We start from the raw sequence: 144,179 nt of genomic DNA on the forward strand, positions 1-144,179 counted from the left end.
ATTGCAACTTGAGTTATAGGTGAAATGTGTTAAATAGAGAGCATATGATGTGGAAGGGGGTGTGTATTGTTTTGTGTAATTAAAAAGCAGTTACAGAGTATGATGTACATTGATAGTGTGGAGGGTACAGTGACATTTGTGGGTGTGGGGGGGGGGGGGCTGTGTGTGCATGTTGTTTAGGTGTGTGTGTGCAATAGTATAGTAGGGTGTTTTTGAGTCAGCGGCTCCCCACTGGCGGAGGTCACGACACAGGAAAACAGGAGGCTGGGTAGTGATAGGGGTGTGTGGGCATAAGGGGGACTAAAGAGGAGGGTGGGGGACACTGTGCAGCTTCTGCCAGTGGGTGAGGGTCCAGTGTGGCAGTACAGGAGTACAGGATGGTGGCCCTTAGTCAGTGTCTCCTCCTACTGGGTGGGAGTTCGGGTGCATTAGAGCAGGAGGCTGGGCTATGAGGTATGATAGGGGTATGTGGGCAACACAGCGTCAGTGACTCCCCAGTGGTGGAAGTTATGGTTCAGGAAAACAGGAGGCTGGGTAGTGATAGGGGTGTGTGGGCATAAGGGGGACTAAAGAGGAGGGTGGGGGACACTGTGCAGCTTCTGCCAGTGGGTGAGGGTCCAGTGTGGCAGTACAGGAGTACAGGATGGTGGCCCTTAGTCAGTGTCTCCTCCTACTGGGTGGGAGTTCGGGTGCATTAGAGCAGGAGGCTGGGCTATGAGGTATGATAGGGGTATGTGGGCAACACAGCGTCAGTGACTCCCCAGTGGTGGAAGTTATGGTTCAGGAAAACAGGAGGCTGGGTAGTGATAGGGGTGTGTGGGCATAAGGGGGACTAAAGAGGAGGGTGGGGGACACTGTGCAGCTTCTGCCAGTGTATGAGGGTCCAGCATGGCAGCACAGGAGTACAGAGCGGTGGCCCTGAGTCAGTGTCTCCTCCTACTGGGTGGGAGTTTGGGTGCATGAGAGCAGGAGGCTGGGCTATGAGGCATGATAGGGGCATGTGGGCAACACAGCGTCAGCGACTCCCCAGTGGTGGAAGTTACGGTTCTGGAGAGCAGGAAGCTGGGTAGTGATAGGGGTGTGTGGGCATACGGGGGACTAAAGAGGGGAGCAGGGGTGCCGTGAATTGTGGGAGGGGCGCGGGGGGTGCCGTGAATCGAGGGAGGGGGCAGAATTGCGGGAGGGGGGGGTGCAGGTGTCGGTGAATCTCGGGAGGTGGCGGGGGTCCGCAAAGCGCAGGAGTGGGGCGTGAATCACGCAAGGGGGGGTTGCGAATTGCGGGAGGGGGGGTTGCGGGGGTGCTGTGAATTGCGGGAGGGGTGGGTCGCGGGGGTTGCCGCGAATTGTGGGAGGGGGGGTTGGCGGCAAATCGCGGGAGGGGGTGGGGTCACAGGGTGGGGTGGTGCCGCGAATCACGGAAGGGGGTGGTCGCAGGGGGGGGGGGGGGTGCCGCGAATCGCCACAAGAAAAAATCAACACAGAAAGGTCAACACATGGAAATGTTGACATAAGTGTGGCATTTCATTGGTGTCCATGTCGACACATGAGAATGAATATGAGAACATTCAAAAAATGAAAAATAACTCTCAAAATCTCATGTCAACCTTTTTCATTGTCGACCATAGCCATGGGGAGGGGGGGGGGGGGGTTTGCCGCGAATCGCGGGAGGGGGGGGGGTCGCGGGGGTGCCGTGAATTGCGGGGGGTTTCCGCGAATCGCGCGGGGGGGGTTGCCACGAACCGCTGGAGGGGGGGCTCAGGGGGGGGGGGGGGTGCCGCGAATCCCTCATAATGTATGATTGCCATCACCTGTTTCACACATGTTATTAATTGATTAGATAGGTGCTTCAACACAGGTGCTGGCAATCATCAATTAAGGGAGAAGTCCAGAAACAGAGCAATGTGTCCCTCCTGTTATACACACACTCACACACTTTGAGTGACAGATGTAGCCAAATATATAAGAGGTGGAAGGGGGAAGGGTCTGGGAGGCGATATGTCTGTATTACATGTGGCAGGGGGCGGGGTCTGGGAGGCGATAAGTCTGTATTACAGGTGGAAGGGGGCGGGGTCTGGGAGGTGATATTTCTGTATTACAGGTGGCAGGGGGCGGGGTCTGGGAGGCGATAAGTCTGTATTAAAGGTGGAAGGGGGCGGGGTCTGGGAGGTGATAATTTCTGCATTACAGGTGGAAGGGGGCGGGGTCTGAGAGGTGATATGTCTGTATTACAGGTGGCAGGGGGCGGGGTCTGGGAGGCGATAAATCTGTATTACAGGTGGAAGGGGGCGGGGTCTGGGAGGTGATATTTCTGTATTACAGGTGGCAGGGGCGAGGTCTGGGAAGCGATATGTCTGTATTACAGGTGGAAGGGGGCGAGGTCTGGGAGGCGATATGTCTGTATTACAGGTGGAAGGGGGCGAGGTCTGGGAGGTGATATTTCTGTATTACAGGTGGCAGGGGTTGAGTTCTGGGAGGCAATATGTCTGTATTACATGTGGCAGGGGGCGGGGTCTGGGAGGCGATAAGTCTGTATTACATGTGGCAGGGGGCGGGGTCTGGGAGGCGATAAGTCTGTATTACAGGTGGTAGGGGGCGGAGTCTGGGAGGCGATATGTCTGTATTACAGGTGGAAGGGGGCGAGGTCTGGGAGGTGATATTTCTGTATTACAGGTGGCAGGGGTGAGGTCTGGGAGGCGATATGTCTGTATTACAGGTGGAAGGGGGCGGGGTCTAAGAGGTGATATGTCTGTATTACAGGTGGAAGGGGGCGAGTTCTGGGAGGCGATATGTCTGTATTACAGGTGGAAGGGGGCGAGGTCTGGGAGGCGATATGTCTGTATTACAGGTGGAAGGGGGCGGGGTCAGAGAGGTGATATGTCTGTATTACAGGTGGCAGGGGGCGGGGTCTTGGAGGCGATAAGTCTGTATTACAGGTGGAAGGGGGCGGGGTCTGAGAGGTGATATGTCTGTATTACAGGTGGAAGGGGGTGAGTTCTGGGAGGCGATATGTCTGTATTACAGGTGGAAGGGGGCGAGGTCTGGGAGGCGATATGTCTGTATTACAGGTGGAAGGGTCTGAGAGGTGATATGTCTGTATTACAGGTGGCAGGGGGCGGGGTCTTGGAGGCGATAAGTCTGTATTACAGGTGGAAGGGGGCGGGGTCTGGGAGGCGATAAGTCTGTATTACAGGGGGCAGGGGGCGGGGTCTGGGAGGCGATATGTCTGTATTATAGGTGGAAGGGGGCGAGGTCTGGGAGGTGATATTTCTGTATTACAGGTGGCAGGGGTGAGGTCTGGGAGGCGATATGTCTGTATTACAGGTGGAAGGGGGCGGGGTCTGAGAGGTGATATGTCTGTATTACAGGTGGAAGGGGGCGAGTTCTGGGAGGCGATATGTCTGTATTACAGGTGGAAGGGGGCGAGGTCTGGGAGGCAATATGTCTGTATTACAGGTGGAAGGGGGCGGGGTCAGAGAGGTGATATGTCTGTATTACAGGTGGCAGGGGGCGGGGTCTTGGAGGCGATAAGTCTGTATTACAGGTGGAAGGGGGCGGGGTCTGAGAGGTGATAGGTCTGTATTACAGGTGGAAGGGGGTGAGTTCTGGGAGGCGATATGTCTGTATTACAGGTGGAAGGGGGCGAGGTCTGGGAGGCGATATGTCTGTATTACAGGTGGAAGGGTCTGAGAGGTGATATGTCTGTATTACAGGTGGCAGGGGGCGGGGTCTTGGAGGCGATATGTCTGTATTACAGGTGGAAGGGGGCGGGGTCTGGGAGGCGATAAGTCTGTATTACAGGGGGCAGGGGGCAGGGGTCTGGGAGTGTGTATCATTAGGGCAGTGGTTCCCAAACTTTTTTGAATCACGGCACCCTAGAGTATCAGAATATTTTTCAGGGCACCCCTAGGCCAAAATTGTGTTACCAAAAAAAAAAAAAAAAAAAAAGTTGTGCTTAAATGTCATCCTTAGGTCGAGTTATATGGTGAAGAAAATTATTCACTTCTGTTTGTCCACATATTTTATCATTGAAAGCCACAAGCAATAATTTTGCCTATTACATTGACCATAAATAATTTGAATTGGTTCTGGACCAACAACCTGAGGCACCCCTGCAAGTGCTCCGAGGCACCCCAGGGAGCCTAGGCGCACAGTTTGGGAACCACTGCATTAGGGTATGGATTAAAGGGTCAACAGTGTCTAGGTTTAGTCAGTATGTCAACACAAAATGTTGACATGCACAAAGTTGATATTGACACAAGGAATACGTCGCCCTGCTCGTTGGGCTCCAGTTGGATTTATCACAGACACCGTGTGACCCAGGAGTCACTCAGCAGCTAGTTGTGGTGATGTGAATACAGGGCAGGCACCGACTTTATGCGCCCGCTTATGCCCCAAATGCCTGTGTTCTCTGGAGCCCGCCCAGCGTTACTATGGGGTGCAGCCACCATTTTAGTGGGCACACTGATAAAACGCCGGGGGCCAACTCCGGAACTGCCCCTGCCTGTCATTCAGGCTGATAAAGCTGCTGAAGGTGCTTACCGCGGGGCCTGCACATGTGCAGTTCAGGCACCATAGACGGAACGGCTGGCTGGCATCAGCACCAGCCAGGGCTATAACCAGGGTGGTGAGGAGGATGCCACTGCGCACAGCACTGCATTGTCCGGGCGGCCTGTCAATTATCTGTTTAATCACTTGTAAGCTTCCCTTCTTTTTGTGGCATCTCCTGTCTAGTAGCAGGGCTGGATTAAAGCAGGGGCAAAAGGGGTCAGTACCCCTGGGCCCCCCTCTAGCTAGGGGCCCCCTGTGGTTGGCATGTATTTTTTTAGCTAAAGGTTTTGTGCATAGGAGTGGGGTAGTGCTGCAGCTACCTGGGAGGCGACATGTCTGTATCACAGGTCACAGACCCCACCCCCTGCTACCTGTGATACAGACATGTCGCCTCCCAGACCCCACCCCCTGCTACCTTTGATACAGACATGTCGCCTCCCAGACCCCACCCCCTGCTACCTGTGATACAGACATGTCGCCTCCCAGACCCCACCCCCTGCTACCTGTGATACAGACATGTCGCCTCCCAGACCTATCTCCCAATGTGACAATGATTAATGGTGCTGAGCATCGGGTGCCAAGGAACACTGACTGCACAAGTGTGCTATGCATTACTGGGAGTTGACTAAGTCCCATAAGACTTTGCACACAAGAGCAGGGGCTGAGAGGTTTGTGCTGTGCTCTGATTGGTGGAGCTCATTACATGCTTCTCAGGCCCATGGAGGACAGCAGCAGCCTAGTCTTGGGAGGGTTTTTAATCAGAGGCAGCACTGGGACTGTGAGGTCTCCTACAGTCCTACAGAGTAAGGTGCAGAGGGACAAACAGTCTTTTCATGTGGTATGTATGTATGTATGTATGTGTATATATATATATATATATATATATATATATATATATATATATATATATATATATATCCCCCTGCAGTTACCCAATGACCAAGTTTATACTGCCTTTACTCTGTGTTTTGACAGTGTAATATCCTCCCATACAGTTTGTGGCCAGTAATGACAAGTACAAATCCCCCCCCCCCCGTGACCCCGTGAAGCCGTGACCTTTTCTTACACTTCACACACCTGCCCCCACAGCGTAATGATCCCACATTGTAATTCCACACACCTGCCCCCCTTAGTTATTCCACACACCTGCCCCCCTTAGTTATTCCACACACCTGCTCCCCCTTAGTTTTTCAACACACCTGCCCCCCCTTAGTTTTTCAACACACCTGTCCCCCCTTAGTTATTCCACACACCTGCCCCCCTTAGTTATTCCACACACCTGCCCCCCTTAGTTATTCCACACACCTGCCCCCCTTAGTTATTCCACACACCTGCCCCCCTTAGTTATTCCACACACCTGCCCCCCCTTAGTTATTCCACACACCTGCCCCTCCTTTATTATTCCATGCACCAGCTCCAATAAAAAATGCCACACACAAATGCCCCTTCTTTGTTATTTCAAGCATATTTTCCCCTTAAAAATGCCACCCACTAATGCCGCCCCTTTATCTCCAGGACAGGTATTCAAAACATAAATTGCGCACTTGTAAAATGGCTCCGACAGTCCCGTCTGTGGCGGGATTCTGCGCATGTGCCGCGCCTGGTGCCTGCAATGCATAGGATGACCTAATGCGCACAGGCACGTCCGGGCGTCAGCTGCTGGGTCAACACTGCGCAAGCACACAACGCCGCACGTGCACACAGCGCCGAGGACGATTCGCCTGCCCCCCGTGTCCTGTCCTAGTGAGTCGCCGTGACCCGCTGTCCCGCGGCACACCTGTGAACTGGCCGCGGCACACACTGGTTGAAAATCACTGGAGTAGGGAGTGTGACTGGAATGCAACAGGTAATGGGTTTGAACCCTGATTATGGCAGTATATTGAAATGTGTTGTACAGTGTAACGGAATATGTTGCGCTATATAAGAAACTGCATAAATAAATATTTACTAAACGATACTGTAACAGAGACCTTAAGTTAAAGAACAGTCGCACACCCCTCGTTACGGCCCTGGCAGCCACATCGTAAACTCGTTAGTATTAATCTTCAGGCAGGAGTGTAGGATGTTTGAATAAGTTTTAGCGCTGCAGTTTTCCAATACTTAAGTAGCTGCTAAATCCGGACCTCGTGTAATTAGGTTCCCGCTGAGTAATGACGTTTACAGGTTACATGAAGAATTAGGTCTAGCGGCGGCTTTACCCAGGTAACCAGAGGCAATATCCCCCTGGAAGCAGCAAACGGGTGGGATTAGCGTCCCGGTACAGATCAGTCTGAGAAATCCCAGTGACGGCTGCTGTGGTTTTCTTACAGAATCTGCTGCTATTTCCTACGCAGTACAAGGCGGATACAGGACCCCCCCCCCCAGAGCGCAGCCCCCCCTCCCCCTGAGTGCAGCCCATCCCCCCCACCCAAGCGCAATCTCTCCTCTCACCAGGCAAATAAGAGACAGCCAGAGCCTCCTGCACACAGACAAGTGCTCAGATAAATCTCCAGCAAAGTCATAAACTGGATCAAGTGCTGCAGTTCTACAAAGGGACACTTAGCGCCAGAGCTCGGATTTGGGAATTGTCTTCCTGCACCATGAATATGCCGATGGTTACAATTTACACATCGCACTGGCTGCATTGTGTTACTGTACATTAACCCTTGCCGGCTGGGGTTATAGGAGTCACACATCTGGCTGGAACGGGTTATTAAATAAATCAGCGGCGCGATAAAATTAACCGTAAAGGGCAGAATGGTGGTTTTATTGCGGACGCAGCTCAACGTCCCGATCATCGCTCGCTTTCCTGCGGCAGCCTGGACCGGTCTTCTGGTGTCTTCTGCGCAGTTAGGGCTTATTAGCCGTGACACCCATCGGGGCATAGTTACCGTTTCCTGGCCCAGATAATTATCATTTCTTATCGCAGCATATTATAGAAATAACAATGGTGCACCTGGGAATGTCCCACAGGGAAGGACAGCGGCACCGACACGATGCACTACACGCCGCCGTCACTACGATTTTGACCATCGAGATGCAGGATTTTACATTTTGGGTTTGGAGCGAAGACAGGCAGCAATAAGCAGCGTGTTCAAGCCGACTCCAAACATGATTTTTGGTAATTCTGGCCCACAAGGAAGAACACTGTACATGTGTGTAAGACAGACGGCAGCACAGCGGCACGGCGCAGATCATTGTAGCTGATGTGTGACACACTTCTACTGTTGAGGCCCATTTATTATGGATTGTGTATTCAATGTGACCTGGGTGGGACCTTTCTGGCTCACCCAATACTCCGGTACTTTCAGAGATAAATGCGCTGACAGTTACAGCGTGAGGAGTAAAGCTGCGTAGTGTGCATTACTGTGTGGGGCATAATGTGGCACAGTCAGGGCTGGTTGTGCTTGCCCACAGCTAGAGATGGGTCGTTCGTGAACGAACCGGATCTTTTGAACGGAACCCATTCAAGAACGAGTGAGCCGCCGATCCCATAAAGGTGATCCGTTTCAGTTTCGTTTTGCATTGCAATGCATTTTCCTGATCTCAGTGCTGCCACCTGTGGCAGCTTAGATGTACTAGCTCTGGAGACTGAGCACAGTGCTTTGCCTACAAGTGATAGAAAGATTAGCTGCTGCTGCCAGGGATGGCCATCGGTGCAGAAGCCATCGATGGTTGCCATAGATGGCGATTCTGCACCCAGCCATCGATCAGTGTTTTTACCCGTTCATGTATATTCCCCTTTTCTTTTAAAGCGAGTCGAGGATCTGTCTAAAAGATCCATATCTTTTCACTGAGAGATCCGTCAGCTTAATGATCCGTTTTGCCCATCTCTACCCACAGCACATTCGCGCTGTAGGCGCACTGCTGGCACCCACGTAGACATCACATGTGAATGGCAAACATCCGGCAACTGAGGAGAGAAGACTGGCCAGTGACTTACCCTCACTCCTGACACATGTGGAAATCCAGGACTGCACCGGCTGGACCACAGAGGTGGGGAAGGTGCGGTATCCATATCACACCTGCGGACTTTGCATTCAGTACAAGAGAGCACATTGTTACCTACAGGTGCCATAAAAAAAAAAAAAAATTATCTTTCTGGTTTATTTCCCATCCTTTGCTTTTCTCCCTCTATTCCTTATACTGCAGTGCTCAATCTTTCTATACATAGTATCCAACCTGCACTGTATCCAACACACACTACAGTATATCCTGCACTGTATCCAACACACTGTATCCAACACACACTACAGTATATCCTGCACTGTATCCAACACACACTCTGTCCTGCACTGTATCCAGCACACACTACAGTATATCCTGCACTGTATAATGTAGTTTATTTAATGAATACCTGTCCAAAATACATCTTTGTACAAGAAAGAAACAACCTAATATAGCAATAACCTGGAGCTACATAGACTTGAGCAAAAGTGTTTTCAACATACTGGATACCACAAATATGGCGCCGCAGAAGGCTGCCTTGGAGCTGTGCAGCTCAACCAAACTATATGTCTCCCCTTGTCTCCCCCTGTCCTTGTCCTCATTCACCACCCCCTCGAGTGTGGTGACCCCACCAAGTGTGGTGACGAAGCACAGCAGAGAAGCCCTTCTGAAATGGAGCTCACCCCTGGAGCAGACCACCCGTATGGGCCTGACGGAGCGGGAGGTGGGCAGATTGGCAGCCCTCACAGTCCACACTGCCCTTGCTGCCCTGTGCAGAAAGGATGCAGCAAAGTTGTTGCCAGCAGGGAAGTCTGGCATGGTCGAATGGTGCAGTAACCGCAATAGGGGCTGCCGGGCCGGAGTCGCTGTCAGGTGGAAACGCAGAGGCCATAGATCTGCCCTCCCAGTAATCATGCTATCAAACACGAGATCTCTCGCGAACAAGATGGATGAGCTGTCTCTGCTAATACAAGATGCAAGGTCGGCCACTGCAAGATCCTCCATCCTATGCTTCACAGAAACCTGGCTGGAAGACCATATTGCTGAATCTTCAGTGACTCTGTCAGGCTTCAGCCTCTTCAGGGCCGACCGCGACAAAGAGCTCTCGGGCAAATCCAAAGGAGGGGGCATCTGTCTATACATTAACAACAGGTGGTGCACAGACATAAAGTCCCTGGGCAAGTCATGCAGCCCCCAACTAGAGACTCTTACCATCAAATGCAAACCTTTCTACTCCCCTCGGGAAATTGCCTCTATTATCCTAGTAGGAGTATACATCCCCCCACAACCAAGACCAACAGAAGCCCAACTTCAGCTGGCCACTCTGATAACGGACACCGAACTTAGACACCCAGACTCGCTGCTCATTGTGCTTGGTGACTTCAACTGTGCCAACCTGAGCCAGGAGCTCCCAAAATACACCCAGCAGGTCACATGCCACACAAGAGAGGGGCGAACGCTAGACCACTGCTACACCACCATAAAGTCTGCATACCGATCCATACCCCATGCAGCACTGGGTCTCTCCGACCACTGCATAGTCCACCTTCTTCCGACATATATCCAGAAGCTAAAGTCTGCTAAGCCTGTTACCAAGTCTGTCAAAAACTGGTCAATCGAGGCAAAAACAAAGCTTCAGGCCTGCTTCGACTGCACTGACTGGATGGTGTTCAAAGCCTCTGCCTCTGACATAGATGAACTAGCGGATGCAGTGACATCCTACATCAGCTTCTGCGAGGACTTATGTGTACCAACCAAGCAAATCCGATCCTTTAAAAACAACAAGCCATGGTTCGGTAGCCAGCTCAGGAAACTCCGCCGAGCCAAGGAGGTGGCATACAGCAGCGGGGACAGGACACAGTACAAAGAAGCCAGGAACTCCTTGACTCGGGGTATCAAACTTGCAAAAAGGGAATATACAAACAAGCTGACACACAACCTCACAGCAAAGGACCCTGCGGCAGTATGGAAGGGCATGCAAAACATAACAAATTACAAGAAAGCCCAAACACAGTCTGAAACCAGCCATGAACTTGCAGAAGACCTGAACAAGTTCTACTGCAGATTTGAGCAGGCTGTACCTCCCCCACTCCATCCCAAAGACCACCACACCCAGGCCCTCCACTTGGACCAAGGCGAGGTAGAAGCAGTACTCAAAAGAATAAAACCTAAGAAGGCTGCAGGACCGGATGGTGTGTCGCCATCCAGCCTTAGGACCTGTGCAGCTCAGCTCGCCCCCATCTTCACAATGATATTCAACTCCTCCCTGGACTTGTGCAAGGTTCCTGCCTGCTTCAAACGCTCTATCATCATCCCGGTCCCTAAGAAAACACCCACGAAGGACCTAAATGACTTCAGGCCAATTGCACTAACCTCAGTGGCCATGAAAGCATTTGAAAGACTAGTACTGAAGCACCTGAAAGAAGTGACAAACTCTCACCTTGACCCCATGCAGTTTGCCTACCGGGCGAACAGAAGTGTAGAGGATGCGGTCAACCTCGGGCTGCACCATATTTTACAACACCTCGACCACCAAGGCACCTATGCAAGAGTCCTATTCGTGGACTTCAGCTCAGCATTTAATACTATCGTTCCCAGCATCCTGCAGCCAAAACTCCTCTCCTTAGGAGTCCCAGGATCAACATGCTCATGGATAGTGGACTTTCTAACAGCAAGGGAACAGGTGGTCAAAGCCGGCGCCTTCTCGTCCAGCACACGAACAATCAGTACTGGAGCCCCCCAAGGATGCGTCCTCTCCCCTCTGCTCTTCTCTCTCTACACGAATGACTGCACCTCAGCTGAGCAGTCAGTGAAAATCATCAAATTCGCAGATGACACCACTATCATCGGCCTAATCAAGGATAGTGACGAGACCGCGTACAGGCATGCAGTGGAGAAGCTGACACAGTGGTGCAGCAGCAACAACCTCAATCTAAACCCAACCAAAACAGTTGAGATGGTGGTCGACTTCAGGAAAAAAACAAATGCACTAGCCCCGCTAACAATAGCCAACGCAGTGGTGTCGCGGGTTGATTCCTTCAAATTCCTAGGGACAACCATGTCCAGTGACCTAAGATGGGGATTAAACATAACCACAAACATCAAAAAGGCCCAACAGCGCCTGTTCTTCCTGAGGCAACTCAGGAAATTCAACATCCCAAAGGAGCTGCTGTGCGTATTTTACACCGCCATCGTGGAGTCTGTCTTATGTTCCTCGATCACAATCTGGTACGGTGGCGCAAGCGAGAACGACAAACAAAAACTGCAGAGGGTAGTGAAGACTGCGGAAAGGATCATAGGGACCGACCTCCCCCCGATAAGGGATCTGTTCTCATCCAGGGTAAGGAAACGTGCTGAGAAGATTGCAAACGACAAGCTGCATCCCGGTCACAACCTGTTCGACATCCTACCATCCAGAAGACGGTTCAGGTCCATCCCCGTCAAAACGTCAAGATCAGCAAGAAGCTTCTTTCCGTTAGCCGTCCATCACCTGAACAATCCAACCAAAGCGAATGCAATCCCAATATCAACAGCCAAACAACGTGTCCCTACTTGGCGACCTGACCACCATAGTCGTAGCTAGAAATTAAATGCTTGTAATGTCTTTATGTAATATATGTAATGTCTCCCTCCCCCCTTTTCATCCCTGCTTGATGCTGCACTGTAATCCACAAAAAATTCCTAGTGTGCGCAAGCACACATGGCCAATAAAGTTGATTCTATTCTATTCTATTCTATCCAACACACACTACAGTATATCCTGCACTGTATCCAACACACACACTACAGTATATCCTGCACTGTATCCAACACACACTACAGTATACCATGCACTGTATCCAACACACTACAGTATACCATGCACTGTATCCAACACACACTACAGTATACCATGCACTGTATCCATCACACACTACAGTATACCATGCACTGTATCCATCACACACTACAGTATATCCTGCACTGTATCCAACACACACTACAGTATACCATGCACTGTATCCAACACACACTACAGTATATCCTGCACTGTATCAAGCACACACTACAGTATATCCTGCACTGTATCCAACACACACTACAGTATATCCTGCACTGTATCCAACACACACTACAGTATATCCTGCACTGTATCCAACACACACTACAGTATATCCTGCACTGTATCCAACACACACTACAGTATATCCTGCACTGTATCCAACACACACTACAGTATATCCTGCACTGTATCCAACACACACTACAGTATATCCTGCACTGTATCCAACACACACACTACAGTATATCCTGCACTGTATCCAACACACACTACAGTATACCATGCACTGTATCCAACACACACTACAGTATATCCTGCACTGTACCCAACACACACTAGAGTATATCCTGCACTGTATCCAACACACACTACAGTATATCCTGCACTGTATCCGACACACACTACAGTATATCCTGCACTGTATCCAACACACACTACAGTATATCCTGCACTGTATCAAGCACACACTACAGTATATCCTGCACTGTATCCAACACACACTACATTATATCCTGCACTGTATCCATCACACACTACAGTATATCCTGCACTGTATCCAGCACACACTACAGTATATCCTGCACTGTATCCAACACACACTACATTATATCCTGCACAGTATCCAGCACACACTACAGTATATCCTGCACTGGATCCAACACACACTACAGTATATCCTGCACTGTATCCAACACACACTACAGTATATCCTGCACTGTATCCAACACACACACTACAGTATATCCTGCACTGTATCCAACACACACACTACAGTATATCCTGCACTGTATCCAACACACACTACAGTATATCCTGCACTGTATCCAACACACACTACAGTATATCCTGCACTGTATCCAACACACACTACAGTATATCCTGCACTGTATCCAACACACACTACAGTATATCCTGCACTGTATCCAACACACACTACAGTATACCATGCACTGTATCCAGCACACACTACAGTATATTCTGCACTGTATCCAACACACACTACAGTATACCATGCACTGTATCCAACACACACTACAGTATACCATGCACTGTATCCAGCACACACTACAGTATATCCTGCACTGTATCCAACACACACTAGAGTATACCATGCACTGTATCCAAGTGGCCTCCCCGGGCGGTGACTGACAAGCAGGGAGAAGAGATCCCGGGTGACCACGGCGTACAGCACCAACAGAGGGTGCCTGAAGCACACCCCAGCCAATGGTAACCCCAGTGTGTGCCAACTCCTACCCCAGCCCCTCAGACAAGCTACCCCTGACAGTGTTGTGAGAGTGTGACAAGTGCCCAGCAGAGGTTCAAGTGCCCCTGAGCCATCGACCCCATTAGCGTCAGCGTACCCAGTGACCCGCTGCCCTTACTACCTCCTACCCGGAACTGTATCCCCGGACGCCATCTTTCTTGGCCGCTTCCTCAGGCCCTCAGCCATAGGCCCCGTCCAGGACATTTGGCCATTTTTAACATAGGCCTCACCAACCAGCCCCTTACTGGCAAGGTCGCAGGAATTGCCACTCCACTCATCCACTCAGTGCCCCTCTGGGATCATTCAGGAGACTGTGCAGGCCCGAGCCTGATTCACTAGCATCTATTTACTTTAGCGCACCAGGCGGTACATTTGGTGCACCTAGGCCAAAGGTACCTAACTATTGGGGTAAAGTGTGCAGTGTAGTGGGACTAATATATTTTTTGCACAAAGTTCAATTTTTTACTCAGTGTATATCGCTACATTTCCAAACTGTCCTGCCTGTATACTTATATGGTTGACATATTACTGTTGGCGTTATTGCAGTATATTGTGCGAACTGTGGCCCAGTATCGACTGGGGCCCCACCGCGCACAGTATCCAGTGAATTGAATGCATTACTGTGTATTACTTACAGCATAATACTGCTCAGCGGATTTATTTGACACAAGCTGATTGTATCTTTCATTGATTGTCTAAGCCAGGGGTGGGGAACCTCAGGCCTGGGGGCCGTTTGCGGCCCCCGTAGCCGGTCTGAGTGGCCCTGCCACCCGCCTGGCAGCTTTGCCAGGAGTCAAGTACAGGGGAATTCTCGCAAGAGGTCGGTAGTTCTCGCAAAATTCCTCTTAATCAACAGCAGCCGGAGACTGTCGGTCCTATTCAGAGGCAGCCACCGGAGAGTGAGACAGCTCCAGCAGGCCAATTTGTAAGAGAAATTTTTACATATGGCCCCCAAAAGGTTTTTTCTCCATACAAACGGCCCTTGGCACAAAAAAGGTTCCCCACCCCTGGTCTAAGCTGTAATTGTATGTGCCGTGTACCGTGCAAGTTGTGACGAGCAGGGTCCCATAGCGCACAATAGACCTTTGATCCACTAATTCCATTGTTACCAAAAATTGCAACTGTTGCTTTACCCCTTTTTTATAACGAGAGCTGCCAAATAAAACTGTTGTTCACCGTCCTCACGTGTGGTGAACCTGTTATTGTGTGTGTGTGTGTGTGTGTGTGTGTGGGGGTGTGTGTGTGGGGTGTTGCTCCATGGGGTTCCTTGTCCCTTTGCCCTCAGAGTTCAGGCGAGTGAAATCAGAAGACCACCGACAGACCGTGACGGCAAGAGCAAAGAGTGCAAGGTACCGGTTACACCACACTTCAGTCTGATGACATTACAGACACATTCTCGGGTTTGGGGTGTACATATGGGATTTTGGGGTCTATATACTACTAAGCCACAGAGAGAAATAAAGTACCAGCCAATCCGCTCACAACTGCCATTTTGAACACAGCCTATGACTGGATGATACTTTATCTCTCTCCACTGTATCTCTGTCCTGATCATAGCAAATAGACCCCTTTATGTATTTGCTAAAAGCTAACATGTAACTGGCTGGCTGACACTGGGAACCCATGTTCTAGATCAGTGATTCTCAATCTCGGGCCTCAAGGACCCCCAACTTACAGATTTCTTACAGATCACCCGGCAGGTGCACAGGTGCTCTCATTATTCACTGACACATTTTAGGAGATCCTAAAGTGAAGGTAATTATTTAACTTGTGATTATGGGACAGATGTATTAAGCCTTAACAAGAGATAAATGCAAGGGTGATAAAGAGAGATAAACGTCCAGCCAATCAGCTAGGGTGATAAAGAGAGATAAAAGTCCGGCAAATCAGCGAGGGTGATAGAGAGAGATAAATGTCCGGCCAATCAGGGAGGGTGACATAATTTGCGGATATTTTGAACATCTCTCATAACAACGCTGGCACTCAAAGGGTTAGTATTTTGGTACCTTTTTGCCTCTAAAAGTTCCTTTTGATGTTTTGAACCACACCCGTGCACAGAACCTTGGAGCAGAGCGCTCCGCCTGTTGGAAGAAAGCGGCCATTTGTATGTGAATCCTCCTGATTTTGCATCGTCCCATTGCCCCCTCCCCATTGTACATCAGTGTAGAATGCATAATAATAATGAGGATGAGACGAGCTGGAGAATAAGCCCCTGGCATATGTCAATATCTCAGCTGCAGGAGATAGTAAATGCATCCGGCGCTGTCATACGCCGCGCAGCATGTTGGTGTATAGATCATTCCAACACACTAAACAGAGAGACCGAAGTCAGGAGGGTGATCACCGTTCTATGGATGCAGCCCGGTCTCCCTGACGCCGGATGAATAAAGGGTTTGCCAGGACTTGGAACTGATTAAGGGGAAGCAAATCATTTATGTACAAAGGATTATAAAGCCACAAAGTTCATCTACATCTAGCAGCAACCGAGACCTGAGAACTGAGACTGCAGTGATGTGGCAGAGTACTGACTACAGAGACCTGAGAACTGAGACTGCAGTGATATGGCAGAGTACTGACTACAGAGACCTGAGAACTGAGACTGCAGTGATGTGGCAGAGTACTGACTACAGAGACCTGATAACTGAGACTGCAGTGATATGGCAGAGTACTGACTACAGAGACCTGAGAACTGAGACTGCAGTGATATGGCAGAGTACTGACTACAGAGACCTGAGAACTGAGACTGCAGTGATATGGCAGAGTACTGACTACAGAGACCTGAGAACTGAGACTGCGGTGATGTGGCAGAATACTGACTACAGAGACCTGAGAACTGAGACTGCAGTGATGTGGCCGAATACTGACTACAGAGACCTGAGAACTGAGACTGTAGTGACATGGCAGAATACCGACTACAGAGCCCTGAGAACTAAGACTGCAGTGATGTGGCCGAATACTGACTACAGAGAACTGAGAACTGAGACTGCAGTGATGTGGCAGAATACCGACTACAGAGCCCTGAGAACTGAGACTGCAGTGATGTGGCCGAATACTGACTACAGAGACCTGAGAACGCAGTGATATGGCAGAATACTGACTACAGAGACCTGAGAACTGAGACTTCAGTGATATGGCAGAATACTGACTACAGAGACCTGAGAAATGAGACTGCAGTGATATGGTCGAATACTGACTAAGGAGATCATAGAACTGAGACTGCATTGATATGGCAGAATACTGACTACAGAGAACTGAGACTGCAGTGATGTGGCAGAATACTGACTTCAGAGACCTGAGAACTGAGACTGTAGTGATATGGCAGAATACTGACTACATAGATCTGAGAACTGAGACTGCAGAGACATGGCAGAATACCGACTACAGGGACCTGAGAACTGAGACTGTAGTGATGTGGCAGAATACTGACTACATAGACCTGAGAACTGAGACTGCAGTGACATGGCAGAGTACTGACTACAGAGACCTGAGAACTGAGACTGCAGTGCATACTTGCTGACTTTATTTTTCTCCTCTCCGGAAGAAACCCGGAGAGGAGACTATCAGCATGCTTCTGGGGGCGGGTCATAGCCTGACATCATCAAGCCCTGCCCCCATCCACCAGAACTGTCGCGATTTGCTGGTGTGTGTTGAGGCGGTGGGGTTAAAATGCTGAGATTTGCATATTTTACACCCGTGAATGCCTTTATTTTAATGGCAGGGTAGGATGGGGCGGGGAGGGGGGGATGCGGGGGTCCAGGGGCTTGCGGGAGGATTGTCCACCCTTTTGGAGGTGGAGAGTGGGACCCAATTTTCGGGAGCCTCCTGGCCTTACCGGTAGGCAAGTGTAATGCAGTGATAGAAATAATCCAGATTACTTTGATCTTTATTTCTGGTTAAATATCATCTAGTTGGATGAAAATGATGAAGATTTCTCAGCAGCCCTGGTCCCTCTTTATTGTGCCCTGCATTGTAAGGGGTTTACTTTCCTCTCTATAACACCATCTCTTTCCCCCTTTTGCCTAATCACTTACTGGCAGCCCCTGTCTTATTCTGTTTCTCCCTCTCCTCCTTGTCCTATTCTCTCCATGTCAATCAGTCAACTTCCCTCTGCCTGTATCTCTCCATTTCTCTGTGTCCCATTCTCCTTTGCCCCCATCTCTCTCCTTTGCCCCCATCTCTCTCCCCTCTTGCCTTATCTGTACCTCTCTTCCCCACTCATCCTGTTTTTCCCTCTCCATCCCTCTTACTCTCTACATCTCTTGGTCTGCTTCCCTCTCTGTTTGTATCTCCATAGTTCCTTTCTCCTCTTCACATCTCTCTCCATCTTTCTGTGTCTCCCCATTTCCCTGTGTCTCTCTTTCTCCTGTCTCCTTTCTTCCATGTCTCTCCCTTCACCTCTTTTTGACCTTTCTTTCGCCTGTCTCCACTATCAAGGTAGTCTGGTGGCCAGTGTAAAAGGCACTGCGCAGTCTGGTAATTGGAGCCCAGTTACATGACCAGTATACAAGTTTGAGCCCAGTCTGGTGACCAATATAAAAATTCTGAGCCCTTTTTTTATTCCCAGTATATAATCGAATGCCCAATATTAAAGCCCAAGCCCAGTCTGGTGACCAGTGGAGTGCCCAGTTCGATTACCGGTATACAAGTCAGACAGTACTGTAGCACAGTCAGATATTTCTATCTGTGTCTGGGAGGGGTTAGTGCTTGCTTCTCTGCTGTGGTGTGGAGATAGGAAAAAGCAACTGTGCCACCAAAATGACAATAGTCCGCAATCCGACACACCCTACTGCTCAACGACTAAGACACCCACTTGCAGCATCTATACCTGCTGTAATATTACTTGGTACAGTATGTCGGGATTCTGAATGTCGGCATAACACTGTCGGCCTTCTGAATGTCAGAATGCCAACTGCAGTGATCCTGATACCATCCCAGATTATCTTGTCTGTGCCCTTTTTGAAAATTCTGACCAGTCCTGTAAAGTGTGAGGATACGGGATTCCTCAATCACTCAGACACCGAGCAGATGAAACCAAAATATGGTTTATTTTTATCACAGCACACACAGGTAGACAAACACAGGAACAAGAGGCAAATGTAGCATATAAATGTTATTGGGTAGCAGTCCAAAATGGCAGTCCTTGTAGCAGCAGTTCCAAAGCACAAAACTATCACTCCTCCACACAGCAGTGATAGCAGATAAGTCCACACGATACCTAGACAGAGTACAACCTCTTAGTCTAGGACAGTCCATAAAATCTCCCCCCTGGCTTGTGTGCAAGTCATTTTAAAAACTTCTAAATTCCCACGGTGCACAAACCAAAAGTGGGCTTGCAGTGGATCTTGATTGGTGGATTCAAGAGTCAGGTATATCCCCCTCCCAGCTACTGCTGCTGCCCCCTCCTGCTGGGTTCGGTTCCAGTAAGTCTGCTAGTGACCAGAGATATGCAAGGGAGTATCAATACAACGAACAATAACCAGCTGATTGCGTTATGTGCTGATCACCCCCTGTGAAGATTGTCCCTCAGCTATCACCCTCCTGTGATAGCAGGAACAATAGTATGGTAATTGGACATAACCTTTTGGTGAATTCTTTCCTGGGTATTTCCTGTCCGACCATATTTGGGAAACAGCATCTAATACTATGGTACACACAGATATGGGGAATAGAAACATCTGCAGAGAACAAGAGGGTACAGACGGACTAAAAAGTACATTAATCACTACACCTCATAAAATATAATAATTACAGCCTTACAGTGAATCTGATAACTTCACATTCCTTCCCCTACTATTTTAGTCCCTGTACCAAGTTCTGGAACCAATAACAACCTGTAGTGGGATGCAGAGCAGAGAATCTGAGGTTTGGATGTACCACCTGAGTCCCACAGAGTGACATCATACCAAACCCATCTTGTAAAAGGCGGCTGGTTTGCAGAATCAGCAAGGGAAATATCACAATCTAAGTTATACATTTGAACTAACAAGGGATTTAGCAATTCCTCTTCTTCAGATGCTGGGTACCCCCTCTCTGCAACATTGTAACCTTTTACACTGGGTACACCTATAGGGTGTACTAATACTTTTGCCTCTGGCATAATGGGGCAGGGAGCACTTTCCACCTCCCCCTCTTGCACAAGGAACAGCTGCCCAACGGCAGCCCAATATCGGGGCTCTGTCCCTGGCACTTCCGCCACTCTGTCACATCCCTCCTCCCTCAAACCCAAACTAGGGGCATGGCAAATTTCACTACAGCATTTGGTCTCAATGCCCAGGGCTGAGAAGGGACCCTCCATCAGGAGCAATTCCGCTGGTGGCTGCAGGACAGGCCGTATCAGCTCTATCCCCTTACAAGCCAGTTGCTCACCTGCAGCCACTTCTGCGCACACCTCCTTCTCCTGGACAACCTCCTTCCCCAGCTGAATATGCTGGGCAGCCTGAAACAAGACACCATCTGTGACTGGTATGCTTGTGGCCTGGATGTTGGCGAATACTCCTCTAACCACGGTGATCTCTTCTTGGACGCAGTCCTCATAGATCCCCTGGCAGCAGGATAATAATTCTCCATCTTCCACCTCAGCAAAAGGGAAGCTGTAGTACAGCTCCTCCTGGGGTGCCTGGCTCACAGGCCCCACTTCCTTCATTTTGGGGATAACCTTCCCCTGTATAGAACACTGAGCAGCTTCTTCCCTAGGCTGTGGGAGAAGCTGTTGCAGGCGGTGCCTTTCATCAGCCACCCTGCGACACTGGTCTCGCCATGCTGGGGTGTCCAGGAGTCCGTGATCAATCGCCTCTTCCTCTGCCTCAATAAAGCACTCCTCCAGACACTCCAATTGTTCCCACACACTCAGCTGTGCACCGAAATGGAGGATCCATGCCCGATAATCGGTAAATGCTTTTGTAGGATCCCCCTGATCTTGAAGGATCTGCTGGATGATTTCCCTGCGCGTGCAGGATTGGACTGGTATACCTCGCAGCTGACATTCTGCTATCAGCTCCTCCATACTCATTTCTTCCAGGGCAGTTAGGGGCCCCCCTGACAACGACCCTTCTCTTGTGGTAACAAATAATTCTGTGTCAGACCCCACGGTTGTCTGCCCAGATTGCAGTAGCCCCCTTTTAGACCTTTCCTCTGGTTCTATCTGGAGCATCAATTTATTATGGACTTGTCCTTCAGCCTCAGAATATTGTCCTCTTTGTAGCATCTGGGTAACTGTAGCAATCACTTCCTCTGTAAATTCTACAAACTCTGGCTCCCCCAGCAGATTCCACGAGGTGGCCTCACCTTTACAGTGCAGGAATGCATCCCCCAGGTAACACAACTTGTCCTGTATGCTGGATACTCTCCACCCGCTGATCATCTGCTGAGCTTCTTCCCAGTACTCCCAGATATACTGCATTTTTCTGACAATAAATAACAGATCCGGCTTCCCAGCCTGCCGATACACTGAAGAACCTCCATCCCTGAGCTCCTCTGCTCCAGGGGTCTTGAGGCATCGATTATCTTTCCTTGGAAACATTTTCCCTTTCACAGGAATGACACCTGCTCACTTGCTTCACCTTAGTGCATTTTCCGTTTCCTTACATATGGTCTGATCCTCTGTTCTCTGTGCTGTCTGTGCTCGATGGTTGGTGTCCGAATGATCCCACTGTCGCTGCCGCCAAATGTGAGGATACGGGGTTCCTCAATCACTCAGACACCGAGCAGATGAAACCAAAATATGGTTTATTTTTATCACAGCACACACAGGTAGACATACACAGGAACAAGAGGCAAATGTAGCATATAAACGTTATCGGGTAGCAGTCCAAAATGGCAGTCCTTGTAGCAGCAGTTCCAAAGCACAAAACTATCACTCCTCCACACAGCAGTGATAGCAGATAAGTCCACACGATACCTAGACAGAGCACAACCTCTTAGTCTAGGACAGTCCATAAAATCTCCCCCCTGGCTTGTGTGCAAGTCATTTTAAAAACTTCTAAATTCCCACGGTGCACAAACCAAAAGTGGGCTTGCAGTGGATCTTGATTGGTGGATTCAAGAGTCAGGTATATCCCCCTCCCAGCTACTGCTGCTGCCCCCCCCTGCTGGGTTCGGTTCCAGTAAGTCTGCTAGTGACCAGAGATATGCAAGGGAGTATCAATACAACGAACAATAACCAGCTGATTGCGTTATGTGCTGATCACCCCCTGTGAAGATTGTCCCTCAGCTATCACCCTCCTGTGATAGCAGGAACAATAGTATGGTAATTGGACATAACCTTTTGGTGAATTCTTTCCTGGGTATTTCCTGTCCGACCATATTTAGGCAACAGCATCTAATACTATGGTACACACAGATATGGGGAATAGAAACATCTGCAGAGAACAAGAGGGTACAGACGGACTAAAAAGTACATTAATCACTACACCTAATAAAATATAATAATTACAGCCTTACAGTGAATCTGATAACTTCACATAAAGGATAACAGAGGGTCTCTCCCAGCAGTGGCGGATCTAGACTTCTCTTCTAGGGGGGGGGCGGTTTACTGTTTAAACTTGACCCTCCCGCTCCAGTCCTGACTCCTCCCCTTCTCATTCCTGACTCCTCCCATTGTAAGACTGCAAATACCCCCCCCCCCCAAATAATTGTATAATTTAAAAAAATACATGTCAAAGAGAAAACCCTGGGGGGGGGGGGGGGGGGGGTCTGCATTGCACACATATAGATAGCACACCACAAACACACATGTTCATTTCACATCACACACAGCTCACCCAAAATACATACATAGTATATCACACATACAAACACACTGCAGCCGCACACACCAGCAGCCGAACAGTGCACACACAGGGGAGCTCCAGGCTGTGGCTGCTCCCGATCACCAGGTGACTTCATCCTGAAACCGGGCACACACCCACCGTGCTGCAGGCACAGCCCACCCCAGACTGTCTGAGAGCAATCACGGTGGCAAACCACCTAATTTACAGCCCACCAGCCAATAGGACAGCAGGATGGGGAGAGAAAGCCCAGCTATATCAGCTACTGGGTGAGAGAGGCGGCGTAATCACCTCCCCATCATCACTACAATCGTTACTTAGTAGGTGCGGGTGCACATGCGGCCGGCGGCAGTGAGGAGTATACCCCTCACCCAGGGCCATCTTAATAGCAGTGTGGGCCCCTGGGCAAAGCAATGCACTGGAGCCCTTACCCATTCTCCCCTCCTAGGGGTGGGGGGGGGGTGCTATCAGCAGCAGCTTTGATGTCCCAAGAGTGGCAGGGGGTGCTCTATAGGCCCCCATACACTATCCGATTTTGGGACGATTTCATCCGATTTCGGCACTTTGTGCCGATAATCGGGTGGAATCGGCCCAAAATCGAAAGTGTGTGATATCTGATCCGATCCGATGTGCGGTCCCGTGCGCATCGGACCGGATCAGGGAGGTCGGACGGTCAGTACATACGATCACGTCCGACCTCCCTGTATGCATATGCCTGCCAACCTGACAGGCATATGCATGCAGACACCGGGGCAACAGTGGGGCGGGCAGCGGGTCCCTGAGCGCCGGGGAGTGCTGACCTGGCCGGGCGGTGATGTTTATATATATCAGCAGCGCTGCGGGAGTCGGGAGGGGACGTGGTGCCGGTGCCGGGTGCGGTGAGTGCTGCTGGCTGACCTGGCCGGAAATGTGATAACAAATAGCAGCGGCGGGGATGGGACGCGCAGTGGCGGCTATTAGATTTTTAAAATACCTGTCAAATGACCGGCCGTTCCCTGATTGGCTGAGAGAGCTCTCACTGCGCTTCCCGTCCCCGCCGCTGCTATTTGTTATCACATGCCCGGCCAGGTCAGCCAGCAGCACTCGCAGCACCCGGCACCACGTCCCCTCCCGACTCCCACAGCGCTGCTGATATATATGAACATCACCGCCCGGCCAGGTCAGCACTCCCCGGCGCTCAGGGACCCGCTGCCCGCCCCACTGCTCCCCCTGATGAGAGCACCGCCGCCCCCTGCCCCTCACCGCCCGCCCCCTGCGCCCCGACGTGATAAATCGCAAGCCATTTATCAAATGTCAAATTTGGTCATCAAGTGCCAAATTGTATGTGAGCCTCCCAGGGAGCTCCCCCTACCTCCCTGAAAGTCATTTACAAGGGACCCTTCATTCAGCTCAGTGCACTGGGAGGGTGCACTGAGCTGAATGAAGGGTCCCTTGTAAATGACTTTCAGGGAGGTAGGGGGTGTTTTGTACACAGGGGAGGGTTGGATAATGGAGTGGGCTTAATATTCGTCATTTTTCGGTGGAAGGGCAGCTTGTTTGACTGCAGATATCGCCATTATCTGGAAATAGATTTCTTAGCCTTCAATAGTATAAAAATCTAGAGTCCCAACTTTCAGGAGGTGCTGGGAAGTTGGGGATCAGAGATCAGGAGCCAAAGCAATCCATTGACAAAAATATAAAACTGTACACCAGACGTTTGGAGCTGGAGCTGGGACCGGCTGCTGGAAGGCTGATATCTCTGGTTCTGGGCATGATAGAGACAAGCCGCTAGTGTCAGAGAGAAAGGGGAGAGTCCCAGCTGTTGGAATAAAAACTAAGTCAGACAGAATCCGAGAAATCTGACTGGGAAGTGCAATGAACAGGTCGGATGTGGACTGCTGCTTTGGAGTTGGATATCTCCAGTTCCCCAGGGCCGATTTTCAAAATTCTGGTATCCCTGGAAAAAGTTGATCCTCAGCTATCAGCATAGCGATTCCACTGGCCTGGGGGGGGGGGGGGGGGGACTGCCCCCCCCCCCCCCCTTAAATCCGCCACTGTCTCCCAGGCCACCGCAGAAACTAGGATTTTACCATTTACTGTACCCGGGGCACATGCCCACTTAGCCCTCCCCCCCCCCCCCCCCCACTAGTTACCAGACACTTATGTGTGTATCAGTTTTTCACTTTTTTTAAGTCAATGTCAACACTTGAGCATGTGGACACGCATCTCGCAGCAGCCCCCCCCCCCCCCCCCCCCCACACACACACACCTTGTAGATAGAAAGTCTCAGCCCACAACGATGGAAGGTCCCCAGGCCGCGTGTGAATGTCACCAGCTCCCTCTGCTGATAATCAGGACATGTCCTCATTAGAGTCTGCACAGCAGCTGTTACACTCCCTCCCCATAGACACACAGCAAGCCGCCGATACAGGAGCCATTAAGGCCTCATTTAAATGCATTAGGAAGAGGACAGGATTTTGCATTTGATAATCTTTTTTTGCCAGACAACCTTATATTTATATTGGCTTTCTTATTGCTTTCTCTGCGTTGTCGGTAAGAGCGAGCACATCCGTCCTTTTATCTGTGCCTAGAAGTAACATATTGGAATAATGAAATAGGACGGCTGGCGGCTCACAGGTGGGGGAGAGAATTACCTCCGGGAAAGGAACCTTATATCAGAGACACAGACTGAGTGACTGCGCTAACTGGCTCCTGGCGTCGCTAACATAGAAATACTAATACCGCAGATCGGCTGGGAACATGGACTTGTACGTGAAAGCAAATTGTAAGAGAGAAGCCGGTGGCTCTGACATGGAAGAGAATATTGGGGTGAACCTGTATCTGGATAACACCATGCTGCGCTGCGGGGAATGGGGCAGATGTAAGACGCACAGAGGGAGAAGCGTGCCCAGATGACACCATGTTTATTATTACAGTGCTGCTGCCATCCCACTCGCAATGTGGAAGGGACTAACAGCAAGTGACCGCTTGGAGGAGTTAGTAGGGAGTGGTTGGCATATTATGGGCATTGTAGGGGTGTATCTGCCCTGCAAGCTCATACATACTGTACATGGTGACGTGTCCAGTCTGTGTAGCCTCCAGGTCCTTTTTTGCACATAGGCTGCAAATGTTACGCAGTTGTGAATGAGTGTGCGATGGCTCCGACATGTTGGAGGATATGCAGCAGCAGAGGCAATGCCGAGAGTGACACATACCGGAGCACCTGTGTACACACATATATACTGTAGGGCCCTACATCACTTTGGTATTACTCACAGCAGGAACATATTGTACAGCCTGTCACACAGGAGATATGTGGCCCCTAGTTATCTACATCTCACATCTCCGCTACGGGAGGAGCCCAGAAAGGAACTTCAGGGAATGATTGTGATGTCACTAAGTCCGGCCCCCAAAATGTTGTGATTCATGTTGGAGGGGGCGAGGCTAATTGTCACAAATTCACATTTTTAATCCCTCCCCTCTAGTCATTGCCAGGAATCCCCCTCAAGTGGTATCATTATTACTGGCACTTACACCCGACCCACGCTGGGTAAAAAAGATCCCTCTGACACAGGCATCCTGCCCACCTCCCCATGCCTCAAACAAGCCTCTGAAGTGGGATACATGCCCACACCACCCATATCATACCCTCAGGGGCTGGCTGGCAACTTTTAGCCTGGGGGGCAAGTCCAGAGCACTGGCCCATAAGTAACAGCGCATCGTTAAATTTAGGTTTTGCGGTTTAAAAATGTGTATTAATAAAAAATAAAAAAACAATAATAGGACACCACAGGCTGCTCCCCATCTTATAATAATAACAGGACAACACAGGCTGCTCCTCTGTATAATAGTACCCCCCCCCCCCCCCCCACACACACACAGGCTGCTCCTCCTGTATAATAATGGGACCCCCACAGGCTGCTACTCCTGTATAATAAAAGTACACCACAGGCTGCTACTCCTGTATAATAAAAGTACACCACAGGCTGCTACTCCTGTATAATAAAAGTACACCACAGGCTGCTCCCCCTGTATAATAAAAGTACACCACAGGCTGCTCCCCCTGTATAATAAAAGTACACCACAGGCTGCTCCCCCTGTATAATAAAAGTACACCACAGGCTGCTCCCCCTGTATAATCGGACACAACAGGCTGCTCTCCCTGTCTTATAATAACAGGACCCCACAGGCTGCTCCCCCTGTATAATAATAACAGGGCCCCCACAGGCTGCTCCTCCTGTATAATAATGGGACCCCCACAGGCTGCTACTCCTGTATAATAAAAGTACACCACAGGCTGCTCCCCCTGTATAATAGGACACAACAGGCTGCTCCCCCTGTCTTATAATAATAACAGGACCCCACAGGCTTCTCCCCCTGTATAACAACAGGACCCCACAGGCTGCTCCGAGTCCCGCTGTATAATAACAACAGGACCCCACAGGCTGCTCCCCCTGTATAATAATAACGGGAGCCCCACAGGCTGCTCCCCCTGTATAATAATAACGGGACCCCCACAGGCTGCTCCCCCTGTATAATAATAACGGGACCCCCCACAGGCTGCTCCCCTTGCATAATAAAATTACATCACAGGCTGCTCCCCCTTTATAATAACAGGACACAACAGGCTGATCCGCCTGTATAACATGACCCCACAGGCTGCTCCCCCTGTATTATAATAATATTATTATTATTAACAACAACAATAATAATAACGGGACCCCCACAGGCTGCTCCCCCTGTATAAAAATAATGGGACCCGCACAGGCTCCTCCCCCCTATATAATAATAACAGGACCCCCACAGGCTGCTCCCCCTGTGTAATAATAACAAGGCCCCCACAGGCTGCTCCCCCTGTATAATAAAAATACATCACAGGCTGCTTCCCCTTTATAATAACAGGACACAACAGGCTGCTCCCCCTGTATAACATGACCCCACAGGCTGCTCCTCCTGTATAATAATAATAACAGGACCCCCAAAGGCTGCTCCCCTTGTATAATAATAATAATGGGACACCCCACAGGCTTCTCCCCTGTATAATAATAATAGGACCCCCATAGGCTGCTCCCACTTATAATATTAACTTGAGCCCCACAGGCTGCTCCCCTTGTATAATAATAATGGGACCCCCATAGGCTGCTCCCACTTATAATAATAACTGGAACCCCACAGGCTGCTCCCCCCTGTATAATAACTGGACCCCCACAGGCTGCTCCCCCTGTATAATAATAACTGGACCCCCACAGGCCGCTCCCCCCTGTATAATAACTGAACCTTACAGGCTGCTCCCCCTGTATAATAATAACTGGACCCCCACAGGCTGCTACCCCTGTATAATAATAACTGGACCCCCACAGGCTGCTCCCCCTGTATAATAATAACTGGACCCCCACAGGCCGCTCCCCCCCTGTATAATAACTGAACCTTACAGGCTGCTCCCCCTGTATAATAATAACTGGACCCCCACAGGCCGCTCCCCCCTGTATAATAACTGAACCTTACAGGCTGCTCCCCCTGTATAATAATAACTGGACCCCCACAGGCTGCTCCCCCCTGTATAATAACTGGACCCCCACAGGCTGCTCCCCCTGTATAATAATAACTGGACCCCCACAGGCTGCTCCCCCTGTATAATAATAACTGGACCCCCACAGGCTGCTCCCCCCTGTATAATAATAACTGGACTAGGGATGGGACATCGAAAGAAAACATCGATCAAATGATGTTTTTCAACATTGGTTGCAAAACATCATTTAGACCTAAACATTGGTACTGTGAACCCGATGTTAACCGATGTTTCGATATTTTTAAATAAACTGGTTACCAAAGCATATAATACACTAATAAGCTTCTGAAATGATAAATAATCCCTCTATTAAGTTTATATTGTTGGAGGCTTACAGTTTATACACACACAATGGATATATGATTCATGTTTTGTGGTAAATCAAATTTGTTACTGAAGGAAAAAAACATGAAGCGTTAACTATCAAACCTTTATTGCAACAACTCACAATCTGCTATTTTTACCTAGATTTTTAACTGTAGCAACAGGCTAATAACTTATGTTGATCATAGAAAATAACAAACAAACTGTACACACAGTGCAACATAGAACATACTACATAGAACAATCACATAGTACATTGAAAAAAACTCTTTGTAGCAAAATAGGAATCTACTATTGAGGTACATAAATTATGGGCCTCACAATACAGGTGGATAAATCAAAATAAAAACTGTGAGGGGAATAACAGAACAGAACAGAGACTCCAGTCCAGCATACTTTCAAACTGGCCCCCAAATGTTCCCAATAGCTGCAGAGCCAGACATCATAGCAACCAGTGACTCACTAACAGCACCAGTTGCAGTGAGGCAGGGGTGGGGCTGTCCTGTGTGCTGCTGCTGAATGGCTGGCCAGACTGTCTTTCACTGTCAGCTACCAACCACAGCAGCAGCACACAGCCACACACACACATATGAAAGCCCAGCCAGCAGTGATACTGTCATGTTTGTTAATGGTTTTTTTTTTATCAGTCTCTTACGTTTTTAAAGAATATAAATCAAGGAGAGAGTGAGCTGGCTGCAAAGCATTGAAAGCAGCACACATTGACACACAAAAGAAAAAACATTGGAAGATTGAGAAAAACATCAGGGGGAGAAATCTTGCGATGGTGATGAAACATTGGATCCTCAACATTGCAGGGTTAAACATCGAACATTGGAACCAAATATCCGATGTTACCGATGAAACATCATATGATTACCCATCCCTAAACTGGACCCCCACAGGCTGCTCCCCCTGTATAATAACTGAACCTTACAGGCTGCTCAGCCTGTACAGTCCCACTCCCTCTTACCTTGATGCCAGTCAGTGAGGCAGGCTGCAGCATAGGGAAGAAAGTGTAACGCACAGGCAGGAAGTAGGTGGAACATACAGAGTCTCTGTAGTGGCCTCCTGCACTACACATGTCCTCAGTGCAGGAGGCCGGCGGCCATGTTTATGGAGACCACTCGGAAACTGGTCAGTCTGGCTGCAGCAGCAGCCTCAGAACAATGGCAGCCCGCACGCAAAACGATTCAGAGGCCTGGGGGGCACATGGCACCCTGCCCCCCAGCCCAGCATACCCTGTTGTCTGCAGGGTTACCAACCAAAAACACCAATACCATACCTCCCAACTGTCACGATTTTAGAGGGACAGTCCCGATTTTCGGGTCCTGTCCCGCTGTCCCACCCGCGGCAGGCATTGTCCCGCTGCGGGTGGGTGACAGTTGGGAGAGCCCCAATCTAGTAGAATAGACTCTGTGCGCATGCGCACAGCGTCTATTCTCGTATGAAAATGAGGTCGCGGCTAATTAGCATAAGCCGCACCCTCATTTGCATACGCCCGCCCCCTTTTCGGGCGCTCGCGCAGTGTCCCTATTTCATACGGACAGAAGTTGGGAGGTATGCCAATACTGTAGGTACGCTGGGGTCACACTAAGCCCTCGCTCAGGCAGACGCATATTTTGACTTGCACAGTCTACACCAACTCACTAGGTGCAGCCACATTTCCTCTTACACATGACACAGAATAAGCCCCACAGTGAGGGTGATGCTATAACATGTCCTCATACCTCCCAGCATGCCCCTCTCCAGGAGGACACAATGCTCTGTTCCTGGGCTTCCCTGGTAATGTATGATTGCCATCACCTGTGGTGACACCTTTCTTATCAGTTACCTAACTCCCCACAGGTGCTGGCAATCCTACATTATCCATACCTCCCAGCATGCCCCTCTCCAGGAGGACACAATGTTCTGTTCCTGGGCTTCCCTGGTAATGTATGATTGCCAGCACCTGTGGTGACACCTTTCTTATCAGTTACCTAGCTCCCCACAGGTGCTGGCAATCATACATTATCCATACCTCCCAGCATGCCCCTCTCCAGGAGGACACAATGCTCTGTTCCTGGGCTTCCCTGGTAATGTATGATTGCCATCACCTGTGGTGACACCTTTCTTATCAGTTACCTAACTCCCCACAGGTGCTGGCAATCCTACATTATCCATACCTCCCAGCATGCCCCTCTCCAGGAGGACACAATGTTCTGTTCCTGGGCTTCCCTGGTAATGTATGATTGCCAGCACCTGTGGTGACACCTTTCTTATCAATTACCTAGCTCCCCACAGGTGCTGGCCATCCTATATTATCCATACCTCCCAGCATGCCCCTCTCCAGGAGGACACAATGCTCTGTTCCTGGGCTTCCCTGATAATGTAGGATTACCAGCACCTGTGGTGACACCTTTCTTATCAGTTACCTAGCTCCCCACAGGTGCTGGCAATCATACATTATCCATACCTCCCAGCATGCCCCTCTCCAGGAGGACACAATGCTCTGCTCCTGGGATTCCCTGGTAATGTAATATTGCCAGCACCTGTGGTGACACCTTTCTTATCAGTTACCTAGCTACCCACAGGTGCTGGCAATCCTACATTATCCATACCTCCCAGCATGCCCCTCTCCAGGAGGACACAATGCTCTGTTCCTGGGCTTCCCTGATAATGTAGGATTACCAGCACCTGTGGTGACACCTTTCTTATCAGTTACCTAGCTCCCCACAGGTGCTGGCAATCATACATTATCCATACCTCCCAGCATGCCCCTCTCCAGGAGGACACAATGCTCTGCTCCTGGGATTCCCTGGTAATGTAATATTGCCAGCACCTGTGGTGACACCTTTCTTATCAGTTACCTAGCTCCCCACAGGTGCTGGCAATCATACATTATCCATACCTCCCAGCATGCCCCTCTCCAGGAGGACACAATGCTCTGCTCCTGGGATTCCCTGGTAATGTAATATTGCCAGCACCTGTGGTGACACCTTTCTTATCAGTTACCTAGCTCCCCACAGGTGCTGGCAATCCTACATTATCCATACCTCCCAGCATGCCCCTCTCCAGGAGGACACAATGCTCTGTTCCTGGGCTTCCCTGGTAATGTATGATTGCCAGCACCTGTGGTGACACCTTTCTTATCAGTTACCTAGCTCCCCACAGGTGCTGGCAATCATACATTAGCCATACCTCCCAGCATGCCCCTCTCCAGGAGGACACAGTGCTCTGTTCCTGGGCTTCCCTGGTAATGTATGATTGCCATCACCTGTGATGACACCTTTCTTATCGGTTACCTAGCTCCCCACAGGTGCTGGCATTCCTACATTATCCATACCTCCCAGCATGCCCCTCTCCAGGAGGACACAATGCTCTGTTCCTGGGCTTCCCTGGTAATGTATGATTGCCAGCACCTGTGGTGAAACCTTTCTTATCAGTTACCTGGCTCCCCACAGGTGCTGGCAATCCTACATTATCCATACCTCCCAGCATGCCCCTCTCCAAGAGGATATAATGCTCTGTTCCTGGGCTTCCCTGGTAATGTATGATTGCCAGCACCTGTGGTGACTTATCACATAACCTGTATAAAGCAGATGATGGCAACCATACATTGGGGGCCTTATTCAGACCCGAGCGCAGTACAAATTTGTTTGGAAAATGGGCAAAACCATGTGCACTGCAGGTGGGGCAGATGTAACATGTGCAGAGAGTGTTAGATTTGGGTGAGTTATTTTGTTTCTGTGCAGGGTAAATACTGGCTGCATTATTTTTACACTGCAATTTAGATTTCAGTTTCAGCACACCCCACCCAAATTTAACTCTCTCTGCACAGGTTACATCTGCCCCACCTGCAGTGCACATGGTTTTGCCCATTTTCCAAACAAATTTGTACTGAGCTCAGATCTGAATAAGGCCCTAGGAGGGAAGTGCAGGAACAGAGCATTGTGTCCCTCCCAGAGAGGGGTGTGTTGGGAGGTATGTGTTCATGTGCGTTGGAGGAGGTAACCTCTCCGTAAGGCCGGCTGTGATTGGATAATTGCATTCTCCTCTCCAGGACTCTGCTGTGCGTTCCTGGGTAGTTTAGGGTCTGGTTACGGATGAGACGATATACTCTGGTATCAGCCTTGGCCGGACGTTGGGGATAAGGCTCCTCTCATACAAGCACCAGTTAATCTCTTTCTGTTTTATACATGTGTCTATCGAGTGCTATTTCATTCTTTGATGATAAGACGGGGAGTGTTCCAGCTCAGAGCACTAATAAAAAGTGCATTAGTACAAACATGGCAACCAGCCCAGACATTGGGGTTAACACGCTACCCTCATATAACAGCAGCATATCAGGAACACGCTGGGAGCTAACACGTAAGCCGGCAGTGGGCCCACAGGAGAGTATTCCAGGGCCGTCCTGCCAGCCCCACACGGCAGGAGAGTATTCCAGGGCCGTCCTGCCAGCCCCACACAGCAGGAGAGTATTCCAGGGCCGTCCTGCCAGCCCCACACAGCAGGACAGTATTCCAGGGAAGTCCTGCCATCCCCACACAGCAGGAGAGTATTCCAGGGCCGTCTTGCCAGCCCCACACAGCAGGAGAGTATTCCAGGGCCTTCCTGCCAGCCACACACAGCAGGAGAGTATTCCTGGGCCGTCCTGCCAGCCCCACACAGCAGGAGAGTATTCCAGGGCTGTCCTGCCAGCCCCACACAGCAGGAGAGTATTCCAGGGCCGTCCTGCCAGCCCCACAAAGCAGGAGAGTATTCCAGCGCTGTCCTGCCAGCCCCACACAGCAGGAGAGTATTCCATTGCCGTCCTGCCAGCCCCACACAGCAGGAGAGTATTCCAGGGCCGTCCTGCCAGCCCCACACAGCAGGACAGTATTCCAGGGCCGTCCTGCCAGCCCCACACAGCAGGACAGTATTCCAGGGCCGTCCTGCCAGCCCCACACAGCAGGAGAGTATTCCAGTGCTGTCCTGCCAGCCCCACACAGCTGGCAACACAGCCAGGTACTACAGTCCTGGCCCTCACTGTAACCGGATTGGGTCACACAAGAATCCTGCACCATTATGGCCATATAATGGTCCTTATTCTGATTGACCCATTCCCCCCCAACCCCTGAACCCCCGCAGGCATGCGAATGGATGATTTGGGAGGGTTTTTATAAGAGGCGGTGCTGAGCCTGTGAGGTCTCGTACAGAAGGACAAACACAGGCTTCTTTCTCACCACCTCCAGTTGTAGAGCACATACTGTATATTATTGCTACAACTCTCTGATAATCCATATGCCCTGACTAGCAGGCTTACCCATGGGGTTTACATGTACTCTCCCAGCAACTTTGGAGTTTCCATGTACTCTCTTATCGCAATGTTTCTACCTTTGCTTGTCCACAGGCACTGGGGAGCCACCCGCCAGATCGTATCTGCTGGCCACATCTGTACATTTTTAGCTATCCTCCTAGTTTATGTGAACCAGTCAGTGACATTATATATATGTATGACCTACAGCCAGGATGTGCTGCTAGTATTGCCACTTGCTGTTATCGGCTTTATTAGGGACTCTATGGTCTGTACGGTTATACCTCTGTTACTCTGTGTTATACCGCCGTCACTCTGTGTTATACCGCCATTACTCTGTGTCATACCGCCGTCACTCTGTGTTATACCGCCGTCACTCTGTGTCATACCGCCATCACTCTGTGTTATACCGCCGTCACTGTGTTATACCGCCGTCACTCTGTGTTATACCGCCGTCACTCTGTGTTATACCGCCGTCACTCTGTGTTATACCGCCGTTACTCTGTGTTATACCGCCTTCACTCTGTGTTATACCGCCGTCACTCTGTGTTATACCGCTGTTATTCTGTGTTACACCGCCGTTACTCGTGTTATACCGCCGTCACTCTGTGTTATACCGCCGTCACTCTGTGTTATACCGCCGTCACTCTGTGTCATACCGCCGTCACTCTGTGTTACACCGCCGTCACTCAGTGTTATACCGCCGTCACTCAGTGTTATACCGCCGTCACTCAGTGTTATACCGCCGTCACTCTGTGTTATACCGCCGTCACTCTGTGTTATACCGCCGTCACTGTGTTATATTGCCGTCACTCAGTGTTATACCGCCGTCACTCTGTGTTATACCGCTGTTACTCTGTGTTATACCGCCGTCACTCTGTGTTATACCGCCGTCACTCTGTGTTATACCGCTGTTATTCTGTGTTACACCGCCGTAACTCTGTGTTATACCGCCGTCACTCTGTGTTATACCGCTGTTACTCTGTGTTACACCGCCGTAACTCTGTGTTATACCGCCGTCACTCTGTGTTATACCGCCGTTACTATGTGTTATACCGTTTCTCCTCTGTGTTATAACGCCGTTACTCTGTGTAATACCGCCGTCACTCTGTGTTATACCGCCGTTACTCTGTGTTATACCGCCGTCACTCTGTGTTATACCGCCGTTACTCTGTGTTATACCGCCGTTACTCTGTGTTATACCGCCGTCACTCTGTGTCATACCGCCGTCACTCTGTGTTATACCGCCGTAACTCTGTGTTATACCGCCGTCACTCTGTGTTATACCGCCGTTACTCTGTGTTATACCGCCGTTACTCTGTGTTACACCGCCGTCACTCTGTGTTATACCGCCGTTACTATGTGTTATACCGTTTCTACTCTGTGTTATAACGTCGTTACTCTGTGTTGTACCGCCGTTACTCTGTGTTATACCGCCGTTACTCTCTGTTATACCGCCGTCACTCTGTGTTATACTGCCGCTACTCTGTGTCATACCTCCGTTACTCTGTGTCATACCGCCGCTACTCTGTGTTGTACCGCCATCACTCTCTATTATACCGCCGTCACTCTGTGTTATATCGCCGTCACTCTGTGTTATACCGCCGTAACTCTGTGTTATGCTGCCGTTACTCTGTGTTATACCGCCGTTACTCTGTGTTATACCGCCGTCACTCTGTGTTATACCGCCATCACTCTGTGTTATACCACCGTCACTCTGTGTTATACCGCCGTCACTCTGTGTTATACCGCCTTCACTCTGTGTTATACCGCCGTCACTCTGTGTTATACCGCTGTTACTCTGTGTTACACCGCCGTAACTCTGTGTTATACCGCCGTCACTCTGTGTTATACTGCCGTTACTATGTGTTATACCGTTTCTCCTCTGTGTTATAACGCCGTTACTCTGTGTTGTACCGCCGTTACTCTGTGTTATACCACCATTACTCTCTGTTATACCGCCGTCACTCTGTGTTATACCGCCGCTACTCTGTGTCATACCTCCATTACTCTGTGTCAAACCGCCGCTACTCTGTGTTGTACCGCCGTTACTCTCTGCTATACCGCCGTCACTCTGTGTTATATCGCCGTCACTCTGTGTTATACCGCCGTCACTCTGTGTTATACCGCCGTAACTCTGTGTTATACCGCCGTAACTCTGTGTTATACCGCCGTTACCCTGTGTTATACCGCCGTAACTCTGTGTTATACCGCCGTCACTCTGTGTTATACCGCCGTCACTCTGTGTAATACCGCCATTAATCTGTGTTATACCGCCGTTACTCTGTGTTACCCCGCCGTTACTCTGTGTTACACCGCCGTAACTCTGTGTTATACCGCCGTCACTCTGTGTTATACCGCCGTTACTATGGGCCTTATTTTGGTTCATTCTTTCTGACAAAATCCTTCTTAGATGGGCAAAACCATGTGCACTGCAGGTGGGGCAGATGATACTTGTGCAGAGAGAATTAGATTTGGGTGGGGTTTTACTTCAAAGTGAGATCTATATTGCAGTGTGAAAATAAAGCAGTCAGTATTTTCCCTGCACTGAAACAAAATTACTCACCCAAATCTAATTCTCTCTGCACATGTTACATCTGCCCCCCCTGCAGTGCACATGGTTTTGTCCATCTAAGAAGGATTTTGTCAGAAAGAATGAACCAAAATAAGGCCCAATGTGTTATACCATTTCTACTCTGTGTTATAACGCCGTTACTCTGTGTTGTACCGCCATTACTCTGTGTTATACCGCCGTTACTCTGTGTTATTCCGCCGTTACTCTGTGTTATACCGCCGTTACTCTGTGTTATACCGCCGTTACTCTGTGTTACACCGCCGTAACTCTGTGTTACACCGCCGTAACTCTGTGTTATACCGCCGTTACTCTGTGTTATACCGCCGTAACTCTGTGTTATACCGCCGTCACTCTGTGTTACACCGCCGTAACTCTGTGTTATACCGCCGTTACTCTGTGTTATATAGCCGTTACTTTGTGTTATACCGCCGTTACTCTGTGTTATACCGCCGTTACTCTGTGTAATACCGCCGTTACTCTGTGTTATACCACCGTTACTCTGTGTGATACCGCCGTTACTATGTGTTATACCGTTTCTACTCTGTGTTATAACGCTGTTACTCTGTGTTATTCCGCCGTTACTCTGTGTTATACCGCCGTTACTCTGTGTTATACCGCGGTCACTCTGTGTTATACCGCCATTACTCTGTGTTATCCCTAACCCTAATCACAGACTGACCCTACCTGTAAAGTCGACATGTTGACATTCACAATGTTGACATGTCTTGTTTGTTGACGCATTCTGGACATATCGCCTTGGGATAAAGCCTGTGGGGTCAGGCTGTGCGCCCTGGCTCCCTGAATGTCAGACATCTGCCACCTTACCGGCTGTAGTAACACTACCTGTAAACATCGGCGTTCTGCTCCAGCTGTGAGATTGCCGGCAGGACCCGGCGCTCAGGCTGACAGTTTAGGCTGAATGCGCGGTAATTGGTGCCTTTCCCATCCTGCATTGTTGCTGTATTTAGCAGGGTGAGGACACAGCGGAGAATCTGCAGTTACTGGGATTACTTCCTACAGATAAGACAGAGAATGTAGTGCAGTCACTGCGCCTGTATTTATCTGGGATTAAACTCTGCCCGGCATCTCCATTGGCCTAATGCTGCCGTGTATTATTGTGTATCATTGTATGCGTGGCTGGTTCTCCTTATACGGCCCGATTCAGACCGGATATCTGCAGAGCGATTCTGCACAGAGGCTGATTATACATGCGCCTGGGCCGCAATGCGTGTCATCTGCCAGCCCAGGAATCTGCCTTCGCTAACTGTGGACTTGTGTTGTCCCATTCTGGGCCCAATTCAGAGTTTGTGGCTGATGTGGGAATTCGGAATCCTATTGATTATCACATGACTATGCATGTGTGCGGACCGTAGTGCGCATGGCCGAGCTCAAAAATAGCGTAGAATCTAATCGCAATTCCCTCTCAACGTGACTGAAAAGAAGCCGGCATTTGTGGGCGGTCACCGGGCAGTTTTTGGGAGTGTCAGGAATACCGCCAGCGTGCCCAGCTGTTACCCGGGAGGGTCTATGACATCCTCGCCGGCCCTGATCCGCCTGTCTCTGTCGCAGTGTTGTGGAAGGGTCAGAGTTACGCACATCTGCACACACCGGGAAACCATTCGAGGGTGAGTCGCATTTGATTTGGATCTGTGGGTAACGAATAGCGATACAATGTTCTCACAGACGCACGCAGCGGGTTCTCTGTCTGTGCGCGGCGGGTTCTCTGTCTGTGCGCGGCGGGTTCTCTGTCTGTCTGCGCAGCAGGTTCTCTGTCTGTCTGCGTGGCGGGTTCTCTGTCTGTGCGCGGCGGGTTCTCTGTCTGTCTGCCTGCTCGGCGGGTTCTCTGTCTGTGCGTGGCGGGTTCTCTGTCTGTACGCGCTGGGTTCTCTGTCTGTCTGCTCGGCGGGTTCTCTGTCAGTCTGTGTGGCGGGTTCTCTGTCTGTGCGTGGCGGGTTCTCTGTCTGTACGCGCTGGGTTCTCTGTCTGTCTGCTCGGCGGGTTCTCTGTCAGTCTGCGCGGCGGGTTCTCTGTCTGTGCGCGGCGGGTTCTCTGTCTGTGCGCGGCGGGTTCTCTGTCTGTGCGCGGCGGGTTCTCTGTCTGTCTGCGCAGCAGGTTCTCTGTCTGTCTGCGTGGCGGGTTCTCCGTCTGTGCGCGGCGGGTTCTCTGTCTGTCTGCGTGGCGGGTTCTCTGTCTGTGTGCGGCGGGTTCTCTGTCTGTCTGCGCGGCGGGTTCTCTGTCTGTCTGCGCAGCAGGTTCTCTGTCTGTCTGCTCGGCGGGTTCTCTGTCAGTCTGCGTGGCGGTTTCTCTGTCTGTGCGCGGCGGGTTCTCTGTCTGTCTGCGCAGCAGGTTCTCTGTCTGTCTGCTCGGCGGGTTCTCTGTCAGTCTGCGTGGCGGTTTCTCTGTCTGTGCGCGGCGGGTTCTCTGTCTGTCTGCGCAGCAGGTTCTCTGTCTGTGCGCGGCGGGTCCTCTGTCTGTGCGCGGCGGGTTCTCTGTCTGTCTGCGCAGCGGGTTCTCTGTCTGTGCGCGGCGGGTTCTCTGTCTGTCTGCTCGGCGGCTATCTACTCGCAGTCAGCAATCAGGTCCTGTGTCCTACGTGAGGGGTTAATGCTAATGTGGAATAATGGGGGATAACATTTAGTTTATATCTATTAACACTAGTGGGATGGGGGGCTCATAATATATTAGATAAGGAAGGGGTTCTGCTTTATATGGGTGGGTAGATGGGGGAATCTAGTACCACTAGGGCAGCATGTACTGGTGTGTTTATTGCTTTTGGGGTAGGGGTGATGCTGTAATATACACTGGGGGGTGCTGGGGATCCCCTGTTAATTTTAGTCCCACCAAAATCTTTCAATAGGGTTCTAAAAGACATTTAGTGCAATGACATAAAGGTTGTGAGCGTTATTTGGGGGGATGTATTATCCGGGTAAGTGACAGGGAACACTGCGGACACAGAACAGGATAATAATTCCTTTGTCTCTTAATGATGCTGACAGTTCATCCGTCCGCTGGCGACGAGTCAGTCGCACGGAATATATTCATATTCGGTGTAAGGCTCCAGCAATAATCAGCAAACCATGATCTGTTCTTGCGAAAATAATTGTCAGATGATCTTGAAGGTTGTTAAACTTTATCCATCAATTTGAACTGTGTTATCAAGGGTATCGGAGTTGGGAGAAGTTGAGATAGCTGATTGTGGACATGACATTGAGTTATTACAAGTGTTCTGCTATTTCCTGCCTGCGTCGCACACATATATTATTGGATGTGACATTATCCTCCCTTCTCCTCTCTCTGGGTGTTTGGTTACAGTGTCAGACAGAACATTTCATGAAGGTTGTTCTTCCCGCCGTACAGATTAGAAGCTAAAAAATGTGACAAATAAGATGGCCCGTGGGACGGGTGACGCTAAGCGTACGTGACGCGTCCCCGTTGTCACCCCATACTGTGCAGTGACTGTCAGGTGACCTGTTCTGTGACATTAGGACCAGAGAGCAGCAATAGTTATATGCTGCAGCGACGCATGCAGATGCGCAGTACGTCTATTTCGCGCAATTTCTTCTTTCCTGTTGCTTTGGCGCACTGGCAGGGCAGCTGCATGTGAGGTAACGCAATTATTCAGCCCCCTCCTTATTTATTACAGCCTTTACCCTTTCTCGAAAAAATAAATAAAACAGGTCATTCAGTTCATTAATAATTGTGCCCCAAAAATGTTCCCTCCCATGTGAGGCGCATCTGCTTTAGGGAGGACCATTTTGTCAATCGCAGGCTCCGAGATTGATACGCTCTGAATCTCGAGATTCCCAGGATCCTGGTATTGTCCTCCAGACGCCCCACCTGGAAATGCAGTGAATCAGTCCATATGCTGGTACTGTAGGTGAAGGCGGGCAGAAGCGGCGGGCACAGCGTGACCTCCAACAATATGCTGCGCAGCCTCACATCCTGTCCTGAGCTGAGCGCTGCTGGTGCTTAGCGCTGCCTGGCAGAAAAGGGTCAAATCCACATTTGGATCTAGAAAACCAGCAACAATTGGCATAATTACCATGGTTCTGCTGATCCCGATTCCAGGATTTTCATCCTTAGTTTGATTGGTGCAAGAGAAGTTCCACTGACAGCTGCAATCCCCAAGCACGTATCCTGTAATGCTGTGCACACACAGTGCGAGTACCGTGCGATGCCATCCCGATGCGATCTGCACTATATAGCCAAGGCAGCCAAGACTTTCTGCTTGCGATACGTGAACGCACTTTGGGATCACAGCGGGATCGCAAGGGTTGAAAAAATATGCGATCTGCATGAGATCCAGATGAGATTGTGACTATACCCGTGTGTACACACCATAAGAACTAACTCCTACATTTTGACTGTCTGTAAATACCCTGTTTGTTGTATCACTGTCGCCTTTGTAAAGCGCAACGGAATATGCTGCTATATAAGAACCTGTTAATAAATAAATAAAATAAACTGCGCCCTCTGTCCCTGGGGAGCTCCAGAACAACAGGCTCCTCTCCTTGGCTTTCTCTGTGTATTTGGACTCCCTACTTGGTGTCTTGTTTTGGCCTATAGGTGGGTAGTGGGGCACTTTCCTGTGTGTGGGTGGGTATTGGGGCACTTTCCTGTGTGTGGGTGGGCAGTGGGGCACTTTCCTGTGTGTGGGAGGGTATTGGGGCACTTTCCTGCATGTGGGTAGGTAGTGGGGCACTTTTTTGCATGTGGGTGGGTAGCATACTTGCCTACTTTTGAAAACTAGTTTCAGAGAGATTATAGTTGGTAATAGAGGGGGCGTGTCATGGTCCTCACGAAGGGCGTGTCTAGTTCTATATATGGAGAGATTGTGAAAAGAGATTGTGAACGTGGCACCTAGAAGCGTGGGTGTGTACTGCTACATCTGAGAGGAATCTTTTATTATGACTTATATACAAATGTAGATGAGCCCCAAAGCAGTTAGTAAGAGATACTATACTTGGTATAGTGCTGGGAAATGGTGCTGATGATTCAATGTAAATGTATCTGTCTCTTATTCCTTATTTCCCCAAAAATGTAACAGTGTAATGTGGGCTAGGTGACATGAGGGAGATTGCTAGACTAATGAGGGAGAGAGGGAGATTGCTGCTATGTCAGGGAGTCTCCTGCAGAATGCAGGAGGGGAGGTAACTATGATGTCATAGTGTAATGTGGGCTAGGTGACATGAGGGAGATTGCTAGACTAATGAGGGAGAGAGGGAGATTGCTGCTATGTCAGGGAGTATCCTGCAGAATGCAGGAGGGGAGGTAACTATGATGTAACAGTGTAATGTGGGCTACGTGACATGAGGGAGATTGCTAGACTAATGAGGGAGAGAGGGAGATTGCTGCTATGTCAGGGAGTCTCCTGCAGAATGCAGGAGGGGAGGTAACTATGATGTAACAGTGTAATGTGGGCTAGGTGACATGAGGGAGATTGCTAGACTAATGAGGGAGAGAGGGAGATTGCTGCTATATCAGGGAGTCTCCTGCAGAATGCTGGAGGGGAGGTAACTATGATGTAACAGTGTAATGTGGGGTAGGTGACATGAGGGAGATTGCTAGACTAATGATGGAGAGAGGGAGATTGCTGCTATGTCAGGAAGTCTCCTGCAGAATGCAGGAGGGGAGGTAACTATGATGTAACAGTGTAATGTGGGCTAGGTGACATGAGGGAGATTGCTAGACTAATGAGGGAGAGAGGGAGATTGCTGCTATGTCAGGGAGTCTCCTGCAGAATGCAGGAGGGGAGGTAACTATGATGTAACAGTATAATGTGGGCTAGGTGACATGAGGGAGATTGCTAGACTAATGAGGGAGAGAGGGAGATTGCTGGTATGTCAGGGAGTCTCCTGCAGAATGCAGGAGGGGAGGTAACTATGATGTAACAGTGTAATGTGGCTAGGTGACATGAGGGAGATTGCTAGACTAATGAGGGAGATTGCTGCTATGTCAGGGAGTCTCCTGCAGAATGCAGGAGGGGAGGTAACTATGATGTAACAGTGTAATGTGGGCTAGGTGACATGAGGGAGACTGTTAGACTAAAGAGGGAGAGAGGGAGATTGCTGCTATGTCAGGGAGTCTCCTGCAGGATGTAGGAGGGGAGGTAACTATGATGTAACAGTGTAATGTGGGTTAGGTGAAATGAGGGAGATTGCTAGGCTAATGAGGGAGAGAGGGAGATTGCTGCTATGTCAGGGAGTCTCCTGCAGAATGCAGGAGGGGAGGTAACTATGATGTAACAGTGTAATGTGGGCTAGGTGATATGGGGGAGATTGCTATACTAATGAGGGAGAGAGGGAGATTGCTGCTATGTCAGGGAGTCTCCTGCAGAATGCAGGAGGGGAGGTAACTATGGTGTAACAGTATAATGTGGGCTACGTGACATGAGGGAGATTGCTAGACTAATGAGGGAGAGAGGGAGATTGCTGCTATGTCAGGGAGTCTCCTGCAGAATGCAGGAGGGGAGGTAACTATGATGTAACAGTGTAATGTGGGCTAGGTGACATGAGGGATATTGCTAGACTAATGAGGGAGAGAGGGAGATTGCTGCTATTTCAGGGAGTCTCCTGCAGAATGCAGAAGGGTAGGCAGCTATGGTGGGTAATGGGGCACTTTCCAGCGCGTGGGTGGGTAGTGGGACACTTTTTTTGCATGTGGGTGGGAATTGGGGCACTTTCATGTGTGTGTGTGTGGGTAGTGGGACTGACACTTTCCTGCATGTGGGTGGGTAGTGGAGCACTTTTCTATGTGTGGGTGGGTATTGGGGCACTTTTCTGCGTGTGGGTGGGTATTGGGGCACTTTTCTGCATGTGGGTGGGTAGTGGGACATTTCCCTGCGTGTGGGTGGGTAGTGGGGCACTTTCCAGCATGTGGGTGGGTAGTAGGACACTTTCCTGTGTGTGGCTGGGTAGTGGGGAAATTTTCTGCATGTGGGTGGGAAGTGGGGAAATTTTCTGCGTATGGTTGGGTAGTGGGACACTTTCCTGCGTGTGGGTGGGGAGTGGGGCACTTTTTTGTATGTGGGTGGGTAGTGAACTTTTCTGTGTGTGGGTAGTGAGACAGTTTTCTGTGTGTGGGTGGGTAGTGGGGCACTTTTCTGCGTGTGGGTGGGTAGTGGGGCACTTTTCTGTGTGTGGGTGGGTAGTAAAACACTTTTCTGTGTGTGGGTGGGTAGTGGGGCACTTTCCTGTGTGTGAGTGTGTAGTGGGGCACTTTCCTGTGTGTGGGTGTGTAGTGGGGCACTTTCCTGTGTGTAGTGGGGCACTTTCCTGTGTGTGGGTGTGTAGTGGGGCACTTTAATGTGTGTGGGTGTGTAGTGGGGCACTTTCCTGTGTGTGGGTGTGTAGTGGGGTACTTTCCTGTGTGTGGGTGTGTAGTGGGGCACTTTCCTGTGTGTGGGTGTGTAGTGGGGTACTTTCCTGTGTGTGGGTGTGTAGTGGGGCACTTTCCTGTGTGTGGGTGGGTAGTAAGCCAGAAAGCCCATAGCCGAACACCAGTGAGAAAACAGAAGTGTAAATAAGTGTTATTGTTAAGGAGCAGAAATTACAGAAATTTGCGAGCACTATAGTGCAGGATGTACTATGACGAAAATGCGGTAAAACCCAGTTTTTACCGCATTTTCAAATTCACTAAAACCCGGCCGCACCGTCTTCGGCAGGCAGGGTATCGCCACCTTTGGGTGGCGATACCCTACAGAAGCCTATGGGCTTCTATCGCCACCCACTGCACGGCATCCGCGCCCCCCTCCCCTGTCCTCCGTGCTTCTCCTCCTCCCCCAGCAGCATGATTGCAGCCGGGGTTGTCCTTCCGGATGCAGGGGGTAGGAGGAGATGCCGGGGACGCCGCAGAGCCCAGGAGGTGACAGAGAGCCCCGCAAACCACAATACACGTATCGCAGGGGTGTGATCCGCTGTGTATACAGATGCATATTGCAGACAGCTTCAATATATAACTAACTCATATACTAACTCTGTATTAGTTACTGGATGATGTCTTAATGATAGATACAGTCAGATAATTGTGCTTGTTGTTTGTACTGATGTTCTATACTGAATAATTCTGGCAGAGTCGTTAAAAGATTAATTGAAAGTCGTGACATCTCTGTCAGGTGAGAATTAGACCGGACATGATTAGATTACAATAACGAAGACGCGAGAACGGATAAGAGCTTCGGATGGGTCGGTGGTGAGAGAGAGTCTGACCCTGGGGGTGTTATGCAGGTGGCAGCAGTAGAATTGGCTGATAGACTGGGGGGGTTTGGATGTATTACAGTATGTTACAATATTGGGGTTCTGTGATATCCTCGCATGTTATGTGTGCTGATACCGCTTCCACCCCATGTATTACTATCTTGCCGGATGCTTACCGTTAGCTCCAGTGGTGGTTTTTACCTATGGACTGCAGGGCTGCCCCCCAGGTAAAATCCGCCACTGTAGTGAAGCCAGATGCAGTCTGTGAGACTGCACTGGCTTCACTGTGATTGGCAGTGACTTCCTATTGGAAGTCCGACCTGCCAGTCACAAAGGCAGTCCCACTGGTAGGTGTCACCTCCCTCCGGGATGCCTTGTTGCGGGCTGCCGTGCAAAAACGGCAAACGTGCATGAAGTAATGAGGAATCACTGAAACTCAGTTTTCATCTTATTACATATAGTTACACAGTCATTATGGGCGCTCACCCTATTGTGTGTAAGGTGAATTTTCCATCTTCACCTATAGTAGTCCTGGTCACATCTGTTAGTGATTCTGATTAAACCATCTGTGCTGAAGCCTGGATATCACTAAAACCCACACTGTTGGTGTGCCTTGAGGACCGTGGTTGGGAATGCCAGGTCTAGACGAAGGAACCAAAGACACTGAGTTTGTTATAGTGGGGCAAGATTAGGGACCAATCCCTGTGGGAAGTTAAAGCTTCCTAGTGGTGTCACTGGCGTGTTCTTGGTTGTGCAATATATGCCATGCCTCCAGTTAGCTGCCAAAATGTTCTTCAGAGCACAGAATAGTCCACCACCATATCTCAATAAAACGTCTATCACAATGTCTGAATACAAGTTTCCTCTCCATGTCTGAATAGATGGTCCACCACCATGTCTGAATAGATGCTCCACCATGTGTGAATAGATGCTCCACCACCATGTCTGAATAGATGCTCCACCACCATGTCTGAATAGATGCTCCACCACCATGTCTGAATAGATGCTCCACCACCATGTCTGAATAGATGCTCCACCACCATGTCTGAATAGATGCTCCACCACCATGTCTGAATAGATGCTCCACCACCATGTCTGAATAGATGCTCCACCACCATGTCTGAACAGATGCTCCACCACCATGTCTGAACAGATGCTCCACCACCATGTCTGAATAGATGCTCCACCACCATGCCTGAACAGATGCTCCACCACCATGTCTGAATAGATGCTCCACCACCATGTTTGAATAGATGCTCCACCACCATGCCTGAACAGATGCTCCACCACCATGTCTAAACAGATGCTCCACCACCATGTTTGAATAGATGCTCCACCACCATGTCTGAATAGATGCTCCACCACCATGTCTGAATAGATGCTCCACCACCATGTCTGAATAGATGCTCCACCACTATGTCTGAATAGATGCTCTACCACTATGTCTGAATAGATGCTCCACCACCATGTCTGAATAGATGCTCCACCACCATGTCTGAATAGATGCTCCACCACCATGTCTGAATAGATGCTCCACCACCATGTCTGAATAGATGCTCCACCACCATGTCTGAATAGATGCTCCACCACTCTGTCTCAAACATTACAGAGAAGACCTATGGTAAATATAAGATAAAGCTGAGAGTAAGTATCGCAGTTGTGTATTGTGAAGGATTAGAGTTAGCTACAAGGATTACCTTATGTATGATGGGACCTGAGATAGAGAAATGTAAATTTGTATTTTATGTCTCTGTATTTAGTTTCATTTAAACACTCAGTGAATATGTAGCAAGTTGTTTTCTTGGTCTTTATATTACTGCAATGTTCCTGTCATTGCCCGATTAACAGAACTTTTATGCAACTCTGTTGTTTCTTTGTAAGTTTTGGAAATTGAATGTAAGTAATGTGCGCGAGTCTCATCTTCCAGCTCTAGGCTGCAGTTGGGAATAAAACCTTCCGCGGTTTATGTTGGGTTTTATGTCCACTTCATCAGAGTGAAAGTAAAATGCATGGCGCTATTAGGTAACAGGCAGATTTACAGAGAGCGCGTCACCTCTACACGCGGCTTTCTGTTTCCTAGTGTTCATGTCTCTGCGGGGTGTCAGGATTGTTAGTCATTTATTTCCCGGCCCTTAGAGAGTAGCACAGGGGAAATGATAGGGGAAGGAGAGCGACCAGAAAGTTCAGTATAAAACCAAAGTCATTGTATATCTGCAGAAACACTTCACAAATACTATATTGTCAGATGCGTCCCTTTAACTCTGTTCCTCACAAACAGAAATGAATGTGGGGTCTCTGAAAAATATTTGTTAATATTATTACCTATGGTTACGCCATCATTGTGGGCACTGCCCTCTGGATTGTAAGGTGACTGTCATCCTTACCTATGTTAGTCATGTGCACATCACATACTGTAGTCGTATCCATAGATTTGTTAGATGATGTGGAATTTGTCACATTCCCAAACTATCATTAGTACTGCGATATATTGGGGAAAGATTAGAGGTCAGATTTTGGGGTTTCTAGGGGTCTTCATTGTGCAATAACCCCTTCAGTGGTGTGTTGTTGTTTTTTTTTTGGGGGGGGGGGGGGGGGGCGCTCCCCACTGGGTGAGTTTTTTATGGGAAGCACTTCCTTAAAAAAAAACACCACTGCCACCCTAGGTCCGGGCAGCGCCACTGAACTGTCAATCAGCGGCTGCCAGGACCTGCGCACCCGCAACCCGTCCCTGGCAGCCGGCTTGTCATAAGCCAGCGCCGGGTACTTCAATAGAAAACCCAGAGGGGAGTGGGAAGGAGGGGGAAGGAGGAGGCGCGGCAGAGGGGTGGGAGCCGGGCAGCACTGAAGCTGTCTGAGTTCAGTGATTGAACTCAGCAGCGCTGCCCGGCTCTAAACAGTGGCAATCCGAGAATTTTCCGGGCTTGCCAGACTGGGCACTGAGGCACAGCCCGGAAAATTCTCGGGATTGCCACTGAAGGGGTTAAATACCATGCCTCCTGTCACCTGACAAATATATAGTAAAATATATACAGATGTGTGTGGAATTATGATGACACACACATTCCCTTTTAGACGAGAGCGCCAATAAATTCAATTTATATATAAAAAAAACATATAACAATTGTATCTATATAAAAGCAATATTTAATAATTATTTAATACAATGTAAGAACTGGAAACCACACTCCCAATATACTGTAGGGAAGAAATTGTCCCGTGCTGTATTTAGTGAACAAAAGTATAGTAACTTGCGGCACCTGTTAGATTAACTTGATATAAGTATCCAAAGCAGGTTAAGATCCTTTATATTAATATGGCAGATTTATATCGACTTTATACTGTATATATGTTTTTTGTTGGCTTGGTCATATGATAATTGGGGCTGGAGAAAGTGCCCCGTTTATGGAGGATGTCCAGAGTAACCAAGGCTGGTTCTGATGGACGGCTGAAGCTCACCTGCGCGGCTGCCACCACTTGATGTTATGCAGCTGATGACGTTGCAGGCAGGGAACGAGCGGTCCGCCTCCTTTTCAAAAAGCCACCGTACATTTGGATTCGCCGGGAGGATCAGGTTTGAAACAAACACACACCCCACCCCCCTCGTATCCTTTATTTGCAATAATTTTGGTTACTATAGCAAAAATCCAGTTTGCCATTGGGAGCTGCCAAAACAAAAATTCTTTCATTTAATCGTCCAGTTAACTACCAATTTAATATTAATTAATTCATTATTAATGATATTGTCCATAGATATAAACTAACAGGCCCACATAGTGTGCCCGATTTTTGTTCTTGTATAGCTGGCAATTATTCCTGCAGAGCACAGATGGTCCACCACCATATCTGAATAGAAGGTCCACAACATGTCTGTATATAAGGCCCATTACCATGACAATATCGTAGTGTCAGAATAGAAGGTTCATCATCATGTCAGACTAGAAGGTCTACCACTTAGTCAGACTACAGTTACCTCCACGTGTCTGAATTATAGATGTTTGGTTCGGTTCTCCAGAAATCCAAAAGCACCTGAATGCAAATCAAGATCCACCACCATGTCTGAATAGAAAGTCTACAATTGTGTCTGAATTGGTCCAACACTGAATCTGAATAGAGTATAAGGTCTACCACAATTTCCGAGTAGAAGGCGCGCATTCCATTCTGTGTAGAAGTTGCACCTCCTAGTCTGAATAAAGGGACCCCATCAAGTCTGAATAGAAGGTCCACCGCCATGGAGGAAGACAATGATGGTCCACCGCCATGGAGGAAGACAATGATGGTCCACCGCCATGGAGGAAGACAATGATGGTCCACCGCCATGGAGGAAGACAATGATGGGGTCCCTTTATTCATTACCCAGATTACAAATAAGGGACTCTGATATCCTCCCGCACCTCCAAAATGACTTTTGGTAATTTCTGGGGAGGACACAGGACACTTTGAGCCCCAGTCCGAGAAGGTGGATGTTAACTATATATCACCTTGAGCCAGTCCCCAAAACCATTACAGGTATCCATAGGGACGGATAGTGTTAAACACTGCTGTTTATGCTAATACTTATTTTAATCATTTTTAGTGTGATTATTTTATATTACATATACTGTATGCAATTGTTTTACTTGTCAATATTTTTCTTAATTAATTAAAATGTACCATTTACTCATGCTATATATATAAAAAAATTAATGTAAAGTCAATCCAATCGTTTAGGATAAGTCATACCTCCCAACATTGAATGGGAGGGCGGAGGCATGCTTTGCCAAGCCCCCATTTTCGCCGCTGTGGGGACATGGCTTGCGGCTCTGGGAGCTGCTGGCTATGTCCCCAGCCCATCAGACTGCAGGAATAGACACTGTGCACATGCCTCACGGAGGACAAGGGGGGACTTCCAACTGCTACCCCCCCCGCCACGGGACACTGCCGACCCCGGGTGGAATGCGGGAACGTCCCCAAAAAAAAAACGGACGTTCCCATGAAAAGCGGGACAGTTGGGAGGTATTTATACGTAACGTACTATTTACTTATCGTGGTTATTACCGTATTTAAGAACTACATCAGTGTTCAGCACTGTGCCTTTAAATCGCCACCTTTCTTACAGTTATTGGGGGGGGGGGATTTACTAATAAAACAACACCTATTTTAGGAGTATTCGTATTTTCGGCTTTTACTCTGCTGAAAATACCGCTATTCGTATTCATGGCACATTCGTATTCATAAATACGAATACAAATGTATATGCCATAAAAAGAATACAGATAGGAATCACCAATCACAAGACTGGTGATTCCTAATTTACTAAGTAGCCGCATATAATATACGGCCAGTAAGTGCCGGTAAGTAGCGAGATACGGCCGCTAAATGCTGATAAAATTACCCCTGGAAAGTACACTTCATTTTGCAGGCGTATTTGGTAGAAGCCTGCACGGATCAGTCAGATCTGTGCAGGCTTCAGTGTAAAAAAAAAAAATTTTTATAAATAATTTAAAAGAACAGCGTGCGCCTGAATAGAAGGTCTTCCACCGAGTCTGAATAGAAGGTCTACCACCAAGTCTGAATAGATGGTCTTCCACCGGGTCTGAATAGAAGGTCTACCACCAAGTCTGAATAGATGGTCTTCCACCAAGTCTGAATAGAAGGTCTACCACCAAGTCTGAATAGATGGTCTTCTACCAAGTCTGAATAGAAGGTCTACTACCAAGTCTGAATAGATGGTCTTCCACCAAGTCTGAATAGAAGGTCTACCACCAAGTCTGAATAGAAGGTCTTCCACCAAGTCTGAATAGAAGGTCTACCACCAAGTCTGAATAGATGGTCTTCCACCAAGTCTGAATAGAAGGTCTACCACCAAGTCTGAATAGATGGTCTTCCACCAAGTCTGAATAGAAGGTCTACCACCAAGTCTGAATAGATGGTCTTCCACCAAGTCTGAATAAAAGGTTTCCCACCAAGTCTGAATAGATGGTCTTCCACCAAGTCTGAATAGAAGGTCTACCACCAAGTCTGAATAGATGGTCTTCCACCAAGTCTGAATAGAAGGTCTACCACCAAGTCTGAATAGATGGTCTTCCACCAAGTCTGAATAAAAGGTCTACCACCAAGTCTGAATAGATGGTCTTCCACCAAGTCTGAATAGAAGGTCTACCACCAAGTCTGAATAGATGGTCTTCCACCAAGTCTGAATAGAAGGTCTACCACCAAGTCTGAATAAATGGTCTTCCACCAAGTCTGAATAGAAGGTCTACCACCAAGTCTGAATAGATGGTCTTCCACCAAGTCTGAATAGAAGGTCTACCACCAAATCTGAATAGATGGTCTTCCACCAAGTCTGAATAGGTCTACCACCAAGTCTGAATAAATGGTCTTCCACCAAGTCTGAATAGAAGGTCTGCCACCGAGTCTCAAACAATACAGAGAAGACCTATGGTAAATATAAGATGAAGCTGAGAGTAAGTATTACAGTTGTGTATTATGAAGGATTAGAGTTATGGTGTGTACACACGGTGCAATATGGCTTCCGATGTTGACGATATAGTGCACATCGGAAGCCATATCGCATACTGATTGTGTACTTTTCAGGGCTTGCGAACCCGATGCGCTGCCGATGCGCGCTCCCGAGTGAGCGCAAATTGGCAACGCCATAGTGAGGGCATGCAAGACTATATAGTCTTTGTGCCTTAATACTCACTATGGGCTTCTCCTGGGGCTGCAGGGCTGATGAACCGGAAGTCCGCCCTAAAGAGGAGGGCGGGGGTGTGGCCTCTGATGTATACACGGCGGGGGGAAGCTGTTGCTGTGCCGCAGCCCCGGGTGTCGCAGCACGCTGCCATCTGTGCCTCTGCCTGGCACCTGGTGACAGTTACTGTCCTCTTCTCTCCTTCATGCCGTGCGATGCGAGTCCCGATGCGATCAGATTGCATCGGGACTCGCATCGCACAGCATCATGTACACCTTTAGCTACAGGGATTACCTTATGTATGATGGGACCTGAGATAGAGACATGTAAAGGCAGACGATAGAACATTGCTGCGTGCTAATATGTATTTTATGTCTCTGTATTTAGTTTAATTTAAACACTCAGTAAAAATGTAGCAAGTTGTTTTCTAGGTCTTTATATCACTGCAATGTTCCTGTCATTGCCCGATTAACAGAACTTTTATGCAACTCTGTTGTTTCTTTGTAAGTTTTGGAAATTGAATGTAAGTAATGTGCGCGAGTCTCATCTTCCAGCTCTAGGCTGCAGTTGGGAATAAAACCTTCCGCGGTTTATGTAGGGTTTTATGTCCACTTCATCAGAGTGAAAGTAAAATGCATGGCGCTATTAGGTAACAGGCAGATTTACAGAGAGCGCGTCACCTCTACACGCGGCTTTCTGTTTCCCAGTGTTCATGTCTCTGCGGGGTGTCAGGATTGTTAGTCATTTATTTCCCGGCCCTTAGAGAGTAGCACAGGGGAAATGATAGGGGAAGGAGACCGACCAGAAAGTTCAGTATAAAACCAAAGTCATTTTATATCTGCAGAAACACTTCACAAATGCAATAACGGAAACACCGGTAATTACGGTACGCGGCGTCGGGCAGAAGATGGGAAACCAGAACATGGATGGGAATCGGATGTGACCATGACATATGGAAGGGACCATAGATACTGTAATTGCAACTTTTTAAATGAACCCAAATGAAACCTGCGATATGAGGCTGATTTGCGACCAAGGGCCTTATTCTTATTCATTCTTTCAAAATCCTTCTTAGATGGACAAAACCATGTGCACTGCAGGGGGGCAGATGTACAATGTGCAGAGAGAATTAGATTTGGGTGAGTTATTTTGTTTCTGTGCAGATAAAATACTGACTGATTTATTTTTACACTGCAATATAGATCTCACTTTGAAGTAAAACCCCACCCAAATCTAGTTCTCTCTGCACAAGTTACATCTGCCCCACCCGCAGTGCACATGGTTTTGTCCATCTAAGAAGGATTTTGTCATTGGATAAAGCCCGGAGTGCTGTGTTAGGGCCATAGGCCCTTATTCAGATCTGATCGCAGTACAAATTTGTTTGTAAAATGGGCAAAACCATTTGCACTGCAGGTGAGGCAGATGTAACATGTGCAGAGAGAGTAAAATTTGGGTGGGGAGTGTTGAAACTGAAACTGAAATCTAAATTGGAGTGTAAAAATAATGCAGCCAGTATTTACCCTGCACAGAAACAAAATAACTCACACAAATGTAACTCTCTCTCTGCACATGTTACATCTGCCACACCTGCAGTGCACATGGTTTTGTCCATCTAAGAAGGATTTTGTCATTGGATAAGGCCCCGAGTGCTGTGTTAGGCCCTTATTCAGATCTGATCGCAGTACAAATTTGTTTGTAAAATGAGCATAACCATTTGCACTGCAGGTGGGGCAGATGTAACATGTGCAGAGAGAGTTAAATTTGGGTGGGGAGTGAAATCTAAATTGGAGTGTAAAAATAATGCAGCCAGTATTTACCCTGCACAGAAACAAAATAACTCACACAACTCTCTCTCTGCACATGTTACATCTGCCCACCTACAGTGCACATGGTTTTGCCCATTTTACAAACAAATTTGTACTGCGATCAGATCTGAATAAAGGCCATAGTGTCTCATTGCCTGACGATAGTTAAAGGCTAAATGATGATTTAATTTACATAGCCCTGGCTGCTATACAGTTTACTACAGTCTTCGTTATGTCTCTGCGAAACGCTGTTCTGCCGCAAAATTCTGTTCTGTAAATTTTGCCCATTTCTACTGCTAACGTTGTGACTCTCCCCAAATCTTAGTGATCTGTACCCAGTAATGCAAAGCCTGAATCGGCCCCAAAAGTTGTCTCGCCTACATGCTATCTGTACACATCCCTTCTCTGTACAGCGCTGCAGAATATGTGTGCGCTATATAAATAACTGGTAATAATATCCTCTGTACAGTACTGCGGAATATGTGTGCGCTATATAATAACTGGTAATAATATTCTCTGTACAGTGCTGTGGAATATGTGTGCGCTATATAAATACATGGTAATAATATTCTCTGTACAGCGCTGCGGAATATGTGTGCACTATATAAAAACTGGTAATAATATTCTCTGTACAGCGCTGCGGAATATGTGTGCGCTATATAAATACCTGGTAATAATATTCTCTGTACAGCGCTGCGGAATATGTGTGCGCTATATAATAACTGGTAATAATAGTCTATGTACAGCGCTGCGGAATATGTGTGTGCTATATAAATAACTGGTAATAGTCTCTGTACAGCGCTGCGGAATATGTGTGCGCTATATAATAACTGGTAATAATAGTCTCTGTACAGTGCTGCGGAATATGTGTGTGCTATATAAATAACTGGTAATAATAGTCTCTGTACAGCGCTGCGGAATATGTGTGCGCTATATAATAACTGGTAATTATAGTCTCTGTACAGCGCTGCAGAATATGTGTGCGCTATATAATAACTGGTAATAATAGTCTCTGTACAGCGCTGCGGAATATGTGTGCGCTATATAATAACTGGTAATAATAGTCTCTGTACAGCGCTGTGGAATATGTGTGCGCTATATAATAACTGGTAATAATAGTCTCTGTACAGCGCTGCAGAATATGTGTGCGCTATATAATAACTGGTAATAATAGTCTCTGTACAGCGCTGCGGAATATGTGTGCGCTATATAATAACTGGTAATAATAGTCTCTGTACAGCGCTGCGGAATATGTGTGCACTATATAATAACTGGTAATAATAGTCTCTGTACAGCGCTGTGGAATATGTGTGCGCTATATAATAACTGGTAATGATAGTCTCTGTACAGCGCTGCGGAATATGTGTGCGCTATATAATATAACTGGTAATAATAGTCTGTACAGCGCTGCGGTATATGTGTGCGCTATATTATATAACTGGTAATAATATTCTCTGTATAGCGCTGTGGAATATGTGTGCACTATATAATAACTGGTAATAACATACTCTGTACAGCGCTGCGGAATATGTGGTAATATATATATATATAATAACTGGTAATAATAGTCTCTGTACAGTGCTGCGGAATATGTGTGCGCTATATAATAACAGGTAATAATATTCTCTGTACAGTGCTGCGGAATATGTGTGCACTATATAATAACTGGTAATAATAGTCTCTGTACAGCGCTGCGGAATATGTGTGCGCTATATAAATAACTGGTAATAATAGTCTCTGTACAGCGCTGTGGAATATGTGTGCACTATATAATAACTGGTAATAATATTCTCTCTACAGCGCTGTGGAATATGTGTGTGGTATATAATAACTGGTAATAATAGTCTCTGTACAGCGCTGCGGAATATGTGTGCGCTATATAATAACTGGTAATAATAGTCTCTGTACAGCGCTGCGGAATATGTGTGCGCTATATAATAACTGGTAATAATAGTCTCTGTACAGCGCTGCAGAATATGTGTGCACTATATAAATAACTGGTAATAATAGTCTCTGTACAGCGCTGCAGAATATGTGTGCACTATATAAATAACTGGTAATAATATCCTATGTACAGCGATGCAGAATATGTGTGCGCTATATAATAACTGGTAATAATAGTCTCTGTACAGCGCTGCGGAATATGTGTGCGCTATATAATAACTGGTGGTAATAGTCTCTGTACAGCGCTGTGGAATATGTGTGCGCTATATAAATACCTGGTAATAATATTCTCTGTACAGCGCTGTGGAATATGTGTGCGCTATATAATAACTGGTAATAATAGTCTCTGTACAGCGATGCAGAATATGTGTGCGCTATATAATAACTGGTAATAATAGTCTCTGTACAGCGCTGTGGAATATGTGTGCGCTATATAAATACCTGGTAATAATATTCTCTGTACAGCGCTGTGGAATATGTGTGCGCTATATAATAACTGGTAATAATATGCTCTGTACAGCGCTGCGGAATATGTGTGCGCTATATAATAACTGGTAATAATAGTCTCTGTACAGCGCTGTGGAATATGTGTGCGCTATATAATAACTGGTAATAATATTCTCTGTACAGCGCTGCGGAATATGTGTGCGCTATATAATAACTGGTAATAATAGTCTCTGTACAGCGCTGCGGAATATGTGTGCACTATATAATAACTGGTAATAATAGTCTCTGTACAGCGCTGCGGAATATGTGTGCGCTATATAAATACCTGGTAATAATATTCTCTGTACAGCGCTGTGGAATATGTGTGCGGTATATAATAACTGGTAATAGTCTCTGTACAGCGCTGCGGAATATGTGTGCGCTATATAATAAATGGTAATAATAGTCTCTGTACAGCGCTGTGGAATATGTGTGCACTATATAATAACTGGTAATAATATTCTCTGTACAGCGCTGTGGAATATGTGTGCGCTATATAATAACTGGTAATAATAGTCTCTGTACAGCGCTGCGGAATATGTGTGCGCTATATAATAACTGGTAATAATATCCTCTGTACAGCGCTGCGGAATATGTGTGCGCTATATAATAACTGGTAATAATAGTCTCTGTACAGCGCTGCGGAATATGTGTGCGCTATATAAATAACTGGTAATAATATACTCTGTACAGCGCTGCGGAATATGTGTGCGCTATATAATAACTGGTAATAATAGTCTCTGTACAGCGCTGCGGAATATGTGTGCACTATATAATAACTGGTAATAATAGTCTCTGTACAGCGCTGCGGAATATGTGTGCGCTATATAAATACCTGGTAATAATATTATCTGTACAGCGCTGTGGAATATGTGTGCGGTATATAATAACTGGTAATAGTCTCTGTACAGCGCTGCGGAATATGTGTGCGCTATATAATAAATGGTAATAATAGTCTCTGTACAGCGCTGTGGAATATGTGTGCACTATATAATAACTGGTAATAATATTCTCTGTACAGCGCTGTGGAATATGTGTGCGCTATATAATAACTGGTAATAATAGTCTCTGTACAGCGCTGCGGAATATGTGTGCACTATATAAATAACTGGTAATAAAAGTCTCTGTACAGCGCTGCGGAATATGTGTGCACTATATAAATAACTGGTAATAATATTCTCTGTACAGCGCTGCAGAATATGTGTGCACTATATAATAACTGGTAATAATAGTCTCTGTACAGGTCTGTGGAATATGTGTGCGCTATATAAATAACTGGTAATAATATACTCTGTACAGCGCTGCGGAATATGTGTGCACTATATAATAACTGGTAATAATATTCTCTGTACAGCGCTGCGTAATATGTGTGCACTATATAAATAACTGGTAATAATAGTCTCTGTGCAGCGCTGCGGAATATGTGTGTGCTATATAATAACTGGTAATAATAGTCTCTGTACAGCGCTGCGGAATATGTGTGTGCTATATTATAACTGGCATGTGTAGGGTTACAGAGATCTCCGGGTGCCCAGTAGATGTTCTGTACTCCGGGCGCTGCCTGTGAGCGCTCTGGCATGTGTAGGGTTACAGAGATCTCCGGGTGCCCAGTAGATGTACTGTACCCCGGGCGCTGCCTGTGAGCTCTCTGGCATGTGTAGGGTTACAGAGATCTCCGGGTGCCCAGTAGATGTACTGTACTCCGGGCGCTGCCTGTGAGCGCTCTGGCATGTGTAGGGTTACAGAGATCTCCGGGTGCCCAGTAGATGTTCTGTACTCCGGGCGCTGCCTGTGAGCGCTCTGGCATGTGTAGGGTTACAGAGATCTCCGGGTGCCCAGTAGATGTACTGTACCCCGGGCGCTGCCTGTGAGCTCTCTGGCATGTGTAGGGTTACAGAGATCTCCGGGTGCCCAGTAGATGTACTGTACCCCGGGCGCTGCCTGTGAGCTCTCTGGCATGTGTAGGGTTACAGAGATCTCCGGGTGCCCAGTAGATGTACTGTACCCCGGGCGCTGCCTGTGAGCTCTCTGGCATGTGTAGGGTTACAGAGATCTCCGGGTGCCCAGTAGATGTACTGTACTCCGGGCGCTGCCTGTGAGGGCTCTGGCATGTGTAGGGTTACAGAGATCTCCGGGTGCCCAGTAGATGTACTGTACTCCGGGCGCTGCCTGTGAGCGCTCTGGCATGTGTTGGGTTACAGAGATCTCCGGGTGCCCAGTAGATGTACTGTACTCCGGGCGCTGCCTGTGAGCGCTCTGGCATGTGTAGGGTTACAGAGATCTCCGGGTGCCCAGTAGATGTACTGTACTCCGGGCGCTGCCTGTGAGCGCTCTGGCATGTGTAGGGTTACAGAGGTCTCCGGGTGCCCAGTAGATGTACTGTACTCCGGGCGCTGCCTGTGAGCGCTCTGGCATGTGTAGGGTTACAGAGATCACCGGGTGCCCAGTAGATGTACTGTACTCCGGGGGCGCTGCCTGTGAGCGCTCTGGCATGTGTAGGGTTACAGAGATCTCCGGGTGCCCAGTAGATGTACTGTACTCCGGGCCCTGCCTGTGAGCGCTCTGGCATGTGTAGGGTTACAGAGATCTCCGGGTGCCCAGTAGATGTACTGTACTCCGGGCGCTGCCTGTGAGCGCTCTGGCATGTGTAGGGTTACAGAGATCTCCGGGTACCCAGTAGATGTACTGTAGTCCGGGCACTGCCTGTGAGCGCTCTGGCATGTGTAGGGTTACAGAGATCTCCGGGTGCCCAGTAGATGTACTGTACTCCGGGCGCTGCCTGTGAGCGCTCTGGCATGTGTAGGGTTACAGAGATCTCCGGGTGCCCAGTAGATGTACTGTACTCCGGGCCCTGCCTGTGAGGGCTCTGGCATGTGTAGGGTTACAGAGATCTCCGGGTGCCCAGTAGATGTACTGTACTCCGGCCGCTGCCTGTGAGCGCTCTGGCATGTGTAGGGTTACAGAGATCACCGGGTACCCAGTAGATGTACTGTACTCCGGGCACTGCCTGTGAGCGCTCTGGCATGTGTAGGGTTACAGAGATCTCCGGGTACCCAGTAGATGTACTGTACTCCGGGCGCTGCCTGTGAGCGCTCTGGCATGTGTAGGGTTACAGAGATCTCCGGGTGCCCAGTAGATGTACTGTACTCCGGCCGCTGCCTGTGAGCGCTCTGGCATGTGTAGGGTTACAGAGATCACCGGGTACCCAGTAGATGTACTGTACTCCGGGCACTGCCTGTGAGCGCTCTGGCATGTGTAGGGTTACAGAGATCTCCGGGTACCCAGTAGATGTACTGTACTCCGGGCGCTGCCTGTGAGCGCTCTGGCATGTGTAGGGTTACAGAGATCTCTGGGTGCCCAGTAGATGTACTGTACTCCGGGCACTGCCTGTGAGCGCTCTGGCATGTGTAGGGTTACAGAGATCTCCGGGTGCCCAGTAAATGTACTGTACTCCGGGCGCTGCCTGTGAGCGCTCTGGCATGTGTAGGGTTACAGAGATCTCCGGGTGCCCAGTAGATGTACTGTACTCCGGGCGCTGCCTGTGAGCGCTCTGGCATGTGTAGGGTTACAGAGATCTCCGGGTGCCCAGTAGATGTACTGTACTCCGGGCGCTGCCTGTGAGCGCTCTGGCATGTGTAGGGTTACAGAGATCTCCAGGTGCCCAGTAGATGTAATGTACTCCGGGCGCTGCCTGTGAGCGCTCTGGCATGTGTAGGGTTACAGAGATCTCCGGGTACCCAGTAGATGTACTGTACTCCGGGGGCGCTGCCTGTGAGCGCTCTGGCATGTGTAGGGTTACAGAGATCTCCGGGTGCCCAGTAGATGTACTGTACTCCGGGCCCTGCCTGTGAGCGCTCTGGCATGTGTAGGGTTACAGAGATCTCCGGGTGCCCAGTAGATGTACTGTACTCCGGGCGCTGCCTGTGAGCGCTCTGGCATGTGTAGGGTTACAGAGATCTCCGGGTGCCCAGTAGATGTACTGTACTCCGGGCGCTGCCTGTGAGCGCTCTGGCATGTGTAGGGTTACAGAGATCTCCGGGTGCCCAGTAGATGTACTGTACTCCGGGCGCTGCCTGTGAGCGCTCTGGCATGTGTAGGGTTACAGAGATCTCCGGGTGCCCAGTAGATGTACTGTACTCCGGGCGCTGCCTGTGAGCGCTCTGGCATGTGTGGGGTTACAGAGATCTCCTGGTACCCAGTAGATGTACTGTACTCCGGGCGCTGCCTGTGAGCGCTCTGGCATGTGTAGGGTTACAGAGATCTCCGGGTGCCCAGTAGATGTACTGTACTCCGGGCGCTGCCTGTGAGCGCTCTGGCATGTGTAGGGTTACAGAGATCTCCAGGTACCCAGTAGATGTACTGTACTCCGGGCGCTGCCTGTGAGCGCTCTGGCATGTGTAGGGTTACAGAGATCTCCGGGTGCCCAGTAGATGTACTGTACTCCGGGCGCTGCCTGTGAGCGCTCTGGCATGTGTAGGGTTACAGAGATCTCCGGGTGCGCAGTAGATGTACTGTACTCCGGGCGCTGCCTGTGAGCGCTCTGGCATGTGTAGGGTTACAGAGATCTCCGGGTACCCAGTAGATGTACTGTACTCCGGGCACTGCCTGTGAGCGCTCTGGCATGTGTAGGGTTACAGAGATCTCCGGGTACCCAGTAGATGTACTGTACTCCGGGCGCTGCCTGTGAGCGCTCTGGCATGTGTAGGGTTACAGAGATCTCCGGGTGCCCAGTAGATGTACTGTACTCCGGGCACTGCCTGTGAGCGCTCTGGCATGTGTAGGGTTACAGAGATCTCCGGGTGCCCAGTAGATGTACTGTACTCCGGGCGCTGCCTGTGAGCGCTCTGGCATGTGTAGGGTTACAGAGATCTCCGGGTGCCCAGTAGATGTACTGTACTCCGGGCGCTGCCTGTGAGCGCTCTGGCATGTGTAGGGTTACAGAGATCTCCGGGTGCCCAGTAGATGTACTGTAGTCCGGGCGCTGCCTGTGAGCGCTCTGGCATGTGTAGGGTTACAGAGATCTCCGGGTGCCCAGTAGATGTACTGTACTCCGGGCGCTGCCTGTGAGCGCTCTGGCATGTGTAGGGTTACAGAGATCTCCGGGTGCCCAGTAGATGTACTGTACTCCGGGCGCTGCCTGTGAGCGCTCTGGCATGTGTAGGGTTACAGATATCTCCGGGTGCCCAGTAGATGTACTGTACTCCGGGCGCTGCCTGTGAGCGCTCTGGCATGTGTAGGGTTACAGAGATCTCCGGGTGCCCAGTAGATGTACTGTACTCCGGGCGCTGCCTGTGATCGCTCTGGCATGTGTAGGGTTACAGAGATCTCCGGGTACCCAGTAGATGTACTGTACTCCGGGCGCTGTCTGTGAGCGCTCTGGCATGTGTAGGGTTACAGAGATCTCCGGGTGCCCAGTAGATGTACTGTACTCCGGGCGCTGTCTGTGAGCGCTCTGGCATGTGTAGGGTTACAGAGATCTCCGGGTACCCAGTAGATGTACTGTAGTCCGGGCACTGCCTGTGAGCGCTCTGGCATGTGTAGGGTTACAGAGATCTCCGGGTGCCCAGTAGATGTAATGTACTCCGGGCGCTGCCTGTGAGCGCTCTGGCATGTGTAGGGTTACAGAGATCTCCGGGTGCTCAGTAGATGTACTGTACACCGGGCGCTGCCTGTGAGCGCTCTGGCATGTGTAGGGTTACAAAGATCTCCGGGTGCCCAGTAGATGTACTGTACTCCGGGCGCTGCCTGTGAGGGCTCTGGCATGTGTAGGGTTACAGAGATCTCCGGTTGCCCAGTAGATGTACTGTACTGGTGGCGCTGCCTGTGAGCGCTCTGGCATGTGTAGGGTTACAGAGATCTCCGGGTGCCCAGTAGATGTACTGTACTCCGGGCGCTGCCTGTGAGCGCTCTGGCATGTGTAGGGTTACAGAGATCTCCGGGTGCCCAGTAGATGTACTGTACTCCGGGCGCTGCCTGTGAGGGCTCTGGCATGTGTAGGGTTACAGAGATCTCCGGGTGCCCAGTAGATGTACTGTACTCCGGGCGCTGCCTGTGAGCGCTCTGGCATGTGTAGGGTTACAGAGATCTCCGGGTGCCCAGTAGATGTACTGTACTCCGGGCGCTGCCTGTGAGCGCTCTGGCATGTGTAGGGTTACAGAGATCTCCGGGTGCCCAGTAGATGTACTGTACTCCGGGCACTGCCTGTGAGCGCTCTGGCATGTGTAGGGTTACAGAGATCTCCGGGTGCCCAGTAGATGTACTGTACTCCGGGCGCTGCCTGTGAGCGCTCTGGCATGTGTAGGGTTACAGAGATCTCCGGGTGCCCAGTAGATGTACTGTACTCCGGGCGCTGCCTGTGAGCGCTCTGGCATGTGTAGGGTTACAGAGATCTCCGGGTGCCCAGTAGATGTACTGTACTCCGGGCGCTGCCTGTGAGGGCTCTGGCATGTGTAGGGTTACAGAGATCTCCGGGTGCCCAGTAGATGTACTGTACTCCGGGCGCTGCCTGTGAGCGCTCTGGCATGTGTAGGGTTACAGAGATCTCCGGGTGCCCAGTAGATGTACATGTACTCCGGGCGCTGCCTGTGAGCGCTCTGGCATGTGTAGGGTTAAAGAGATCTCCGGGTACCCAGTAGATGTACTGTACTCCGGGCGCTGCCTGTGAGCGCTCTGGCATGTGTAGGGTTACAGAGATCTCCGGGTGCCCAGTAGATGTACTGTACTCCGGGCGCTGCCTGTGAGCGCTCTGGCATGTGTAGGGTTACAGAGATCTCCGGGTGCCCAGTAGATGTACTGTACTCCGGGCGCTGCCTGTGAGCGCTCTGGCATGTGTAGGGTTACAGAGATCTCCGGGTACCCAGTAGATGTACTGTTCTCCGGGCGCTGCCTGTGAGCGCTCTGGCATGTGTAGGGTTACAGAGATCTCCGGGTGCCCAGTAGATGTACTGTACTCCGGGCGCTGCCTGTGAGCGCTCTGGCATGTGTAGGGTTACAGAGATCTCCGGGTGCCCAGTAGATGTACTGTACTCCGGGCGCTGCCTGTGAGCGCTCTGGCATGTGTAGGGTTACAGAGATCTCCGGGTGCCCAGTAGATGTACTGTACTCCGGGCGCTGCCTGTGAGCGCTCTGGCATGTGTAGGGTTACAGAGATATCCGGGTGCCCAGTAGATGTACTGTACTCCGGGCGCTGCCTGTGAGCGCTCTGGCATGTGTAGGGTTACAGAGATCTCCGGGTGCCCAGTAGATGTACTGTACTCCGGGCGCTGCCTGTGAGCGCTCTGGCATGTGTAGGGTTACAGAGATCTCCGGGTACCCAGTAGATGTACTGTACTCCGGGCGCTGCCTGTGAGCGCTCTGGCATGTGTAGGGTTACAGAGATCTCCGGGTGCCCAGTAGATGTACTGTACTCCGGGCGCTGCCTGTGAGCGCTCTGGCATGTGTAGGGTTACAGAGATCTCCGGGTGCCCAGTAGATGTACTGTACTCCGGGCGCTGCCTGTGAGCGCTCTGGCATGTGTAGGGTTACAGAGATCTCCGGGTGCCCAGTAGATGTACTGTACTCCGGGCGCTGCCTGTGAGCGCTCTGGCATGTGTAGGGTTACAGAGATATCCGGGTGCCCAGTAGATGTACTGTACTCCGGGCGCTGCCTGTGAGCGCTCTGGCATGTGTAGGGTTACAGAGATCTCCGGGTACCCAGTAGATGTACTGTACTCCGGGCGCTGCCTGTGAGCGCTCTGGCATGTGTAGGGTTACAGAGATCTCCGGGTGCCCAGTAGATGTACTGTACTCCGGGCGCTGCCTGTGAGCGCTCTGGCATGTGCAGGGTTACAGAGATCTCCGGGTGCCCAGTAGATGTACTGTACTCCGGGCGCTGCCTGTGAGCGCTCTGGCATGTGTAGGGTTACAGAGATCTCCAGGTGCCCAGTAGATGTACTGTACTCCGGGCGCTGCCTGTAAGCGCTCTGGCATGTGTAGGGTTACAGAGATCTCCGGGTGCCCAGTAGATGTACTGTAGTCCGGGCACTGCCTGTGAGCGCTATGACATGTGTAGGGTTACAGAGATCTCCGGGTACCCAGTAGATGTACTGTACTCCGGGCGCTGCCTGTGAGCGCTCTGACATGTGTAGGGTTACAGAGATCTCCGGGTGCCCAGTAGATGTACTGTACTCCGGGCGCTGCCTGTGAGCGCTCTGGCATGTGTAGGGTTACAGAGATCTCCGGGTGCCCAGTAGATGTAATGTACTCTGGGCGCTGCCTGTGAGCGCTCTGGCATGTGTAGGGTTACAGAGATCTCCGGGTGCTCAGTAGATGTACTGTACACCGGGCGCTGCCTGTGAGCGCTCTGGCATGTGTAGGGTTACAAAGATCTCCGGGTGCCCAGTAGATGTACTGTACTCCGGGCGCTGCCTGTGAGGGCTCTGGCATGTGTAGGGTTACAGAGATCTCCGGTTGCCCAGTAGATGTACTGTACTGGTGGCGCTGCCTGTGAGCGCTCTGGCATGTGTAGGGTTACAGAGATCTCCGGGTGCCCTGTAGATGTACTGTACTCCGGGCGCTGCCTGTGAGCGCTCTGGCATGTGTAGGGTTACAGAGATCTCCGGGTGCCCAGTAGATGTACTGTACTCCGGGCGCTGCCTGTGAGGGCTCTGGCATGTGTAGGGTTACAGAGATCTCCGGGTGCCCAGTAGATGTACTGTACTCCGGGCGCTGCCTGTGAGCGCTCTGGCATGTGTAGGGTTACAGAGATCTCCGGGTGCCCTGTAGATGTACTGTACTCCGGGCGCTGCCTGTGAGCGCTCTGGCATGTGTAGGGTTACAGAGATCTCCGGGTGCCCAGTAGATGTACTGTACTCCGGGCGCTGCCTGTGAGGGCTCTGGCATGTGTAGGGTTACAGAGATCTCCGGGTGCCCAGTAGATGTACTGTACTCCGGGCGCTGCCTGTGAGCGCTCTGGCATGTGTAGGGTTACAGAGATCTCCGGGTGCCCAGTAGATGTACATGTACTCCGGGCGCTGCCTGTGAGCGCTCTGGCATGTGTAGGGTTACAGAGATCTCCGGGTACCCAGTAGATGTACTGTACTCCGGGCGCTGCCTGTGAGCGCTCTGGCATGTGTAGGGTTACAGAGATCTCCGGGTGCCCAGTAGATGTACTGTACTCCGGGCGCTGCCTGTGAGCGCTCTGGCATGTGTAGGGTTACAGAGATCTCCGGGTGCCCAGTAGATGTACTGTACTCCGGGCGCTGCCTGTGAGCGCTCTGGCATGTGTAGGGTTACAGAGATCTCCGGGTACCCAGTAGATGTACTGTTCTCCGGGCGCTGCCTGTGAGCGCTCTGGCATGTGTAGGGTTACAGAGATATCCGGGTGCCCAGTAGATGTACTGTACTCCGGGCGCTGCCTGTGAGCGCTCTGGCATGTGTAGGGTTACAGAGATCTCCGGGTGCCCAGTAGATGTACTGTACTCCGGGCGCTGCCTGTGAGGGCTCTGGCATGTGTAGGGTTACAGAGATCTCCGGGTGCGCAGTAGATGTACTGTACTCCGGGCGCTGCCTGTGAGCGCTCTGGCATGTGTAGGGTTACAGAGATATCCGGGTGCCCAGTAGATGTACTGTACTCCGGGCGCTGCCTGTGAGCGCTCTGGCATGTGTAGGGTTACAGAGATCTCCGGGTACCCAGTAGATGTACTGTACTCCGGGCACTGCCTGTGAGCGCTCTGGCATGTGTAGGGTTACAGAGATCTCCGGGTGCCCAGTAGATGTACTGTACTCCGGGCGCTGCCTGTGAGCGCTCTGGCATGTGTAGGGTTACAGAGATCTCCGGGTGCCCAGTAGATGTACTGTACTCCGGGCGCTGCCTGTGAGGGCTCTGGCATGTGTAGGGTTACAGAGATCTCCGGGTGCCCAGTAGATGTACTGTACTTCGGGCGCTGCCTGTGAGCGCTCTGGCATATGTAGGGTTACAGAGATCTCCGGGTGCCCAGTAGATGTACTGTACTCCGGGCGCTGCCTGTGAGGGCTCTGGCATGTGTAGGGTTACGGAGATCTCCGGGTACCCAGTAGATGTACTGTACTCCGGGCACTGCCTGTGAGCGCTCTGGCATGTGTAGGGTTACAGATATCTCCGGGTACCCAGTAGATGTACTGTACTCCGGGAGCTGCCTGTGAGCGCTCTGGCATGTGTAGGGTTACATAGATCTCCGGGTGCCCAGTAGATGTAATGTACTCCGGGCGCTGCCTGTGAGCGCTCTGGCATGTGCAGGGTTACAGAGATCTCCGGGTCCCAGTAGATGTACTGTACTCCGGGCGCTGCCTGTGAGGGCTCTGGCATGTGTAGGGTTACGGAGATCTCCGGGTACCCAGTAGATGTACTGTACTCCGGGCACTGCCTGTGAGCGCTCTGGCATGTGTAGGGTTACAGAGATCTCCGGGTACCCAGTAGATGTACTGTACTCCGGGCGCTGCCTGTGAGCGCTCTGGCATGTGTAGGGTTACAGAGATCTCCGGGTACCCAGTAGATGTACTGTACTCCGGGCGCTGCCTGTGAGGGCTCTGGCATGTGTAGGGTTACAGAGATCTCCGGGTGCCCAGTAGATGTACTGTACTCCGGACGCTGCCTGTGAGGGCTCTGGCATGTGTAGGGTTACAGAGATCTCCGGGTGCCCAGTAGATGTACTGTACTCCGGGCACTGCCTGTGAGCGCTCTGGCATGTGTAGGGTTACAGAGATCTCCGGGTGCCCAGTAGATGTACTGTACTCCGGGCGCTGCCTGTGAGGGCTCTGGCATGTGTAGGGTTACAGAGATCTCCGGGTGCCCAGTAGATCTACTGTACTCCGGGCGATGCTTGTGAGCGCTCTGGCATGTGTAGGGTTACAGAGATCTCCGGGTGCCCAGTAGATGTACTGTACTCCGGGCACTGCCTGTGAGCGCTCTGGCATGTGTAGGGTTACAGAGATCTCCGGGTACCCAGTAGATGTACTGTACTCCGGACGCTGCCTGTGAGGGCTCTGGCATGTGTAGGGTTACAGAGATCTCCGGGTGCCCAGTAGATGTACTGTACTCCGGGCGCTGCCTGTGAGCGCTCTGGCATGTGTTGGGGTTACAGAGATCTCCGGGTGCCCAGTAGATGTACTGTACTCCGGGCGCTGCCTGTGAGCGCTCCGGCATGTGTAGGGTTACAGAGATCTCCGGGTGCCCAGTAGATGTACTGTACTCCGGGCGCTGCCTGTGAGCACTCTGGCATGTGTAGGGTTACAGAGATCTCCGGGTGCCCAGTAGATGTACTGTACTCCGGGCGCTGCCTGTGAGCGCTCTGGCATGTGTAGGGTTACAGAGATCTCCGGGTGCCCAGTAGATGTACTGTACTCCGGGCGCTGCCTGTGAGCGCTCTGGCATGTGTAGGGTTACAGAGATCTCCTGGTTCCCTGTAGATGTACTGTACTCCGGGCGCTGCCTGTGAGCGCTCTGGCATGTGTAGGGTTACAGAGATCTCCTGGTTCCCTGTAGATGTACTGTACTCCGGGCACTGCCTGTGAGCTCTCTGGCATGTGTAGGGTTACAGATATCTCTAGGTGCCCAGTAGATGTACTGTACTCCGGACGCTGCCTGTGAGGGCTCTGGCATGTGTAGGGTTACAGAGATCTCCGGGTGCCCAGTAGATGTACTGTACTCCGGGCGCTGCCTGTGAGCGCTCTGGCATGTGTAGGGTTACAGAGACCTCCGGGTGCCCATTAGATGTACTGTACTCCGGGCGCTGCCTGTGAGCGCTCTGGCATGTGTAGGGTTACAGAGATCTCCGGGTGCCCAGTAGATGTACTGTACTCCGGGCGCTGCCTGTGAGGGCTCTGGCATGTGTAGGGTTACAGAGATCTCCGGGTGCCCAGTAGATGTACTGTACTTCGGGCGCTGCCTGTGAGCGCTCTGGCATATGTAGGGTTACAGAGATCTCCGGGTGCCCAGTAGATGTACTGTACTCCGGGCGCTGCCTGTGAGGGCTCTGGCATGTGTAGGGTTACGGAGATCTCCGGGTACCCAGTAGATGTACTGTACTCCGGGAGCTGCCTGTGAGCGCTCTGGCATGTGTAGGGTTACATAGATCTCCGGGTGCCCAGTAGATGTACTGTACTCCGGGCGCTGCCTGTGAGCGCTCTGGCATGTGCAGGGTTACGGAGATCTTCGGGTGCCCAGTAGATGTACTGTACTCCGGGCGCTGCCTGCGAGGGCTCTGGCATGTGTAGGGTTACGGAGATCTCCGGGTACCCAGTAGATGTACTGTACTCCGGGCACTGCCTGTGAGCGCTCTGGCATGTGTAGGGTTACAGAGATCTCCGGGTACCCAGTAGATGTACTGTACTCCGGGCGCTGCCTGTGAGCGCTCTGGCATGTGTAGGGTTACAGAGATCTCCGGGTACCCAGTAGATGTACTGTACTCCGGGCGCTGCCTGTGAGGGCTCTGGCATGTGTAGGGTTACAGAGATCTCCGGGTGCCCAGTAGATGTACTGTACTCCGGACGCTGCCTGTGAGGGCTCCGGCATGTGTAGGGTTACAGAGATCTCCGGGTGCCCAGTAGATGTACTGTACTCCGGGCACTGCCTGTGAGCGCTCTGGCATGTGTAGGGTTACAGAGATCTCCGGGTGCCCAGTAGATGTACTGTACTCCGGGCGCTGCCTGTGAGGGCTCTGTCATGTGTAGGGTTACAGAGATCTCCGGGTGCCCAGTAGATCTACTGTACTCCGGGCGATGCTTGTGAGCGCTCTGGCATGTGTAGGGTTACAGAGATCTCCGGGTGCCCAGTAGATGTACTGTACTCCGGGCGCTGCCTGTGAGCGCTCTGGCATGTGTAGGGTTACAGAGATCTCCGGGTACCCAGTAGATGTACTGTACTCCGGACGCTGCCTGTGAGGGCTCTGGCATGTGTAGGGTTACAGAGATCTCCGGGTGCCCAGTAGATGTACTGTACTCCGGGCACTGCCTGTGAGCGCTCTGGCATGTGTAGGGTTACAGAGATCTCCAGGTACCCAGTAGATATACTGTACTCCGGGCGCTGCCTGTGAGGGCTCTGGCATGTGTAGGGTAGCAGAGATCTCCAGGTACCCAGTAGATGTACTGTACTCCGGGCGCTGCCTGTGAGCGCTCTGGCATGTGTAGGGTTACAGAGATATCCGGGTGCCCAGTAGATGTACTGTACTCCGGGCACTGCCTGTGAGCGCTCTGGCATGTGTAGGGTTACAGAGATCTCCGGGTGCCCAGTAGATGTACTGTACTCCGGGCACTGCCTGTGAGCGCTCTGGCATGTGTAAGGTTACAGAGATCTCTGGGTGCCCAGTAGATGTACTGTACTCCGGGCGCTGCCTGTGAGCGCTCTGGCATGTGTAGGGTTACAGAGATATCCGGGTGCCCAGTAGATGTACTGTACCCCGGGCGCTGCCTGTGAGCGCTCTGGCATGTGTAGGGTTACAGAGATCTCCGGGTACCCAGTAGATGTACTGTACTCCGGGCGCTGCCTGTGAGCGCTCTGACATGTGTAGGGTTACAGAGATCTCCAGGTACCCAGTAGATATACTGTACTCCGGGCGCTGCCTGTGAGCGCTCTGGCATGTGTAGGGTTACAGAGATCTCCGGGTACCCAGTAGATGTACTGTACTCCGGACGCTGCCTGTGAGGGCTCTGGCATGTGTAGGGTTACAGAGATCTCCGGGTACCCAGTAGATATACTGTACTCCGGGCGCTGCCTGTGAGCGCTCTGGCATGTGTAGGGTTACAGAGATCTCCGGGTACCCAGTAGATGTACTGTACTCCGGGCGCTGCCTGTGAGCGCTCTGACATGTGTAGGGTTACAGAGATCTCCGGGTGCCCAGTAGATGTACTGTACTCCGGGTGCTGCCTGTGAGCGCTCTGGCATGTGTAGGGTTACAGAGATCTCCGGGTGCCCAGTAGATGTACTGTACTCCGGGCGCTGCCTGTGATCTCTCTGGCATGTGTAGGGTTGTAGGGTTACAGAGATCTCCGGGTGCCCTGTAGATGTACTGTACTCCGGGCGCTGCCTGTGAGCTCTCTGGCATGTGTAGGGTTACAGAGATCTCCGGGTGCCCTGTAGATGTACTGTACTCCGGGCGCTGCCTGTGAGCGCTCTGGCATGTGTAGGGTTACGGAGATCTCCGGGTGCCCAGTAGATGTACTGTACTCCGGGCGCTGCCTGTGAGCGCTCTGGCATGTGTAGGGTTACGGAGATCTCCGGGTGCCCAGTAGATGTACTGTACTCCGGGCGCTGCCTGTGAGCGCTCTGGCATGTGTAGGGTTACAGAGATCTCAGGGTACCCAGTAGATGTACTGTACTCTGGGTGCTGCCTGTGAGCGCTCTGGCATGTGTAGGGTTACAGAGATCTCCGGGTGCCCTGTAGATGTACTGTACTCCGGGCGCTGCCTGTGAGCGCTCTGGCATGTGTAGGGTTACAGAGAACTCCGGGTACCCAGTAGATGTACTGTACTCCGGGCGCTGCCTGTGAGCTCTCTGGCATGTGTAGGGTTACAGAGATCTCCGGGTGCCCAGTAGATGTAATGTACTCCGGGCGCTGCCTGTGAGCGCTCTGGCATGTGTAGGGTTACAGAGAACTCCGGGTACCCAGTAGATGTACTGTACTCCGGGCGCTGACTGTGAGCGCTCTGGCATGTGTAGGGTTACAGAGATCTCCGGGTACCCAGTAGATGTACTGTACTCCGGGCGCTGCCTGTGAGCGCTCTGGCATGTGTAGGGTTACAGAGATCTCCGGGTGCCCAGTAGATGTACTGTACTCCGGGCGCTGCCTGTGAGCGCTCTGGCATGTGTAGGGTTACAGAGATCTCAGGGTACCCAGTAGATGTACTGTACTCCGGGCGCTGCCTGTGAGCGCTCTGGCATGTGTAGGGTTACAGAGATCACCGGGTGCCCAGTAGATGTACTGTACTCCGGGCGCTGCCTGTGAGCGCTCTGGCATGTGTAGGGTTACAGAGATCTCCGGGTGCCCAGTAGATGTACTGTACTCCGGGCGCTGCCTGTGAGCTCTCTGGCATGTGTAGGGTTACAGAGATCTCCGGGTGCCCTGTAGATGTACTGTACTCCGGGCGCTGCCTGTGAGCGCTCTGGCATGTGTAGGGTTACAGAGATCTCCGGGTGCCCAGTAGATGTACTGTACTCCGGGCGCTGCCTGTGAGCGCTCTGGCATGTGTAGGGTTACAGAGATCTCCGGGTGCCCTGTAGATGTACTGTACTCCGGGCGCTGCCTGTGAGCGCTCTGGCATGTGTAGGGTTACAGAGAACTCCGGGTACCCAGTAGATGTACTGTACTCCGGGCGCTGCCTGTGAGCTCTCTGGCATGTGTAGGGTTACAGAGATCTCCGGGTGCCCAGTAGATGTAATGTACTCCGGGCGCTGCCTGTGAGCTCTCTGGCATGTGTAGGGTTACAGAGATCTCCGGGTGCCCAGTAGATGTACTGTACTCCGGACGCTGCCTGTGAGCGCTCTGGCATGTGTAGGGTTACAGAGATCTCCGGGTGCCCAGTAGATGTACTGTACTCCGGGCGCTGCCTGTGAGCGCTCTGGCATGTGTAGGGTTACAGAGATCTCCGGGTGCCCAGTAGATGTACTGTACTCCGGGCGCTGACTGTGAGCGCTCTGGCATGTGTAGGGTTACAGAGATCTCCGGGTACCCAGTAGATGTACTGTACTCCGGGCGCTGCCTGTGAGCGCTCTGGCATGTGTAGGGTTACAGAGATCTCCGGGTGCCCAGTAGATGTACTGTACTCCGGGCGCTGCCTGTGAGCGCTCTGGCATGTGTAGGGTTACAGAGATCTCCGGGTGCCCAGTAGATGTACTGTACTCCGGGCGCTGCCTGTGAGCGCTCTGGCATGTGTAGGGTTACAGAGATCTCCAGGTGCCCAGTAGATGTAATGTACTCCGGGCGCTGCCTGTGAGCGCTCTGGCATGTGTAGGGTTACAGAGATCTCCAGGTGCCCAGTAGATGTAATGTACTCCGGGCGCTGCCTGTGAGCGCTCTGGCATGTGTAGGGTTACAGAGATCTCCAGGTGCCCAGTAGATGTACTGTACTCCGGGCGCTGCTTGTGAGCGCTCTGGCATGTGTTGGGTTACAGAGATCTCCGGGTGCCCAGTAGATGTACTGTACTCCTGGCGCTGCCTGTGAGCGCTCTGGCATGTGTAGGGTTACAGAGATCTCCGGGTGCCCAGTAGATGTACTGTACTCCGGGCGCTGCCTGTGAGCGCTCTGGCATGTGTAGGGTTACAGAGATCTCCGGGTGCCCTGTAGATGTACTGTACTCCGGGCGCTGCCTGTGAGCGCTCTGGCATGTGTAGGGTTACAGAGATCTCCGGGTGCCCAGTAGATGTACTGTACTCCGGGCGCTGCCTGTGAGCGCTCTGGCATGTGTAGGGTTACAGAGATCTCCGGGTGCCCAGTAGATGTACTGTACTCCGGGCGCTGCCTGTGAGCGCTCTGGCATGTGTAGGGTTACAGAGATCTCCGGGTGCCCAGTAGATGTACTGTACTCCGGGTGCTGCCTGTGAGCGCTCTGGCATGTGTAGGGTTACAGAGATCTCCGGGTGCCCAGTAGATGTACTGTACTCCGGGCGCTGCCTGTGAGCGCTCTGGCATGTGTAGGGTTACAGAGATCTCCGGGTGCCCAGTAGATGTACTGTACTCCGGGCGCTGCCTGTGATTGCTCTGGCATGTGTAGGGTTACAGAGATCTCCGGGTACCCAGTAGATGTACTGTACTCCGGGCGCTGCCTGTGAGCGCTCTGGCATGTGTAGGGTTACAGAGATCTCCGGGTGCACAGTAGATGTACTGTACTCTGGGCGCTGTCTGTGATCGCTCTGGCATGTGTAGGGTTACAGAGATCTCCGGGTGCCCAGTAGATGTACTGTAGTCCGGGCACTGCCTGTGAGCGCTATAACATGTGTAGGGTTACAGAGATCTCCGGGTGCCCAGTAGATGTACTGTACTCCGGGCGCTGCCTGTGAGCGCTCTGGCATGTGTAGGGTTACAGAGATCTCCGGGTACCCAGTAGATGTACTGTACTCCGGGCACTGCCTGTGAGGGCTCTGGCATGTGTAGGGTTACAGAGATCTCCAGGTACCCAGTAGAGGTACTGTACTCCGGGCGCTGCCTGTGAGCGCTCTGGCATGTGTAGGGTTACAGAGATCTCCGGGTGCCCAGTAGATGTACTGTACTCCGGGCGCTGCCTGTGAGCGCTCTGGCATGTGTAGGGTTACAGAGATCTCCGGGTGCCCAGTAGATGTACTGTACTCCGGGCGCTGCCTGTGAGCTCTCTGGCATGTGTAGGGTTGTAGGGTTACAGAGATCTCCGGGTGCCAAGTAGATGTACTGTACTGCGGGCGCTGCCTGTGATCGCTCTGGCATGTGTAGGGTTACAGAGATCTCCGGGTGCCCAGTAGATGTACTGTACTCCGGGCACTGCCTGTGAGCGCTCTGGCATGTGTAGGGTTACAGAGATCTCCGGGTGCCCAGTAGATGTACTGTACTCCGGGCGCTGCCTGTGAGCGCTCTGGCATGTGTAGGGTTACAGAGATCTCCGGGTGCCCAGTAGATGTACTGTACTCCGGGCACTGCCTGTGAGCGCTCTGGCATGTGTAGGGTTACAGAGATCTCCGGGTGCCCAGTAGATGTACTGTACTCCGGGCGCTGCCTGTGAGCGCTCAGGCATGTGTAGGGTTACAGAGATCTCCGGGTGCCCAGTAGATGTAATGTACTCCGGGCGCTGCCTGTGAGCTCTCTGGCATGTGTAGGGTTACAGAGATCTCCTGGTGCCCAGTAGATGTACTGTACTCCGGGCGCTGCCTGTGAGCGCTCTGGCATGTGTAGGGTTACAGAGATCTCCGGGTGCCCAGTAGATGTACTGTACTCCGGGTGCGCTGCCTGTAAGCGCTCTGGCATGTGTAGGGTTACAGATATCTCCGGGTGCCCAGTAGATGTACTGTACTCCGGGTGCTGCCTGTGAGCGCTCTGGCATGTGTAGGGTTACAGAGATCTCCTGGTGCCCAGTAGATGTACTGTACTCCGGGCGCTGCCTGTGAGCGCTCTGGCATGTGTAGGGTTACAGAGATCTCCGGGTGCCCAGTAGATGTACTGTACTCCGGGTGCGCTGCCTGTAAGCGCTCTGGCATGTGTAGGGTTACAGATATCTCCGGGTGCCCAGTAGATGTACTGTACTCCGGGTGCTGCCTATGAGCGCTCTGGCATGTGTAGGGTTACAGAGATCTCCGGGTACCCAGTAGATGTACTGTACTCCGTCGCTGCCTGTGAGCGCTCTGGCATGTGTAGGGTTACAGAGATCTCCGGGTACCCAGTAGATGTACTGTACTCCGGGCGCTGCCTGTGAGCGCTCTGGCATGTGTAGGGTTACAGAGATCTCTGGGTGCCCAGTAGATGTACTGTACTCCGGGCGCTGCCTGTGAGTGCTCTGGCATGTGTAGGGTTACAGAGATCTCCGGGTGCCCAGTAGATGTACTGTACTCCGGGCGCTGCCTGTGAGGGCTCTGGCATGTGTAGGGTTACAGAGATCTCCAGGTACCCAGTAGATGTACTGTACTCCGGGCGCTGCCTGTGAGTGCTCTGGCATGTCTAGGGTTACAGAGATCTCCGGGTGCCCAGTAGATGTACTGTACTCCGGGCGCTGCCTGTGAGCGCCCTGGCATGTGTAGGGTTACAGAGATCTCCAGGTACCCAGTAGATGTACTGTACTCCGGGCGCTGCCTGTGAGCGCTCTGGCATGTGTAGGGTTACAGAGATCTCCGGATGCCCAGTAGATGTACTGTACTCCGGGCTCTGCCTGTTAGGGCTCTGGCATGTGTAGGGTTACAGAGATCTCCGGGTGCCCAGTAGATGTACTGTACTCCGGGCGCTGCCTGTGAGCGCTCTGGCATGTGTAGGGTTACAGAGATCTCCGGGTGCCCAGTAGATGTACTGTACTCCGGGCACTGCCTGTGAGCTCTCTGGCATGTGTAGGGTTACAGAGATCTCCGGGTGCCCAGTAGATGTACTGTACTCCGGGCGCTGCCTGTGAGCGCTCTGGCATGTGTAGGGTTACAGAGATCTCCGGGTACCCAGTAGATGTACTGTACTCCGGGCGCTGCCTGTGAGCGCTCTGGCATGTGTAGGGTTACAGAGATATCCGGGTGCCCAGTAGATGTACTGTACTCCGGGCGCTGCCTGTGAGCGCTCTGGCATGTGTAGGGTTACAGAGATCTCCGGGTGCGCAGTAGATGTACTGTACTCCGGGCGCTGCCTGTGAGCGCTCTGGCATGTGTAGGGTTACAGAGATCTCCGGGTGCGCAGTAGATGTACTGTACTCCGGGCGCTGCCTGTGAGCGCTCTGGCATGTGTAGGGTTACAGAGATCTCCGGGTGCCCAGTAGATGTACTGTACTCCGGGCGCTGCCTGTGAGCGCTCTGGCATGTGTAGGGTTACAGAGATATCCGGGTACCCAGTATATGTACTGTACTCCGGGCGCTGCCTGTGAGCGCTCTGGCATGTGTAGGGTTACAGAGATCTCCTGGTACCCAGTAGATGTACTGTACTCCGGGCGCTGCCTGTGAGCTCTCTGACATGTGTAGGGTTACAGAGATCTCCGGGTGCCCAGTAGATGTACTGTACTCCGGGCGCTGCCTGTGAGCGCTCTGGCATGTGTAGGGTTACAGAGATCTCCGGGTACCCAGTAGATGTACTGTACTCCGGACGCTGCCTGTGAGCGCTCTGGCATGTGTAGGGTTACAGAGATCTCCGGGTGCCCAGTAGATGTACTGTACTCCGGGCGCTGCCTGTGAGCGCTCTGGCATGTGTAGGGTTACAGAGATCTCCGGGTGCCCAGTAGATGTACTGTACTCCGGGCGCTGCCTGTGAGCGCTCTGGCATGTGTAGGGTTACAGAGATCTCCGGGTGCCCAGTAGATGTACTGTTCTCCGGGCGCTGCCTGTGAGCGCTCTGGCATGTGTAGGGTTACAGAGATCTCCGGGTGCCCAGTAGATGTACTGTACTCCGGGCGCTGCCTGTGAGCGCTCTGGCATGTGTAGGGTTACAGAGATCTCCGGGTGCCCAGTAGATGTACTGTACTCCGGGCACTGCCTGTGAGCGCTCTGGCATGTGTAGGGTTACAGAGATATCCGGGTACCCAGTAGATGTACTGTACTCCGGGCGCTGCCTGTGAGCGCTCTGGCATGTGTAGGGTTACAGAGATCTCCGGGTACCCAGTAGATGTACTGTTCTCCGGGCGCTGCCTGTGAGCGCTCTGGCATGTGTAGGGTTACAGAGATCTCCGGGTGCCCAGTAGATGTACTGTACTCCGGGCGCTGCCTATGAGCGCTCTGGCATGTGTAGGGTTACAGAGATCTCCGGGTACCCAGTAGATGTACTGTACTCCGGGCGCTGCCTGTGAGCGCTCTGGCATGTGTAGGGTTACAGAGATCTCCGGGTACCCAGTAGATGTACTGTACTCCGGGCGCTGCCTGTGAGCGCTCTGGCATGTGTAGGGTTACAGAGATCTCCTGGTACCCAGTAGATGTACTGTACTCCGGGCACTGCCTGTGAGCGCTCTGGCATGTGTAGGGTTACAGATATCTCCGGGTACCCATTAGATGTACTGTACTCCGGGCGCTGCCTGTGAGCGCTCTGACATGTGTAGGGTTACAGATATCTCTAGGTGCCCAGTAGATGTACTGTACTCCGGGCGCTGCCTGTGAGCGCTCTGGCATGTGTAGGGTTACAGAGATCTCCGGGTGCCCAGTAGAGGTACTGTACTCCGGGCGCTGCCTGTGAGCGCTCTGGCATGTGTAGGGTTACAGAGATCTCCGGGTGCCCAGTAGATGTACTGTACTCCGGGCGCTGCCTGTGAGCGCTCTGGCATGTGTAGGGTTACAGAGATCTCCGGGTGCCCAGTAGATGTACATGTACTCCGGGCGCTGCCTGTGAGCGCTCTGGCATGTGTAGGGTTACAGAGATCTCCGGGTGCCCAGTAGATGTACTGTACTCCGGGCGCTGCCTGTGAGCTCTCTGGCATGTGTAGGGTTACAGAGATCTCCGGGTGCCCAGTAGATGTACATGTACTCCGGGCGCTGCCTGTGAGCGCTCTGGCATGTGTAGGGTTACAGAGATCTCCGGGTGCCCAGTAGATGTACTGTACTCCGGGCGCTGCCTGTGAGGGCTCTGGCATGTGTAGGGTTACAGAGATCTCCGGGTGCCCAGTAGATGTACTGTACTCCGGGCGCTGCCTGTGAGCGCTCTGGCATGTGTAGGGTTACAGAGATCTCCGGGTACCCAGTAGATGTACTGTACTCCGGGCGCTGCCTGTGAGAGCTCTGGCATGTGTAGGGTTACAGAGATCTCCGGGTGCCCAGTAGATGTACTGTACTCCGGGCGCTGCCTGTGAGCGCTCTGGCATGTGTAGGGTTACAGAGATCTCCGGGTGCCCAGTAGATGTACTGTACTCCGGGAGCTGCCTGTGAGCGCTCTGGCATGTGTAGGGTTACAGAGATCTCCGGGTGCCCAGTAGATGTACTGTACTCCGGGCGCTGCCTGTGAGCTCTCTGACATGTGTAGGGTTACAGATCTCCGGGTGCCCAGTAGATGTACTGTTCTCCGGGCGCTGCCTGTGAGCGCTCTGACATGTGTAGGGTTACAGAGATCTCCGGGTGCCCAGTAGATGTACTGTACTCCGGGCGCTGCCTGTGAGCGCTCTGGCATGTGTAGGGTTACAGAGATCTCCGGGTACCCAGTAGATGTACTGTACTCCGGACGCTGCCTGTGAGCGCTCTGGCATGTGTAGGGTTACAGAGATCTCCCGGTACCCAGTAGATGTACTGTACTGCGGGCGCTGCCTGTGAGCGCTCTGGCATGTGTAGGGTTACAGATGTCTCCGGGTGCCCAGTAGATGTACTGTACTCCGGGCGCTGCCTGTGAGCGCTCTGGCATGTGTAGGGTTACAGAGATCTCCGGGTGCCCAGTAGATGTACTGTACTCCGGGCACTGCCTGTGAGCGCTCTGGCATGTGTAGGGTTACAGAGATCTCCGGGTGCCCAGTAGATGTACTGTACTCCGGGCGCTGCCTGTGAGCGCTCTGGCATGTTGAGGGTTACAGAGATCTCCGGGTGCCCAGTAGATGTACTGTTCTCCGGGCGCTGCCTGTGAGCGCTCTGGCATGTGTAGGGTTACAGAGATCTCCGGGTGCCCAGTAGATGTACTGTACTCCGGGCGCTGCCTGTGAGCGCTCTGGCATGTGTAGGGTTACAGAGATCTCCGGGTGCCCAGTAGATGTACTGTAATCTGGGCGCTGCCTGTGAGCGCTCTGGCATGTGTAAGGTTACAGAGATCTCCGGGTGCCCAGTAGATGTACTGTACTCCGGGCGCTGCCTGTGAGCGCTCTGGCATGTGTAGGGTTACAGAGATCTCCGGGTGCCCAGTAGATGTACTGTACTCCGGGCGCTGCCTGTGAGCGCTCTGGCATGTGTAAGGTTACAGAGATCTCCGGGTACCCAGTAGATGTACTGTACTCCGGGGGCGCTGCCTGTGAGTGCTCTGGCATGTGTAGGGTTACAGAGATCTCTGGGTGCCCAGTAGATGTACTGTAATCCGGGCGCTGCCTGTGAGCGCTCTGACATGTGTAAGGTTACAGAGATCTCCAGGTGCCCAGTAGATGTACTGTACTCCGGGTGCTGCCTGTGAGCGCTCTGGCATGTGTAGGGTTACAGAGATCTCCGGGTACCCAGTAGATGTACTGTACTCCGGGCGCTGCCTGTGAGCGCTCTGGCATGTGTAGGGTTACAGAGATCTCCGGGTGCCCAGTAGATGTACTGTACTCCGGGCGCTGCCTGTGATTGCTCTGGCATGTGTAGGGTTACAGAGATCTCCGGGTACCCAGTAGATGTACTGTACTCTGGGCGCTGTCTGTGAGCGCTCTGGCATGTGTAGGGTTACAGAGATCTCCGGGTGCCCTGTAGATGTACTGTACTCCGGGCGCTGCCTGTGAGCGCTCTGGCATGTGTAGGGTTACAGAGATCTCCGGGTGCCCAGTAGATGTACTGTACTCCGGGCGCTGCCTGTGAGCGCTCTGGCATGTGTAGGGTTACAGAGATCTCCGGGTGCCCAGTAGATGTACTGTAGTCCGGGCACTGCCTGTGAGCGCTATAACATGTGTAGGGTTACAGAGATCTCCGGGTGCCCAGTAGATGTACTGTACTCCGGGCGCTGCCTGTGAGCGCTCTGGCATGTGTAGGGTTACAGAGATCTCCAGGTACCCAGTAGAGGTACTGTACTCCGGGCGCTGCCTGTGAGCGCTCTGGCATGTGTAGGGTTACAGAGATCTCCGGGTGCCCAGTAGATGTACTGTACTCCGGGCGCTGCCTGTGAGCGCTCTGGCATGTGTAGGGTTACAGAGATCTCCGGGTGCCCAGTAGATGTACATGTACTCCGGGCGCTGCCTGTGAGCGCTCTGGCATGTGTAGGGTTACAGAGATCTCCGGGTGCCCAGTAGATGTACTGTACTCCGGGCGCTGCCTGTGATTGCTCTGGCATGTGTAGGGTTACAGAGATCTCCGGGTACCCAGTAGATGTAATGTACTCCGGGCGCTGCCTGTGAGCGCTCTGGAAGGTGTAGGGTTACAGAGATCTCCGGGTGCCAAGTAGATGTACTGTACTGCGGGCGCTGCCTGTGATCGCTCTGGCATGTGTAGGGTTACAGAGATCTCCGGGTGCCCAGTAGATGTACTGTACTCCGGGCACTGCCTGTGAGCGCTCTGGCATGTGTAGGGTTACAGAGATCTCCGGGTGCCCAGTAGATGTACTGTACTCCGGGCGCTGCCTGTGAGCGCTCTGGCATGTGTAGGGTTACAGAGATCTCCGGGTGCCCAGTAGATGTACTGTACTCCGGGCACTGCCTGTGAGCGCTCTGGCATGTGTAGGGTTACAGAGATCTCCGGGTGCCCAGTAGATGTACTGTACTCCGGGCGCTGCCTGTGAGCGCTTTGGCATGTGTAGGGTTACAGAGATCTCCGGGTGCCCAGTAGATGTAATGTACTCCGGGCGCTGCCTGTGAGCTCTCTGGCATGTGTAGGGTTACAGAGATCTCCTGGTGCCCAGTAGATGTACTGTACTCCGGGCGCTGCCTGTGAGCGCTCTGGCATGTGTAGGGTTACAGAGATCTCCGGGTGCCCAGTAGATGTACTGTACTCCGGGTGCGCTGCCTGTAAGCGCTCTGGCATGTGTAGGGTTACAGATATCTCCGGGTGCCCAGTAGATGTACTGTACTCCGGGTGCTGCCTGTGAGCGCTCTGGCATGTGTAGGGTTACAGAGATCTCCGGGTACCCAGTAGATGTACTGTACTCCGGGCGCTGCCTGTGAGCGCTCTGGCATGTGCAGGGTTACAGAGATCTCCGGGTACCCAGTAGATGTACTGTACTCCGTCGCTGCCTGTGAGCGCTCTGGCATGTGTAGGGTTACAGAGATCTCCAGGTACCCAGTAGATGTACTGTACTCCGGGCGCTGCCTGTGAGCGCCCTGGCATGTGTAGGGTTACAGAGATCTCCAGGTACCCAGTAGATGTACTGTACTCCGGGCGCTGCCTGTGAGCGCTCTGGCATGTGTAGGGTTACAGAGATCTCCGGATGCCCAGTAGATGTACTGTACTCCGGGCTCTGCCTGTTAGGGCTCTGGCATGTGTAGGGTTACAGAGATCTCCGGGTGCCCAGTAGATGTACTGTACTCCGGGCGCTGCCTGTGAGCGCTCTGGCATGTGTAGGGTTACAGAGATCTCCGGATGCCCAGTAGATGTACTGTACTCCGGGCTCTGCCTGTGAGGGCTCTGGCATGTGTAGGGTTACAGAGATCTCCGGGTGCCCAGTAGATGTACTGTACTCCGGCCGCTGCCTGTGAGGGCTCTGGCATGTGTAGGGTTACAGAGATCTCCGGGTGCCCAGTAGATGTACTGTACTCTGGGCACTGCCTGTGAGCGCTCTGGCATGTGTAGGGTTACAGAGATCTCCGGGTGCCCAGTAGATGTACTGTACTCTGCACGCTGCCTGTGAGCGCTCTGGCATGTGTAGGGTTACAGAGATCTCCGGGTGCCCAGTAGAGGTACTGTACTCCGGGCGCTGCCTGTGAGGGCTCTAGCATGTGTAGGGTTACAGAGATCTCCGGGTGCCCAGTAGATGTACTGTACTCCGGGCGCTGCCTGTGAGCGCTCTGGCATGTGTAGGGTTACAGAGACCTCCGGGTACCCAGTAGATGTACTGTACTCCGGACGCTGCCTGTGAGCGCTCTGGCATGTGTAGGGTTACAGAGATCTCCGGGTGCCCAGTAGATGTACTGTACTCCGGGCGCTGCCTGTGAGCGCTCTGGCATGTGTAGGGTTACAGAGATCTCCGGGTGCCCAGTAGATGTACTGTACTCCGGGCGCTGCCTGTGAGCTCTCTGGCATGTGTAGGGTTACAGAGATCTCCGGGTGCCCAGTAGATGTACTGTACTCCGGGCGCTGCCTGTGAGCGCTCTGGCATGTGTAGGGTTACAGAGATCTCCGGGTGCCCAGTAGATGTACTGTACTCCGGGCGCTGCCTGTGAGCGCTCTGGCATGTGTAGGGTTACAGAGATCTCCGGGTGCCCAGTAGATGTACTGTACTCCGGCCGCTGCCTGTGAGCGCTCTGGCATGTGTAGGGTTACAGAGATCTCCGGGTGCCCAGTAGATGTACTGTAGTCCGGGCGTTGCCTGTGAGCGCTCTGGCATGTGTAGGGTTACAGAGATCTCCGGGTGCCCAGTAGATGTACTGTACTCCGGGCGCTGCCTGTGAGCGCTCTGGCATGTGTAGGGTTACAGAGATCTCCGGGTACCTGTCACGGACCCACCGGTCGCCTGCTCCGATACGTCAATCTGAGCAGCGCCGGCCGTGACTGGGGTTCACTCAGGACACTCGGGTCCTTTCCTTGAGGTACACTGCCACCAGCCAAAACCTGATTTTAGCGCCTGAGACTGCGCAAGGGGCGGCTTGGCTCGCCCCTGACCACACAATACAAGATAACAATGGTAACGTTTTTCAGCCGTTCTCTTCCGAGGCTAATGAGTCTTAGGAACACAGAACCAGAACTGGGAATATGTATTATTTATTCCTAGAAATACTACAGAGCTTTAGAAAATAGTTACAAGATTTTACAATGATTTTAAAAGTACACACAAGTTTTAAATGCAAATTTCAGAAATAAAATAAAAGGAAAAAAAGACAGAACCGTATCCTACAATCCTGAAGTGGGGGGGTCCTCCACAAGAAATCTCTCGTTGCCTACAGCCTGCTTGCTCGACCCCCAGGTAGTGACACTGACTATCCCAAGGTACAGAGGTTTTATCTGCAGCCTCCCTCATCCCTCCCACCCTTGGGATTTTTAACCATTCCCTTGCTGAGCCTAGTGAAGGTCCCTAGATCTTTCCCATAAAGAATTTCTCCCTGCTTTGAAGTAGATCTTATACATTCCTCAAGTGATAAGAGGTCATTTAGTGCAGGGCCAGAGCCACTTTGGCCGGTTGGCTGGACACTATTGCTCTCCCCCCCAATCTGGTTTATGAGGGGTCTCAGATCTTATCTTACATCCTAACTCCAGAGGAGTCCACAGATGGCTACACTCCCTGGGTCACCAATAGTCCACACACATAATACATGACATGTTCTGATCTCCCACATAATAATCACAGGCGGCATGATTTTACCAAACATACCAGACATACATTGATTGCACAGATAATCATAACAGGAGGCATACGTTAATTTGATCGATCACCTGATCTGATCGTTACACCTCCCCCTTTTAAAATGGCGCACAGAGGCGGTGACCCACGTCACCGTCTCATCGGTGCGCTATTAACTACATCACCTGGACAGGTAGCAGTGGTCTCTGTGCTGAGACAGACTGCCACTGATTCTGCGGGATCTGTACTAACATTTCCCTATACTTGAAACCACCTGACCCATAGTCTGTGAGCACACTGATATAGTGGAAGCTGTGTCCCCCTTTTCCATCCTGGCTGGCATTGACACAGCCCACCACAGCTGTGCGTCGAACTCCTGGGCATGGATTCTCCCCTGCAGCTGGCAGTTTGGCCTTACTCACTGAGATCAGTACCAGACCATTCCGCCACACCCCAAATGGCCATCCCCCTGGGACTCGTAACTCGGCACGTTTAACTATACCACAGGTGTGGGGCATTCTCCCAGCACTATATACAGACTGAAAAATGTCTTCCCAGCACCTCTCCTGAGCTGACTGACCCCCCCTCCCCTTCACTGGGGGGAAGGTCCACTCACTCAACACCTCACACCTCATCCTTTTGTGAGGAGATTCGCCCTCTGTGTCTGTGTGTGTGAATTGTGAAGGGGGGCACGTGTCTGCAAGGGGGAATACCAGCAGGTCCTTGTCCCCTGTCTTGGGAACATCCCAGCTCAGCTTTCCTGAGGTTAATGGAGCTGAGTTTACCTGTGCTTCACGGGCCCTCCCACCCTTCTGGTTACACACAGCAGCTTCCCTACTAGCCACTGGCTCTATTCCTGACACAACCCTTTCACTGTACCCAGGGGTATCTTCCCCACTTCCCAGGTATGGGGCAGCCTGTGCAGGGTTGATTCTCAGTTCTGCGTGGAAAGCCAAGCTTTCCATGGCAGTCCAGGACACCTTCCTGAGCCTGACCTTCCCTCCCAGACCCGCAGGTTCTGTGGCTGGGGTGGTGCCACTGAGGTTCTCAGGAGAGGCATCCGTTATCCAGTGATGCTGGAAAAATGCACTCTCTGGAGGGTTCTCAGTGTCTGGAGGGAACCCCTGCTGTGGTCCTGTATCTGTTCTTGTGTGGCTACAGTAAGGAGGGGGGTTTGGGGGGAAAGCTGCAGTAAGGGACACTCTCTCCCTATCTGACAGTTCTACAGTGCACACAGGACCCACCGGGTCACTTATTATACCTGGTACCACATTTCCCACAGTAGCGCAAGACATCACATTATCAACAGTAACATCAATATCATAACCTGGGGAGACATCCTGCAATACCTGCAAATTAGCCTGTGCATCTTCCACAACACATGGGGCCCATCCTGCTGGCTTACAATTGCACCATGGCAAACCCGCTATATCTGGATCCCATTGTCTCTGAGCAGGAATGACGTTATCTGAGCATGTTGTCACCAGTAACTTATTGGCAGGTACATGCTCTGCCTGCAACCAACTCAGATCTGTCCCATTTCTGCAGTTAGCGTCCCCGGGCACCATGTCACAACCAGACATCACTGGAGGAACAGGGTTAACTTCTAGCACAGCAACCTTAATGACATCACCATCAGCACTCCTACCACTGGTGAGTGAGGGTGTCTCATTCCCAACTAGATTAGGGCATTCATTTAACCCCACAAACTGGCAAGGATTACCCACTATACCTGTCTCTAACTCACCCTCCACCTCTACCGAAGGTACGGCACTATCACAGATCATCCCAGGGGCTTCACACAAAATAACAACATTGCAATGTTCAGCATGGTTACATACTACCTGAGATGCATCATATGGTTCAGAAGGGTTAGCGACAGATATGTGTGGAGTTAATAAAAGTCCCACATCAGTAGTCCCACACATACTTGTGTGCATACAGTCAGAAAGTCCCATTCCTATTTCCGACATAGTCTCTCCCCTGCATACTTTCACTATGCAGCCAGCCGCTTCCGGCAACAAATCTGGAGCAACGGGAGGGAACATGCTGCTCACATCTTCCAGCAGTTTAAACTGGACCTTGTGATGTGAGGTCTCTGGAACAGGTTCCACACCGATTGTAGCAGGCCCGGGTACCATGTCCATGAGGGAAACCCTGGTAGGCTGTGTCGTTGGTTCCATAGCTGGTGATAGAAGCTGTTCCAGGCGATTCCTTTCAGCCTCTGCCCAGCGGCACTGCTCTTTCCACCATGGAGTATCGAGCTTCTTACAATCATAAGCATATTGCTGCGCTATTTCAAAACAGTCCGTCAGGTCTCTCAGCAGTAACCAAGGAGTCGCATCGGGACCCCAGGTTAGAAACTCACCGCGATACATGCCGAAAACATTGCGCTCATCATTTCGTGCACGGGTGAGCCGCTTGATCATCTCCCAGCGGGAATTGTTGGGGCAGGAGATACCTTGCAGCTGACATTCTGTAGTGAGTTCTTCTGGGCTCATAAGCCTAAACGGATAATCATCACCATATGGGTCAGAATACTCACTGGGCTCTTCTGGTGCTGTAGGGGATTGGTACTCTGCAGTCTCCCTGACTGCCACACATCCTACAGTCTCCCTGGTGCTAGCAGAGATGTCACCTCTCTGAGCATCGGCTGTAGTGTCCAGGGCCAGCTCATTACTCACAACCAAGCTGACACTCACTTGGCTTCCTCTGTCTGCTTCCAAGACAGGGAACTGTGCATGACGCGGTCCGGTGAAATTCGCGTCAGCGGTCATTTGGGACCTCTGTCCCTTGTTAGGCTCCCCATGATTGATAACAGAGTCCACACCATGATCCAACACATTATTTACTTCCGCAGACAGTAAAAGTTCAGTACGAAGCCCATCTCCTGCTAACTCAGTAGCCACGGCAGATAAAGTCTCACGTAAAGGTTCGCCATCCTGATGCCCTGTATCATCCTCCACTGGTTCACCAACAGCGATCAGCCCCCTGAGCCTCACCAGTTCCAACTGGTACTCACGCTGGGCCTGACGCTCTGCAGCCTCAGCCTCTCGTACGGCTTTGCGCTTCTCAGCCTCTCGTATGGCTTTGCACTCAGCAGCCTCTCTGTCGACAATGGCTTTGCGCTCCGCAGCCTCTCTGTCGACAATGGCTTGGCAGAACTGCACCACCTGCAAAGCGAATACGGGGTTCACATTCTTAATTTGCCTGATAACAGCTAGAAGGTCGCTCGGCAGTGTAGACTTGCTGGGTCCAGCAGAACGGTTTAACCCTGGCGCGGCATCGTTTGTACTGTCCAGTGCTGACTGAGCCCCTGGGGTAGGATTGTCCATGGACTGGTTTCCTCCAGCAGCTAGAGTCCGATCGGCATCCACTAGTGCCTGAATCATACGTTTTCTACTCTGGCCAGACCAAGGGATATTCCTCCGAACACACACGACCGCCAGGTCATCTCTCCTCATCTGCTGGTAATCAGCCATCCTGAGTCTCACACTTGTCAAATAAAATGATAGGAAAGAAAAACAAGAGAAGGGAGGGGAACAGAAATTGCACTCACTGTGTGACTTTTAAAACTATAGTAAAGCTCTGAGTTCTGATTCTGGTGAGGTGGGTATTTCTCACAAAATTCTACCCACACTCACTTAAGTTCTTAAAGAGAAAAATGAATTCTCCACCCCACCGCTTGCCACCAAATGTCACGGACCCACCGGTCGCCTGCTCCGATACGTCAATCTGAGCAGCGCCGGCCGTGACTGGGGTTCACTCAGGACACTCGGGTCCTTTCCTTGAGGTACACTGCCACCAGCCAAAACCTGATTTTAGCGCCTGAGACTGCGCAAGGGGCGGCTTGGCTCGCCCCTGACCACACAATACAAGATAACAATGGTAACGTTTTTCAGCCGTTCTCTTCCGAGGCTAATGAGTCTTAGGAACACAGAACCAGAACTGGGAATATGTATTATTTATTCCTAGAAATACTACAGAGCTTTAGAAAATAGTTACAAGATTTTACAATGATTTTAAAAGTACACACAAGTTTTAAATGCAAATTTCAGAAATAAAATAAAAGGAAAAAAAGACAGAACCGTATCCTACAATCCTGAAGTGGGGGGGTCCTCCACAAGAAATCTCTCGTTGCCTACAGCCTGCTTGCTCGACCCCCAGGTAGTGACACTGACTATCCCAAGGTACAGAGGTTTTATCTGCAGCCTCCCTCATCCCTCCCACCCTTGGGATTTTTAACCATTCCCTTGCTGAGCCTAGTGAAGGTCCCTAGATCTTTCCCATAAAGAATTTCTCCCTGCTTTGAAGTAGATCTTATACATTCCTCAAGTGATAAGAGGTCATTTAGTGCAGGGCCAGAGCCACTTTGGCCGGTTGGCTGGACACTATTGCTCTCCCCCCCAATCTGGTTTATGAGGGGTCTCAGATCTTATCTTACATCCTAACTCCAGAGGAGTCCACAGATGGCTACACTCCCTGGGTCACCAATAGTCCACACACATAATACATGACATGTTCTGATCTCCCACATAATAATCACAGGCGGCATGATTTTACCAAACATACCAGACATACATTGATTGCACAGATAATCATAACAGGAGGCATACGTTAATTTGATCGATCACCTGATCTGATCGTTACAGTACCCAGTAGATGTACTGTACTCCGGGCGCTGCCTGTGAGCGCTCTGGCATGTGTAGGGTTACAGAGATCTCCGGGTGCCCAGTAGATGTACTGTACTCCGGGCGCTGCCTGTGAGCGCTCTGGCATGTGTAGGGTTACAGAGATATCCGGGTGCCCAGTAGATGTACTGTACTCCGGGCGCTGCCTGTGAGCGCTCTGGCATGTGTAGGGTTACAGAGATCTCCGGGTGCGCAGTAGATGTACTGTACTCCGGGCGCTGCCTGTGAGCGCTCTGGCATGTGTAGGGTTACAGAGATCTCCGGGTGCCCAGTAGATGTACTGTACTCCGGGCGCTGCCTGTGAGCGCTCTGGCATGTGTAGGGTTACAGAGATCTCCGGGTACCCAGTAGATGTACTGTACTCCGGACGCTGCCTGTGAGCGCTCTGGCATGTGTAGGGTTACAGAGATCTCCGGGTGCCCAGTAGATGTAATGTACTCCGGGCGCTGCCTGTGAGCGCTCTGGCATGTGTAGGGTTACAGAGATCTCCGGGTGCCCAGTAGATGTACTGTACTCCGGGCACTGCCTGTGAGCGCTCTGGCATGTGTAGGGTTACAGAGATCTCCGGGTGCCCAGTAGATGTACTGTACTCCGGGCGCTGCCTGTGAGCGCTCTGGCATGTGTAGGGTTACAGAGATCTCCGGGTGCCCAGTAGATGTACTGTACTCCGGGCGATGCTTGTGAGCGCTCTGGCATGTGTAGGGTTACAGAGATCTCCGGGTGCCCAGTAGATGTACTGTACTCCGGGCACTGCCTGTGAGCGCTCTGGCATGTGTAGGGTTACAGAGATCTCCGGGTACCCAGTAGATGTACTGTACTCCGGGCGCTGCCTGTGAGCGCTCTGGCATGTGTAGGGTTACAGAGATCTCCGGGTGCCCAGTAGATGTACTGTTCTCCGGGCGCTGCCTGTGAGCGCTCTGGCATGTGTAGGGTTACAGAGATCTCCGGGTGCCCAGTAGATGTACTGTACTCCGGGCGCTGCCTATGAGCGCTCTGGCATGTGTAGGGTTACAGAGATCTCCGGGTGCCCAGTAGATGTACTGTACTCCGGGCGCTGCCTGTGAGCGCTCTGGCATGTGTAGGGTTACAGAGATATCCGGGTGCCCAGTAGATGTACTGTACTCCGGGCGCTGCCTGTGAGCGCTCTGGCATGTGTAGGGTTACAGAGATCTCCGGGTGCCCAGTAGATGTACTGTACTCTGGGCGCTGCCTGTGAGCGCTCTGGCATGTGTAGGGTTACAGATCTCCGGGTGCCCAGTAGATGTACTGTACTCCGGGCGCTGCCTGTGAGCGCTCTGGCATGTGTAGGGTTACAGAGATCTCCGGGTGCCCAGTAGATGTACTGTACTCCGGGCGCTGCCTGTGAGCGCTCTGGCATGTGTAGGGTTACAGAGATCTCCGGGTGCCCAGTAGATGTACTGTACTCCGGGCGCTGCCTGTGAGCGCTCTGGCATGTGTAGGGTTACAGAGATCTCCAGGTGCCCAGTAGATGTAATGTACTCCGGGCGCTGCCTGTGAGCGCTCTGGCATGTGTAGGGTTACAGAGATCTCCGGGTGCCCAGTAGATGTACTGTACTCCGGGCACTGCCTGTGAGCGCTCTGGCATGTGTAGGGTTACAGATATCTCTAGGTGCCCAGTAGATGTACTGTACTCCGGGCGCTGCCTGTGAGCGATCTGGCATGTGTAGGGTTACAGAGATCTCCGGGTACCCAGTAGATGTACTGTACTCCGGGCGCTGCCTGTGAGCGCTCTGGCATGTGTAGGGTTACTGAGATCTCCAGGTGCCCAGTAGATGTACTGTACTCCGGGCGCTGTCTGTGAGCGATCTGGCTTGTGTAGGGTTACAGAGATCTCCGGGTGCCCAGTAGATGTACTGTACTCCGGGCACTGCCTGTGAGCGCTCTGGCATGTGTAGGGTTACAGAGATCTCCGGGTACCCAGTAGATGTACTGTACTCCGGGCGCTGCCTGTGAGCGCTCTGGCATGTGTTGGGTTACAGAGATCTCCGGGTGCCCAGTAGATGTACTGTACTCCGGGCGCTGCCTGTGAGCGCTCTGGCATGTGTAGGGTTACATAGATCTCTGGGTGCCCAGTATATGTACTGTACACCGGGCGCTGCCTGTGAGCGCTCTGGCATGTGTAGGGTTACAGAGATCTCCGGGTGCCCAGTAGATGTACTGTACTCCGGGCGCTGCCTGTGAGCGCTCTGGCATGTGTAGGGTTACAGAGATCTCCGGGTGCCCAGTAGATGTACTGTACTCCGGGCACTGCCTGTGAGCGCTCTGGCATGTGTAGGGTTACAGAGATCTCCGGGTGCCCAGTAGATGTACTGTACTCCGGGCGCTGCCTGTGAGCGCTCTGGCATGTGTAGGGTTACAGAGATCTCCGGGTGCCCAGTAGATGTAATGTACTCCGGGCGCTGCCTGTGAGCTCTCTGGCATGTGTAGGGTTACAGAGATCTCCTGGTGCCCAGTAGATGTACTGTACTCCGGGCGCTGCCTGTGAGCGCTCTGGCATGTGTAGGGTTACAGAGATCTCCGGGTGCCCAGTAGATGTACTGTACTCCGGGTGCGCTGCCTGTAAGCGCTCTGGCATGTGTAGGGTTACAGATATCTCCGGGTGCCCAGTAGATGTACTGTACTCCGGGTGCTGCCTGTGAGCGCTCTGGCATGTGTAGGGTTACAGAGATCTCCGGGTACCCAGTAGATGTACTGTACTCCGGGCGCTGCCTGTGAGCGCTCTGGCATGTGCAGGGTTACAGAGATCTCCGGGTACCCAGTAGATGTACTGTACTCCGTCGCTGCCTGTGAGCGCTCTGGCATGTGTAGGGTTACAGAGATCTCCAGGTACCCAGTAGATGTACTGTACTCCGGGCGCTGCCTGTGAGCGCCCTGGCATGTGTAGGGTTACAGAGATCTCCAGGTGCCCAGTAGATGTACTGTACTCCGGGCGCTGCCTGTGAGCGCTCTGGCATGTGTAGGGTTACAGAGATCTCCGGGTGCCCAGTAGATGTACTGTACTCCGGGCGCTGCCTGTGAGCGCTCTGGCATGTGTAGGGTTACAGAGATCTCCGGATGCCCAGCAGATGTACTGTACTCCGGGCTCTGCCTGTTAGGGCTCTGGCATGTGTAGGGTTACAGAGATCTCCGGGTGCCCAGTAGATGTACTGTACTCCGGGCGCTGCCTGTGAGCGCTCTGGCATGTGTAGGGTTACAGAGATCTCCGGGTGCCCAGTAGATGTACTGTACTCCGGGCACTGCCTGTGAGCTCTCTGGCATGTGTAGGGTTACAGAGATCTCCGGGTGCCCAGTAGATGTACTGTACTCCGGGCGCTGCCTGTGAGCGCTCTGGCATGTGTAGGGTTACAGAGATCTCCGGGTGCCCAGTAGATGTACTGTACTCCGGGCGCTGCCTGTGAGGGCTCTGGCATGTGTAGGGTTACAGAGATCTCCGGATGCCCAGTAGATGTACTGTACTCCGGGCTCTGCCTGTTAGGGCTCTGGCATGTGTAGGGTTACAGAGATCTCCGGGTGCCCAGTAGATGTACTGTACTCCGGGCGCTGCCTGTGAGCGCTCTGGCATGTGTAGGGTTACAGAGATCTCCGGGTGCCCAGTAGATGTACTGTACTCCGGGCACTGCCTGTGAGCTCTCTGGCATGTGTAGGGTTACAGAGATCTCCGGGTGCCCAGTAGATGTACTGTACTCCGGGCGCTGCCTGTGAGCGCTCTGGCATGTGTAGGGTTACAGAGATCTCCGGGTACCCAGTAGATGTACTGTACTCCGGGCGCTGCCTGTGAGCGCTCTGGCATGTGTAGGGTTACAGAGATCTCCGGGTGTCCAGTAGATGTAATGTACTCCGGGCGCTGCCTGTGAGCGCTCTGGCATGTGTAGGGTTACAGAGATATCCGGGTGCCCAGTAGATGTACTGTACTCCGGGCGCTGCCTGTGAGCGCTCTGGCATGTGTAGGGTTGTAGGGTTACAGAGATCTCCGGGTACCCAGTAGATGTACTGTACTCCGGGGGCTGCCTGTGAGCGCTCTGGCATGTGTAGGGTTACAGAGATCTCCGGGTGCCCAGTAGATGTACTGTACTCCGGGCGCTGCCTGTGAGCGCTCTGGCATGTGTAGGGTTACAGAGATATCCGGGTGCCCAGTAGATGTACTGTACTCCGGGCGCTGCCTGTGAGCGCTCTGGCATGTGTAGGGTTACAGAGATCTCCGGGTGCGCAGTAGATGTACTGTACTCCGGGCGCTGCCTGTGAGCGCTCTGGCATGTGTAGGGTTACAGAGATCTCCGGGTGCCCAGTAGATGTACTGTACTCCGGGCGCTGCCTGTGAGCGCTCTGGCATGTGTAGGGTTACAGAGATCTCCGGGTACCCAGTAGATGTACTGTACTCCGGGCGCTGCCTGTGAGCGCTCTGGCATGTGTAGGGTTACAGAGATCTCCGGGTGCCCAGTAGATGTACTGTACTCCGGGCGCTGCCTGTGAGCTCTCTGACATGTGTAGGGTTACAGAGATCTCCGGGTGCCCAGTAGATGTACTGTACTCCGGGCGCTGCCTGTGAGCGCTCTGGCATGTGTAGGGTTACAGAGATCTCCGGGTACCCAGTAGATGTACTGTACTCCGGACGCTGCCTGTGAGCGCTCTGGCATGTGTAGGGTTACAGAGATCTCCGGGTGCCCAGTAGATGTACTGTACTCCGGGCACTGCCTGTGAGCGCTCTGGCATGTGTAGGGTTACAGAGATCTCCGGGTGCCCAGTAGATGTACTGTACTCCGGGCGCTGCCTGTGAGCGCTCTGGCATGTGTAGGGTTACAGAGATCTCCGGGTGCCCAGTAGATGTACTGTACTCCGGGCTCTGCCTGTGAGGGCTCTGACATGTGTAGGGTTACAGAGATCTCCGGGTACCCAGTAGATGTACTGTACTCCGGGTGCGCTGCCTGTAAGCGCTCTGGCATGTGTAGGGTTACAGAGATCTCCGGGTGCCCAGTAGATGTACTGTACTCCGGGCACTGCCTGTGAGCGCTCTGGCATGTGTAGGGTTACAGAGATCTCCGGGTGCCCAGTAGATGTACTGTACTCCGGGCGCTGCCTGTGAGGGCTCTGGCATGTGTAGGGTTACAGAGATCTCCGGGTGCCCAGTAGATGTACTGTTCTCCGGGCGCTGCCTGTGAGCGCTCTGGCATGTGTAGGGTTACAGAGATCTCCGGGTGCCCAGTAGATGTACTGTACTCCGGGCGCTGCCTGTGAGCGCTCTGGCATGTGTAGGGTTGCAGAGATCTCCGGGTGCCCAGTAGATGTACTGTACTCCGGGCGCTGCCTATGAGCGCTCTGGCATGTGTAGGGTTACAGAGATCTCCGGGTGCCCAGTAGATGTACTGTACTCCGGGCGCTGCCTGTGAGCGCTCTGGCATGTGTAGGGTTACAGAGATATCCGGGTGCCCAGTAGATGTACTGTACTCCGGGCGCTGCCTGTGAGCGCTCTGGCATGTGTAGGGTTACAGAGATCTCCGGGTGCCCAGTAGATGTACTGTACTCTGGGCGCTGCCTGTGAGCGCTCTGGCATGTGTAGGGTTACAGATCTCCGGGTGCCCAGTAGATGTACTGTACTCCGGGCGCTGCCTGTGAGCGCTCTGGCATGTGTAGGGTTACAGAGATCTCCGGGTGCCCAGTAGATGTACTGTACTCCGGGCGCTGCCTGTGAGCGCTCTGGCATGTGTAGGGTTACAGAGATCTCCGGGTGCCCAGTAGATGTACTGTACTCCGGGCGCTGCCTGTGAGCGCTCTGGCATGTGTAGGGTTACAGAGATCTCCGGGTGCCCAGTAGATGTACTGTACTCCGGGCACTGCCTGTGAGCGCTCTGGCATGTGTAGGGTTACAGATATCTCTAGGTGCCCAGTAGATGTACTGTACTCCGGGCGCTGCCTGTGAGCGATCTGGCATGTGTAGGGTTACAGAGATCTCCGGGTACCCAGTAGATGTACTGTACTCCGGGCGCTGCCTGTGAGCGCTCTGGCATGTGTAGGGTTACTGAGATCTCCAGGTGCCCAGTAGATGTACTGTACTCCGGGCGCTGTCTGTGAGCGCTCTGGCTTGTGTAGGGTTACAGAGATCTCCGGGTGCCCAGTAGATGTACTGTACTCCGGGCACTGCCTGTGAGCGCTCTGGCATGTGTAGGGTTACAGAGATCTCCGGGTACCCAGTAGATGTACTGTACTCCGGGCGCTGCCTGTGAGCGCTCTGGCATGTGTTGGGTTACAGAGATCTCCGGGTGCCCAGTAGATGTACTGTACTCCGGGCGCTGCCTGTGAGCGCTCTGGCATGTGTAGGGTTACATAGATCTCTGGGTGCCCAGTATATGTACTGTACACCGGGCGCTGCCTGTGAGCGCTCTGGCATGTGTAGGGTTACAGAGATCTCCGGGTGCCCAGTAGATGTACTGTACTCCGGGCGCTGCCTGTGAGCGCTCTGGCATGTGTAGGGTTACAGAGATCTCCGGGTGCCCAGTAGATGTACTGTACTCCGGGCACTGCCTGTGAGCGCTCTGGCATGTGTAGGGTTACAGAGATCTCCGGGTGCCCAGTAGATGTACTGTACTCCGGGCGCTGCCTGTGAGCGCTCTGGCATGTGTAGGGTTACAGAGATCTCCGGGTGCCCAGTAGATGTACTGTACTCCGGGCGCTGCCTGTGAGCGCTCTGGCATGTGTAGGGTTACAGAGATCTCCGGGTGCCCAGTAGATGTACTGTACTCCGGGCACTGCCTGTGAGCGCTCTGGCATGTGTAGGGTTACAGAGATCTCCGGGTGCCCAGTAGATGTACTGTACTCCGGGCGCTGCCTGTGAGCGCTCTGGCATGTGTAGGGTTACAGAGATCTCCGGGTGCCCAGTAGATGTACTGTACTCCGGGCACTGCCTGTGAGCGCTCTGGCATGTGTAGGGTTACAGAGATCTCCTGGTGCCCAGTAGATGTACTGTACTCCGGGCGCTGCCTGTGAGCGCTCTGGCATGTGTAGGGTTACAGAGATCTCCGGGTGCCCAGTAGATGTACTGTACTCCGGGTGCGCTGCCTGTAAGCGCTCTGGCATGTGTAGGGTTACAGATATCTCCGGGTGCCCAGTAGATGTACTGTACTCCGGGTGCTGCCTGTGAGCGCTCTGGCATGTGTAGGGTTACAGAGATCTCCGGGTACCCAGTAGATGTACTGTACTCCGGGCGCTGCCTGTGAGCGCTCTGGCATGTGCAGGGTTACAGAGATCTCCGGGTACCCAGTAGATGTACTGTACTCCGTCGCTGCCTGTGAGCGCTCTGGCATGTGTAGGGTTACAGAGATCTCCAGGTACCCAGTAGATGTACTGTACTCCGGGCGCTGCCTGTGAGCGCCCTGGCATGTGTAGGGTTACAGAGATCTCCAGGTACCCAGTAGATGTACTGTACTCCGGGCGCTGCCTGTGAGCGCTCTGGCATGTGTAGGGTTACAGAGATCTCCGGATGCCCAGTAGATGTACTGTACTCCGGGCTCTGCCTGTTAGGGCTCTGGCATGTGTAGGGTTACAGAGATCTCCGGGTGCCCAGTAGATGTACTGTACTCCGGGCGCTGCCTGTGAGCGCTCTGGCATGTGTAGGGTTACAGAGATCTCCGGGTGCCCAGTAGATGTACTGTACTCCGGGCACTGCCTGTGAGCTCTCTGGCATGTGTAGGGTTACAGAGATCTCCGGGTGCCCAGTAGATGTACTGTACTCCGGGCGCTGCCTGTGAGCGCTCTGGCATGTGTAGGGTTACAGAGATCTCCGGGTGCCCAGTAGATGTACTGTACTCCGGGCGCTGCCTGTGAGGGCTCTGGCATGTGTAGGGTTACAGAGATCTCCGGGTGCCCAGTAGATGTACTGTACTCCGGGCGCTGCCTGTGAGCGCTCTGGCATGTGTAGGGTTACAGAGATCTCCGGGTACCCAGTAGATGTACTGTACTCCGGGCGCTGCCTGTGAGCGCTCTGGCATGTGTAGGGTTACAGAGATCTCCGGGTGCCCAGTAGATGTACTGTACTCCGGGCGCTGCCTGTGAGCGCTCTGGCATGTGTAGGGTTACAGAGATCTCCGGGTGTCCAGTAGATGTAATGTACTCCGGGCGCTGCCTGTGAGCGCTCTGGCATGTGTAGGGTTGTAGGGTTACAGAGATCTCCGGGTACCCAGTAGATGTACTGTACTCCGGGGGCTGCCTGTGAGCGCTCTGGCATGTGTAGGGTTACAGAGATCTCCGGGTGCCCAGTAGATGTACTGTACTCCGGGCGCTGCCTGTGAGCGCTCTGGCATGTGTAGGGTTACAGAGATCTCCGGGTGCGCAGTAGATGTACTGTACTCCGGGCGCTGCCTGTGAGCGCTCTGGCATGTGTAGGGTTACAGAGATCTCCGGGTGCCCAGTAGATGTACTGTACTCCGGGCGCTGCCTGTGAGCGCTCTGGCATGTGTAGGGTTACAGAGATATCCGGGTACCCAGTAGATGTACTGTACTCCGGGCGCTGCCTGTGAGCGCTATGGCATGTGTAGGGTTACAGAGATCTCCGGGTACCCAGTAGATGTACTGTACTCCGGGCGCTGCCTGTGAGCGCTCTGGCATGTGTAGGGTTACAGAGATCTCCGGGTGCCCAGTAGATGTACTGTACTCCGGGCGCTGCCTGTGAGCGCTCTGGCATGTGTAGGGTTACAGAGATCTCCGGGTGCCCAGTAGATGTACTGTACTCCGGGCGCTGCCTGTGAGCGCTCTGGCATGTGTAGGGTTACAGAGATCTCCGGGTACCCAGTAGATGTACTGTACTCCTGGCGCTGCCTGTGAGCGCTCTGGCATGTGTAGGGTTACAGAGATCTCCGGGTACCCAGTAGATGTACTGTACTCCGGGCGCTGCCTGTGAGCGCTCTGGCATGTGTAGGGTTACAGAGATCTCCGGGTGCCCAGTAGATGTACTGTACTCCGGGCGCTGCCTGTGAGCGCTCTGGCATGTGTAGGGTTACAGAGATCTCCAGGTGCCCAGTAGATGTACTGTACTCCGGGCGCAGCCTGTGAGCGCTCTGGCATGTGTAGGGTTACAGAGATCTCCGGGTGCCCAGTAGATGTACTGTACACCGGGCGCTGCCTGTGAGCGCTCTGGCATGTGTAGGGTTACAGAGATCTTCGGGTGCCCAGTAGATGTACTGTACTCCGGGCGCTGCCTGTGAGCGCTCTGGCATGTGTAGGGTTACAGAGATCTCCGGGTGCCCAGTAGATGTACTGTACTCCGGGCGCTGCCTGTGAGCGCTCTGGCATGTGTAGGGTTACAGAGATCTCCGGGTGCCCAGTAGATGTACTGTACTCCGGGTACTGCCTGTGAGCGCTCTGACATGTGTAGGGTTACAGATGTCTCCGGGTGCCCAGTAGATGTACTGTACTCCGGGCGCTGCCTGTGAGCGCTCTGGCATGTGTAGGGTTACAGAGATCTCCTGGTACCCAGTAGATGTACTGTACTCCGGGCGCTGCCTGTGAGCTCTCTGACATGTGTAGGGTTACAGAGATCTCCGGGTGCCCAGTAGATGTACTGTACTCCGGACGCTGCCTGTGAGCGCTCTGGCATGTGTAGGGTTACAGAGATCTCCGGGTACCCAGTAGATGTACTGTACTCCGGGCACTGCCTGTGAGCGCTCTGGCATGTGTAGGGTTACAGAGATCTCCGGGTGCCCAGTAGATGTACTGTACTCCGGGCGCTGCCTGTGAGCGCTCTGGCATGTGTAGGGTTACAGAGATCTCCGGGTGCCCAGTAGATGTACTGTACTCCGGGCGCTGCCTGTGAGCTCTCTGACATGTGTAGGGTTACAGAGATCTCCGGGTGCCCAGTAGATGTACTGTACTCCGGGCACTGCCTGTGAGCGCTCTGGCATGTGTAGGGTTACAGAGATCTCCTGGTACCCAGTAGATGTACTGTACTCCGGGCGCTGCCTGTGAGCTCTCTGACATGTGTAGGGTTACAGAGATCTCCGGGTGCCCAGTAGATGTACTGTACTCCGGGCGCTGCCTGTGAGCTCTCTGACATGTGTAGGGTTACAGAGATCTCCGGGTGCCCAGTAGATGTACTGTACTCCGGGCGCTGCCTGTGAGCGCTCTGGCATGTGTAGGGTTACAGAGATCTCCGGGTACCCAGTAGATGTACTGTACTCCGGACGCTGCCTGTGAGCGCTCTGGCATGTGTATGGTTACAGAGATCTCCGGGTGCCCAGTAGATGTACTGTACTCCGGGCGCTGCCTGTGAGCGCTCTGGCATGTGTAGGGTTACAGAGATCTCCGGGTGCCCAGTAGATGTACTGTTCTCCGGGCGCTGCCTGTGAGCGCTCTGGCATGTGTAGGGTTACAGAGATCTCCGGGTGCCCAGTAGATGTACTGTACTCCGGGCGCTGCCTGTGAGCGCTCTGGCATGTGTAGGGTTACAGAGATCTCCGGGTGCCCAGTAGATGTACTGTACTCTGGGCGCTGTCTGTGATCGCTCTGGCATGTGTAGGGTTACAGAGATCTCCGGGTGCCCAGTAGATGTACTGTAGTCCGGGCACTGCCTGTGAGCGCTATAACATGTGTAGGGTTACAGAGATCTCCGGGTACCCAGTAGATGTACTGTACTCCGGGCGCTGCCTATGAGCGCTCTGGCATGTGTAGGGTTACAGAGATCTCCGGGTACCCAGTAGATGTACTGTACTCCGGGCGCTGCCTGTGAGCGCTCTGGCATGTGTAGGGTTACAGAGATCTCCGGGTGCCCAGTAGATGTACTGTACTCCGGGCGCTGTCTGTGATCGCTCTGGCATGTGTAGGGTTACAGAGATCTCCGGGTGCCCAGTAGATGTACTGTACTCTGGGCGCTGTCTGTGATCGCTCTGGCATGTGTAGGGTTACAGAGATCTCCGGGTGCCCAGTAGATGTACTGTAGTCCGGGCACTGCCTGTGAGCGCTATAACATGTGTAGGGTTACAGAGATCTCCGGGTGCCCAGTAGATGTACTGTACTCCGGGCGCTGCCTGTGAGCGCTCTGGCATGTGTAGGGTTACAGAGATCTCCAGGTACCCAGTAGAGGTACTGTACTCCGGGCGCTGCCTGTGAGCGCTCTGGCATGTGTAGGGTTACAGAGATCTCCGGGTGCCCAGTAGATGTACTGTACTCCGGGCGCTGCCTGTGAGCGCTCTGGCATGTGTAGGGTTACAGAGATCTCCGGGTGCCCAGTAGATGTACATGTACTCCGGGCGCTGCCTGTGAGCGCTCTGGCATGTGTAGGGTTACAGAGATCTCCGGGTGCCCAGTAGATGTACTGTACTCCGGGCGCTGCCTGTGAGCTCTCTGGCATGTGTAGGGTTGTAGGGTTACAGAGATCTCCGGGTGCCAAGTAGATGTACTATACTGCGGGCGCTGCCTGTGATCGCTCTGGCATGTGTAGGGTTACAGAGATCTCCGGGTGCCCAGTAGATGTACTGTACTCCGGGCACTGCCTGTGAGCGCTCTGGCATGTGTAGGGTTACAGAGATCTCCGGGTGCCCAGTAGATGTACTGTACTCCGGGCGCTGCCTGTGAGCGCTCTGGCATGTGTAGGGTTACAGAGATCTCCGGGTGCCCAGTAGATGTACTGTACTCCGGGCACTGCCTGTGAGCGCTCTGGCATGTGTAGGGTTACAGAGATCTCCGGGTGCCCAGTAGATGTACTGTACTCCGGGCGCTGCCTGTGAGCGCTCTGGCATGTGTAGGGTTACAGAGATCTCCGGGTGCCCAGTAGATGTAATGTACTCCGGGCGCTGCCTGTGAGCTCTCTGGCATGTGTAGGGTTACAGAGATCTCCGGGTGCCCAGTAGATGTAATGTACTCCGGGCGCTGCCTGTGAGCTCTCTGGCATGTGTAGGGTTACAGAGATCTCCTGGTGCCCAGTAGATGTACTGTACTCCGGGCACTGCCTGTGAGCGCTCTGGCATGTGTAGGGTTACAGAGATCTCCTGGTACCCAGTAGATGTACTGTACTCCGGGCGCTGCCTGTGAGCTCTCTGACATGTGTAGGGTTACAGAGATCTCCGGGTGCCCAGTAGATGTACTGTACTCCGGGCGCTGCCTGTGAGCTCTCTGACATGTGTAGGGTTACAGAGATCTCCGGGTGCCCAGTAGATGTACTGTACTCCGGGCGCTGCCTGTGAGCGCTCTGGCATGTGTAGGGTTACAGAGATCTCCGGGTACCCAGTAGATGTACTGTACTCCGGACGCTGCCTGTGAGCGCTCTGGCATGTGTAGGGTTACAGAGATCTCCGGGTGCCCAGTAGATGTACTGTACTCCGGGCGCTGCCTGTGAGCGCTCTGGCATGTGTAGGGTTACAGAGATCTCCGGGTGCCCAGTAGATGTACTGTTCTCCGGGCGCTGCCTGTGAGCGCTCTGGCATGTGTAGGGTTACAGAGATCTCCGGGTGCCCAGTAGATGTACTGTACTCCGGGCGCTGCCTGTGAGCGCTCTGGCATGTGTAGGGTTACAGAGATCTCCGGGTGCCCAGTAGATGTACTGTACTCTGGGCGCTGTCTGTGATCGCTCTGGCATGTGTAGGGTTACAGAGATCTCCGGTGCCCAGTAGATGTACTGTAGTCCGGGCACTGCCTGTGAGCGCTATAACATGTGTAGGGTTACAGAGATCTCCGGGTACCCAGTAGATGTACTGTACTCCGGGCGCTGCCTATGAGCGCTCTGGCATGTGTAGGGTTACAGAGATCTCCGGGTACCCAGTAGATGTACTGTACTCCGGGCGCTGCCTGTGAGCGCTCTGGCATGTGTAGGGTTACAGAGATCTCCGGGTGCCCAGTAGATGTACTGTACTCCGGGCGCTGTCTGTGATCGCTCTGGCATGTGTAGGGTTACAGAGATCTCCGGGTGCCCAGTAGATGTACTGTAGTCCGGGCACTGCCTGTGAGCGCTATAACATGTGTAGGGTTACAGAGATCTCCGGGTGCCCAGTAGATGTACTGTACTCCGGGCGCTGCCTGTGAGCGCTCTGGCATGTGTAGGGTTACAGAGATCTCCAGGTACCCAGTAGAGGTACTGTACTCCGGGCGCTGCCTGTGAGCGCTCTGGCATGTGTAGGGTTACAGAGATCTCCGGGTGCCCAGTAGATGTACTGTACTCCGGGCGCTGCCTGTGAGCGCTCTGGCATGTGTAGGGTTACAGAGATCTCCGGGTGCCCAGTAGATGTACATGTACTCCGGGCGCTGCCTGTGAGCGCTCTGGCATGTGTAGGGTTACAGAGATCTCCGGGTGCCCAGTAGATGTACTGTACTCCGGGCGCTGCCTGTGAGCTCTCTGGCATGTGTAGGGTTGTAGGGTTACAGAGATCTCCGGGTGCCAAGTAGATGTACTGTACTGCGGGCGCTGCCTGTGATCGCTCTGGCATGTGTAGGGTTACAGAGATCTCCGGGTGCCCAGTAGATGTACTGTACTCCGGGCACTGCCTGTGAGCGCTCTGGCATGTGTAGGGTTACAGAGATCTCCGGGTGCCCAGTAGATGTACTGTACTCCGGGCGCTGCCTGTGAGCGCTCTGGCATGTGTAGGGTTACAGAGATCTCCGGGTGCCCAGTAGATGTACTGTACTCCGGGCACTGCCTGTGAGCGCTCTGGCATGTGTAGGGTTACAGAGATCTCCGGGTGCCCAGTAGATGTACTGTACTCCAGGCGCTGCCTGTGAGCGCTCTGGCATGTGTAGGGTTACAGAGATCTCCGGGTGCCCAGTAGATGTAATGTACTCCGGGCGCTGCCTGTGAGCTCTCTGGCATGTGTAGGGTTACAGAGATCTCCTGGTGCCCAGTAGATGTACTGTACTCCGGGCGCTGCCTGTGAGCGCTCTGGCATGTGTAGGGTTACAGAGATCTCCGGGTGCCCAGTAGATGTACTGTACTCCGGGCGCTGCCTGTGAGCGCTCTGGCATGTGTAGGGTTACAGAGATCTCCAGGTGCCCAGTAGATGTACTGTACTCCGGGCGCTGCCTGTGAGCGCTCTGGCATGTGTAGGGTTACAGAGATCTCCGCATGCCCAGTAGATGTACTGTACTCCGGGCACTGCCTATGAGGGCTCTGGCATGTGTAGGGTTACAGAGATATCCGGGTGCCCAGTAGATGTACTGTACTCCGGGTGCTGCCTGTGAGCTCTCTGGCATGTGTAGGGTTACAGAGATCTCCGGGTGCCCAGTAGATGTACTGTACTCCGGGCGCTGCCTGTGAGCTCTCTGGCATGTGTAGGGTTACAGATATCTCCGGGTGCCCAGTAGATGTACTGTACTCCGGGTGCTGCCTGTGAGCGCTCTGGCATGTGTAGGGTTACAGAGATCTCCGGGTACCCAGTAGATGTACTGTACTCCGGGCGCTGCCTGTGAGCGCTCTGGCATGTGCAGGGTTACAGAGATCTCCGGGTACCCAGTAGATGTACTGTACTCCGGGCACTGCCTGTGAGCGCTCTGGCATGTGTAGGGTTACAGAGATCTCCGGGTGCCCAGTAGATGTACTGTACCCTGGGCGCTGCCTGTGAGCGCTCTGGCATGTGTAGGGTTACAGAGATCTCCGGGTGCCCAGTAGATGTACTGTACTCCGGGCGCTGCCTGTGAGCGCTCTGGCATGTGTAGGGTTACAGAGATCTCCGGGTACCCAGTAGATGTACTGTACTCCGGGCGCTGCCTGTGAGCGCTCTGGCATGTGTAGGGTTACAGAGATCTCCGGGTGCCCAGTAGATGTACTGTACTCCGGTCGCTGCCTGTGAGCGCTCTGGCATGTGTAGGGTTACAGAGATCTCCAGGTACCCAGTAGATGTACTGTACTCCGGGCGCTGCCTGTGAGCGCTCTGGCATGTGTAGGGTTACAGAGATCTCCGGGTGCCCAGTAGATGTACTGTACTCCGGGCGCTGCCTGTGAGCGCTCTGGCATGTGTAGGGTTACAGAGATCTCCGGGTGCCCAGTAGATGTACTGTACTCCGGGCGCTGCCTGTGAGCGCTCTGGCATGTGTAGGGTTACAGAGATCACCGGGTGCCCAGTAGATGTACTGTACTCCGGGCGCTGCCTGTGAGGGCTCTGGCATGTGTAGGGTTACAGAGATCTCCAGGTACCCAGTAGATGTACTGTACTCCGGGCGCTGCCTGTGAGCGCTCTGGCATGTGTAGGGTTACAGAGATCTCCGGATGCCCAGTAGATGTACTGTACTCCGGGCTCTGCCTGTTAGGGCTCTGGCATGTGTAGGGTTACAGAGATCTCCGGGTGCGCAGTAGATGTACTGTACTCCGGGCGCTGCCTGTGAGCGCTCTGGCATGTGTAGGGTTACTGAGATCTCCAGGTGCCCAGTAGATGTACTGTACTCCGGGCGCTGCCTGTGAGCGCTCTGGCATGTGTAGGGTTACAGAGATCTCCGGGTGCCCAGTAGATGTACTGTACTCCGGGCGCTGCCTGTGAGCGCTCTGGCATGTGTAGGGTTACAGAGATCTCCAGGTACCCAGTAGATGTACTGTACTCCGGCCGCTGCCTGTGAGCGCTCTGGCATGTGTAGGGTTACAGAGATCACCGGGTACCCAGTAGATGTACTGTACTCCGGGCGCTGCCTGTGAGCGCTCTGGCATGTGTAGGGTTACAGAGATCTCCGGGTGCCCAGTAGATGTACAGTACACCGGGTGCTGCCTGTCAGCGCTCTGGCATGTGTAGGGTTACAGAGATCTCCGGGTGCCCAGTAGATGTACTGTACTCCGGGCGCTGCCTGTGAGCGCTCTGGCATGTGTAGGGTTACAGAGATCTCCGGGTGCCCAGTAGATGTACTGTACTCCGGGCGCTGCCTGTGAGCGCTCTGGCATGTGTAGGGTTACAGAGATCACCGGGTGCCCAGTAGATGTACTGTACTCCGGGCGCTGCCTGTGAGGGCTCTGGCATGTGTAGGGTTACAGAGATCTCCAGGTACCCAGTAGATGTACTGTACTCCGGGCGCTGCCTGTGAGCGCTCTGGCATGTGTAGGGTTACAGAGATCTCCGGGTGCCCAGTAGATGTACTGTACTCCGGGCACTGCCTGTGAGCGCTCTGGCATGTGTAGGGTTACAGAGATCTCCAGGTACCCAGTAGATGTACTGTACTCCGGGCGCTGCCTGTGAGCGCTCTGGCATGTGTAGGGTTACAGAGATCTCCGGATGCCCAGTAGATGTACTGTACTCCGGGCTCTGCCTGTTAGGGCTCTGGCATGTGTAGGGTTACAGAGATCTCCGGGTGCGCAGTAGATGTACTGTACTCCGGGCGCTGCCTGTGAGCGCTCTGGCATGTGTAGGGTTACTGAGATCTCCAGGTGCCCAGTAGATGTACTGTACTCCGGGCGCTGCCTGTGAGCGCTCTGGCATGTGTAGGGTTACAGAGATCTCCGGGTGCCCAGTAGATGTACTGTACTCCGGGCGCTGCCTGTGAGCGCTCTGGCATGTGTAGGGTTACTGAGATCTCCAGGTGCCCAGTAGATGTACTGTACTCCGGGCGCTGCCTGTGAGCTCTCTGGCATGTGTAGGGTTACAGAGATCTCCGGGTGCGCAGTAGATGTACTGTACTCCGGCCGCTGCCTGTGAGCGCTCTGGCATGTGTAGGGTTACAGAGATCACCGGGTACCCAGTAGATGTACTGTACTCCGGGCGCTGCCTGTGAGCGCTCTGGCATGTGTAGGGTTACAGAGATCTCCGGGTGCCCAGTAGATGTACAGTACACCGGGTGCTGCCTGTCAGCGCTCTGGCATGTGTAGGGTTACAGAGATCTCCGGGTGCCCAGTAGATGTACAGTACACCGGGTGCTGCCTGTCAGCGCTCTGGCATGTGTAGGGTTACAGAGATCTCCGGGTGCCCAGTAGATGTACTGTACTCCGGGCGCTGCCTGTGAGCGCCCTGGCATGTGTAGGGTTACAGAGATCTCCGGGTGCCCAGTAGATGTACTGTACTGGTGGCGCTGCCTGTGAGCGCTCTGGCATGTGTAGGGTTACAGAGATCTCCGGGTACCCAGTAGATGTACTGTACTCCGGGCGCTGCCTGTGAGCGCTCTGGCATGTGTAGGGTTACAGAGATCTCCGGGTGCCCAGTAGATGTACTGTACTCCGGGCGCTGCCTGTGAGCGCTCTGGCATGTGTAGGGTTACAGAGATCTCCGGGTGCCCAGTAGATGTACAGTACTCCGGGTGCTGCCTGTGAGCGCTCTGGCATGTGTAGGGTTACAGAGATCTCCGGGTACCCAGTAGATGTACTGTACTCCGGGCGCTGCCTGTGAGCGCTCTGGCATGTGTAGGGTTACAGAGATCTCCGTGTACCCAGTAGATGTACTGTACCCTGGGCACTGCCTGTGAGCGCTCTGGCATGTATAGGGTTACAGAGATCTCCTGGTGCCCAGTAGATGTACTGTACTCCGGGCGCTGCCTGTGAGCGCTCTGGCATGTGTAGGGTTACAGAGATCTCCGGGTGCCCAGTAGATGTACTGTACTCCGGGCGCTGCCTGTGAGCGCTCTGGCATGTGTAGGGTTACAGAGATCTCCGGGTGCCCAGTAGATGTACTGTACTCCGGGCGCTGCCTGTGAGCGCTCTGGCATGTGTAGGGTTACAGAGATCTCCGGGTGCCCAGTAGATGTACTGTACTCCGGGTGCTGCCTGTGAGCGCTCTGGCATGTGTAGGGTTACAGAGATCTCCGGGTGCCCAGTAGATGTACTGTACTCCGGGCGCTGCCTGTGAGCGCTCTGGCATGTGTAGGGTTACAGAGATCTCCGGGTGCCCAGTAGATGTACTGTACTCCGGGCACTTCCTGTGAGCGCTCTGGCATGTGTAGGGTTACAGAGATCTCCGTGTGCCCTGTAGATGTACTGTACTCCGGACGCTGCCTGTGAGCGCTCTGGCATGTGTAGGGTTACAGAGATCTCCGGGTGCCCAGTAGATGTACTGTACTCCGGGCGCTGCCTGTGAGCGCTCTGGCATGTGTAGGGTTACAGAGATCTCCGGGTACCCAGTAGATGTACTGTACTCCGGGCGCTGCCTGTGAGCGCTCTGGCATGTGTAGGGTTACAGAGATCTCCGGGTGCCCAGTAGATGTACTGTACTCCGGGCGCTGCCTGTGAGCGCTCTGGCATGTGTAGGGTTACAGAGATCTCCGGGTGCCCAGTAGATGTACTGTACTCTGGGCGCTGCCTGTGAGCGCTCTGGCATGTGTAGGGTTACAGATCTCCGGGTGCCCAGTAGATGTACAGTACTCCAGGCGCTGCCTGTGAGCGCTCTGGCATGTGTAGGGTTACAGAGATCTCCGGGTGCCCAGTAGATGTACTGTACTCCGGGCGCTGCCTGTGAGCGCTCTGGCATGTGTAGGGTTACAGAGATCTCCGGGTGCCCAGTAGATGTACTGTACTCCGGGCGCTGCCTGTGAGCGCTCTGGCATGTGTAGGGTTACAGAGATCTCCAGGTACCCAGTAGATGTACTGTACTCCGGCCGCTGCCTGTGAGCGCTCTGGCATGTGTAGGGTTACAGAGATCACCGGGTACCCAGTAGATGTACTGTACTCCGGGCGCTGCCTGTGAGCGCTCTGGCATGTGTAGGGTTACAGAGATCTCCGGGTGCCCAGTAGATGTACAGTACACCGGGTGCTGCCTGTCAGCGCTCTGGCATGTGTAGGGTTACAGAGATCTCCGGGTGCCCAGTAGATGTACAGTACACCGGGTGCTGCCTGTCAGCGCTCTGGCATGTGTAGGGTTACAGAGATCTCCGGGTGCCCAGTAGATGTACTGTACTCCGGGCGCTGCCTGTGAGCGCCCTGGCATGTGTAGGGTTACAGAGATCTCCGGGTGCCCAGTAGATGTACTGTACTGGTGGCGCTGCCTGTGAGCGCTCTGGCATGTGTAGGGTTACAGAGATCTCCGGGTACCCAGTAGATGTACTGTACTCCGGGCGCTGCCTGTGAGCGCTCTGGCATGTGTAGGGTTACAGAGATCTCCGGGTGCCCAGTAGATGTACTGTACTCCGGGCGCTGCCTGTGAGCGCTCTGGCATGTGTAGGGTTACAGAGATCTCCGGGTGCCCAGTAGATGTACAGTACTCCGGGTGCTGCCTGTGAGCGCTCTGGCATGTGTAGGGTTACAGAGATCTCCGGGTACCCAGTAGATGTACTGTACTCCGGGCGCTGCCTGTGAGCGCTCTGGCATGTGTAGGGTTACAGAGATCTCCGTGTACCCAGTAGATGTACTGTACTCCGGGCACTGCCTGTGAGCGCTCTGGCATGTATAGGGTTACAGAGATCTCCTGGTGCCCAGTAGATGTACTGTACTCCGGGCGCTGCCTGTGAGCGCTCTGGCATGTGTAGGGTTACAGAGATCTCCGGGTGCCCAGTAGATGTACTGTACTCCGGGCGCTGCCTGTGAGCGCTCTGGCATGTGTAGGGTTACAGAGATCTCCGGGTGCCCAGTAGATGTACTGTACTCCGGGCGCTGCCTGTGAGCGCTCTGGCATGTGTAGGGTTACAGAGATCTCCGGGTGCCCAGTAGATGTACTGTACTCCGGGTGCTGCCTGTGAGCGCTCTGGCATGTGTAGGGTTACAGAGATCTCCGGGTGCCCAGTAGATGTACTGTACTCCGGGCGCTGCCTGTGAGCGCTCTGGCATGTGTAGGGTTACAGAGATCTCCGGGTGCCCAGTAGATGTACTGTACTCCGGGCACTTCCTGTGAGCGCTCTGGCATGTGTAGGGTTACAGAGATCTCCGTGTGCCCTGTAGATGTACTGTACTCCGGACGCTGCCTGTGAGCGCTCTGGCATGTGTAGGGTTACAGAGATCTCCGGGTGCCCAGTAGATGTACTGTACTCCGGGCGCTGCCTGTGAGCGCTCTGGCATGTGTAGGGTTACAGAGATCTCCGGGTACCCAGTAGATGTACTGTACTCCGGGCGCTGCCTGTGAGCGCTCTGGCATGTGTAGGGTTACAGAGATCTCCGGGTGCCCAGTAGATGTACTGTACTCCGGGCGCTGCCTGTGAGCGCTCTGGCATGTGTAGGGTTACAGAGATCTCCGGGTGCCCAGTAGATGTACTGTACTCTGGGCGCTGCCTGTGAGCGCTCTGGCATGTGTAGGGTTACAGATCTCCGGGTGCCCAGTAGATGTACAGTACTCCAGGCGCTGCCTGTGAGCGCTCTGGCATGTGTAGGGTTACAGAGATCTCCGGGTGCCCAGTAGATGTACTGTACTCCGGGCGCTGCCTGTGAGCGCTCTGGCATGTGTAGGGTTACAGAGATCTCCGGGTGCCCAGTAGATGTACTGTACTCCGGGCGCTGCCTGTGAGCGCTCTGGCATGTGTAGGGTTACAGAGATCTCCGGGTGCCCAGTAGATGTACTGTACTCCGGGCGCTGCCTGTGAGCGCTCTGGCATGTGTACGGTTACAGAGATATCCGGGTGCCCAGTAGATGTACTGTACTCCGGTTGCGCTGCCTGTAAGCGCTCTGGCATGTGTAGGGTTACAGATATCTCCGGGTGCCCAGTAGATGTACTGTACTCCGGGCGCTGCCTGTGAGCGCTCTGGCATGTGTAGGGTTACAGAGATCTCCGGGTGCCCAGTAGATGTACTGTACTCCGGGCGCTGCCTGTGAGCTCTCTGACATGTGTAGGGTTACAGAGATCTCCGGGTACCCAGTAGATGTAATGTACTCCGGGCGCTGCCTGTGAGCGCTCTGGCATGTGTAGGGTTACAGAGATCTCCGGGTGCCCAGTAGATGTACTGTACTCCGGGCACTGCCTGTGAGCGCTCTGGCATGTGTAGGGTTACAGATATCTCTAGGTGCCCAGTTGATGTACTGTACTCCGGGCGCTGCCTGTGAGCGATCTGGCATGTGTAGGGTTACAGAGATCTTCGGGTACCCAGTAGATGTACTGTACTCCGGGCGCTGCCTGTGAGCGTCTGGCATGTGTAGGGTTACTGAGATCTCCAGGTGCCCAGTAGATGTACTGTACTCCGGGCGCTGTCTGTGAGCGATCTGGCTTGTGTAGGGTTACAGAGATCTCCGGGTGCCCAGTAGATGTACTGTACTCCGGGCACTGCCTGTGAGCGCTCTGGCATGTGTAGGGTTACAGAGATCTCCGGGTACCCAGTAGATGTACTGTACACCGGGCGCTGCCTGTGAGCCTCTGGCATGTGTAGGGTTACAGAGATCTCCGGGTACCCAGTAGATGTACTGTACTCCGGGCACTGCCTGTGAGCGCTCTGGCATGTGTAGGGTTACAGAGATCTCCGGGTGCCCAGTAGATGTACTGTACTCCGGGCACTGCCTGTGAGCGCTCTGACATGTGTAGGGTTACAGAGATCTCCGGGTGCCCAGTAGATGTATTGTACTCCGGGCGCTGCCTGTGAGCGCTCTGGCATGTGTAGGGTTACAGAGATCTCCGGGTGCCCAGTAGATGTACTGTACTCCGGGCGCTGCCCGTGATCGCGCTGGCATTTGCTCTGTCACGTACGCAGGCCGCATGCATGATAATTACGGAGCCGGCGGCCCTCACAGGCCTCTTCCCCGACAGGTGTTGTTAGACTTATGGATGTGCGTTGGGGACCACTCTCGTCAGCAGCCAATCTCCTGCCGTATTCCCACCTGAGCACAGCGGATACATGAATCCTGATGTGATTTATGCCGGATTATCCCGTAGAACTGGAAAAGGCTTTACCTACATGGGACACATTTATTTTCATAAATCGCCAGAGCCAGACGCGGAGACTCGCGGCTCGGGGCTGCATTCAGGTCTCAGACATTCCCAATTATATTCATGAAGGATCTGCCGTAGATACAAGATGATAAAGTACAAGCTACTGTATCTCTCGCTTCTTATATTTCTATGGTTACAGATCCCAATCAATCCAATGTAATTGGTCAATTTGGAATACTTTCCTCACAGCTGTAATGAGCAGATTTTAGGTACCCCATGGCCTGGGCAGTTATGGGTCACACTTGTCCCCTTAATTAATTGTCCATCACGTGGGGAGATAAACACATATCTTCATTAACACTTCTTCCTCCAGCACATTGGGCATAGTTCAGACGTGATCGCACATCTGCAAATGTGCTGTGGCCAGCGATCACGTAAACGTCGTCCTTGCAGATCAAGCTGGACGGCAAGTCAATATTCCCAAAACATTGAATGATTTCCCCTCTTGTCACCACTGGTCGCAGGCTGTGAGTAGCTCTGGATTTACAGTAATTGGTGGCTGTAATTAGGGAGGCCAATCCCAGGATTGGGATTGGCGGGATCCTGGGATTTCGCACAAAAAAATACCGGGATCTTAATCCCGGGATTGGTGTCTCCAATCCCTAGATTTCCGGAATTGTGGTGCGCATGCACGTCACAGCCTGCGCACTGCATTCAGTGACGGATGCAAGGCGCCTACTTTCCCACCCCCACCCCACTGACCGGTGAGATGATCCGCCCCTCTGTCTGCACCATAAGCCGTGCAAGGAGCTGCTGGAGCCCTGACCGGGGTCAGCATCTTCACTCAGACCCGGGATGGTTTGCAGGTGATTCACAAGGTCTTCCCCCAAACATCTAAACATCCCATCATCTTACCCGTCTTCTTCAGCATGTTCAAACTTAACACTTTAACCTTATTACTATGTAAACCTGAAATAATGACTCGGAGACTTAGGTTTGGCAGAACTTGTTAACTGATTTATTTGTAAACTTTTAAACTAATTTTTGTTGTTGAATTGATTGATTAATTAATGGTGGCCAAGAAAGAACGGCTATTAACTAAACTCCACCCCAACTACAAACGTAACTGGCCTAACTCATAACAAGCGGTATCCAACTCAACCTTGTCGTCTTGACTACCCACCCCTCCGGGTGAGGTCGCTGACCCCGACACGGGTGTTACAGCAACAGGCCTAAGCCAATGAGAGGTGAGTGCACCGAAAACAAGCCATGTACGCAAAACTCAAACACCTATATATATAACTAATTTATTAAAAACTGCCGTTCTTTCCCGCCTATCAGCTAACGCGATTAACACCAAAAACCACCACCCTCACAGCTAACCCAACGGGGAGGGGGGGCGGGAATTTCTGCAGGAAGAAGAGGGAGCCTCCTCCCCTTCCTGCCCCTATATTCCTTAGCAGTTAGCCAAACCCCCTTATCCCATAGGATAACCCGAGTCACATGCATGCCAGTGAATGACACCAGCTGGGGATGTTTAACCCACTGCATGCCTATTGCAGGCACTCCGTTATTCATCTGATCTGCCCCAGCTCCCAGCCTGCCCTGACCAGACACAGTAGGGGAAATTTACTAAGATGAATTCGTGAAAAATACGAAAATACGGTTTTTTTTGGCGTATACATAATGCCAAAAGTACGAATTTTCATATTCGTATTGATGGGACATTCGTATTTGTATTTACAAATACGAATGAATACACCATTGAATGAAAACGACAGAAATCGCCATTCAAAAGAATGGTGATTCCTGATTTACTAAGCGGTGTTAATTGGTGTTAATTGGCGTAAAACGCCCGCGAATGGCGTGCCAAATAAGGCAGGAAAATACACTTTATTTTCCTGTCATATTTGGCTTTAGCCTGTACGGTCCGTGCCGGCTTCAGTGTTAAAAAAAATAGAAAAATAAACAATAAATTAAAAAAAAACGGCCGGGGCTGGTAATAAAAAATCAGGAAAGCTGTGCCCCCCTGCCAGTACCCAGGACCTGTGCCACCCTCCCAGTACCCAGTATCTGTGCCCCCCTGCCAGTACCCAGGACCTGTGCCACCCTCCCAATACCCAGGACCTGTGTCCTCTGTGCCCCCCTGCCAGTACCCAGGACCTGTGCCACCCTCCCAATACCCAGGACCTGTGTCCTCTGTGCCACCCTCCCAGTACCCAGGACCTGTGCCCTCTGTGACACTCTCCCAGTACCCAGGACCTGTGCCACCCTCCCAGTACCCCCAGGACCTGTGCTCTATGTGCCTCCTTCCCAGTACAGTACCCAGGACCTTTGCCTCCTCCCAGTACCCAGGAGGTGCTGTGTGCCATCCCTCAGTACCTGTGCCCCCCTGTGCATGACTCACCCAGGCAGCTCCCGCACACCAGAGCAGCCACATTGAGAGCCCCAGCGGATGCTCCATAGATCCGTGTAGCGTCGGTGATGAGGTAGGGCGCTCTCTCCTGCAGGCAGCTGGACACCCCGACATGATAGACCCAGAGGAAGCCGCAGCCGGCGAAGGACAGGTTTCAGCCCCGCTCCCGGTCAAACATGGCGTTTTTATTTTATGGCAGGGCAAGGCATGGGAGCCAGGCTGCTGGCTGAGGCACTTTCTATCAATCTCCGCCGCCACCACCGCCGCATGCGACCCGGACGCTGCACATGCGATGCTAGCCTGGAGGAGGAGGACAGACAGAGACGGAGGGAGCACGCTCCCCAAAGGACCATGGGAGGAGCTGCATGCAGTCAGGCATGCGTGCAGCCCTCCCGTGGCCATGATTTTGGTTTAGTTGAGCGGGCAGTGGCGGTGATTCAATTAAAGGTACACAACGGCTGGGCAGTCTAATGGGTGGTCCGGTGCACCCCCGGACCACCCCTTAGATTCGCCTATGAAGGTCCCGCTGCCAAAACATTAACTCTACTGACCAGTCAGCCTGGCCAGGGGCCCTGTGGGTGTGGGAACCCCACCTCCAGGACCTACCTGACCAGGCTGAAGCCTGGTGCTGTCCCGGGTGACCCTGGAGCGGTGGTCACCGGCAGGGGCGGATCCAGGATAAAGTGACAGGGGGGGCACCATGATAAAAGAGGGTTTGGGTGGGGGAGGGGCGATGTTAGTGGTGCCAGTGTACATGCTAAGAGAGTGGCAGAGAGAGGGTGGGAATGGGATTAAAAATAGGCCCTGGTATTTAAAGTACGCAGGCCCACCATGGCGACAAAAGGGAAGGATGTAGTTGTGCGCGCGCTGAAGGCGTGCTCCGGAAAAGGGGGTGTGGCCACTCAACAGGGGGCGTGTCCTTGAGTGTAGTGTACCACACCATATACAACTTCTATACATTATGAAACAAAATACTAGACCCCATTATACTTGCTCCTTACACATGATCCCAAATGGATTGAGCCAAAATTCAAATAATGCCACATGGATTGTGTCAAAATTCACATAATGCCACATGGATTGTGTCAAAATTCACATAATGCCAAACAGATTGAGCCAAAGTTCACATAATGCCACACGGATTGAGCCAAAATTCACATAATGCCACACGGATTGTGACAAAATTCACATAATGCCACATGGATTGAGCCAGAATTCACATAATGCCACACAGATCAAGCCAAAATTCACAATACACTTCATAAACAGGGACATTGTCCGCCAAAGGCGCGCATTAAACATTTACACCATAATGTCCATTAACGTTAAGTTACACGGCATGATGTCCATTATGTGTTATGCCAAACACCATAATGCCTATTAAAAATTATGCTACATAAGTGCTGCTTATCTACATGCTCATTGCCAAGGGTTCCATGCTCATTGCCAGAGGTTCCATGCTTGTTGCCATGTGGGATTACATGCTCATTGCCAAGGGGGAATACATGATCGTGGTAAATTGGGGACAGCCGCCACCAGGCAGAAGTGATAGCCAGAAAATGCATTCCCAGGTTGGCCCCTTTTACACCAGCCTAGTCCCTGCATTTCCTGGTGTGAGGGGGAGAGAAAACCACCCCTCCCCCCTTTAACCAGTTATCTCATTTAACCGGCTATATCTTCGGAACCAACTGACCCACTTACATGACACAAGAATCATATTGAAGAACTTTTGAGTGGACTTTGAGTGATTTTGGTCCAGTGGAACTGGAACGTTTGGTTCCAGAGTAATCTGCCCTCAAAGAACATGAACAGCCATGAAATTACATTTCAAAAATAAAAATCCTGAATCCGCCAATGGTCACCGGGCTGATTAAGTGTAAAAAAATAGAATAAACTATTGTTTAATACTGTGGAACTATGAGTCCCAGCAAGCCTCCCCTGAAACAGCCATATGCAGTCGTAGTCATTCGTATTAAGAATACGAATACGAAATTCCGTATTCGTATTCTTAGTAAATTTCCCCCAGTGAATACAAGTCCAGCAGCCACAGCATCAGCCCAAAGGGCAAAACGGTTAGTGCACTACATCTCAAGCCACTTCAGTTCTGTTACAGGCATGGGGTGCTGCAGCAGCAATGCATATATTATACATGTAAAATGCCGTATGCAGAAATCTGCTGCCTCCAATATGCACAGTGGGGGAATGTGTGTATTGGTGTAGGATTGGGACAAATTATTGTGTGTGTTTGTGTGTGTGTGTGTAATGTATATATACACATACACACACACACACACACACACACACATACATTAGTGCCCCCACTGTGCACATTGGAGGCAGCAGATTATTGGATACAGCGACATTTTTATTTTTATACAGTGTGGATATATTTTTTTTTTTTTTTTTTTTTTTTTACAGTTTCTTATATAGCGAAGCAGATTCCATTGCGCTTTACAAATGTTGACAACACTGAAAGAACAAACTGGGTAACAACAGACAGACTTGGAGGTAGGAGGGCCCTGCTGCAAGCTTACAATCTATAGGGACATAGGAGGGAAACACAAGGACAGGCACCAGTAATAGCATAGCAGTCCCACCAAGTTACAGGTCCAGAAGGGAAGCTATATAATATATAAGTGCCTCACAGGATTATGTGTGTGGTATATAAATATGATAGGCTTGACTGAAGAGGTGAGTTTTCAGGGAACACTTGAAAGTTTGGAGGCTAGTGGAGAGTCTTATTGTTTGTGGATGGGCATTCCATAGGATGGGAGCAGCCCGATATAATAGTGAATGGGAGCTAGTGATCCATGCAGAAGAGAGACGCAGATCTTGTGCAGAGCGGAGTGGTCGAGATGGGAGATACAGTATTTTGTTATGAGTAAGGAGATATAAGCTGGTGCAGTATGGTTAATAGCTTTATATGCGAGTAGAAGTATTTTGTATTGACTACGGTAGAATACGGGCAACCAATGGAGGGACTGGCAGAGCGGATCAGCAGATGATGACCGTCTAGCCAGGAAGATCAGCCTAGTAGCAGCATTCAAAATAGATTGCAGTGGTGAGAGTCTGTTCTTGGGAAGACCTAGGAGGAGGCTATTGCAATAATCATGATTAGTGTTTTAGCAGTGTGAGATAGGCTTGTATCTTGGATATGTTTTTTAGATGCATATAACATGATTTTGAGAGACTGAATGTGGGGAACAAAGGACAGATCAGAGTCAAGGGTTACCCCTAGGCAGCGAGCTTGAGGGGCAGGGTAGATTGTCACGTTGTCGACAGTTATGGAGAAATCAGGATAGTAACTGCTCCTTGCTGGTGGGAATAGAATTGATTAAGTTTTTTGGAAATATTGAGTTTGAGATGTCGAGAAGACATCCAAGATGAGATGGCAGAGAGACATTCTGAGACACGGGCCAAAACCAGTGGTGACCACTCTGGGGTTGATAGATAGATTTGAGTATCATCCGCATATAAATGATACTGAGATCAGAAAGAGCTGATGAGTTTGCCAAGTGAGGAGGTATAGATTGAGAAAAGCAGAGGACCTAAGACTGAACCTTGCCGAACTCCGACTGACAGAGGTAATGAAGAGGAAGTAGAGTCAGAGAAGCGAACACTGAAAGAGCGATCAGATAGGTAAGATGTGAACCAGGAAAGGGCTATATCATTAAGACCTAGGGAGTGTAGTGTTTGTAGGAAAAGAGTGTGATCCACAGTGTCAAACGCAGCAGAGAGATCTAGAAGAATAAGTAGTGAGTAATGGCCTTTAGACTTAGAAGTTAGAAGATCATTCACCACTTTAGTCAGTGCTGTCTCAGTGGAGTGTTGAGAGTGAAAGCCTGACTGAAGTGGGTCCAATAAGTTGTGGGAGTTAAGAAAGTGTGTGAGGCGAGAGTAGACAATTCTCTCCAGTAGCTTGGAGAGGCATGGGAGCTGAGAGATAGGATGATAGTTAGAGAGAGAGAGTTAGGGTCAGAATTGTGTTTTTTTTTTCAGAATGGGAGTAATCACTGCGTGTTTGAACGGAGAAGGAAAAGTACCAGTAGCAAGAGAGAAATTGCAGATTTTAGTTAAGGATTGATGAGCACAGGAGAAAGAACTTTACTGACTTTTGAGGATATAGGATCAAGAGGAGAGGTAGTAGAAGAGGAGAGGTAGTAGAAGAGGAGAGGTAGTAGAGGAGGAGGATGAGAAAAGTGCAGGTACTTCTACTTTTTGTGAGCTCAAATGAGGAAAAAGTGCCAGAGGGCTCAGGTAAGGAATGGAGTAGGTCACTGGCTGCGGAGGAGCACACATCTCATGCCGGATGTTATCAATCTTGTCCTTAAAGTAGGAGGCAAGTTCTTGTGCACTGATGGTATTTGGTGGGGGAGGAGGGGGAGGGTACAGAAGAGCTTTAAATGTATTAAAAAGTTGCTTGGGGTTGGAGGCGTGAAAAAAGATAAGAGATTGGTAGTATGTTTGTTTGGCAGTGTCCAAAGCATTGCAGTAGGAGTGGTAGGTAGTCTTATACGTGAGAAAGTCCCCCAGACTCCGATATATATATACAAAACCTCTTCTAGTCCAAATTGATCAACAAAACCTAATATCCTTTTACCATAATCCTATCCCAAAAATATCGGTAATACCCAAACCCAAACCACTAAAACATGCCTTATACCCTAATATACTCCTAGCACAATCCAGTTACCTAACTGTACTCATAGACGTAACCCTAAAGGGCAGACTGGATGGTCCTAATGGTTCTTATGTGAGACCCAGACACCTGGAGCCACCTAGCGGCCCATTCTCTCATCCACATTCTGTCTATTTGTAGTTATACAATTCAATCTCGTAAATCCCAAGAATCCCGGGTTTGAGATATTTTCAATCCCGAATCCCAGGATTGACAAAATAACCCGGAATTGGCATCCCCAGTTGCAATAAAATCAGCCTGATCAAGGCCGGAGCCAACGTCACAAACCCTCCCGTCAGTGGCGTAGCTATAATATAAGTGCCCCCGCCGATAATTTGACAGCACACACCCCCCCCCTCCGTGCCCTCCCTCCATCACAAAATGTCCACCCCCATACAGCAGACAGTTTCAGAGCTGACTGCTATATGGGGGCGGACATTTTATGATGGTCCATCCCCATAGCCCCAAAGGAAGCCAAGAGAGGAGCCGGGACCGCAGTGAATACAAGTGAAACTGCGGGTTACAATAGCCCCCCGGTGCCCACACTTACACTGCACCACCCCAGGGATGTGGGGCTATTGTTACACCACTACCTCCCATCACTCCTGCGTTTCCCATAGGCACGTCTTCTTTTATTTTCAACACACACATGAAATGGCCGGTTACCACCCCCGAATGCCATCATCCTGTCAATCACCCTGCAAATTGCCAGCAATCAAAGAAAGTAGCAGGAATAGGGACCAATATATACTGTACCATTTGATGGTCACAAGTTCAGCTTCCCCAACATCCCCCAGCACATGACACAGTGGCGTAGCTTGGTTTGGGGCGGCCCCCGCCGTTAATGGGGGCCCCCCCTCCCCGCCGGCCTCCCCACCCCAGCCGCCGGTGCCCGGTGGCCCCCCCCCCATCGCCGCAGGCTTACCTGTCTGCATGTCCCGGCTCCCCTCCTGGCTTCAATTAATAATTCTATGCAGACAGACCATGATAAAATGGCCGCCCCCATACTGCAGACAGTTTCAGAGAACTGTCTGCTTTATGGGACGGCCATTTTATCGTGGTCCGTCTCCATAGAATTGATTGAAGCCAGGAGGGGAGCCAGGACGCGCAGACAGGTAAGCCTGCGGGGGATGGGGGACGGGGGCATTACTATAGCACCGCAGCCCCCCGGCGCCCCCACATGCACAGCGCCCTCCGCGACCGCGGGGGCTGCGGTGCTATAGTTACGCCACTGACATGACAACAGTAGATGTTAAACCCTATATATTACAGACTCCTTACACCCCCAGCACAATATTCAGATGGTTGCATTGAATATGCTTTTAGCAATCGTCGCTTCACTCCAACTCCTCCAGCAAAGTACTGTACTAATCCCTTGAGTGCCGAGTGAATTTGTCAAAATACAGTAGGGGTACACATTGCCAAGCAAACCTGTTATTCATCATAATGACCTTTATGTCACCTTATATATTGAATAATCTTTTTTTACACATTTTTATTTGAATTTGTATAACAAATGTGAGCGATGCTGGTACTTTTAGCCGATATATTGAATATCTCTCAGAGAGAGGCACTCAGAGCATATTTCTGCCTACTTGAAGTGTCTCCTCTCCGGGAGAAGCCGGGGAAGTGGGGGTGGGGCTTGTTGGCATTTCCTGTAAATGCAGTGATTTGCGGGGAGAAATCTGTCTGACAGGAAAAGGGCGGCAAGGGAGGGTGTGTGACGTCAGCGCTGGCCTGGATCAGCCCGTCTCAGTCGCACATGTGTGGGAAGGTCAGAGTTACGCACATTACACAGACCGGAGAAACCATTGGATGATGAGTGTATGGATCTGCGGGAGGATAGCGATCTACAGTATTTGCGGTTCTCTCGCAGACTTGCGCGGGGCGGTTTTTCTCTTTGACTGCAGCTACCTACTCGCAGTCATCTGCAACTTCGCTCATCCGTGATCAAGTCTGAATCATTCAAATCGTTCTCATGGAGGACGCATGGGAGCCGGCTCCATATATTGATTGTTACATATTTCACACCCCTGAGTTATCGCCACCGTCACATAAGCGAGATATATATAGCGGCTGCGGTGACAGGGCCAGAGGGGGACTTCATAAATAATTCCAATCCTCCATGTGACAATGTGACCAGCAGCTAATGGACTGGGGTTACTCCGGGCAACCACCGCCTCCGATGCTGCATGTGCCGGCTTTATTGATGAGAGGTTTTTATGTCTACTGGGAATGATCATTTCCCTATGTAATCGCTGCTAGAAAACTTTCTGTGTATAATCGTGTGCACACACGTTGGTATCTGTGTGTGTGTGTGTGTGTGTGTGTATGTATGTATATATATATATATATATATTACATTTGTTTGTGCGCAGTTGTGTATATGGTCCATCCCCTTGTAAGATTATTTAATATAGACATTGCGCTTGCTGGATTTAGAGCCGGTATTTCTTTTCTTGTGTTTCTATATTTTATTTCCGTCCTTTCCCCCGAGCCCACCAGAGACATGAGTGTCGGAGAGGCTCCAGATGGTGTCCTGGGATGGGAGGGCCCCGGGCCCTGATTGGTTACATTTTGTTCTCTTTATTGTTGCTCTTTGCTACACTGTAACCTCAGGCACAACAGATTGGATGTGTGAGTAACTACAGTGACTGAGGGGCCACATGGCTGCCAAATACATACGTCCCCCAGGCGGAGGACACAACATAGGGCTCTGCGGATCTCGTGCCAAGCAGCAGATGGTCAATGACAGGTCCAGGGATTGTCATAAGCGGCACAATCACAAATACCATCATTGTCACAGCACGCCGCTCAGCGATTGGTCCCCTCACCGCCATCTCCAGCCTTTAATGGTCTTCACAACGTATCAAGGGGACGTTTAATAAAACACAAACAAAAGGATTTCTGTGCTCTGCGTTATACATAATAAGAGAATGCATCTCCCAAGTTATTGTACATATATTATACTAGGTGATTCATCGCGTCCTACGGGCGCTCTTCACACCGGTGTAAGGGGCTCCGTCCCCTTAAACTTGTGAACACCTTTTTTGCTGTGGATGGCCATAAATTACATGTTCGATGGCAGGGATTAAATGCTCCTTGCCACTGGGGGTTACACGCTCATTGCCATAGGGATTATACAGTATGATCATTGCTAGGGGTAGTTACATGCTTGTTGCCCTGGGGGATTACATGCTCGTTTCCCTGGGGGGATTACATGCTCGTTGCCTATGGGATTACATGCTTAATGGCTGGGAGGAGTACAGGGTTGATGGCCAGGGGGATTACATGCGCATTGGCTGCAGTCACACATTATGCCAGCGCTAGAATCCGCAGGTATAGAGACAGGGAGGGTGTTAGGGAGAGACAGGGAGTGAGAGAGGGAGAAAAAGGGGGATAGAGGATGTGAAAGAGATGGGAGGGAGAGGTAAGGGGTGGAGCGAGAGGGATAGGGAGGGAGAGGGAAAGGTGGGAGAGGAAGGGGGAGGGAGAGGGAAGGGGTGGATGGGAGAGGGAAGGGGGTAGAGGGTACGGGAGAGAGGGAAGTGGGGCAGCAGAGCGGAGGGTGTGAGGAGGAAGAAGGGAGAGCAGTGTTTTGAAGAAGTTCAACACAGTCACCAGCAATGACAGGCCGGGTATTCGGCTCCTGCACATGCCCCCCCCACCCTCCCCCGCCCCAGCCCCTGCTCTCTGGTGGCGGTTTTGCCGCAGCTTGTACATTGAACACGGAGCTGGCCGGTCTTTTTGTGCACACTCGGCACATGGCGACATTACACCACACACAGTAATGGCCATTGCACTTTGTACCACACTGTAATGCCTATTACACATTATACCATACACAACAATGGCCATCAAACATTATACCACACCGTAATGGCCATTACATATTATACCATACAATATAATGCCTAGTACCTATTATACCATAAAATATAATGCCTATTACGTATTAAACCAGGCACCGTAATGACTATTACATAATATGGCACACATAATAATGGCCATTACATATTATACCACACATCGTGATAGAATGACAGAACATGGGAGGAGAACACAGAGGAGGTGTGATATTGACAGGGGCCGGCAGTGGCCCGTGGCAGGGGGGGAGCAGTTGGGATTCCCCCCCGCCTGACTGCAGATGGGGAAAATGGGGCGTTTTTCCCATCAACGGTCAGGCTGGGGGAACTCCCGGTACTTGTGTATTATCACAGCGCCTGATTTCATCTAAATCGCATGCCGATTTTTGTCCAATTTGATCTGCGATGCGATTTTGCGTCCGATTTGCGTCCGATTTTTGGCCGATTTTTTGACGATTTTCGGCCATTTCCTGATGATTTGCATGTTATTCCATCCTTGCACACCCCCAGGTACTATGCGATGGTATGCGATGTAATTTTCGGGAAAATGCCCCTGATTGTACAATTAAATATCATATAGCAACGCATGCCAGCAAGTGGCATGCGATGCGATGTGATTCGCAATGTTAAATGCACCCCCATTGTTAACGCCACCCCCACTATCAAAACCAACCCGAGGCGTGGCGAGCGCAGCGAGCCCGCAAGGGGCGGCGGTACGCGTCCTCCAACCTTTTCATACCCCCACTATCCACGTCGGCCTGGAGTTGATTTTAGATAGTGTGGCGAGCACAGCGAGCTACCGAGCCCGAAGCGTGGCGAGCGCACGCGGATTACTTTACATGTATTCCGCATCCCCTTGCGGGGCTCGCTGCGCTCGCCACGCTTCGGGCTCGGTGGCTCGCTGCGCTCGCCACACTATCTAAAATCAACTCCACGCCGACGTGGATGGTGGGGGTATGAAAAGGTCGGAGGACGCGTACCGCCGCCCCTCGCGGGCACGCTACGCTCGCCATGCTTCGGGTTGGGGTCGATAGTGGGGATGGCGTTAACAATGGCGGTGCATTTAACATTGTAAGCACCCATCAGGGTGATTATACAATTACAAATCGAATCGCTTCACATGCATCGCATGGCATGCATCACATGCCACTATATTGCACGCGATGCACTACGATGGAATTCGAGGGTGTGCAAGGTGTGCAAGGTGTTCCAAATGATTTGGAAAAATCGGTCGAAAATCGGCCGCAAAATCGCATCCGATTTTTCCATGCGATTTGCGGCCGATTTTCGGCCGATTTCGTGGGCGCCGTGATAATACACAAGTACCGAACTCCCAACTGGACCCCCTATTACACATCAGCAGAAGTTTAGAGGTATGCTTGTATAGCTGTGGGACAGGAGGGTGCATTTCTTTGTGTGCACCAGCGGCCAGCACTAATGACAGCAGCTGTGGGGCTTAATGGTCTGTGATCATCAGTGCTGATAGGTGTCAGGACATTGCTATTAGTCCAGAACACAAGGTCAGCCCCGCCTCTCTAAGGTAAGGGGCATGTCCGTCAGGCAACATGTGACTGTGATCATCAGTGCTGATAGGTGGCAGGACTGTGCTATCAGTCCGGAACTCAAGGTCATCTCCGCCTCTCTAAGGTAAGGAGCAAGTCCGTCAGGCAGCATGTGACTGTGATCATCAGTGGTGATAGGAGGCAGGACTGTGCTATCAGTCCAGAACATACAAGGTCAGCCCTGCCTCCAGGGCCGGCGCCACCACTAGGCAAATCTAGGCATTTGCCTAGGGCGCCAGCCACTGGAGGGCGGCATTTTGTGCCGCCCGGTTACCTGTCTGGCGCTGTGTATTTAAATCTGGCGGCGGAGGCAGCGGGGTGTCTCACTGCATGTGAGGCGAGTGTGAGCAGGGACGATTGGCCGCAGACGGGAGGGACAGCCGGCATCTGAAGCAGCCGCACGCGAGGAGAGAAGAGCTCCATGTGGAGGACAAGTAGTGGAGCAGCGTGTGTGATCGCCAGTACCTGGAGCTGGTGAGAAGAGGCAGATAGCGGGAGTGCAGCGGCAGCAGCTGATATGGCTGGAGAAGCTGCAGGATAGAGAGTGCGGCAGCAGAAGACGGGACGCTGGAGAGAGAGAGAGATACAACGGGCTGCTGGCGGTGATTGACAGGAGGGGAGAGCCACACTCCCGGGCCAGCGCCAGAGAGCCACAGCAACAACAGTGCAGGGGTCAGGTGGCGCCAGCGGCAAGCCGGACCAGAGAGAGAGAGGTGAGAGGCTGCATTAACCCCAGACCTCCCGGTGAATTCCCCGGCAGCTTTCCCATCCCTTCTTCTGCAATGCAGAAGTGCCCCTACACCCTCCCTCTAGGTCGGAGCTACCTTTGACTGAGCCTAATTTACCCCTCTGCTACCCCCTTTCCCTATATAGATGAGAGGACTGAGGAATCACTCTTTAACTGTTTGAATGGAGTGACAAGCAGCATCCTGCTTGATAACTGAGCCCAGGGCCGGCGCCACCACTAGGCAAATCTAGGCATTTGCCTAGGGCGCCGGCCACTGGAGGGCTACCTGTCCTACGGCGCTGTGTATTTTACACCCCCGGCACCGGGGCGCCCCCACCCCGACTCGCCTGGGGCGCTCCGGTGCCTTGCACCGGCCCTGCCTGCCTCTCTATGGTAAGGGGCAGGTCCCTCAGGCAGCATGTGACTGTGATCATCAGTGCTGATAGGTGGCAGGACTGTGCTATCAGTCCGGAACACAAGGTCAGCCCCGCCTCTCTAAGGTAAGGGGCAGGTCCGTCAGGCAGCATGTGACTGTGATCATCAGTGCTGATAGGTTTCAGGACATTGCTATCAGTCCAGAACACAAGGTCATCTCCGCCTCTCTAGGGTAAGGGGCAGGTCCCTCAGGCAGCATGTGACTGTGATCATCAGTGCTGATAGGAGGCAGGACTGTGCTATCAGTCTAGAACATACAAGGTCAGCCCCGCCTCTCTATGGTAAGGGGCAGATCCCTCAGGCAGCATGTGACTGTGATCATCAGTGCTGATAGGTGGCAGGACTGTGCTATCAGTCCGGAACACAAGGTCAGCCCCGCCTCTCTATGGTATGGGGCAGGTCCGTCAGGCAGCATGTGACTGTGATCCTCAGCGCTGATAGGTGGCAGGACTGTGCTATCAGTCTAGAACATACAAGGTCAGCCCCGCCTCTCTATGGTAAGGGGCAGATCCCTCAGGCAGCATGTGACTGTGATCATCAGTGCTGATAGGTGGCAGGACTGTGCTATCAGTCCGGAACACAAGGTCAGCCCCGCCTCTCTATGGTATGGGGCAGGTCCGTCAGGCAGCATGTGACTGTGATCCTCAGCGCTGATAGGTGGCAGGACTGTGCTATCAGTCCAGAACATACAATGTCAGCCCCGCCTCTCTATGGTAAGGGACAGGTCCGTCAGGCAGTGGGGACCACCCTGCTCCCTGCACTGGGGATAAGTCATTGCTGGAGGGGCAGCAGGAGGCCCCGGTGCAATGCACCTGCTGCACCAATGGTCCCTCCACCTCTGGTGCTGCTTATATACAATATGGGCCTGATTCCGCTTGGCTCAATAAGCAGCGAATATTGTTGCTTACGAGCGCTGAGACGCCGCCAGCCACCCGGACATCCTGTGACGTCGGCCACCCACCCCCGGCAGGCATCGGCCCCTGCATTCCCATGGGAATAGAGACACCCATAAAGCATTGGCGTTCCATGGTCCAGCAGCGTTTCCAAACCAGTCCGAACACCGCAACGCGTGATCCTGAATCGACCCCTGTATATGTTTCTGCGCATTCATTTTTCACAATAACTTTAGTTGAAAATTAGAATTCACAACAAGGCAGTAACATCGCTACCGCATGACGTGCGCAGTCTGCCGATAATCGCTGCCGGAACATCGGCCATTGTGCACAAACATGAATTGTACAATGATATATTATGGCTTTGCTCCAGTATACACCTGCCGCCTGGTATAATGAGAATACTCCTTCTGGTACAAATATAGGATTATGATCCCAATTACACCTGTGCAGATAATACTCAGTCTGCGCGGATCAGGACGACTGGAACATTACAATACTAACTCCCAGAAACTCCCAGGACAATTCAAATCCATTTAATTCAGTGTTTCTGGCAGTTTAGAGTCCGGTAAGCCGCCGTCCCAGAGATCACCAGAGCCGGTATGTGCTTGTGACGTTGTATAACGGCAGCAGTCTGTCTGATGTACGATACAAGTATTGTCGTGATTAAACACAAACCGATAATCTGATCATTTCCGCAGTAATGTTTTATTTTCTTCGCTGCCGGTAGAAAGTAAAGCGCACACTGTTCTCACGCGGCTGTAACATTAATCTGTTTACAACGGAAGGCATTTAAGGAGAATCCAAATCCTGAAGAAGATTACAAACACTTATCCTGAGAAACTTTACGAAATCTCAAGATGAGCAAAATGTTTTGTCATGTGTAAAGATCCCGCATGTACTTATTGTACTAAGCCAATTCCTGTCGTCAGAATGTAAAACAAGCAGAGATTACACCATCTGCAGCAGGTGGCTGACAGGAGAGCGGTCGGTGGCTGCTCCTACAGAGACTGGCGGTGGCGTAATAACAGATGGCGTATCCACCTTCCCAAACAATGCGATTATTGGTACAAGACGTCTAACTATGGATACTCTAAAGGCCGCCGTACACTTATGGGACCTCTCGGGGCTGGAAGTCGCACGTGATATCCCCGGCAGGTTCCCGGGCAGCGGGATTGCATACGATACACCGTGTGTGGTCCTTTTACATACAATGTATCGTATGTAATTTGAGCCATGGTAGCGGGATCCTATAAATCTTTATGGCAACTGTTGTGATGTCTGGCCTGGCATGGCGCATCAGATCGGAATCGGAGGGGTGCAGAATTAAGGGGCGGGACTTAATAACATGAGTGACAGCCCCACCCCCAAAGGTGCAATCAGCAGCTTCTCCCCGAGCAGAGATTTTATAGGTCAAACTCAGACTTGTTTGAATCGTTTACAATAATAAGCCATAACTTGTTACTGATTGCCACTTTAAAATAATGATCCAGTTATGGCGGGAACCAGTCCACTCCAGTGTCAGTGGCCCCCGGTTTCACGTCTTTGACATATTCTCTTATTGTTATCCAGTGCATTGTATTAATCTAATCTATATATGTTTATAACAATGATGGTAGAATTATTTGAACATGAGACAATAACCTGTTTTATATTTATGCGGGTATAACTAGGCTCCTGGGTCAGCATAAGCCGTCCCACATTGTTAAGCCCGCCCCTGGACTTGTCAAACTATCCAGTGGGAGGCTGGGGGTGGGCCTAGAAAGAGTGCGTGAAGGCTTATGCTGATTGGAGCTGAGCTTGAGTGGGACATACAGAGCTCCACTGCCTGGATTGTGACTTGATGACTGAGTTTGAGTGATAGGAGGCATAGACAGACAAGTAGGAGGAGCATAGATGGATGAACTGGCGGGGGCATAGACTGACGGATTTGAGCCTTTTGAGGGGGCCTAGAAGGACAGACATGGCTGAACCCTATAACTTATGCAGCTGTTATGGGCCTTGGCGGCTTTGAGGGGCTCTAAGGAAATATAATTGCACCATCTAAATTGTGTTATTGTTTATTATTATTTGTGTTTTTAATCACTGCTGACACGCCTGGTTGGGGGGCTGCTTATTCTAGAGACCCCGGATGTGTGGCTGTGCCTGCAGTGACGGTGCTGGGGCTACGCGTTGTGGAATAAACACTTTATTGAAGAGGGTGCAGTGGGGTGGCCCCTGGGAACCTCTCCCCCCCCCCCCCCCAGCAGCTTGTTGATGAATAAGCCCCGATATTAGAACACTGTGAAGCTGACTCACAGGGGCTGAGGGATAAAAGAGTTGTTTCTGCTTTTGCTGATAAAACTGATGCGTACTTACAGGGAAAATCCCCCATTCATGAGTAGTTAAGTCGTCCGTCAGTGCCGGCTGCAGCTGTGGAACTCTTTACCTTATCGGATTCCATCTTTGATCCCGTCGTCATTTGATAGACCCTGTTCCTGTGGAATTGATGAGAAAGAGCCGACACGCAATTTACTGTTTTTGATTTCAAAGCACTTTCACATCTATTTGTTCATTTATCTTTATCTCCAACACAAATCCTCTGTGGATTCAGATATTAGCTTTACCTACACTGGAAATCCCAGGCGATTGTAGCACTCTATACATGGAGATTAGCAGCATGAAATGAGTAGATGGGGCACATGGCGAGTCCGGCGTCTGCGGCTACAGGAGCCATAGAGAGATCCAGATTACCTACAAGTACTCTCAGCAGCTGTCTGTACACAGGGAAACTGATCATGTAGCGAGGGGGGGCTTCCAGGAGACACCATAATGCAACACATACTGTATGTTACTGAGATGTTACTGTATGGGAAATATTTCTACAGTACATTCACTTTCCTATTATAACTGAATTAATAAGGACATTTGTGTAGATCTACAGTAACGTCTGCTGAAGGCCAAGTGTCACCCAACAATTGCTGGCTCTTATGTGAGGCCGAAGGTCTCTTCTGTGATGTGGGGAGAGTTTGGGAACCAGAGACACAATGCTGGCAGGCATTAATTGGTAACACAAATCCTTTCCGAGTTCTCTTTAAACTCCTCACCACCACCTACAAGGCTCTCTCCTCCTCCACAGCTCCTTACCTCTCTTCACTGACCTCTATCCACACTCCCTCCCGTCCTCTTCGCTCCATCGCTGACCGCCGACTGACCTCTCACCTAATCACCTCCTCCCACTCCCGTGTCCAAGACTTCTCTCGCGCTGCCCCCCTGCACTGGAACAACCTCCCGCCACCCATCAGGCTTTCTGATTCCCTTACCTCCTTCAAGCGCTCCCTCAAAACCCACTTCTTCCAACTAGCCTATCCCTCCTCCTAACTTCTTTCGCTCCTCCTATCCTGCCTACCCCACCCCTCCATCCGTTCCTACTTATCCTATTGTTTTTCGTTCGTCCACCCACCTCCTTTTAGTCTGTTATCTCTTATGAGTAGGTCCATCCTTCCTCACGTACTCACCCTACCTCTTTACCTCACCTGTGCTCCTGTCCTGTTCTTCCCTTCCTCTACTTCATCTTCAGTCTCCTCGACAATTTCAACACCTACTTCTGAACTGATGCTGATTTTAGTTCTACCAGCTATACCCCTATTTATACTGTATTTTATCAACACACCCTGTACGTTACCTTGTCATTTGTTTTTTGTTTGCTATGTACGGCGCTGCGGACACTTTGTGGTGCCTTATAAATAAACAAACTACTACTACTACAACACAAATGAATGGTCCATGATGCTTCAACACTACTTAGAAGTGCCGGGGGTACAAGCAAGCTCAAACAACTATGAAGACATTTGGGATACAGGCTTTCCTCCATTTTTGTGCCCCTGATCCACATCTCCAGGTTTCACCATGCTGAGATACATTGGAAGCATAGGTGCCGATTCTGTGGGTGCTCAAGGGCCCGAGCACCCACGGAAATTGATGAGCACCCACAGGCCCGAGTCTCACTGCTGGGCCGCCATATTAACTTGCTAATTTGCAGCTGCAGCACCCACATGGCCGGACCCTCCACCTGGGAAACAGTATGCCGGGAAGAGTGTATTCTGTGTATTAGGAGCACTGTGGGGGCATTTATGTGCCTGCACTGTGGGGGCATTTATGTGCCTGCACTGTGGGGGCATTTATGTACCTGCACTGTGGGGGCATTTATGTATGTGGAACTCTGTTGCCGTAATTTGAATATTGGAGACAACTGTGCTCCATAATATAAATTGTTATTGTTTTGTGGCCACACCCCTTCCCCATGAAGCCACTCCTCTATATTTTTGGCATGAGCACCCACCAGCAAAAACATAAATCGGCACCTATGATTGGAAGATAACACCAACTTTATTCTACGAATGAACAATGAGGATTAAATGACCGATTGTACATATACAGCTTCCAAAGAGTAGAAGTAGAATTTGCCTCTAACCTTATGGAGTCCATGGGAACTTTTTGGAAGTGGTCTCACATGAGGGCCCCAATCAACTGTAGTTGGGACTACGTATGGTCATCAGTGGGTCTCCCATCGATGGTATAATTGGTGGTTTATATCTATGACATGAAGTAGATAAACCGAAAAACTAGTGATGGATTTCACCATTGTTACCATCAGTTGGAGAAGTAGGAAAAAAAAAAACATTAGCAGGCATCAATAGTGGAAAACCATTAGGTTTCTGGCATTGATTACAAAACCCTCGACCATAGGTGGTAAACCATCAATGACTGATGGGATTAGTGCATCATTACCCATAGGTCTTGCCAACTACTGATTAGTAACAAGTTATGTTAGGTGAAGTCAGTGTGTCCCTACCTTATGTAACATACATAGTAACATAGTAATTAAGGTTAAAAAAAAAGACGTTAGTCCATCGAGTTCAACCTGTCTGACCTGTAACTACTGACGTGAGTAAGTCGTATCTATAGGATTCCCTTAGTGGCCAATAATGCTGCCAGTTTTGACATAAATTCATTACCAGTAGTTGCTGTAATCACCCCACCGGCAATGAGTTCCAGGATGTTACTGCTCTAATGGGGAAGAATCCTCTTCTTAATTCAGTACGGGATTTATTTTCCTCAGTACATGCCCACGTGTCCTACGTATAGGCCTGTTAAGGTGCCCATACACAGTACAGTTATTGTATACAATTTGGACAACATCACATCTCATTGCATAGCTTTTGTGATGCAATGCGATGCAATGAGATGAGATCTAGTACAAAAAGTATGTGCAGCACTTACTTTTTGAGCGATGAGTGACGGGACGCGCATCTCATCGCACCCAGCAATTGTACAGTGTATGGGCACCTTTAGTAAACAAATCATCTCCCAGCTCCATATGATTCCCAATCCTGTATGTAAACATACCAATCATATCACCTCTCCAGTGAGAACATATTCAGCCTGGTTACACCTGGAGTGGGTGGAAATGCTTTGATGCATGCGGGGCCATCGTCTCGTGTGCAGGGTCATCGCCTTACTGACTGGACCCCTTTTGTTCTCTTCCCTTATTAGGTTTGATCTTTATTTGCTTTCCTAAGGCATTGGCGCTATGGAGAATTCCTCTTATACAGGAGCGATGCCACCACAGCCAAGTGACGGCTTGATGGAGCTGGCGCTGTGTTGGTGCATGGTCTCTGCAGATTCCAGGTGGTCTGACCCTCCGCTTGCAATCTACTGATAAGCGCCCTCCACAATGGCTATCACCTTGGAGGAGATTGATACTACGAGTCCTACTGGACCTCAAGTGCCTGTCAGAGAAGTGTAGCACATATACAGTGACCTGAGAGTGACAGATTCAGGGGACTCTTCGGGGTCTACAAGCATGAAACACATGGTAACGAGCATGTAACTCTTGGCAATGTGCAGGAAACCAGTGGCAGCGAGCATGTAACGCTTTGCAATGTGCATAAAACTCAACAATCATGTACTGTAGGTAAAAATATATATATATATATATATATATATATATAATGTATGGGGGTGTCAGAAACTTTTTTGGCAGGGGAGCGCACAATTTCTGGTTACCCTACTGCTATTATACCAGTGCAGACATGCACCATCGGAGCAGGTTCAAATTCAACCCCTTCTGAACAAGCCTGAATCAGTCTGCAGATTCCACTCCCATATTTATCACCTCTGCAGAGAGAATCATATACAGTATGTATATATATATCAGTATATCCTGCAGTGCACAGATCAGGGAAGAGCTGTGCTGTGATATATTAGCAGGAGACCTCTCGGTACAGAGACGCGCTCACTGCAGTTACACTGAGTAAATGAAACCATCTCCTCAGAGATTATAAAACACAGATTAATATATGTGAATCCTTCCGACGGGTCGCAGTCAGCAAACGGCAGCGAGTGTGTGTGCGGCGAAGCTGTAATTGTGTCAGCGCTCAGCCGGATAGTATACAGTGCTCTGGGGTATAACAACCACACAAAGACTCCTAAGTACAAGGAATAAACAGCCATAAGATCACAGAGACAGTCCTTGTAAAAGTCACATTATATCGCCGCTATTAACATCAATTACATTCCTTTAACTCACTTTTATTAATGTCTGATGTATCATATAGACTACAATACAGAATGTTCTACAGTGGAGGAGAAATCTGCTGTAAATCATTGTATAAAGCATCATGTGTTATACAGAGTTCATTGTCTTCTCCTCCTCCCACCCATTGCACCGTCTCCTGTCCCCTGTGCCTCATAACTGCTGCCTGGGATATCACACCTAACCCCATGCTGCCCTTCACCTCTTCACCTCCCAAATCCATGCTATCACCAAATCCTGTCCATGCCTGATTAACAACAGGGCGGATATGGAGGTACAGCAAAAGGCCTTCCCATAAAAACAGGCCCAACATAATGACATGATCATGACCAGCGGCCACACAGGCGGCCATAAGTCATAACTATTAAAATCAGTGATGGTTTTAACCTATGGGCTGAGCAGCCCCCCCCCCCCCCCCCCCAGGTAAGATCTGCCACTACATGAAGCCAGATGAGGCTGCACTGGTTTCACCTTGACTGGCAGTGGCTTCTTATTGGAAGTCCAACCTGCCAGTCACCCAAGGCGGTCCCATCGGAAGGTGTTCCCTCCCTCCGGGATGCCTCCATGGGCTGCTTTGGCTGCAGCCCATAATATCTGGGGTTTGTTCCTGCCCCCGGTGCCTGTCATCTGCAGTGTACAGGTGGAGGGACAGAGATTTATCTTCTATTGGCTGCTGCCGCAGCAGTCCATAGATGCAGGGTGCATGGGCATGCGCAGTACCGTCCATTACCTGGACCGCGATGGGGACGGGGACCAGCGGTGGCAGCAGAAGAGGGTGCGGCATTGTGACCAGCAGTAGTGCTCCTCCTACCCTGACGTAGGAGCCATTGATACTGATTAACATTGTATTACTACTTTTCTCAACAACAACAGAAAAAAATATTTTGAGTGTATCTTCTAATTTATTATCCACACCCATGTGTCTCTGGCCACACCCACACATCTCTGGCCACACCCATGTGTATCTGGCCACACCCACACATCTCTGGCCACACCCATGTGTATCTGGCCACGCCCACACATTGCTGTCCACACCTATGTGTCTCTGGCACACCCACACATCTCTGGCCACACCCATGTGTCTCTGGCAACACCCACACATCGCTGTCCACACCCATGTATCTCTGTCCACACCCACACATCACTGTCCACACCCATGTTTCTCTGGCCTCACCCACAAATCACTCCACACCCATGTGTCTCTGGCCTCACCCACAAATCACTGTCCACACCCATGTGTCTCTGGCACACCCACGCATCGCTGTCCACCCCCATGTGTCTCTGGCCACAACCACACATCACTGTCCACACCCATGTGTCTCTGGCCACACCCACACATCACTGTCCACACCCATGTGTCTCTGGCCACACTCACACATCACTGTTTACACCCATGTGTCTCTGGCCGCACCCACACATCACTGTTCACACCCATGTGTCTCTGGCCACACCCACACATCGCTGTCCACACCCACACATCGCTGTCCACACCCATGTATCTCTGTCCACACCCACACATCACTGTCCACACCCATGTTTCTCTGGCCTCACCCACAAATCACTCCACACCCATGTGTCTCTGGCCTCACCCACAAATCACTGTCCACACCCATGTGTCTCTGGCACACCCACGCATCGCTGTCCACCCCCATGTGTCTCTGGCCACAACCACACATCACTGTCCACACCCATGTGTCTCTGGCCACACCCACACATCACTGTCCACACCCATGTGTCTCTGGCCGCACCCACACATCACTGTTCACACCCATGTGTCTCTGGCCACACCCACACATCGCTGTCCACACCCACACATCGCTGTCCACACCCATGTATCTCTGTCCACACCCACACATCACTGTCCACACCTTTGTTTCTCTGGCCTCACCCACAAATCACTCCACACCCATGTGTCTCTGGCCTCACCCACAAATCACTCCACACCCATGTGTCTCTGGCCTCACCCACAAATCACTGTCCACACCCATGTGTCTCTGGCCACACCCACATATCACTAGCCAAACACACATGTCCCTGGCCACACCCACACTGCCCACAACCCTCCATATCAGTATTGGTCCTTGAACATTTTGAGCCCAGGCCCATGTGGCCCTTAATCAGGCTCTGATTCTGTTTCCTACAACTTATCAACATCTCCAGGATCGGACCCTTTCCTACCCTCTCATGCTCTTGTCATTGCCCTCCTGGAATATTGTGACCACTGGTCTTCTCATTTACCCTCCTTATTCCTCGCTCTGATTTGACCATGATTGGCTGCTGCCCCTCCCCTGCTGAATCCAGTTCATGCTCCTCATCCTAACTGTTACAGCAGTCAATCACTCCCCCCTCCTACATATGCAACCACATATGAATCCATACTCCCTTTCCCCATCGCCCCTCTTCCCATAATGCCATGCCTACATGCTAATAAGCTCCTCCCACTTTGTCATTACAGACTCCTCTCATGTTGCTCCCCTTCCGCCTCTGTAAGTCATTCCCCCGCAGTATCAGACTGGCTGCCAGCCTGCAGGAATTCACCATTGTCATCATCATCATTGTCTTCATCATTATCACCAAGACCATTTAATAATAATATAATTACTGTATAACCACCAAGAAATCTCTCCATACGTCTGAAGGACAAGCAAGAACCCTCTATAGATAAATAGGGGACAGCTAGGACAGGCCTCGATAAAGGCACACATGACCGAAACGCGGCAGCAGCACAAACGTGTGAGCAGCCATCATTTTATCCAGACATTGCTCTTACATTTTTTAACTGTTTTTCTGGTATTTTTGATTAATTTTTGTACTTAGCTTAATGGATCTGGCGCAAATAAACCGTGATGCGCTTGTATAGAGCCTGACTCTGTGGGAGTAATAGTACGCTAGATTAGATATTTAATACCAGTAGAAATTAGGGATTTGGGGAATAAGAAAATTTCAGAAAATAAACTGTTATATGTGGTGACCTATTATCATTTTCTGTGAGTGGGGTACGCTATTCAGTTTTATCTTTGCCAATTGAAAGATATCTTTATATGTTTCATATTCCCAACATTGAGTTGAGCGAGGTACACTAGAAGGGATACGCAATCTATACCTGATTTAAAGAAACCTTTATATGTGTTGCTTATTATGAGTGGGGTACGTTATTGCAGCCCTTTGATAACATTACACGTTCTCCCGTCCCTCATATATAGGTGAACGAGACACATGTAGGAACACACCATCCTCCTAAACAGTTCAGAAATAACTGTTGTTTATTATAAATTTTGTGCACTGAACATTTTTTTTTAAATTGATTTTGTTGTATTTTTTATTGTTTTTTAAGAAACACACATAAAACATATCCAAAACACAAAAATACTAATCACAATGTGCCAGTTCTAATATGGATCGTAGAGGTACAGTGCAAAATATTACAAGAAGGCATTTAATAAGGTGGCTGGAGGGCATTAGAGAGTTTCTAGATGTATTCCATAATCCCCAAACCTACTCATATTTAGCTGGGCATTTGTGTTTCCAATACATAAATCTTTCATGTGAAAGAGTAGAATTAGCCAATGCCGCCCAAGCAGGAAATGTTGGGGTTCTCAACCCATCCAGTGTGAAGCTTTGCAAACACAGGATAAAGTTAGGAGATTGCTTACATATAGACAGTGAAAGGAGGAGAGAGACTTTTGGATCAGAAAAATACGAGGGTTTGGGCACTGAACGATATTACACATTTTTTTTAATTTGTATTTTTCCACATAATTGCAGAGAATAACTTACAGCTATAACGACCAGATCAGCAGCTAAACACCTGGGATATTACAGGATTCCGTCTTCCTTTTATCGCCAGGATCGGAACTTTTCACCACCTAATTGTGGGATGGAACATTTTTTTAACACTTTTTTTATGTTTTATGTTTCACTTATGTGTTTACTTTTCACCTATTTGTTTTGTGCCATTAGATCACTTGTCTTTTATTGTATATTGTGTTATAGATCAGGTGATATCCGGACCAATCCTAATTCAGCATTGTGCCCTGAACTACAGTCATTATTTCCCCTTCTTTCAAATAGGGAAGATGCCTGGTCCTCTGTTACTATCCCATCAGTACTGCCAGCCACAGGTACCATGGTGTAATCATCCTTATATACAATGTCACCCTATAGTGACTTGGGCTGAGATGTCGGTCTGTGATATAATACATCCTCTGCTACAGCTGGGTGCCCGCCTGCTCCACTCGTATGCCTACCACTCGCGTACAGGGCTCACTTGTGGTCTAGCATCGCTGGCCACCAACCTCTGCTGTTAGATCTGGAACCTTCCCCTAGGACCAGGCACGCTCCTTCTTCTTGCTAACACATTAACCCTTTTAGTGCCGAGTGAATTTGTCAAAATAGGTGTGAAAATTGGCCAGCAACCATTGTTATTCCTCATAATGACCTGTAACGTCACCTTATACAGGAAATATCATCTGTTATCACACAACAGTTTTTATTGGAATTGATATAACAAATGTGAGCGATGCTGGCATTTCTAGCCGATATTTTGCACAGAGACGTTGGCACGCAAGGGGTTTAATGACAGGCATCTGCCCCATTGTGCCAAAATAACTCTCCTAATGCTTATAGATGACAATGGGATAAAATCCCATCCCAGCATTTCCTGCCGTTAGTCTGGCTCCAGGGCAGGAATGTACTAATATTATCACAGTGACATTATTGTGTTAGTAGCTGTGTGCTGTCATTACTGTGAGGTGCATTCACTGCAGCTGGCAAGGGGGTTAAATAACAGGAATCGCAGAACACAAGTGACCCTCGCTGTTACATCCCCTCGCCGGCCGCTCAGCCTATTCTATGGTCCGGGGGAATCCTCGCTGTTACATCCCCTCGCCGGCCGCTCAGCCTATTCTATGGTCCGGGGGAATCCTCGCTGTTACATCCCCTCGCCGGCCGCTCAGCCTATTCTATGGTCCGGGGGAGTCCCCACTGTCAGAGGAAGGCGAGGATTTCCCCAAACAGTGAGGATAACGCAGGGAGCCCGCTGCTCTTACCCACAAGCCTCGCTGTTTTAGCAGCCGCGTATGCCATTTCCTCCTCGCTCCAGAAAGGCATCGCAGGGGGTCAGTTGAATACTGACTGTGTGAGCTGCCACAGCTCGCCCTCTGCATTGAACACGGCGCTGTGTCTCTGTAACAGCGGTCCGCTCAGGCCTCGCTCCGCAGCGCTGAGACAGTTCTGTCATTATAATATAGTATATAGTATTTCAGTGTGAGAACATCACCGTGACAATACAGACTCTTCATCCACACTGATATCACCCGGAGGCATCTCAGTTATATCATCCAGATAAATGGCTCTATGTATCATCATTACCAGATAACATTCTCCTTAGGTCTCTTACATTCAATCTCACTTACTGGTGACAGGACAAGTGCTCAGAACCTAATATAGGGGAGACTCTGATGATGCCATTATCCCCAGTCACACAGAGAGGTGACACTGGTCCTAGAGAGGTCCCACTGTCACCTTCCCTGGTCCTATAGAGGTCCCACTGTCATCTGCACCTGTCCTATAGAGGTCCCACTGTCACCTGCCCTGGTCCTATAGAGGCCCCACTGTCACCTGCACCTGTCCTATAGAGGTCCCACTGTGACCTGCACCTGTCCTATAGAGGCCCCACTGAGACCTGCACCTGTCCTATAGGAGGTCCCACTGTCACCTGCCCTGGTCCTATAGAGGTCCCACTGTGACCTGCACCTGTCCTATAGAGGTCCCACCGTCACCTGCCCTGGTCCTATAGAGGTCCCACTGTCACCTGCCCTGGTCCTATAGAGGTCCCACTGTCACCTGCACCTGTCCTATAGAGGTCCCACTGTCACCTGCCCTGGTCCTATAGAGGTCCCAATGTCACCTGCACCTGTCCTATAGAGGTCCCACTGTCACTTGTCCTGGTCCTATAGAGGTCCCAATGTCACCTGCACATGTCCTATTGAGGTCCCACCGTCACCTGCCCTGGTCCTATAGAGGTCCCACTTTCACCTGCACCTGTCCTATAGAGGTCCCGCTGTCACCTGCATCTGTCCTATAGAGGTCCCACCGTCACATGCCCTGGTCCTATAAAGGTCTCAATGTCACCCGCACCTGTCCTATAGAAGGTCCCACTGTCACCTGCCCTGGTCCTATAGAGGCCCCACTGTCACCTGCATCTGTCCTATAGAGGTCCCACTGTCACCTGCACCTGTCCTATAGAGGTCCTGCTGTCACCTGCACCTGTCCTATAGAGGTCCTGCTGTGACCTGCACCTGTCCTATAGGAGGTCCCACTGTCACCTGCACCTGTCCTATAGAGGTCCTGCTGTCACCTGCACCTGTCCTATAGAGGTCCTGCTGTGACCTGCACCTGTCCTATAGAGGTCCCACTGTCACCTGCCCTGGTCCTATAGAGGTCCCACTGTCACCTGCACCTGTCCTATAGAGGTCCCACTGTCACCTGCCCTGGTCCTATAGAGGCCCCACTGTCACCTGCATCTGTCCTATAGAGGTCCCACTGTCACCTGCACCTGTCCTTTAGAGGTCCCACTGTGACCTGCACCTGTCCTATAGGAGGTCCCACTGTCACCTGCCCTGGTCCTATAGAGGCCCCACTGTCACCTGCACCTGTCCTATAGAGGTCCCACTGTCACCTGCACCTGTCCTATAGAGGTCCCACTGTCACCTGCACCTGTCCTATAGAGGTCCCACTGTGACCTGCACCTGTCCTATAGAGGTCCCACTGTGACCTGCACCTGTCCTATAGAGGTCCCACTGTGACCTGCACCTGTCCTATAGGAGGTCCCACTGTCACCTGCCCTGGTCCTATAGAGGTCCCACTGTCACCTGCACCTGTCCTATAGAGGTCCCACTGTGACCTGCACCTGTCCTATAGAGGCCCCACTGTGACCTGCACCTGTCCTATAGAGGTCCCACTGTCACCTGCACCTGTCCTATAGAGGTCTCACTGTCACCTGCACCTGTCCTTTAGAGGTCCCACTGTGACCTGCACCTGTCCTATAGGAGGTCCCACTGTCACCTGCCCTGGTCCTATAGAGGCCCCACTGTCACCTGCACCTGTCCTATAGAGGTCCCACTGTGACCTGCACCTGTCCTATAGAGGTCCCACCGTCACCTGCCCTGGTCCTATAGAGGTCCCACTGTCACCTGCACCTGTCCTATAGAGGTCCCACTGTCACCTGCCCTGGTCTTATAGAGGTCCCACTGTCACCTGCCCTGGTCCTATAGAGGTCTCACTGTCACCTGCCCTGGTCATATACAGATGGAACCGCCATCAGCTCACTCGCTTGCATGTCCCCATCAGCAAGGCAGTAAGTGGGGAGCGGGGACCGGGTGCTTCCTCGCCCATCTCCTCTTCAGGATTATACACGGGGTGACAGGGGCGGTCACCCCAGAGACCCCACATATCAGGGTCCCTCACCCGTCCCCTGGTACCTGGCCAGCGTGGGGATCCGGGCAGCAGATGGGAAGTCAGCCGCGGGGGTTCCTGCAGCAGATGGGTACTAGTATCACCTTACGGGTCAAAGCTTACACTCCTACGACAAGGTGAATGCTGTGTTCGGTCCTGGTGTCGACAACAATCACCAGCTTGCTTCTATGATGGGTGTGGCCGACTCACCAAGCGTTGGTGCACATGCCTGGAAAGGGACGGGGACTATGTTGAAAAGTGACCATTGCATTACATAGAGGATAAACTGAGTTACTGTAAAACTTATAGCCATGGAGGCAATCCAGCCTCGTATAGAAGACTGACCACGTTGATACATAATTTATAGTAATTCACCCACTTTCTTCCTTTGTTCTATTATTTCAGATATTTTTCATAGCATTGGTTAATAATTCAAAACTTTTCTTCTCTAATATATGCGGCGTCCTGTTGAGTCTCATCACAAAGCAGCGCTATAGTGCGTGAGAGATAAATAGGCTGCCATATGGAGAGATATACCATGGACATAACAAATGCGTAACAATATCCTCTCACATAGAACAACAGTCCTACATATGGGGAGCATGGAACAGAAGGGATGTCAGATACATGTACTGTACGCCGTTCCTCACTCCCCGCACATTATCTGATAGCACAGGAGGACGGAATACCGTGGAACGCTACAATGTGCCGTTGTCACAGATGGTGGAACAGTTCTTGTCATTTAGCGTCTATTTATTAAACTATATCTGACCTCACACATGCGGAAGTGACATCTCCAGAACATTTGTCAGAGCTGAATAGCAGCAATATCTGCGATAGCGATTGGAGCCTATTCATCAGGTGTGGACATGTCTGTGTCATTTAGTGGTCGCCCATCCTCAACATTACACAAATACTGACACAAACCCTTCCATGGGGTACAACCATGTATCTAAATGTGCTAGTACAGGGATGACCACTGTGAGCCCGTAGAGATGCTGTACTATCACCTAGGCCTAGGGTGTCTTATATACATCCATTATACGCTCCTCTGACATGTGCACCCGCTGTACTGTACGTTACTTGCAGATTCTCCATCAGAGTGTGGCCTCCGGTATCTGCGTACCTGACACATTCACAACATTCCCATAAAATAAACCATCCCTAACTCAATAGCCCCCTCCCATTAACAGATGATGCAGGTCCTCATCTGCTTCCCTGTGTAATACCTGGGGGGTACAAACATTAGTACTGCGTACACCTCAGACTCAGACCAATGATGTTAGTGCCCTGTGCTGAGTGCGGATGACTATGAGCTCTGTCCATGGTGCTGAGTGTGACTCTGTAAGCCCTGTGCTGAGTGCGGATGACTGTGAGCTCTGTCCATGGTGTTGAGTGTGACTCTGTAAGTCCTGTGGTGAGTGCAGATGTCTGTGAGCTCTGTCCATGGTGGTGAGTGTGACTCTGTATGTCCTGTGCTGAGTGCAGTTTGCTTTGAGCTCTGTCCATGGTGCTGAGTGTGACTCTGTAAGTCCTGTGGTGAGTGCAGATGTCTGTGAGCTCTGTCCATGGTGCTGAGTGTGACTCTGTAAGCCCTGTGCTGAGTGTAGATTGCTGTGAGCTCTGTCCATGGTGGTGAGTGTGACTCTGTAAATCCTGTGCTGAGTGCGTATTTCTGTGAGCTCTGTCCATGGTGCTGAGTGTGACTCTGTAAATCCTGTGCTGAGTGCGTATTTCTGTGAGCTCTGTCCATGGTGCTGAGTGTGACTCTGTAAATCCTGTGCTGAGTGCGTATTTCTGTGAGCTCTGTCCATGGTGCTGAGTGTGACTCTGTAAGCCCTGTGCTGAGTGTGACTCTGTAAGCCCTGTGGTGAGTGCGGATGTCTGTGAGCTCTGTCCATGGTGCTGAGTGTGACTCTGTAAGTCCTGTGCTGAGTGCAGGTGTCTATGAGCTCTGTCCATGGTGCTGAGTGTGACTCTGTAAGCCCTGTGGTGAATGCAGATGTCTGTGAGCTCTGTCCATGGTGCTGAGTGTGACTCTGTAAGCCCTGTGCTGAGTGTAGATGTCTGTGAGCTCTGTCCATGGTGCTGAGTGTGACTCTGTAAGCCCTGTGCTGAGTGTAGATGTCTGTGAGCTCTGTCCATGGTGCTGAGTGTGACTCTGTAAGTCCTGTGCTGAGTGCAGATTGCTGTGAGCTCTGTCCATGGTGCTGAGTTTATTCATTCAGTAATCAATACCCCATAGTGTCACACGACCAGTGGTTATGTGTTGGATCCCTGTGCTTTCCCAATATGTCTGTATTTGATTCTCCTACCCTGCAGCCATCCTTAGCAAAAGCTTACGTGTTACTGATAAGTCTGAAGACTGTTGGCTCCTGGATTTATGATCCCTCAGCCTGAAAGACATACGATGATAATGAAGTAACGGTAACATACAGTGGCAGAATCCTAGGGATCTGGTGACTTGGTTTATTGGGACAGGATATATTGAGGATTGGCCGATCATGGTGCTACACTGTTTGTCTTCTGCTGGGGAAATAAGGTTGTCTATATTCTAAGTTTCAGAGAGAGATACAGTACCAGCCATGTTAAAGGCTGTTTGTAAAATGACAGGAGCTGATTGGCTGGTATTTTATTTCCTCCGCATTTACCTCTATTCCAGCCTTAGTAAATAGACCCATAAGTCCCTTGTGCAGGGGTTTGGGTGACTTCCCTTAAGTGTAGCAACCAATAGCTGCTTAAGCTGTCTCTGTGCATCGCAGCAAGGTATATGTATCTGTGCACTGGGAGTGAAGGACAGCAGCTGCTCTCTGTACGCTGGGGGTCCTGTATCTACTTGGCATGCAGACATCAGGTTCGCCGCCTGGTAATTCTGCTCTCCTGCAATTCCCCTTCGCTGTGAGGTAAATTAGTCTCAGGCAGCTCCAGGGCTCGCTGTCTCATGTGGTTTACAATATTGTGTCTCTGGGGGTAATGTGCAGGGTGTGAGCATTGTGTGCAGCATTCACCAACATATGTACACAGAGTGTGCTTGCTAGGGATGGTCATCGCATCGTGATGTTTCACTACCATCAATGTTTTTGTTTTGATGGTAGTAGTTTGCCACCATCAAATGGTAAATAGCCAGCCACGCTGCAGTGCTTCTTTTGTGACACATTCACAAAAAGGGCGGGTTTGCGCATTTGCAAATCATATGAATTTTTCTTCGATTTAATTATTTGATGCAATGGTCAGTGACAATCACTGTGAAAGATTTGATGGCGGATGCCGAGTCATCACTTAATGTTGGGCTTACGATGACCATCCCTAGCACCTGCTTTCCCTGCCGGATGCACCCTCAGGAGTCCTCCTGCCCCATCACACTCAGGCTACTGTATATCACTCCGCCCCTCTCCTCAGAGACAGATCACATGCATTCCTCTGTATCACTCCGCCCCACTCCTCAGAGACAGAACACATGCATTCCTCTGTATCACTCCGCCCCACTCCTCAGAGACAGATCACATGCATTCCTCTGTATCACTCCGCCCCACTCCTCAGAGACAGATCACATGCATTCCTCTGTATCTCGCCGCCCCACTCCTCAGAGACAGATCACATGCATTCCTCTGTATCTCTCCGCCCCACTCCTCAGAGACAGATCACCTGCATTCCTCTGTATCACCCCCCGCCCCCACTCCTCAGAGACAGAACACATGCATTCCTCTGTATCACTCCGCCCCACTCCTCAGAGACAGATCACATGCATTCCTCTGTATCACTCTGCCCCACTCCTCAGAGACAGATCACATGCATTCCTCTGTATCACTCCGCCCACTTCTCAGAGACAGATCACATGCATTCCTCTGTATCTTCCCCCCACCCCCACTCTTCAGAGACAGATCACATGCATTCCTCTGTATCACTCCGCCCCACTCCTCAGAGACAGATCACATGCATTCCTCTGTATCACCCCGCCCCACTCCTCAGAGACAAATCACATGCATTCCTCTGTATCACTCCGCCCCACTCCTCAGAGACAAATCACATGCATTCCTCTGTATCACTCCGCCCCACTCCTCAGAGACAGAACACATGCATTCCTCTGTATCACTCCGCCCACTCCTCAGAGACAGATCACATGCATTCCTCTGTATCACTCCGCCCCACTCCTCAGAGACAGAACACATGCATTCCTCTGTATCACTCCACCCCACTCCTCAGAGACAGATCACATGCATTCCTCTATATCACTCCGCCCCACTCCTCAGAGACCACTCCGCCCCACTCCTCAGATACAGATCACATGCATTCCTCTGTATCACTCCGCCCCACTCCTCAGAGACAGATCACATGCATTCCTCTGTATCTCTCCGCCCCACTCCTCAGAGACAGATCACATGCATTTCTCTGTATCACCCCTCCCCCCACTCCTCAGAGACAGATCACATGCATTCCTCTGTATCACCCCCCGCCCCCACTCCTCAGAGACAGATCACATGCATTCCTCTGTATCCCCCCCTCCCCCACTCCTCAGAGACAGATCACATGCATTCCTCTATTTCACTCGGCCCCACTCCTCTGAGACAGAACACATGCATTCCTCTGTATCACTCCGCCTCACCCCTTAGAGACAGATCACATGCATTCCTCTGTATCACTCCGCCCCACTCCTCAGAGACAGATCACATGCATTCCTCTGTATCACTCCGCCCCACTCCTCAGAGACAGATCACATGCATTCCTCTGTATCACTCCGCCCCACTCCTCAGAGACAGAACACATGCATTCCTCTGTATCACTCCGCCCCACTCCTCAGAGACAGAACACATGCATTCCTCTGTATCACTCCACCCCACTCCTCAGAGACAGATCACATACATTCCTCTGTATCACCCCCCGGCCCCACTCCTCAGAGACAGAACACATGCATTCCTCTGTATCCCCCCTGCCCCCACTCCTCAGAGACAGATCACATGCATTCCTCTGTATCACTCCGCCCCACTCCTCAGAGACAGATCACATGCATTCCTCTGTATCACTTCGCCCCACTCCTCAGAGACCACTCCGCCCCACTCCTCAGAGACAGATCACATGCATTCCTCTGTATCACTCCGCCCCACTCCTCAGAGACTACTCCGCCCCACTCCTTAGAGACAGATCACATGCATTCCTCTGTATCACTCCGCCCCACTCCTCAGAGACAGATCACATGCATTCCTCTGTATCACTCCGCCCCTCTGTGAGGGATAATTGTGTACATTTATAAAATGTATTATCTGTGTCACAACACAAATGATCACAATGCCAACAGCGTTTAATATATTTACATTCATGAATTTGGGTTCTGCTGCTTTAAGACGTTGTGCTTAGACTCTCACAAAGCGAATAAGCAAAATGTTTATTATCTGTATAATATTCGCATTCAGTGGCATAACTAGATATTGTGCCCCCTAGTAAACTAAGTTTTTGGTGTTCCCCCTTATTTATTAATTATATGTATTTTTTACCCACAGTGCCTGCATGTTGCCATGGCTTTCATACTTGTTTCTCGGGTTTTGCAGGTGGCAAATGTTCCTAGAATCCGGCACTTCCTGGCGATGCTCTATGCCCTGCAATTCTGAGAGATGCTAAAGCAGGGCCAGATTAAAGGGGGGGGGGGGGGGGGCACAGGGGGTCAGTACTCCTGAGTCCCCCTCTATCTAGGGGCCTCCTGTGGTTGGCATGTTTAAAAAAAATAATATATATATTAGCTAATGGTTTTGTGCATAGGAGTGGGGTTGTGCAGCAGCTTCACCTATCTGCCAATGTAACAATGATTATTGGTGCTGAGAATTGGTAGCTGAGGCACACTGACTGCACACGTGTGCAGTGCATTACTGGGAGTTTGTCTCATAAGACTTTGCACAAGAGGTCAGAGGCTGAGTGGCTTGTGCTGAGCTCTGCTTTGAGGAGCTCATCATATGCTTCACAGGCCCATGGAGGACAGCTGCAGCGGCCTTGTCTTGGGAGGGTTTTTAATTAGAGGCAGCGCTGAGCCTTTCAGGTCTCCTACAGAGTAAGGTACAGAAGGACAAACACAGGCTTTTCATGTGGTATTTTATATATATGTCCATGTTTATATTAATCACCCCACTCTGCTGTTACCCAATGGCCAAGTTTATACTGCCTTTACTCTGTGTTTTGACGGTGCAATATTCTCCCAAGCAGTTTTCAGCAAGTAATGACCAGTGAGAAGGGGCCCCCATGTTTAAAGTACCCCCGGGCCCCCCAAAGGCTGAAGGTCCAGAAGTACCTCTAGCACCAGTCTCCACCATTTTTGGAGGGCCTTTTTCCACAGGCTGAAGGTCCAGAAGTACCTCTAGCACCAGTCTCCACCATTTTTGGAGGGCCTTTTTCCACAGATTCCATGTGGACAGCCAGACCACATGAAATCTTCAGACCCTGCACTCCCGCAGCTCTGCCACTGATTGGATTGCAGCGGTATTGTTATGCCACTGTAGTAATAATACATGTTACATACCATTACCAGTGGAGCGCTTTGTACCCACAGTATATATTTATCAGTAATACTAGCACCCTATGCGTGCCTTTGCAAATGTTCTAGGACCCCAGCTCCCAAACAGTGTGAACGTGCTCCATGGTTCTGATGCCAGGCACATGACTCCATGGCTATTACTGACAGTGGGCACAAGCTCACATGGCACTTTATGGGGCATGCAGACGTCAACTTAATATATATCTCCCCCATTGAGTCTGTGCTGTACATTTACCACAGAGCTGCCGTACAGTCAGGAAATGGTTAACCCACGTCCTTTGTATTCTGCAACCTGTACTCTGTGACACTAATCAGAAGTAATACGGGGACATCAGTGACATTGGCTGGCATCGAGAGAAGCGGAACACAAATATCAGCCACTCAGAATGTGTACACAGGGCCTGAGGAACATGAGCTGCAGAATAAGATAATAATTGTACACAGAAACACCTGACCCTCCTGCACCCCACGTTCTGTAACAGGGGGAACCTGCCCAGGTGCAGAAGGCGTCTCATTACCCGATTCATCCTGTCATGTAGAACTGAGAGCACCTTGTTGTGTGTTCTCCCTCTCTATCTATATACAGCGCTGTCACCAT

This window comes from Crinia signifera, chromosome 1 (genome assembly GCF_055691185.1).
Source record: "Crinia signifera chromosome 1, ASM5569118v1, whole genome shotgun sequence".
NCBI classification, from domain to species: Eukaryota; Metazoa; Chordata; class Amphibia; order Anura; family Myobatrachidae; genus Crinia; species Crinia signifera.